General features: G+C 28.5%; 8 protein-coding genes and 2 long non-coding RNA genes across 12 annotated transcripts; 5 read left to right on the plus strand and 5 right to left on the minus strand.

Annotated features, from left to right (window-relative positions):
• Positions 1-4097: 4097 nt before the first annotated feature.
• Positions 4098-4937, minus strand: LOC136089942 (uncharacterized). The gene has a single exon (XM_065816042.1). It carries the CDS (start codon positions 4935-4937, stop codon positions 4098-4100), a length of 840 nt encoding a protein of 279 aa, XP_065672114.1.
• An 11592-nt stretch (positions 4938-16529) lies between these two features.
• Positions 16530-43514, minus strand: LOC100200464 (uncharacterized). Its single transcript, XM_065816322.1, has 5 exons — positions 43373-43514; positions 42556-42653; positions 18668-18895; positions 17547-18380; positions 16530-17329 (listed from the first exon to the last, which is right to left on the minus strand). The coding sequence occupies exons 2-5, from the start codon at positions 42596-42598 to the stop codon at positions 17019-17021; spliced, it is 1416 nt and encodes a 471-aa protein (XP_065672394.1). The 5' UTR covers positions 42599-42653; positions 43373-43514; the 3' UTR covers positions 16530-17018.
• Positions 43515-46252: 2738 nt separating this feature from the next.
• Positions 46253-47374, plus strand: LOC136089943 (keratin-associated protein 5-5-like). The gene is made up of 2 exons (XM_065816043.1): positions 46253-46258; positions 46889-47374. The coding sequence occupies exons 1-2, from the start codon at positions 46253-46255 to the stop codon at positions 47372-47374; spliced, it is 492 nt and encodes a 163-aa protein (XP_065672115.1).
• Positions 47375-54694: 7320 nt separating this feature from the next.
• LOC136089944 (uncharacterized) lies at positions 54695-56812 on the plus strand. Its single transcript, XM_065816044.1, has 2 exons — positions 54695-55457; positions 55537-56812. Exons 1-2 carry the CDS (start codon positions 54718-54720, stop codon positions 56810-56812), a joined length of 2016 nt encoding a protein of 671 aa, XP_065672116.1. The 5' UTR covers positions 54695-54717.
• A 1389-nt stretch (positions 56813-58201) lies between these two features.
• LOC136089945 (protein GVQW3-like) lies at positions 58202-58681 on the minus strand. Its single transcript, XM_065816045.1, has one exon. It carries the CDS (start codon positions 58679-58681, stop codon positions 58202-58204), a length of 480 nt encoding a protein of 159 aa, XP_065672117.1.
• Positions 58682-59283: 602 nt separating this feature from the next.
• Positions 59284-61498, plus strand: LOC136090166 (uncharacterized). 2 transcript variants are annotated; one of them, XR_010643219.1, is made up of 4 exons: positions 59284-59489; positions 59689-59785; positions 60558-60630; positions 61313-61498. It is a non-coding gene; the product is annotated as an uncharacterized LOC136090166 (long non-coding RNA). The 2 variants fall into 2 exon arrangements; XR_010643218.1 differs by lacking the exon at positions 60558-60630.
• An 838-nt stretch (positions 61499-62336) lies between these two features.
• On the plus strand, positions 62337-65569 carry LOC136090167 (uncharacterized). 2 transcript variants are annotated; one of them, XR_010643220.1, is made up of 4 exons: positions 62337-63409; positions 63612-63708; positions 63904-64011; positions 65378-65569. It is a non-coding gene; the product is annotated as an uncharacterized LOC136090167 (long non-coding RNA). The 2 variants fall into 2 exon arrangements; XR_010643221.1 differs by lacking the exon at positions 65378-65569 and adding an exon at positions 64623-65370.
• Positions 65570-70996: 5427 nt separating this feature from the next.
• LOC100214732 (uncharacterized) lies at positions 70997-77798 on the minus strand. Its single transcript, XM_065816324.1, has 4 exons — positions 77641-77798; positions 72973-73173; positions 71820-72653; positions 70997-71436 (listed from the first exon to the last, which is right to left on the minus strand). Exons 1-4 carry the CDS (start codon positions 77681-77683, stop codon positions 71126-71128), a joined length of 1389 nt encoding a protein of 462 aa, XP_065672396.1. The 5' UTR covers positions 77684-77798; the 3' UTR covers positions 70997-71125.
• Positions 77799-90285: 12487 nt separating this feature from the next.
• Positions 90286-91951, minus strand: LOC136089946 (uncharacterized). Its single transcript, XM_065816046.1, has 3 exons — positions 91543-91951; positions 91062-91379; positions 90286-90962 (listed from the first exon to the last, which is right to left on the minus strand). Exons 1-3 carry the CDS (start codon positions 91949-91951, stop codon positions 90286-90288), a joined length of 1404 nt encoding a protein of 467 aa, XP_065672118.1.
• A 21321-nt stretch (positions 91952-113272) lies between these two features.
• Positions 113273-140840, plus strand: LOC100208312 (T-complex protein 1 subunit gamma). Its single transcript, XM_065816326.1, has 10 exons — positions 113273-113440; positions 123367-123428; positions 131565-131977; positions 134559-134947; positions 135130-135211; positions 135439-135537; positions 135711-135897; positions 140094-140234; positions 140363-140494; positions 140580-140840. The coding sequence occupies exons 1-10, from the start codon at positions 113413-113415 to the stop codon at positions 140682-140684; spliced, it is 1638 nt and encodes a 545-aa protein (XP_065672398.1). The 5' UTR covers positions 113273-113412; the 3' UTR covers positions 140685-140840.
• The last annotated feature ends 3339 nt before the right edge of the window (positions 140841-144179 follow it).

Below are 144179 nucleotides of genomic sequence, written 5' to 3' on the forward strand. Positions count from 1 at the left end.
TTTTTGTATTTGTAAAATATACAAATAGCCGGGGCAAGAAGACGACATAGTATTCTTCTCGCGAAGCCTTTAATAATCCGTAAATAATATATATTCACAAGTCATTAAACATCATAAAATATAGCATTAAACATACCGTAAAAACCCCTAATTCCGGATGTTTTAGGACTTAAATTGTCATAACTAGCTCAATATAAAGAATTTTGAAATAATTTTTTTAAATAAATAAACTTCATAACAAGACATATCATATATGATAAAAAAAATATTATTTTTGCAATATAAATCTATCTTTTATTTTATTTTTAAAAAATATTGTTTTTGTCCGGAATTAGGTGCTTATGTCCCTAATTCCGGATGCGTATAAAATACAGAAAAATACATACACAAATAATACTAACATTAAAATAATTATTTTAATCCATTAAAAAAATGATATCGTTTAAGGTGGCACACAACTGAAAAAAAGCAAGTTTTTTGAAAAAAATCAATTTTTAGATTTTTGGGTATTTTGATTCTATAACCATTCCTTGAACATATAAAAAAAAAATTAGTCTCAAAAATGATATAAAAGTTGATTTAATATCATTTTAGTAGATGACACTTGAAAATAAATTCCCTAACAACGCCTTAGCAACCATCAGTCATAGGAGTTTTTCTGAATTCAAAACAGTAAAACACCATCACAAACTTGGTTTTAATTTGTTATACGCAGACTCTTGTTAGTTTTCAGTTTTAAAAGTCATAATTCAAAATTTTATTTACGAACAAGAGTGTTTTTAATCTGTTAATGTTAGTCTTTTATACTGTATCTTTTCTCTCAATTTAGTTGGAATAAAGTTGTTTTTAAATGAATAAACAAGGAAATAAAACTAAACAAAATTTATCAAGAAGGATAAAACGAAAATGGAATGGTGTTGTTGGAAATAAAAAATCATCTTCTTCTTACATCTTATCATCGACGATGACATCGTCCACAACTCAAGCAGCAAGTAGCTGTTCTAGTGAAAGGAAAATCAAACCCAACTACTCGAATACATTTGATTCTGGAAAAGATAACTATTTTGTTTTTATTAATTTTTCAATTCTTAAAGAACTTATAGCTAAAACTGCATGCAACAACTGCTTTCAGCCATTACTTTTAACAGATGTTGATTCCAGTAGAAAAGGATTTGCACATTTGTTTCAATTAAAATGTGAACACTGTGATTATGTTAAAAGATTTAATTCATCAAACAAATCAATAAATGCTAAATTTGATGCAGTAACAGCTAACTCACCATATGATGTTAATATTCGTGCAATAATAGCTTTTCGAGAAGTAGGCTGTGGTTATGGAGCTATAAAAACATTTTCATCTTGCATGAACTTAAAATGTATATCTGAAAATGGATTTCAAAAATTAAACAAAACTATTATGGTAGCTTATAAAAGTGCTTCAGAGAAAAGTATGTTATTAGCGACTAAGGACTCTAAAAAAGTTGACATTGCTCAGGATATACCATGTGTAAGAGTTTCAATTGATGGTACATGGCAGAAACGCGGTCACAATTCATTGCACGGTGTAGTTACTGCAATTTCTGGGGATAAATGCATTGATATTGAAGTTTTGTCTAAGTACTGCATGGGCTGTAAAATGTGGAACAGTAAAAAAGGAACTCCAGAATATCAGTGTTGGATAATTGATCATCAATGTGAAATAAATCACAAATCTTCGTCTGGAAGTATGGAGTCTGCAGGAGCAGTAACAATTTTTAATCGCTCGGTTAAAAAAAATAATCTAATTTATAAAGAGTTTCTAGGTGATGGAGACACTTCTTCATTCAAAGATGTCAAAAACTCAAACCCTTACCAGGATTTTGACATCACTCCAATAAAACTTGAATGTGTAGGTCATGTGCAAAAAAGATTGGGTACACGACTTAGAAATTTAGTCAAAGCACACAAAGGCACTAAAACACCTTTATCAGGTAGAGGTAACCTAACAGAAAAATGTATAAATTCTATGCAAAACTATTATGGCATGGCCATTCGTCAAAATGTCAACAACTTGTATGCTATGAAAAAGGCAGTTTATGCTATTTTATTTCATTTTACCAACTTTGAAAACCAGCAAATGCAACATCAGTTTTGCCCAAGAGGATTGGCAAGTTGGTGCAAATATTGGGCTCTAAATAATACAAATTACAAATCAAAATCATGTATACCTATCTGGATTAAGAATCTTATTTTACCAATCATCAAGGATCTTCAGGCTGATGATTTTCTAATTAAATGTTTGCATGGAACGACGCAAAATGCCAATGAAGCATTAAATTCTATTATATGGTCTCGCGTACCAAAGCACACATTTGTTAGTAAGTCTACAATTGAAATGGGAACATACTCAGCAGTGCTGCATTATAATGATGGTGCTAATGGTGTATTAGAAGTTTTAAAATACTTTGGCTTGAGTGGAATTGTTACATTAGCTTCGTCAAGTAAAGTTGACAAAACCAGAATTCGACATATGAAGTCAAAGTCAACGGATAAAAGTAAAATGCAGAGAAAAAAAATAAGAGCAGTTAAAAAAGGTTTCATAGACGATCAGCAAATAAAAGAAACAACTGATAGTTACATCTCTGGTGGATTTTGATAATTTTTATGTTGTTATATATTTTTTTCTTATTTTTGCTTTTTTCTCAATATGTATTTTTTTAAACTTTGAAACACATTTTCTCATTAACAAAACAGAATTACATAATACAATTTTCAGGATTTGTTTATCATAATATAATACTTCATTTAACCCTCAGAATTTTCATAAAAAGTTATAGAAAGTGAAATATTGATGTTTATAGTGCTGAATTTATTGATATTTCATATATATATTAGGTGATTTTGTTAGAAATGCAATATTTCATGAAATAATTTAAATTATAAAAATTCCCACGGTCAAACAGGGTGAAATATGATTAGGAAGCTATGTTCAAAATTTTAGTTTCAGTAGTTGAGGCAAAATTAAGTTATTAGGTTTTGAAGATTTACTAAAAACACATGTTTTACAACCCATTTTTGGCCATTATGGATAATAAAATTAATTTAAAAAAAAAATTATCTGTTTTTTATTTTATTTTAATATAAAATAATTGTCATTAAAAAAAAAAAAATCAAAATTTTGATTATTTACAAAAAAACTTGTTTTCAGTTGTGTGCCACCTTAATAAATAAAAAATATATATTATTTTATACACATTCGTTACAAATAAATTCCATAGTTGGACGATAATCAAAGACACATTCAATGCATGACCAATTTGAACACTGCTTACACGCAAACCATTGGTTATCTAAGTTATTTGTCCAATTAATTTCGCAAGAATAACATAGAAGATCATCAGATACTAAAATGTTATTTGAAACTTGAGGAAAACGAGGGTCTTCTAATTGATTCTTTGTCTTTATACCTTATTACCTGGTATTTTAGACGACTGACTTTGTCTCAACTTTTTTTTTCTTCTCTTTTCTGTACATTTTTCGCTTTTTGAGTAGCAGTGGAAATCTTTTTTTGTTCTCTAGTAAATTTCTCTGCAGCTTGTTCATCTAATTTTTGCCTTTTTGATGCTTGTTCAGCTTCATCGTAAGCTATGGCATCCGTCGAAGTCATATTATAATTAGCTGGTCGCTTTATTCTCTCACTTTTTTGAACTCTTTTATTTAGAGTTGGTGTCTATTGATCTTGAAGCATATTTAACACTGATTTGTTTATATCTTTGCCCACTTGTTGAACGGCATTATTCAAAGTAGCAAAGCTTTTAAGTAAAAATTCACGATTTGACATTCTTGACGGTGTGTTAGGTGTATTGGTAGCATTTCCCATAACTAATGTAGTAGATACTGTTGAAGAATCAAATAAATTTTCAATATTGTTGTTTTCGACAGCTTGAAACACAGCACCAATGGAAGTTTTTTTAGAAGAAATTTGCGAACGATCGAGTGGAAATATACCAGTATTTTTAAAACCACTCCGTGCATTTTCAGGTTTAAACCCACCATTTTGGATGAGATCCTTAAACATGGCCGGAAAATGTCGATTAGTCAGGCTTTGAAAGTGATTTTTAGTCAAATAACTTTTGACAATTCTCTTCCATGCGCCTTTTACTGTTTTTAAAACGCCAACATCTAGTGGCTGTAAAAAATGGCTGGTATGAGCCGGCAAACGCCAAAGTAAAATAGAATTTTCTAAAGCTTTTTTTTTTCAACTCTAAGCTCATATGTGAAGCATGGCCATCAAGTATTAGAACTTTAAATCCTGAAAGTTTGTTTGCGTGAGACAAATAAACTGTTTTAAACCACAACAAAAAATGTTCGGATTCCATCCAGCCTGAACTACTACTGTTATAATAAACATTCTGGGCACCGCCTTTACACCAGTCTTTCATAACATGTTTACCTTTATAAATTATTTGATGAGGTAAATAATTACTGAATGCGTCACAACTAGTCAAGATTGTCGTCATTTGCTTTTCATTCGATGATGCTAGCTTTTTAGGGTTTTTTGTTCCTTTTCTACAAATAATTTTGACTTTGCCTTGATCAAATTGCAAACCAGACTCATCACAGTTAAATATTTGAAACGGCTTATCGCCTAAATTATGTTCATTATATGCTACTGCTAATTGCTCAAACCAATTATCAATTTTAGCTGGTTGTGTGGCCACAGCTCTAATAGTTTGCATACCGCTTACTTTTCTTGGGCAAATTTCTTTACGATATTTATTCATGAAACCGGAGTACCATTTTCTAGTCAGTTTGCCGTCTTTGAATAGACTATGTTGGTTTGATTCTTTTAAATAGTTTTCAACAACAATAAACACGTCTTTTCTATTCAAGCCGAAGCCTATATTACTCATAAATTTTAATAAATCAACAATAATAGCTTCAGTGATGTTGCTCATCTTTCTTGGCGCTCCTCGGTTATTAGATCATCCTTTTGTTCTGTCAAAAAGTGTAGATTTTGCCACATTATAACACTTAGCAGCTTGTACGTATGACATTTTTTTTTCAGTAATAGCTTGAATAGCTAGCTGGATTCGACTCTCTCGCTCTTCTTTTTGTTTAAAATTATCCATATTCTTTAATACAGTAATACAATTAACACAAATGCGTTAACTTTATGGATGCTAAAAAAAATAGCTGTATCTGGATTAGTGTCAATTATTTTTCCCTGGTGGCTATTTTATTTTTTATTACTTTCATGAACATAATATATAGCCAATTGTAATTAACTGTATCCGGGACTCAAAAGTGTATTTGTTTATTGCTGCTGGCTAATTTGTTTATTAATTTTTTAGGTACATAAAATAATAGTTACCTCTATCCGGAATTAGGTGGCTTTTATTTTTGGCTGGTAGCAAATTTGTTTTTCATTTTTTTCAATTATTTCAAAAGGTAATTTAATTTTTTTTTGGCTAAAATAATCAGCATAAAATTCTGCACAAAATAGTTTTTTTACTTTTTTAATTTTTTTGTTGCAAGTCAAAGTTATTTTTTTCCTTTTTTTTGTTTTTTTAGTTATGAAAGATTTCAAATTGAAATCTTTCATGATTGCATTAGCTTATTTAATTTTTTTTTTTATATTTTTCGATTTTTCTGGTAATGACGTTTATTAATTAAAAAAAATTATTGATAAATTCATTATATTAAGGGAGTTTTGAAACTTTTTACTAAAACCATCCGGAATTAGGTTACATCCGGAATTAGGGGTTTTTACGGTAATACAAGTTGGAAAAATAAAAATAATAAACTTCAAAATTGATTTCTAATAATAACTGCACGCAAGAAAAAACAGAAAAACAACAAAATAGTTCAAAATTATATAAAAACGGTTTTCAATTATTACAAATATGAATATAGAATTAAGAAATAAAATATAAAGAATTTTAAAATTAAGTAAGTATAAAAAGCTAGAGTTTTTTTAATCTTTGCATATCAAAAGAAAATATTGAAATCTAGAGGTCTGTCTGTGGACATTTTCGTTTTCCGATTTAAACTCGAAAACGATATTGCATAGAAAAAAAGTAAAAAATGAACAATTGCATAAACCTATGACATCATCTAGAAAAGGGTGCTTAGCGGTTTGATTTTTAAACTGCGAATTTACCATACCAAAGGAGGGGTCGTCCATAAACTACGTAACGCAGTTATTGACATTTTTTGACTCCCTTTACCCCCGTCCCCCTCCCCTTCCTCGTAACGCATCCGTAACACTTCACTGACTCCCCCCCCCCCCCAATATTACGCAACAGTTTTGTACCCCTCCTTCCCTCCTATAAAAAATTTTGAATTATTTTAGGGAGGAGGGGGAAGGGTTGCAAAATTTTACAAAATACAAAACGATTTAAATATAATAATGTCTATAATTCTCTGAGCTTCTTTGAATTAATTAATTAGTACTTTTCAGTCTATTTAATGTTTTTTTTTCACTCCAACAGTTCCGTGTAAAATTGTATAAATTTACATCGCTATCCTAAACATGATACCAATTTTAAAAACCTATTCTTCCGAAATGATACATGCAAAATATTATATGTATATAATATAAAATAAATAATGATATATTGCACATGCAAAAATATTATTTTATAAATACAGTTTTCATTCAACTTGGAACGTAAGACTGGTCGAGCGGATTCTGTTTCCGGCTTTTAAACCGAGGGTTCCGGTTTTGCCGCTCGGTATTTTTTTTTTTTTTTTTTAGTTAGTGCACAAAGATTGTTTTTTTGTTGCTGCACACTTTTGTGCACCAACTAAATAAAGTTCTGCACTTGAACCATGTAAGTTCAAAGCGCAAAACGTGCACTGCACATACAGCCGCAACAGCCCGTTAACAGGCTGTAACTACTCAGTTAACGGAGTGTACACATAGACTAAGTAAGATTTAGGCGTAGTTGATTTTACCATCAACATGTAGATACACCAAGTCTTCTCTAAAAAAAATAAAATGTTGCGTCACAAAATCAAGACCCTCCCCACCCCCCTCGTAACAAACCGCACAAAATTGCCTACCCTTCCCCTCCCCCACCCTCATTCCTGAGCGTGACGTAATTTATGGACAACCCTAAAGGTTGTTTTATTGCTCAATATGCGAATAAATAAGTTTAACTTGTTTTGCTGTACGATTGTTGATACATCTTGGATGTAAAACAAAGAATGAATATAATTTTTGCTGTGTTTGGAAACATTGAAGAGTGACTTAAGTACATTCCTTCTTACTATATCAAGTTTTTGCATTAATGCGTCTTTATAATGTTTTATATAGCTGGACAATAGAGTTTGGATGAGCAAAGCGAATTTCTGACTGAATAAGAGTTTGGATTACTGCCCTGAATTTTGATATTCTATTATCAATACTTGAACAATTAAATGAGGCAAAGGAAGAGCTTTTGGTATCCCAATATAAAAACTAGATGGTTAAGTTTGTCATCCAGTTTTATTTGTTGATGGTCGACTGTTATCGTGCAGCTTGCATTTTATTTTTTTCCAGTGAACAAAAGCGCGGTCTTATTAGCATTTTACTTTATACAATTTGCGTTAGTGTATATATTGCAAGCTACTATAAGCTTTTTAATTCCATACAGTGTAGAACTAAAGAGTATGATATCATCAGCGTATGCTACAACACCTGTGTACTTTCCATAAATTGATGTCCCTACAATACTTTTATTTTGTATGGTTTCAAGTAAGCTTTGAGTATATATATTACAGGTGAGGAGACAGAATTGATCCTTGTCTTACTCCTTGTGTTAGATAAAATGAATATGAGTTGTATCCTAAATAAGTGACAGAAGCACTGCTTTTATGGTGCAATTACGATATAGTATTATCAATATAAAGCGGTAATTGGTATAGTCGTACAGTTTCTCAAATGGAATGTCCTAGCTACAGCTGTCAAATGCTTTTTCAGCATCTAGGAAACAGAGATAGACAGGTGAGTTGTTGTTGTTGTAATGCTTTATTATTTCACTTATAAAAAATAATAAAAACACAGTTGTTTAAAAGTATAGTTTTTAAACAAAGATTGTAGTTGTCCAATACACTGTAAAAATATAACGCTAAAATAGCGGTTACATAACGGTTGGTGAAAAGTTTAGCGTTATGTTTACCGTTATGTTAGTAAAAAATATGTCTTGAGCGTTATTCCAGCGAGCAACAGAACATCTCAGCGAGCACAGAACGTCTGCTAGACGTCTTGAGGATGTCCTACAAACTTGTGACGTCCATAGGACGTTGTAAAGACGTCCCGCGGGTGTCTGTGCCCGCTTGGATGTTTCCCAAAATTGTTTACATTTTCTTTTGTCAATCAAAGGCGTTAATGTTTTTCGCAGACAAATTGCGTATTGCATTGATGCAACTATTTCCAACGACGTTACAATGCAATAGCAAAACATAACGCGTTATGTTTTACCGTTATTTTTACCCTTTTATGTTAGTTTAAATACGTATTTAATTAATTACGTATGACATCATAGAAACATTTGTAAATAAAATATAGCAAAATCATTTGCTAAAAAATATAATTTTTTTTGAACTAAAAAGCAGAGAATAAACTTTTTAATTTATTTAATAGTTCAGTAAACTAAAGATTGACAGGTCAACACAAGATTTATTTAGAAACATACCTGTCAATCTTTAGTTTACTGAACTATTAAATTTAAATTAAAAAGTTTATTTTCTGCTTTTTAGTACAAAAAAGATTATATTTTTTAGCAAATGTTTTCGCTGTATTTTATTTTATACTTTTTAGTCTTTACAATGAGTTACGATACTTAGCAATGCGTTTGTTAAGACATTTGTAATTAAATCGAGCTTTTTAGCCTTATTAAAGCAAATGGAGTATTTCTTGATTAAATGAACGGAATGTATTTTTTTTTTAAAGGAAATTTTTTATATAAAATATAAAGTAAAATAATATAAAGTTCAAACATTTTATTTGCATTGCTACCCTCGTCCTACCATTTTTGTTGTATATTTTTGTATTATTATTAAACAAAATTATGTTGTAAGACTCGTCTTTGCGGGCCTTGGTAATGTGGCATCTATATGGCAATAAGCCGGAGGATAAACCACAATGCCAGTTCATATCAAGTGAAAAAAGAGATTATAAAAAGCGGGATTTTTCGCAAATCGTATTATCAGTTTCACTCGATCCTAAGTAAAATTTGTACAATTTAACGCAATTATGAAAAAAAAATTTTTTTTTTTGAAAACTCGTTATGATCACATAACTCGAGGATATCGAAAACTATTGTGCAAAGGTGTTGCGAATACATGGTTGATGAGATCGGAAAGCACAGATAAATTTTATTTCGATAAGATCGACATTTTTTACTTAGCATCGAGTGCACTCATACCTAAGTATACATATAGTGTGTATATACATACATACATATATACATACATACATACATACATACATACATACATACATACATACATACATACATACATACATACATACATACATACATACATACATACATACATATATACATACATACATACATACATACATACATACATACATACATACATACATATATACATACATATATATATATATATATATATATATATATATATATATATATATATATATATATATATATATATATATATATATATATATATATATATATATATATATATATATATATATATATATATATATATATATATATATATATATATATATATATATATATATATATATATATATATATATATATATATATATATATATATATATATATATATATATAGGGAAGATAAGGGTAATATGACCACCCTAATAATATGAGCATACTTAAAGATTTCATAGATGTAAGCAGTGAAGTTAAAGTTGCTTTGTATTTTTTGAATCAACTTTATGTGGTGATAACAGGAATCAATCCAATTACCGTAAATTTATATGCAGTAATTAGCGGCTATCATCTAATTTAAACGCTATTAAAGTTTTTGCGTAGTTAAAATAATATCATCACGCACGAATAATAAAATGTGGCGCGAAATTTTGGTGCTAAAAGAATAAAATTAATTTTTTCATGAAGAAAAATATGTTAGCTAAAAATTCAATCCATTTTGGTTTGAAAAACAATGCTTACAAACATTTAGTTTTGACTTTAATTAAAAATGCCTTTTTTTGTGTAAAATGAGCATGCTCAAATTACCCAGTGCTTTTCATTGAAATTACCTAGTTTAAAGTCCTAAAATGTGGTTTTAATTGCTTTTTGAATAAAAAAAAACAGTAAAAAAATTTAATTTTTTAACAATACTAATTATTTTTCTGTAATTTAATTTCAAAAAATTTTAAAACCTTTGTGTTTTTAAGAAAAAAATTCGGATACATTTTTTCATCCACAAAAATCTAAGTGGATTATGAGTAGGGATCCCTAAAAATTGTTTGTTCGCAAAAATTTTGAATTCAGCATTACTGTTTTTAAAAATGTTCCAGTTTTAGCTTAAGGTGCACATATTACCCTAGCCTACCCTATATATATATATATATATATATATATATATATATATATATATATATATATATATATATATATATATATATATATATATATATATATATATATATATATATATATATATATATATATATATATATATATATATATATATATATATATATATATATATATATATATATATATATATAAGGAAAAGGAGCCCCAAACCATCATTTAACCTATTTAAGAGTAAAAAATAAGTTGGAAGTATATATAATATTGAAATGTTTATAACAAAGCTTAATGTTGCCACCCCCATGCTTGACAGTTGGTCTCATACATTTATGGTTTAGGCGTTCGCCATTTCTTCTCCATTTGCATATGATACCATCAGAACCAAACAAACATATTTTTGTTTCATCGGACCATAAAACTCTTTGCCATTGATCAATAGTCCAATTCAAATGTTTCTTAGCCCAAGTCAATCTTTTCTTTAGATTCTTTTTACTCAAAAAAGGCTTTTTTGGAGCAACTCTACCTACAAAACCTTGATTTTTCAAGCGATTACAAACAGCTTGAGGATTTGCAGTTATACCATGATCTGTTTGTAAACCTTTTGCTAGCTTTGGTGTAAATAATCCTCGATCTTATTCAACTTATCGAATAATTTCTCTATCAAGGTGTAAGGTAGTCATAGCTGGGCATCCGTTTCTTTGCAAAATTTTTACGGTACCCATATTTTATATTTTCTAATGATATTTCGTACACTATTAGGCTTAACATTCACAATTTTAGAAATAGTTTTATATTCTTTTCCACTTTCATAGTGTCCCAGGATTTTTTTACTGATTCATGAATTTCATATCTTTTCACCATGATTAATTTATTAAGAACCTAATAAGAAAACAAACTTTGCTAAAAAATGAGTTAGAATAACTTCTACTAATCAAATTTGTTTTTAGCTTTTATTCTGCAATTTTACTTACTTATACAACAATTTTACTTACTTATACAACAATTTTACTTACTTATACAACAATTTTACTTACTTATACAACAATTTTACTTACTTATACAACAATTTTACTTACTTATACAACAATTTTACTTACTTATACAACAATTTTACTTACTTATACAACAATTTTACTTACTTATACAACAATTTTACTTACTTATACAACAATTTTACTTACTTATACAACAGAAAAGTTAAAAAATGATTAGAGGGTGATTTTTAAATAATGTCACTTTTTTGACTTACACCTTTTGTAATTAGTTTTTGATAGTTTTTGTTTTAAGTATAAAAATATTAATTACTTGTTACAAAAATGTTTTTTGATATAAATTCGATATTAAAAAAAAAAATTGGGGTCAAAAATCTAAATTTAAGCATATAAAAATTTGTTTTTATTGAAAAATCATCAGGGGGTTATATATATATATATATATATATATATATATATATATATATATATATATATATATATATATATATATATATATATATATATATATATATATATATATATATATATATTTAACTTTTTTTCAAAATTATTAAAGTTAGTAAACATTTTTTTTAGTAAATCCTGCTGTTTTATTTATTAGATTTTGAAAAATAAATGAAACATAATGGGTAATTACCCGTTACATCAGGTTTTTAAACATAACACTAACATAACGCCAGATTTCGTGTTTTCTAAAGGGTAACTACCGTTATAATTCGTATGAAAAAAACATAACAGCAAATATCTTTGTGTTTTTTTCACACATATTATATGTTAAACATAACGGGAATTACCCGTTATGCTCGATGTATAATTTCAATATTCATTAGTTTTAATGTATATCAGTATATTACATACACCACATATATGAACTCTATATAACTAATGCAGTATAAATCACTAAAGTTAAATATAAGGGTCCAAACAAATCTATACACTTGGCTTTGTAACGTCACTGGGAAACTTCTCATGAATCTGCAAACTCCAAAACTGAAAAAATTTGATTAGAACAAGCTTGAAATAGGTAGCAAGCTTTACATCTTGACGCTAGCAGCTTAAGATTGTGTGAAGTATTCATTGGAAAATTAAATTTTTTCCAAGAAATGACTAAAATCACCTTGTAAAATATTTGGCTTTTTATATAGGTGTCGATTCTTGTAAGCTTAAGGAATTTAAAATTCATTAACCTGGAGCTTGTCATAAAGCAAGATTTATGGCTAATGCTTTGTATATTCTTTACTAAAAATGACATTCACTATTATAATCTTTTTACCTGATGAAAATAAAAAAGAAATAGACGCATGTGCCTTTATTGTTGCTGTTTGTTATGCTCCGTGGTACCTTAAGTCTTGAAGCGCTCAACACGCTGTAAACTTAATAAATCATCCAAAACCTAATCCCGTTTTAATCTTACCGAACAGTAAGCTTTCAGAGCTTATTACTGCTGATAGCTAGTGATGAAACCAGGGGGGGAAGGGATAGGGGTATGCATTCCTCTTCCCCTACCAGAACCTGAAAGTCCTAAAATATCTTAGAAATGGAGAACCTTTTTTTTTAAAAGACGTAATTGTGATACAAAATACAATAATTTTTCAACATCCCCCTTAACACCAGCAATTCCTGGATCTATCACTGCTGATAGCTGGGTTATATTTATACGCTTATGAGTTCAAGTCAAAGATTGTTCATTCTTATCCCAAGAATGAACAATCTTTGAAAGAAAGTCAAAGATGGGTTCATTTCCCAACTTCTTGAAAACGGAATTATATAGTGCTTTTGAAAATTTTGTTAAAGGACTTAGTGTAACCAACGACTGCGCTAAAAGAAATATTGGTTTAATAAGCAACTTTTTAAATAATCTCAAAAGGAAGAGCAGCGTCAAAATATACTGTTGGTAGCAAGAGAGGAGAGAAAAAAAGTAACAATGAAAGTAACTCAAAAAAACTTATGAAAATATAAAGCTTTCTTTATGATAATATTGAAATATATTACCGAGTAAAAGAGTTATTTTATTTTGACCTTTTCTAGTTGAAAAAGGCATGATTTAGGAATTTTACAGTAAGCACCAAAAATTATTCCTATTTTTAAAGAAGGGGACAAATCTGAAATCAGTAATTATCAACTTATCTCTGTTCTCTCCACATTTTCAAAAATTCTAGAAAAAATTATTTTTAACAGAATATACAAATATTTTCATGATAATAATCTACTTTACATCAGCCAATTTGGTTTCAAGAAAGATAACTCAACTGAACATGCAGTTATCCAATTTGTACGCGAAATCTCAAAATCATTCAAAAAATCACAATATACACTAGGAATTTTTATTGACCGATCAAAAGCTTTTGTTACGGTCGATCACCATATTTTGAATTATAAACTTAAATAATACGGAATAAAAAATAAAATTTTAAAATGGTTTAAAAGTTATCTATCTAACCGAAAACAATTTGTACCATTTAACAATAATTATCAACCCTCCTTTCTTAATATAACCCGTGGAATCCCACAAGGTTTAATTCTTGGACCTCTCCTTTTTTTTTAAATTTATATAAATGATTTAAAGCTTTTAAACTAACAAGCATTATGTATGCAGATGATACAAACTTATTCTTTTCAAACTATGACATCGCTGAACTTTTTAAAACAGTAAACGAAGAACTCAGACATATGTCTAATTGGCTCAAGTGTAATAAGTTAACCTTGAATACTAATAAGATAAAATGGGTTTTATTTCATTCGGTTACAAAAAAGTTACAAAAAAGCGATTTCTCCCATCAAATTTACCGTAAATCTTTATCGATCAAATTGAAATAAAAAGAGATTTTGTTACAAAATTCTTAGGTGTTTATCTTGATGAAAACATTACTTGGAATCACCATATTGATTATATAAGCATAAATATTTCTAAAAACATGGGGATCTCTATGATCTATCTCAATAAGAAAGTTTTAATCCAATATTATTACTCATTTATTAGTTATTTAAATTATGCCAATATTATTTGGGGAAGTACAAAAAAAAGTAAGTTGCAATGTCTTTATCTCCGTCAGGAGCGCGCAATCTGTAAATCTGTATAATCGCTTCTCTCATTCGAAGCATTATTTTATTGAAATGAGAGTTCTGAATATATACGAGTTAAATGTATTTAATATTTTATGTTTTGTATATATGTGGATAAATAACTTATCCCTAGTTGTCTTTAAAGATCTTTTCTCTTTTAAACCAATCAGTAAATATATTGTGAGAAATAATAACTTTTTAAATGAACCTTTTTGTCAAACAAACTTAAATCAATTTTGTATTACCTATTGAGCGCCACACCTATGGAATAAAATTGTTTTGCCGAATTTTAATTTTGAAGTATCTATTACCTTTAGCCTTTTTTTAAAAAAACATCATTCTTTCATTAGACAATATATTGAGTTATTATTGTTAGTAAAAGTTAAAAATATATTTTGGTCTACTTTTTTTTTTGTTTATATACATGTTTACGTTTATAGAATTTTATTCCTACTTATTTATTGTTCTTATACTTTTTAATTTTTAATTTATATGTTGGTTTACTCTTGTATAAATTTCTGATGAGAAGATCCTCTTGTTCTTTCTTCAGACACAGATTATTTATCTTGCATTTTTGTAAAAGCTTATTTTCTTTTGAATTTTATCTTTGTTAAATGCTTATTTAAGGTTTTGACGACAAGATCTTTGCGATCTTCGTTCAGATACCTTATTTATATTTTCTATCGTTGTAAGTTTATATTATTAATTTTATTATTGCTTATTTAAAGCTGTACAACGATTAACAAATGTAAACAAAAAAAAAAAAAAAAAAAGCACTTAAAATGATCTGAGAGCAATTTTTATTATGTATTTATCTTCTACCTTACTAAAGACAAGGAAATTCGGGTGTACAAGAGAAGTATATATAAAAAAGGTTTTTTTCCATATTTTTGGGACACCCTAATGTTTATGTAGTGGTTTGTATATTTTCGAGTTTGACGACACTGTTTTGTATACTAATTTTTTAATTAGTGGTATTTTCAAATTATTATTACTATTTAATTCATTACGCTCCATTCTTTACTTTATTTAGTTTAAATATATTTTAGCCTCAGTCAAATCCGGACTTTAGTTTGAGAACGTAAATTTGATACGTTTGACAAAATTTAGATGCGTTTGGTTTTGCTCAGATGAAATAGTGAACATTACCTGATTTTATGATTGATTGGAACACTGTAATTTCCATGTAAACATTTTTCAGGGAAGTTATCAGAAGAAATGTCTACAAATACTGGTTTGATAGTGTACACACAGCATCTAGAACAAAGAAATTCAATTATACGTCTTTTTTCCAGCCTGGACTTTGTACAATGGTTTGGTGCGCATACAAAACTGATGGCAATCTTTTACCCATTTCACGAAATGCTACAACGTTAGGGTTTATGTCAAGTGGCTTATGCCAAATTAAAATCAAAGTTAAAATCTTAATCTATATTTTACAATTTCTCCTGTACTTCCTGTATTTCTTTATTTGACAACTTAATGAAGGGGAAGGAACCTAGAATATTTTTAATTGAACTTCAGTCTGAAAGTACTGCAGTGGTTTTAAAACTTTAATTTTGTGGTATAATTTCATCATGAAAGTGTATAGCGACAGAATAATCAAAGTGTTTTTTTGGATAAAAGTTGATACTGAATTATTTTTAATAAACATCAGATGTAGATACCAAAGTTTTTTTCCAAGAAAAAATTAGGAATCTACTATAATTTTGATATAAAAATAAAAAAATTTAAAAACATGATTTTTTCAACTTGAATTACTTTACTACCACCTTAAACCAATTTTCACAAATTTCAAAACTTCTATTTCAATATTTCTGTAAAAATTTTTGTTCCTTCCGAATAGTATTTAAACAAAACGTCCTCTCCTTTTCAGTATATATATATTTCCTAGCTTATATATAGCACAAAAAAAAATCTAAACATGATAATCGCATTAAAAAAAAAGTAACACAACATATTAATCCACCGAAATTAAAATTCTAACAAACTTTTATAAAATGACAATTTAAAAAAATAAATCATTTTTACGTCACTGTTTAGTAAGAAGCCTCAAAAGTAAATAAAATAAAATCAATACAAAATATTTATAAAAAAAATTTATAACCGTATAAGAATTAAAAAAATATATAAATAATAACATAATTACATAAATATATAAGAACATAATAAATAACATCTAACTACATCAAAATTAAATCAAATCGTCATCTAAACTAAATTAGCAGCCAGGCTGATAATTTAGTTTAGTTAACCGATTCATTTCAATTTTATTGATTTATAATATTCAAAATATTTTATATCTTAAAAACTAATATATAAATATTTCAAATACTATTTTTAATTTATAATTTTATTTATTAACTCAAAAAATAATTTAAAATTTTGCAACAATGCAACTATTAAGACAATAGCTATGTGTTGAAAAGTAACCATTGGTGACCGTTTACTATAAGTGAACAGCATGTTTAAAGTATAGTTCATTGATAGACGCTTTAATATTTAGTATATTAAAAGTTGTAGCAAGAACTCCTCCAATCAAAGCGATGAAACAAACAAACCCCATTAGCAACTTTGGGCCTAATGTCGTTTCCGGATATAATTTCAAATAAAATGAAATAGGGAAAAAAAAACACAAAAACACATTTAATGATCCACCAATCAAATCAACAATTGGACCAAATAGTGGAAAGATCTCACACGTAGCAAGTATAGATAGCACAGCTAACGTTCGAAAATATATTCTTTGTCTTGAGAACTCTAAAATGACAAAATAATTTAAATATATATATATATATATATATATATATATATATATATATATATATATATATATATATATATATATATATATATATATATATATTTGAAATTCGCTGACATAATATGATTATTATTTCTTGTAAAAATAAAATTGTTTAATAAAAATGTTGCTCGATATTCATTAAAATATACACAATAAACAAAATATACTTACCATAGGGTACATTGAAAAAACTCTCCATTTGTTGAACCAAAGGATTTATCATTAATACGAATCCACACAAAAAATGTGATGCAAATAATAGTTTTGCTGCTGCAACTATGCCATGATTTAATTTATGTATATGATCATAATCAGTAAGTGTCTTTAAGATACTATCTTGGAGACCTTTGCCAATGGTAACAAATCCTCCAATAGCAGTAGGAATGTAAAGTAATCCTATTCCAGCATAACCAATTGATGCAGCCTGAACAAACCTAGTTGGATTTTTCATATCTGACTGTATAGTAGGAAACAAACTTGCACCAGTATATCCAAACACAATTGCTCCAAATGCAGATGAGAAAGAACTAATTGTTACTGGAGCTTTTTCAACTGAATTTATATCATATGGTCGAATTAAGATGTACTTTGTTATAATGAGAATAACAGCTAAAGTAGTTGAAAGAGCAGCTCCAACAGCAACAAACCAGAAATCTTTAGGAGTACCCAACCAAGTAAATGGAATAATTACAAATGATACTATCAGCAGCCAAATACGAAGACTTGAAATCCCAGGCGTAAGACCAACATGGAACATAAGGAAACTTTGTAAAATTTCTGCACACAGTATTAAGTAAATAACGCAAGTAAAAAAAAGTTGAACATTTAAGCATACTGAAACAGCATTACGACCTTTTTTTCCAAATGCAATTTCACCAATGAAAGGATAAGGATCCCTGATAGGTTCAGTCTCTACACGCTGCTGTTTTGCACGTTTCCAAGCATATCCAAGCAAAAGACCACAGTAAGCGCATATGAATAACAAAACAACCATTAATGGTAAACCTGTAAAAATTTAAACTAAATATTTGTTAAAATTACATTAAAAAATTTAAAAAGAAAAATATTAAAAAAATGAAAATAAATTAAAAACACAAACAAAATTAAAAGATAAATAACTCTTTTTAAAATGGTTAATTAAATCATTTAAATATATTTTGTTAAATTCAGCAAACGTATTTAAAAACTTTAAACGCCCATTTTTTTGAGGTGTACAGTAGTTTTGTTGTTCCCAAGATATGTTTAGTATTACTTAGTCTGTAATTTAACTCTATCTTAAAACAAAATTTCACCTAGCCATCCTGTTTTGGACATTGCTCCAGGAAAAGCAATAACACCAGCACCACTAACCTCGCCAACAATAAATATTCCAGCAGTATACACACCAATACCATAAGCATTCATTTTATTGTTGTTCTCATCGGAAGGTGGTAAATTATTTTTGTTAAGCTCTTCAAGTTCATAAGCATCTGTTATTTTCTTACAAACACCTGTATCATCTGTGTCATTTTTTGAATAATCTAAGAATAAATTGAAAAATTTAAATATCTAACTGGTTTTGCATTTGCTGTTTTTTAAAAAAAAATGTAGGCCCTTTTCATTAAAAAGGGTGGAGAAACAAGCTGAGTGCATTCCTTCAAAATAAGAGTTCCGCAACTACACATTTTTACTAAATAAACAGAATAATTCAATTTAAAACTTCTTTTTATTATCTTAAAAACACTTTAAAAAAAAACAAACAACCTATCTAATCTCAGACCCTGAGGTGATACTAAACTAAATCAAAAATAAAATTAGTAAACAAAGTTTATAACTTTTCATTTGATTTATTTTAAACTTTTTTCTATGGATTTTTACCTCCAAAAACTCAGCTAGTCAGTTTTTAAAAACTCAGCTAGTCAGCTTTTAAACACTCAACTAGTTAGAATCTAGAAAAACAGCCAGTTGCCTTTAAAATAAGTCCAACAGGAAATAATCTAGAAAACAGGAAAACTGTTCTGTAGAAACTCTGTACATAACCACTACATTTCTATCACAATACATTTCTACTACAATACATTTATATAACAATACATTTCCAGGAGTGGGTAGGAGTGTGGTAGGAATGGGTAGGCTGAAAAAAAAGTATGGTTTTAACTTTATGGCTTTAAGCTTTATAATTGTGTGTCATCTAACATCATAACAGAACTTAAAGGACAGCAGGATTGAAGAGACAGTATTCACAACCATAAATTAACTTAAAATATACAATTTTTTAATAAGCTGTCAGTTCCTTGATACCATATAGATAGAATGAATTATTTCAACCATTCCAGATATCTACAATTCCATTCCAGATATCTACAATTATTCATTCCAGATATCTACAATTAATCATTCCAGATATCTACAATTAATTATAAAATAAATTCTTTAAATGGCTCTGGCTCCCTTTGAAAACTAATGTCTCTGGCTCCCATGGCTCTAGCTGGAAAATTCTACCAAAACACCACTACAATATTTTTAAATCTTTATATAAACACGTTTCTTCAAACTAATTGACTAAGTATGAGAGTATAGCTCTTCTAAAATGATCATGACAAGTCATGCTTCTGGTTTTTCGCAAGCTATCTGTTTATTCATAAAAAAAACTGCTGATTAAATACAAAATTAGATTTTATAGTCGTTACAAGCATGTTTGTAACATTAATGTTTCAAGCATATATACATAATGAGCACTGTTTATCGCGCCATATTAACTTATGAAATATTAATATATTGCGCCATATTGACTTATGAAATATTAATATATCGCGCCATACTTACTTATGAAATATAAAACCTAATATATCGCGTCATATTAACTTATGAAATATTCCATTTTTGAAAAAATTCTGAAATACAAATGTTTTTTTGGTTTTCACTCAAGCTATCAATTTATTTGTTAACAATTTTATTTGATAGAAACTTTGACAAACAAAGGGCTATCAAAATTTTTACTGCTTGTAAAAAATATATCATATTTTCTTACAGTAATAGAATGCAGAAAGTTTAAGAATTATTACAACAGTTAAAGATTCCACAATAAAAGTGTTTATATAATTACAACTTTTTTTGTTGAACATTGAATTGTGACAAGCAAAACATTTAGTTGAGACAAATTTATGAAATTCATAATTAATTAATATATAAAATATATAATTCATTACATAATATAAAAAGTATAACAAACAAAAGAAACAAAAAAATTAGTATTAAAATTCAAAAAGAATATTTTACTTTTTAAAAATGTTTAATAATTTTAAATAATAGCTTTATTATGAAGACATAGCATTAACTATGAAAAAGATTTATGAATGAATATTATCAATTTATTTCTTTATTATGACATTTTTAAAGAAAATGATTTTTTATTTTAGAAACCAATCAGTTAGTCAAATTTAATTTTTGCCTTTTAAAAATTTTAATTTTAAATGTTATGCAATTATTGGTTTAATACTTGCATTTTTGATCTTAGTTACAACAATAATTTTCGTTTATAAAAAACTTTGCAAACTTGACCATATTGCCATAACTGTTATAGTGATAATACACTGCATTTCACACAAGGGTTTTAAGGGTTTTAATACACTGTATTTCACACAAGGGTTTTAAGAGAAAAAAATCTCTCTGCACTGCGTACCTGTGTTCGAAAAGAAAAAAAATCTTTTTTTTTTACTAATTTAATTAAAACTCTGTATTATAATTATGTAGTATTTATATTTGCATTTATAATACTGAAATTCTTCTTCACTAAAAACAAAAAAATTATTGCATTATAAAATATTATATTATATAATTGACATTTGTTAGCCAATTGTATATTTGAAATATCATCTAAAGCACTTCAAAAAAAAAAAAAATTGCATTTTGTAAGCAAAAAAAGTCAATCTGAAACTTTGTCTTTTTTATTCAATATAGCTTGTACAAGAATTTTTAACTTTTCTAATCAATATCCAAATATTGAGTAAAAATGAAAATGATTTATATTTATGAAAAAATAGAATTTTTAAGAGAGCAAAAAGTTGCTCATGTAAAGCACTTTATGGGAGAGTGGGTAAAATCATGAGCTAACTCTTGCTTACAGCCGAGACCTATATTATATATATATATATATATATATATATATATATATATATATATATATATATATATATATATAATATATATATATATATATATACATATATTAGAGTTATGACATTTTAACTTTTTGTTAAAAGAACTTTTGTGCCAAATGTGTTGAAAATTAGTTTTACTCATTTTTTGAAAATAAATTTTTAAAAAAGGTCACCTACAACACAAAATTTTTAAACGGATATTAAGCAGTATTTGCAGGTAGTAGCATTATGACTTTCTGAGGCCTAGAATTTTCTTGAACCTAATGGAACTTTCTAGAAATTTCTGGACTGTTCTTCAGAAATCAATGAAACTTTCATAGTCTGGTGTATTCAAATTAACAATTAAAAACGCTGTTAAACTTCAGGAAGTAAAAAAAAAAAAAACTACATTTAGAAAGCTGGTCACTGTACTTTGATGGTAAATGTATTAGTAACCAAGAATATCAAGTGTTAGTATTGAAGAATAAACAGAGAGAAGTTAAGTTACAAGCATTACATCTACCAGATAGAAAAGAAGTATTACAATATAGTTTTTTAACCTTACTGGTATATTTCTTGTTTCTCACAGGTTGTTCAGTTTTTGTAGGGTTTCGGTTGTTGTTGGTGGATCGATTGTCGCAGGATTGTCACTTCATTGGCGGAATGACAAGTGGTTTGGTGGTATTATTGGTTCAACAGGAAATTTCATTGGTATATTGTTTTGTGAATTTTGGAGTCGAGTTGCTGATGACGCTATAGGAGGATATTCAGAACTATGACTTTGAATAATGGGGTTTCTTGTCCATGGGAGTATTTCTTGCGAAAATCTTTAATTTCGCAGTGTGTCTATGGTTCCCATTTACTTTTACTCGATTTGTTGATGCAGCAAGGTTTCAAAAATTTGTCCCGTGTTTTGCCATTTTGTAGCCATGTTGCCATGCTGATTTTTGCTACGCTCAAACCCTATGGTTAGCGGACCGTGATATTGGAGTTTTTTAAACTTTAATGAATTATAATATTGCTTTATTATAGCTCTTTCACACCTATCGGCTAATTCAGATCAATCGCTTCTAAATTGTATTGGATTTGGTAAGTTGTCATTTATAATTCTCCAAACAATAGTTTGGCTGGAAATGCTCCAATATCTTGAGCTGGTGTATTTCTGTGTAACAATAGTGCTCTTCCTACATCATTAGTATTTAATAATCTACTTGAGCTAATATTTGTAGTCAATAAATGTTTCATTGAATTTATACTCAGCCTGTTTGGTATAAAGACTTTACCATCTAAAAACACGAGACTATAGTGTATAAGTCAGCATTCAAACCAAAATTCTGGAAGACATATCTATACACTTTGCATATTTTCTGGGATTCCCTTTTGTATGAGTTGAAATAAAGCATGTACACGAAATGAATGTGAAAGAATAAGCACGTCATTTTTTTTTAATGGTTGTATTAAAATCTTTTTAATTGTTTTGTATTTTGTTTACAACGTGTCGTGGTTTCAACAAAATATGTTACTTTTTGGATTTAACTTGAAATTAGTTTTAAAAATGACGAAAAAAGAAGACGTAAGAGAAAAAATTATGCACAAATATTTACAAAATCCTAATAGTAGCTACAATTCGATAGCAAAATCGTTGCAAATACATTAATACACTGTTAGTCATATTATTCAACATTTTTCTCAAACAAAATCAATCAAACGCAAATCTGGTGGTGGAAGAAAGGAAGGTTTTAAAGATATAAAACTAGCTAGAAAACTGGTTAACAGTTTTAAGAATAACCCAAGCCTTTCACTCAGGGAACGCGCAAAAATGTATGGATTTTCTCATAGTTTTGTTGCAAAAGTTAGAAACAAACATGGTTTTCATTCTTTCAAAGCACAAAAAGTGTTTAACCGTTCTGAAACTCAACAAAAAAGTGAAAGAACCCGCGGCAGAAAGTTGTATGACAATTTTATTTCTAAAAATTTCTGTATTATTGAAGATGATGAAACTTATATCAAGTACGATCATCAACAAATTCCTGGTGTCGTTTATTATATTGCCAAATAAAGAGGAAAAGCAGATAAGAAATTTAAATACACAAAACATGACAAGTTCGCTAAAACAGATTTGATTTGGCAAGCTATTTGCAGCTGTGGCAAAAAATCAGCACCTTTATTTCTCAGTCCACACTTTCTGGTCAAATATATGTTAAAGACTTTCTGGTCAAATATATGTTTACAAAAACGCCTTTTACCTCTCATTAAATCACACAATAACAGACCTGTGTTCTGGCTTGATTTAGCTTCAATTCATTATTGTAAACTAGCTATGGAATGGTATAAACAGAATAATGTGAAATTTGTGCCTAAAACAGAAAATCCTCCAAACTGCCCAGAATTGAGAGTTATTAAAAAGTACTGGGCTATTACTAAAAGAAAAGAAAAAAACAAAAAAGCTTTGCAGAAATATTAAAGATATTAAAATATCATTTAAAAAAGCATCAAATGGTTTGATTTTTATTTTGTGCGCAAGCTTATGGGTACCACTAAAACAAAAGCTCAAAATTTTATTAGATTACCACAGGAATAATTAATTTTTTTTTAATGTTTGATCTTCTTATATTATTGTATTAAAATTATTACTTGGTTCGAATTAAAAATTGAGGAGTACTTTTTTTTAGTTGTTTTTCTACTTTCACATTTATTTTGTGTACACGCTTTAGATCTTGATATGTAGGGTCGATTAATAATTCTGTAATAATTCTATCCATTTTAATAGGACCATTGAAACTATTCAACAAAGAATAAATGGTTCCTAACAAGCCACTTTCAATGTCACATACATTGTTTATTGTTATTGTTCGTTGAATAATTTTACAAATGGTTTGTGATCTCATGATGAACAGGTTAGGGCATCCCATGATGAACATTTTGCAACTTTCTAAACCATATAGTAATGCTAATGACTCACCTTCAATGGGAACACATCAACACTTAGCATCTTTTGTAAACCAGGAGCCAGCATAAACAATTTTCCAATGAGATGAGCTGCATAGGTTAACAATGTCAGGGCATTCACAATGCTTTTGTGTTTGTATAAAACCGTTGCTTAATTTTCTCTTATCAGTAGATAAACAAGTTCGACAATTAATATTGAATGCTTGAACACCTTCTTTTAATAACTAGTTTATTTTAAGCTTAGATGCTTGAAAAAGATTTTCAAGCATTAGGCCCCAATAATAATTGGGTTATTACATATGAAATTGCCTAGTTTTTCAAAAGTGTTCAAATTTGAGGTGGTACCCTACCACCTCAAATTTGCTTTAAATTTTGACCACCCACAGCTTTTATGAAAAAAAACACAGTCCTGAAAATTTCAGCTCGATTGACCAAACCGTTCTAAAGTCATAATTGAATCAATATTGACCAAAATCTGAAAAATTTGAGTATCTGGAGCTTACAGTAGATTTTTTTGATTTTTAACAAATCATAACTTTTTAAATAAGATAGATGTTCACCTGAAGTTTTTTTGATAATAGTTTTTCACCCAAATTATCTATTTTTGCAAGTGTTTTTGACCGATCTTAAACAATTCTTGAGTTCTTGTATCTCAAAGTTGCTAAATAACGCAATATTAAAAAAAAAAGGAAACTTGTGCTACAATTCAATACCAACAGACAAGCTGCGCCAATTTTTTGTTACTTTTGTGTAGTTAGAGTAACCACTCGTGAAAAAAATTAAAATTATGTGTTAAAAGTTATTTTAGCACTTGCAGCAGCCTGTTAAATACCACCTTTTTTTTTTTAAAAAAAACGATAAATTACATGCACTTTGTAGTCATAGAAAGTAGGCGCAGTGTAGGCGCAGACAGTTAAAATAAATTATGAAACTTTTTACTGGCAAGGTTCAATATATAGACAATTACCAAAAAAAATTTTAAGACCTATACTCTATCATATGACATGAGTGTAGCCCTATGAATTAGGTGTAAATTATTAATTTTCCCCTGAATAAATATAATCAGTTTTCCCTAAAAAAACATCAGTGTCTTAATTAAATTTATTTGATAAGATTTTATGATATGTATTTGTTTAATTTTATGCATATAATATAATTATAATGATATAATTTTCAGATGGTTATAATTTGAGTGTAAAATACTTCAACTGCTTCAAGAGTTTGTATTAAAATCTAAATCTGCACAGTATTTTCTGGATTTTATCATTTTTGTTTTCAATATTGCAAGAACCAAAAACTAAAAGGTTTTGTGTATGCAGAAATAGTTATATGTAGAAATAGTTTATTGGTTGCATTTTAGATGCAAGGTTAGAGGTTGCAGTTTCAATCACATTTGTGCTTGAGATTTCATTTTTGCTGATTTTATTACCGGAAAATATAAAAATTTTTTTTGCATGTTAAACCCTTGATTTTAATATTTTAAGATTAGTAAAAAATATCAAAGAATTATTGCGTAGGAAGAATTTTACCTGCTTTACCTAAAGGCCATTTAATATATTACAAAGATTTGTTGAAAGTATGTGTTTGTAATATAGATAGTCGAAGCTGCATGTTTCATCTATGTTCCAACTGCCCCGGTAAAGTAAATTTAAAGACTTACTAGGAAAGTGTGTTTGAAAATAATTATTTTGATTTTGTCGATCAGATCACATACAAACAACGGGTGTCAACTGACTGAACTGCACTTGTCACAGTCCAAACAAGCATTATTGAGTTTATTGAAACTCTAAGTGAGACTTTGTATGATCTTTGTCACCACCACTTTATAAAAGAAGCACAACCCTCCTACTTATAAGAGGTAAAAAGATCAACACACTTATTTTACTCTTATGGATTTTGCAGAGAACTATAGTTTTCTTGTGCAAGATGCTGTACACTGGTTTTACTGGCAAGCCAATCAAGCTACCCTACATCCATTTGCTATTTATTATAAAGATGAAAAAAATCAACTCAAATGTGAATACTATTGTACAATTTCTGACCAGCTTCGCCATGACCAAACAATAGTTCATTGTTTTCTCACAAAGTTACTCCAAATGATCAAAATCGAGCTACCTACAATCAATAAAGTAAAATACTTCAGTGATTATTAAAATTACAAATGTCTGTTAAACTTAATGTACCATCTTGAAGATCACAATATATATGCTGAGCATCACTTCTTTGCTACATCCCATGGCAAAAGTCAAGGTGATGGAATAGGAGCAACTATAAAAAGAGAAGCAAACCAGACTCTCACACTAGTAAACGACCATGGTTGATATTTGACCAGGACCGGGTTTGATAAAAAATAGCTGGGGCTGGGTTTGTGAACAAATTTTTTATTTGATTTTGTATATATGTTTTGTATATATTGATTTTGTATATATGCATTTATAAACATCATTATGATCAACATGATCATCATCACCATCATCATCATCATCATCATGATTATCATCACAACTGTCATCATCATCATCATCATCATCATCATCATCATCATCATCATCATCATCATCATCATCATCATCATCATCATCAGCAGCAGCAGCAGCAGGCTTTAGCCTTCCTCTTTTATGCTGTTTCTCTAATCATGGTCAATGCTCAAACAAGCTATCATTTCTGTTACAATAAACCAAAACTCATTCTTGCTTGGCTTCTTATTCAACAAGTTGCATCCTTTTACTGTGTCTGTCACTATTTATCAAATACTGGCATAAATACATACCAGAATTTGATAAATAGTAAATGTAAGTATAAAATTATAATATATAAAGAATAATAAACTTATTTCTAGCCCTGGCTATCAACCCTGCTAAATCTTATAATTTTGCAGGGGAAGGGCCAGATTTGCAAAAAGTCTTATTTTTAGCCGGGGTCGGAGCCAGGGCCCTGGTCACTTACTACCTCACACCAAATGAACTGTTTACGTGGGCTAAAAAAAACATTAAAGGTGTTAACATATTTTACATTTCAAGTGATGATATCAATAACCATGAAATTTAAAAAAAAGATCCTTCAAACTTTCAACCTGGTAAATACATTGCATGCTTTTACGATGATAAATGGTACATAGGGCTTGTGCTTGAGATTTGTAATGAAAACCAAGATGTTAATGTAAAATTCATGCATAGAAACAAATTAAATTTAAAATGGACTAATGATGCATGATCAAGTCAGTGTTGGGTTCCATTTGACAAAGTAGTATGTCAAATAAGTGCTCCATCCATTAAGGGTAGAAGAGCTTGTGACTAGAAACTTGCTAATAATGATTATGACAGTATTATGAGTTATGTAAATCAGAGATAAAGAAAAAGTGTACTTGTGTTTCATGTATATATACACTTCTTCTTTCAGCATTTTTATTTATTTTTTGAAATATAACTAGTGCTATTAGGTATCCTTTTAAACTAAAAAAGCATTGCAATCAAAATGCTAAAATTATGTCATAAAATAGAGTATAGGTCTTTAAATCTCTTTTGGTGATTGTATATATATAGAACCTCGCCAGTAAAAAGCTTCATAATTTATTTCAATCGTTTACACTATTTTCTATGCCTGCAAAGTGTATGTAATTTATTATATTTTTCAAAAAAAGTGATATTTTATTAGGCTGCTGCAAGTGTTAAACTAACTTTTAACACATAATTCTAATTTTTTCCACAAGTGGTTGCTCAAAAGTACACAAAAGTAAAAAAAAATTGGTACTGCCTATCTATAGGTATTGAACTGTAACACATAAAAGTTTCCAAAAATTTTCCTATTATTACGTTTTATAGCAACTTTAGGGTACAATAACTCATCAATTCCTCAAAGCCAATCAAAAAAACCTACAAAATTGGATTATTTGGGTTAGAAACTATTAACATACAAAATTTCAGGTGATCACCTTTTTTATTTACAAAGTTATGCTCTGTTAAAAATCAAAAATATAAAAGTATATAAAAATATATACTTCAATTTTTCTGATTTTTGTCAATATTAAATCAATCATAACTTTTGAACGGTTTGGTTAATCAAGCTGAAATTTTTAGGTTTATATTTTTTTCATTTTCAAATTTGAGGTGGTACCCTGGGGACCATTAGGTGATTTGATACGGAATGACCCAATTGCCTTTTTTATTTAACAAGGTGTGAAATGGAGCCATTATTGGCGCCTGAGAAAAAGCATGATACTAGTTATATTTTTTGGTGATGGCAAATTTTGTTGAGCATCAAATAACTCTTTGGATGGTCTGTATCCTGTCATGGTTAGCTCAAATCTAGCGAACTCAACGTTGTCCAAGGTGAACATAATTGGGGATTAAATACTATTCTGTTGTCTGAGCATAGTTTAATGTAACATAGTTGCATTTGGGGATTAAATACTATTCTGTTATCTGAGCATAGTTTAATGTAAGACATAGCATGCCAAAATGAAGATTCAATATCATTATCTTAAAGTGCAGAATCATCAATGCATCTGACAACTTGTAGGAAATTCTAGGTCATATTGTAAAAAAATATGGTATCCTTGTGGTGCTCTTAAATTTCAGTAACGCCCCCATTCTGTAATAAAGTATGAAACCTTTTTGGCAGTTTGCGAGAGAGATACACTGTGATATCCATTCCAAGCGCCAACAATAGTTTTCTTTTTACTTTTTGGAATTTGGTTAACAATATTAATTGGCAAATTAGTGTGATGTGTTTCTCTCAGTGTCATATTGTTTAAACATTGTAAGTCAACAGTTCTCCGAGGTGAGCTGTCTTCTTTTGGTACAATCACCATTCTGTTGAGGTTCCTTGTGGTACTGGTTCAAAAATACCCAGTACTACATCATCATTGAGTTACTTTTGTGGTATTGGTATTGGTATTGGCTTGTGTACTGCACTTGGGATAACCCCATCTTTAAATGTTATGTTTAATAGCTTTCCCATAATTGATTGTAGTTGCTGATGTGTGCATGTATTAAATGCGCTGCTGGCATAAAAGTTTTTAATCCTATTTTCAATTGCTGAGCGATTTTCTATTGTAATGGTGAATGGCATTGCTTTGGTTAATTATAGGCTAGCAGTTCTCAAAGGACAACCAAATTTTGCTGAGGTGTAGTTGTTTGTAATGGTTTCTTTTTGACTGCATAAGTTGCTGATTTTTGTATTTGTAAAAGAATTAGGAAAATTGGTTGCAATGATGGATAGGTGTTTTAAAGTGGTTTGTGATAAGTTTATTTCACTTACGTTGTTGCATATGTATAGTAGTTGTGTAGTTAACGCAGATTTATTTGATATTTTTATGATGTAAACACCTTTAACAATGAGGCTGTCATTGGTGACACCCCAAATCCTATGTCTTGATTTAATTAGAAATTGCTCTGGTAATGACCATTTCTTTAGTATCTCTGAGCCAGCAGTGCATGTCTGGGCACTTGTATTGGCTATAGCTGACATTGTAATATATGATAATTTCATTTGTTTTATGTATTTAGCAGATGAAGGTTTTAGTTTTTAATGAGCGATTAGGTCTATTTTGATTTTTACTGATAAAATTGGCAATGGTTCAGGGTTATTTACAGTAAAATCCTTTTAATTTGTAGATATCTCTTGGGTTGGTTAGCTTTTTAGTTTCTTTATATCTTGTCCATGCATCGAGGAAAATTATCCATTTATTGTTTGAGAAATCGCCTTCTATGGATGGTCAATTTATTTTTAGTGTCTTAACATTGTTTGTTGAACTTACTAATGATATATTATTTTAATTTAGTGATGACATCAATGCTTACATCATTTCAGTCACTTGTGTTTGCATTTGCATATGCATTTCTTGTTGTTGCATGTTTAGCATCACCTGTAGAGCTTTTTCATCGGGACATTTTTATTTAACTGTTGTTTTTGATTTAGGATTTGCCATGTTTTTGAATAACTTAAACATTTTATTTATTTACACTTTTTTTTTTCGTTTGTACAATAAATTTCTTACTTCCTTCGTTGTGATAATTTCTTTTTTCTTTTGTTTGTAAAAATAAATTTCTTCCTTCTTTTGTATCAAGTGTTAGTAGTTGAAGAGTATAAAGATAATTGACATTAAGAATGTAAACGCTGAAAAAAGAGATGTATTTGTTAGTCAGTTACAAAGACACTTCACTGAAAAAAAACTGGAGTGACCACAATTTATTGGTTGTCAAAACAATGTTCTTGAACTATTCCTTCACATAGTAATGGAAGAACTTGCAGGAAGCAACATGTCGCATGGTATTGAATATCTGTTTATTCCCGGAACTTATAAAGAACTACAAACAGCTCAGGAAGAATTTCAAGAATGTTAAATAAGTGATTACTTAAACAGCAACGTGGCAAATGATATAATATTTCAATTTATTTAACTCGAGTATTCAGCTTTTTTTGAAGAATCTGAAGTATTTCTTGAAGTGAAGCTTTAGAAAATACCAAAATTAAATAATGCAAGATGGAATTCCCAAGCAATACTAGCTCTTTTAGCATTTATCTCTCACTACTCAACTACTTGACATTTGTAGATTAATTGCTTACAGATAGGGAAACCATTGGTTTACTGACCAAATGTACAATGTAGATGATTATCAGAAGTTATATAGCAGCTTGCACTGTCATGAAAAAGTGTTAAACTCAGTGAGAAAGTTTTGGAATCAGGAATCATCAAGAATGGAAATCCCAGAACAAATCAGTGTGCAGAATAAGCAAATCAAAAAAAAAAAATCTTTTTGGCAACTGTTAAAAGAGAACCTCCAGCTTAGATTTATTTCTCTAACAAAACATAAGAATTGTATACTACGCTTTAATTAAGCTGAATACTATACAGAATTTTTTAAATTTATACAGTAACTTATCGAACTTCTAGAATAGATATTTAGGTTGACTTATTATGTGTCAACTTTTTCAATAAAAAGAGAGAGAGTTAATCTTCAATGAGTGCTAATTAGTAATTAATATCTAGATTTTTTATAGATGTTAGAAAAAATGTATTTAAACTTATTTTAAATAATTTGAACATGACAGTTTAGGTTTACTTTATAATTCTAGGTTTACTTTATAATTCTAGGTTTAAAGAAGAATTATATTCCACAACTTATTCATTTTTTATTATCATTTCATTTTTTATTTCCGAGATTCCATTATTGTTGGAAAAATATCAGCCATTTAAGTAAACAGATTTTGAAATTTTCGATGAAAAGTAAATTATAAAATGAGAAAACTTGAGAAAACTCTATAAAAATAATATATTGCAAAGTTAATTGACAAAATATCATATATATATATATATATATATATATATATATATATATATATATATATATATATATATATATATATATATATATATGTATATATATATATATATATATATATATATATATATATATATATATATATACATATATATATATATGTATATATATATATATATATATATATATATATATATATATATATATATATATATATATATATATATATATATATATATATATATATATATATATATATATATATATATAGAACCCTTAGATGTTGTCCGAAAGTTTTTTCCATATTTTGTTGACAAAAAGTAAAAATTAAAATGCAAGACCGGAATTTTTTTTTTTTAATAATGATAGACTGCCTGCCCAAACCAAACCCTCAGTCGATGTAGCAGCACTCCCTTGCGGGTCAGGCTATTTGTCAGTCGATGTAGCAGCACTCCCTTGCGAGTCAGGCTATTTGTCAGTCGATGTAGCAGCACTCCCTTGCGAGTCAGGCTGTTTGTCAGTCGATGTAGCAGCACTCCCTTGCGAGTCAGGCTATAAGATAGTCGATGTAGCAACACTCCGCGCATGATTTACAGTAAAAAAAATAAAAATAAAAACATTTTATTAAAAAAAATAAAAATAAAAACATTTTATTAAAAAAAATAAAAATAAAAACATTGTTTATATTTTTAAAAACATTCAGAATGTTTTAAAAACATTCAGAATGTTTTAAAAACATTCAGAATGTTTTTAAAAACATTCTGGTCAATTAAATTTGCGTTTTTGTGGTTTTTTTATATAACAATTAATTTGTAATTAAATTAATGGTTTTGACTTTCGTCCAACACGGAAATGTTGGACGAAAGTCAAAAGTAATTAAAAGTGACGTATGTGTTGGCGTAAGAATCACTTTTTTCCTTCCGCTCTTCCTAAAGCCAACAAACTATAGATCTATATATATATGTGTATATATATATATATATATATATATATATATATATATATATATATATATATATATATATATATATATATATAGATAGATATATATATATATATATATATTTATATATATATATATATATATATATATATATAGAACCCTTAGATGTTGTCCGAAAGTTTTTTCGATATTTTGTTGACAAAAAGTAAAAATTAAAATGCAAGACCGGAATTTTTTTTTTTAATAATGATAGACTGCCTGCCCCAACCAAACCCTCAGTCGATGTAGCAGCACTCCCTTGCGGGTCAGGCTATTTATCAGTCGATGTAGCAGCACTCCCTTGCGAGTCAGGCTATTTGTCAGTCGATGTAGCAGCACTCCCTTGCGAGTCAGGCTATTTGTCAGTCGATGTAGCAGCACTCCCTTGCGAGTCAGGCTATAAGATAGTCGATGTAGCAACACTCCGCGCATGATTTACAGTAAAAAAAATAAAAATAAAAACATTTTATTAAAAAAAATAAAAATAAAAACATTTTATTAAAAAAAATAAAAATAAAAACATTGTTTATATTGTTAAAAACATTCAAAATGTTATAAAAACATTCAGAATGTTTTTAAAAACATTCTGGTCAATTAAATTTGCGTTTTTGTGGTTTTTTTAAAAAACGATTAATTTGTAATTAAATTAATGGTTTTTACTTTCGTCCAACACGGAAATGTTGGACGAAAGTCAAAAGTAATTAAAAGTGACGTATGTGTTGGCGTAAGAATCACTTTTTTCCTTCCGCTCTTCCTAAAGCCAACAAACTATAGAACTATATATATATATATATATATATATATATATATATATATATATATATATATATATATATATATATATATATATACAACATATATATATATATTAGGGTGTGTCATTTAAGAAAAAATTGATTTCAAAAAAGTTATATTAAAAAAATATTAGGATTTTATATATAAATAAGAAACATAACCTTAAGTTTTGTTGAATTTTAGTGCTACATTTTTTTTAATTTTTAATTTTACTCTTTATGGCTATTCTGCAAACTACTTGGTGTGCACCCCCAGAAAAATGGTTAGCTGTTTTGAATAATTTTTTTCTGCCTAGAGTTAAACAGTTTTATTTGTAATTATTTTAAATATTCTATTTAATGTGATGTAAAGAAAAAATTTGAAAAATTCTGCTTATATGTGTAAAATATGTAACAATATCCTTATAAAAATCCTTATATTTTGTTATAAAAAACATTTTAGGGCTTCTTACATTTGGCACCCTACTGTTAGATAACCCTATAATTTTTGTAATCCTTATAAAACGAACTTTGACATAAAATAAATTCATTTTAGGCACATAACTATGACTACAAAAATAAAATTTGTTATGCTATGGCAACTAATAGTATTAAAAAAAGCACTATTTTACAAAATTACTATTTTATTGTAATAATAAGTAATTTATTGAATATTAAGTGCTTATTAAATATAATAATATAAATCATATAGGCTGAATATTAAAACAACAACAGAATGTTATACTTTTTGAGCTCAACGAAAAATAATAATTAAAAAATCACTTTATTATTTAAGTATAGTTAAGAAGTTCCATCATGTCTTTCTTGCTCCTATTAGCAAACATCAACTCTCTGCTAATAAATAGGACTCTTATGGAAGCTTCTCTTCTTTCTGATGTGTGGACATGTCCTGCGTCTTCTGTGACTAAGCTGCACACGCCTCTCAACTGATTGTGTATTATTATTGTGTATAAAGGTGTTTCTGCTATATTATTGCTCCAGTCTATCAAACTAAAAAGACTTTTAGCATCAATATTAATATCAGGTATTTTTCGATATCTACGGCTATAAACACTAGTATTAGTTTGCTTGTGATATTTTTCACGAAGCTTAAGAATAATTTCCACAGCTTGAACTTTTTCTACTTTACTCTCACTGTATATCGTAGCTTGTAAAATAGCTTCTGAATGCGCATACCAAGCTGATCTTTTAATTGTGGGCATTATAATATCAAGAAGTTTCCTCTGGCTCCTGAGGAGTTTTAATTGGTATAAAACGTGTCTTGGTCCCTCAACCCAACAAGATTTGACTTTTAAGTTAAACCAGTTTGGAATATAAACACTAACAATAAAATTGACAACCCATATTTTCAGTCATGGGTTTCTTAACATGGCCTATATGGTATCAACCTTCATACTATATAGGCCATTCCTTGATACCATATAGGCCATTCCTTGATACCATATAGGCCATGCTGAGAAACCCATATCTGCAAATCTTAATGCTGTTGAGCATTGCTCACTGCTGAGGTAAACCACCAGACCTTTTGTTATTCTGTAAGCTTAGCTCTGATCAGTACTTAAACCTTTTATTACTTCAGGGCTAAGAACAAATAATGCAAGCCTAACATCAATTTTTGTAAATCTGGGATTATTTTTAAGACTTGCTGCTGTTTTTAACATCTTTCCCAGTAGTCTTGACCACTTATTTCCACATTTTATTGGACTGTCTAAGCTTATAATTAAATGCCTTAACCCTAACTTGTTTGTGCGAAGATCACACACAATCCACACTAATCTCTTTCTTAATTTTCTTTTCCTCCATTGCATCACAACACCTTCCCAATCAGTGTTTACAGTGTACTGTCTCATCCTATAGCTTTTAGTTGTGTTCCTAAATTTCTTTCCACCAACCAGTTAACCATGTGGTCTGCAAGTACCTCAGCATGTTTTTTGTGATCAGTCTTATCAGGAACAAAACAAAATAGATACCTATCACCTGGTTCAGTAACTACAGAATAATGTTCCTCCTTAAGAAGACCAGGGAAATACCTACCATCAAATTCCATTAATACTTTTGTATTATCTTTCCTGCCATCGAAAAAAAAAATACAGGAAACTACATTATTTTCAAGGTCTTTATTAAACTTATTATCTAATTCGATTGCTAACTTCTCTTGCGACTTTTTAACCTTGCTGTGATCAATAATCATCAATCTTTGTTATAATTTTTCCATCTATAAGTTCTGCTGTCGTTATTCCTGCGGTTTCTCGTAAACTAGTGTGATACCTCATACTAGTAAGTGCAATGTTTGTTATGTCCATTCTGTTATAAACTTTTACAATATTATTAGAAGTTTCTGGTTCTCTAAAAATTTTGGTTCTGAGTCAACTTTATTTGTTTTTGTTAATATGAAGACTTTGTTTTACTTTTATTTTTGACTCCTTTTATTAAATTCTATTTACAACTTTTATACAGAAACAAAAGTTCTCGAGGGCGTAATTATATACAAAAATAGCTTATGACTTGACTAATAAATTATATCAATTAACATCAATTAATAATATTATGACAAGAATTTTATAAACATAACAATAAAGTTTCATAACGATCAGCTATTATCACAGTTTTTTCATTCTAAAAAAATAAATACAAGAATTAAACTTTTTGTTATTATCATTTAAGTTAATGGTTTCTAAAAAAAATAAAAGCAAAAAAAAGATCTTGAGATATTTTTATAAATCACTATATTAACATTTAATTTTTCCAAAAATAGTTATATTAGAACTATTTACTAATAAACTTATTTTGTTATTACTTGATTAATCTGTGCAAAGCAATTATAATCTTTTGGTATCATTTGGTTGAATTTTTCTTCTTTTTTAAATTTTTAACTCTCTTTTCTAATTGCTGCTGATACTCCTCTTTTCTTTTTACAACTTGTTTTATTTTTATTGATTCTGTTGTATCAACTCCACCAATATAGTAATGTGCAAAACTTCAAACTTTCTCTCTCTGTGACTTAATTAAGCCAGGAGCTATTCTAGACAGTTTTCACAGCCCTGATCACTAGTAAACAACCGGGGCCCTGGCCCCAGCTAAAAATGAGACTTTTTTTAAACCTGGCCCTGGCTAAACTATAAAATTTAGCAGGGGTTGATAGCCAGGGCTAGAAAAATATTTATAACACTTTATATATTATAATTTTATGCTTATATTTACTATTTAATAGTATTTAATATTTACTATTTAATACATTATGCGGTAGTGGTGTAGTGGTAAAGCGCTCGCTTCATAAACGAGAGGTTCCAAGTTTGATCCCCACCACGTCCCTGGCAGTACCGCGCTCAACTTGTTTCTCTGCGTAGTGGCCTTGTTCGTCAAGGTTCATGTTTCGGAGTTATAGAGTTAAGAGAGGGTTATAAACCACTATTAAGTAGGCTCCTCATTTGTAGTGGCCTTCTCGGCCTTGAGGAGGTGAATAACAAAAACAAAAACAAAACAAAAACATTAAATACTGGTATATATTTATACACTTTCAAACTCTAATTTACTTCCAACAAGTTTGCAAGCAACCACTATTAAGTTATGAGTTACTCTAAAATAGAGAATAAGTAAAAATACTAGGAAATGGTTAACTGAAGACTTGAAAAGTTGTAGGTTGTGTATAAAAGAAAAACATGAAGATGGCTAATAATTATAAGATTTTTTGATGTGCAAGGAAAAAAACTGGATTAATAAAAGTTTTTATAGCATGAATGGACATATACAGTAAAAGGATGCAACTTGTTGAATAAGAAGCAAGAATGAGTTTTAGTTTATCGTAATAGAAACAATAGCTTGTTTGAGCATTGACCATGATTGTATTTGTAGAAAAAAGAAAGAAATGCAACCTTACAACAATGGGAGAGTGGCTCAAGCTTTTCAGATAAAGCAAGTCTAATTTATGTTTTTATATGGTAATTCATTTCCCCAAGGTTGAAAACGCCACTACAGACAGAGGAGGTTACTTAATTGTGGTTATAACCCTCTCTCAACTATATAACTCTGAAACAGGAACCTTGACAACCAAGGCCACTACGCTGAGAAACACATTGAGTGCAGTACTACCAGGGGACTTGGTGGAGATCCAACTCGATATCTCTCGCTTATGACACAAGCGCTCTACCACTACACCACGACCCCATTACATTTATAATGTGCTTTTAGACTTTGTTTGAGAGTAAGAGGGTTGTTATTCATCAATATAGGTATGCCAACATTATTGCAATATTTTTTTGCAGTAAATAAATGAGTTTTGTTGGCTAACAAAAATTGCAGATTTCAAGTCCAGAATTTAAATCCATAAGCCACAGCAAGCTTTAGGCTGGTACAGAAGAGAGATCAGATTAAAAATCAGCTGCTTGTTCTAAGCAATCAAAAAGTAAAGATTTTTTGTCAAGACAAGAGTATAAAGTTGAGTCCTCAACAAATAGAACTACTTCAGATGTTAAATTTTCATGAAGATTAATATTGTAGATAAGAAACAATACAGGAGCAAAGATACCTTGTGGTACCCTTTAAGTTATTTGAAGTAAAGAAGAGTGTAGCCCTTTAAGAATAACTTTGTTACTGCAGTTAGTAAAAAATAATTTAATAATCTCAAAACCTTTATACAAAGAAACTAATAACAGAGTGAAGACTAATCATAGGATAGTTGAGAGATCAAAGTGTTTTCTAGAGTTTTGAGAAATTGGAACCACTTATTTAGCACTTTTTAAAAACTAAATATTAAATATTATATAATTAATAAAATTAAATGTTAGACTTACTTTAGTTAATGACATTGTTGAAGACTGACCAAAAATCTCTAGAACCTAACATCTGATATAAGATACAAGATTTAGTAAACTGAAGATAACAGAACTTAACATCAGATGGGACCTTTTTACATTGGCTTCTTGGAATAATAAAAGGACATTTGTTCTCAAGAGAGATGTTCTTGTAAAAAAGATGAAATAAATGATTAATAAAGCAACTGCTTAAGATAGTGAAAAATATGGAGTAGAATGAGATTTGACTTGAAGTCAAATCTCATTCTACTCCATTTTTTTGAAGGAAAATAAAAGCTTCTGAGATGCACTTTATGCATACATATTATGGATATAAACAATTATATTTGTTATAAACATATATTTGCTATATTTATATAAATTTTAGTGTTTATATGGTGTAGTATTTGCCAAAAGAGATGATGGTCACAAACCCAGCCCTGTTCAAATATCAACCCTGGTTGTTTACTATTGATCACAACCATACTCTGAACAAAACATTATTAAACATTAACAGGATAAAATATCAATGAGTTTGTCGATTTTTGGAATGAAACTATCCTTTTTTGATTTTTTTGCATTTCCAATGCTAACTTTAACAGCAGTTTCCCACAGATACTACAGTTTAGCTTTTATACTACAATCTTTTATTACTACAAGATGTAAAAACTTACAATTAACTTTTTTCGATTGGCAGATAAAGCTAGAGTCATATCATTTACTAGTTTATCAACAGTATAGTTTCTTTTATTAAGGTCATTGGTTTCTCATAAAAATATTCCATATCGTAAAATGTCCCTTGCAGTAGATAGCTCAGATGGTAAAAGGGCTTTTCCTTTTCCAACATATCTACTTAAGTGAGTAGCTGTTAATATTCTTTTGATTTTTGGTGCCATTATTTATATTAAAATACAATTTTTCAATAATCCAAGGAATTTTATTTTTAATTTATTTTCATCAAGCTAAACGCATTTAAGTTTTAAAAAATATCTGCTAATAGGTCCGAAATAAATTTTTTCCACTTAAAGTTTAACTTTTTCAGCAGAAAAACAAAATACATAGTTGTTTTAATGATTTTCAAAATATTAGCATATTGATTTACATAAAAACCAAAAAAAATGTAGCTACCGCCTAATTTAATTTATTTTTAAAAGTATTACTCCATTTCATTTATAAAATCCTTACATTATTTCACTATAAAATTTCTTTTTTAAAATTAAATAAAATTTCTTTTTTAAAATATTGAGTTTTACTCGTCTAATTGACACACCCTAATATATATATATATATATATATATATATATATATATATATATATATATATATATATATATATATATATATATATATATATATATATATATATATATTATACACTTAAAAGGTTTACAGGAGCAATTAATAACTCTCACAAAAATATAATTATTTCTCTCAAAAGTATAATTATCATTGTAACAAAAATAAAAAACGCAGTCATTTTAATAATTATTTTAATTTTTAAAATGCCTGCATTATATTGCAATAAGAAAATAATTTTTTTTTTTTATAAGCTGTAAAAACAACGTTCATCTAAAGAATTTTTTCATGTTGCAATAAATGACACTTGTTATGTATATATTCTTGTAATATTAATGTAACAAACATGTTTGACATGGCGCAACAATTCTACAAAGGTGCAAACTTTTGTTTAGAAAAAGGCACAAAAATTAACGTCAAATTTTTGTCTAATGAATGTCAAATTTCTATATTTTTGTTTATGCAAACAATGGTGTTTGCTTAAAAACACGTGCATTACTTCAGCAATTTTTTTTTCAAACAATTATGCCATTGATAGTTTTTTATTTATTATAAAAAACACATATTTATAATAAAAAACACTTAGTTACTAAAAACTTAAAACACGTTTCAAAGACTTTAACAGAATCTTGCCAAAACATGATTATTTCTTTCAATAGTGTTACTATTGTAAAATAACTAAACACGCAATCAAAAAAAGTAATTATGTTTTAGCATGATTTTTGCATGCGTTAACAAAAGCATGCAAAATTTCACTTAAAATGAATGCATTTGCTTATACTTTTTTTATAGCATGCTATTTTTTTAAATTTTCTTATTATACACTTTAAAAAGAATTTTTAAACTTTGCTGAAATATATACAACCTAATAGAATATATATAACTAATATGTTTATTAAGGTTTGTTTTTTTTATTGTGTGTTTAACAACGCCAATAATATAATATTTTTTATTAACTTATTATTAAATACTTAATATGATATTATTATTAAAAGTTTAAAAAAAAATGTCAAAACAACTTTTATTTTATTTTTAGTTCCTTTTATTTTAATTTCTTCAAGTTTATCTTTCTTTTAATTTGTAAATAAATTTAGCAAGCCAAATTGAGAAAAATTAATTATTTAGTATCAGTGGATAACAATTTACAATTGTTAAATCATTGCTTATTAATTATCATTAATTTGCGCACTTTGCAAATGCGTAAAAAATTGTTTTGAAGAAATAAAAAGTAATTAAATTCAATAAACATCATTGATATATCTAATAACTTATTAACTAAAATAAAAATTATTTGAAAATAAAACTTCCTTATAAACCATCTCTTAAATTAGATGTTCGTCGTTGAATAAAGATACAAACATCAACATTCATTTAAAAAAAACAATTTGTTGCACCCTGGGCTTGTAACAAGTATAAAACCAAAATTTTGTATTTAATAAACAATTTTTTTAATGAATAAACAGATAGCTTGCGCATAAACCAAAAGATTTCCTAAAAAGCTGTTTAGAGGAACAGTTCACACGGCTCGCCATGTTTATTTTTAGGAAAGCATTCTGTCGTTCTCACACTCATTTACTTCCGCCGAGGCCTGTATATATATATATATATATATATATATATATATATATATATATATATATATATATATATATATATATATATATATATAAATACATATATATATATATATATATATATATATATATATATATACATATATATATATATATATATATATATATATATATATATATATATATATATATATATATATATATATATATATATATATATATATATATATATATATATATATGTTTATATATATATATAAAAAATTAGATATATATACCTAAACCGTTTATATGTATATAGATATATATATAAACGGTTTAGAATAGCCCTTTAGATATATATATATATATATATATCTAAAGGGCTATTCTAAACCGTTTATATATATAGTTTATATATGACAGCGCCAATCATATTTGGGCACCAATTTAGGCGCTGCCTAAATTCATAATCTTTTGTTGTTTTTATTCTTTTATTTTATACAACAAATATCCTTTTTTTCGTGCAAAAAATGCTTACTTATAGCATATTTCCTTATGGAAAGTTTTTCCTAGAACAGCCCCTATATATGTGTATATTTATATATAGATATATATATATATATATAATTTATGTCGGTGTAAAAACACTTATCGAATTTTTAGTTTTCTTTAACAGTTTGTTTCTTCATCAGTAGGTTCATCAAGAAGCTTCTTGATGAACTTACTGATGGAGAAATAAGCTGTTGAAGAAAACTAAAAATTAGATAAGTGTCTTTACTAATTTACATATATATATATATATATATATATATATATATATATATATATATATATATATATATATATATATATATATATAAATATATATATATACATTTTTTCTAATAAATACCTCTGGTATTTGCTTAGGAAGAAGGGGGAAGGTTAAATCCCTGGTATTTGCTGATATATAAATAACTGTTATAAAACAAAATAGCAATAATTTTATATATAAAAATTATAAATTTTCATGGAAATTAATGCATTTTTTGATTGTAAAGATATGAAAAAACATTTGAAGCTCGCTGTTACATCTTTTGATACCAATTTATAGGTATTTAAATGAAAATTGACAAAATTATAACAATTTAAATGAAGAAAACTTAAATTTGACCTAATTTTTTCAACAAATCTTTATTTGTAAAACTTAGTTAAAACTTATTTAAAATCACATAATTTTTCATAGGTTTAATTAACTTTGGTTGTTTTTTTTCACCTTTAAAATACTGCATTAAAGATCTTTTTAGTTTCATGTAACATACTTATTATAAGCAAAACAACAATAAGACATGTAACATTAAACTTATTTTTCAAACATGGAGTTGATTTAAATTTAAAAAATGTTGAAATTATAAATAATAATAAAAACATACCATCTAATGGTTGATAGCCATATGTATATTCTTTTTTGTCCATGATCAATAAATATACTTCAAAACTGCACACAACTAATTTAAAAACTAGCTGGGGTCTAAATTACAAGTTAATATATATATATATATATATATATATATATATATATATATATATATATATATATATATATATATATTTATATATATTTATATATATTTATATATATTTATATATATATTTATATATATATATATATATATATATATATATATATATATATATATATATATATATATCAGTGTGTGTAAGAAATAGAGATTCATTGTAACAAATGCCTGTATTTAAAAATTGTAATTGAAACATAACATATTATAAATTATTTACTGCAGGTTGATAAGCTGACAAACTAATTTTTCAATGTTTTGTAATATTGATTTTGTAACAAATAAGACTATAAGCATTTTATTTTATATAATGTTGCTTGCCCCAAATTAGTTAATATTGTTTTAAGTTAAAATGACTTAATTAAAATGCTAAATTTGACAATTGAACATTTAATCAAATACTAAAAAACAACATGGACATATATCCCCTAACCACTAACACATTATATATATGTAGTTAATGTGCAACCATATGTAATTGTTTTGCAACCATCTTAATAACTAATCTTAACTATGAATTAAGATTAGTTTTCATAATGATAATAAAAAATATCAATGGTTGATGAGCCCGTTTTTATGACAAAAAAAAATTGACGTAAGAAATATTTTTATCAGTTTATTGTCATTTTATATCAAAAATTTAATGTAACTGTTTATCAAATGTGTTTACCATAAAATCGCCTTTCAAGCATATTTAAAATCTGCTCTTATAAAGAAGATGAGTAAAATAGCAAATAATTAGGTTCATTAGAAAATAACTACATCGATCAGTACATGTGTCATATTACAAATTATACACATATAAGATATAAACGCCTACTTAGTAATGATCGAAAACAAATTAAAAACAAACAAAAAATTATTATTAAATAACCATTTTCGATTTTGGTTTGACTAGTTTACGAATCTGCGCAAGTTTTATGTCGTCTATTTAATAGAAACAGCTGCACTCTTTAATCTTAACATTAAACTGAAAATTTTACTTATTTATATCTCAAACATTTTTTTATCAGGATGCGCTTTGAATAATAAAGTGTATAATTTAAAAAAAGTTTTTTATTATTATTTAACAACATATTAATTATGCATCTTGTTTCTTAAATATTTAAAAATAAGTTAAAATTTTTTGTTTTGTTTTGTTTTTTATTACAATATAGAAGATAAAGTTACAAATAAATAGAAAAAGAAAAATTACAAAAGAAGGTATTGTTAAAATATAAAGAATAAGAAATAATGTATAAAGAACGCGAATACTCCAAGAAGACCATCAGGTCTTGTCACAGAGAACCGGTGTTAGTGAATTTATCACTTTTTCAACAAAAGTTTATAAGTTTATTCATTTTTTTCTTAATATGTTGAGTGCTTGCATCCCAAAACTATTAAGTCTTCTTAATCGCTGAAATATGTGAACAAATTATCTGTATAGATTTCTAAATATCACTTTCAAAATGACAATGGTTTAAAAATAGAATGCGGATAAAAATGTCCGTGATTTTTTAAATAAATAGTCTTGCGCCCACTCAATCTTATTTGTCAAATACGAATAATTTTTTATTTTTATCGAGCATAATAAAAATATAATTGTTGTGGTGTACTTTCAAACACACATCCAAAAGGTTGTACACAAGAAACTAAAGAGCCAAGCGATGATGTTTTTGCATGTGAAGCCAGATAACTTAACGTGGGTACGTATATACTTCTGCCGGCAAAAACGCCAAACCACTGCCAAGGGTTCACCTCCAAAAGTAGCATACATACATATATTTGCATAAAAACAGACATATGCATTCATTCTTTTTTTTTATCTTTTTTTTATTTTTCTTTATTATTTTTTCCTTATACTTATTTTTTTTTATTATAATAATATCAATAGAGTTGATGAATTTTTAATTTTTTTTAGATTATTTTTATTTTTATTTAATTTATAGTATTTTATTAGAAGTTATTATTTGTTATTATAATATTTTTATTATTATCATAATAGTATATAATTATATCATCATAATAATTGTAAATAATTATTATAATAGTATAACTATATATTATTATAATAATAAACATAAACCTCTAATAAAAAATAATAATATTAAACTTCCTATTATTATTATTATTATTATTATTATTATTATTATTTTTATTATTGCTATTATTATTATTATTATTATTATTATTATTATTATTATTATTATTGTTATTGTTATTAAAATAAAAATAATAATAATGAAAAAAAAAATAATAATAATAAAAAAAGAATGAATGCACTTGCCTGGATAAGAATATTTAATATGTATATATATATATATATATATATATATATATATATATATATATATATATATATATATATATATATATATATATATATATATATATAAATGATATTAATAAAAGAAATAATTAAAATATTTTTATTATTATTGTTTTTTATCTATAAATTTTGTAATTATTCTTATTAGTTTTCGTCAATAACACTTTGCTTATAAACATTTTAATTAATAAAGACTAGCCATTAAAAAATAAAGAATAGCATAAAAAAACTTAAAGAAAAATATGTATAACCTTCCTTACGGGTAAAATGCTGAAATGCGGAAATTTTCAATGGGTAAAAGGCAGTAATAAAGAGCGAATATTGTTGTCCCAACCCAAAGCCTCAGTTGATGTAGCAGCACTTATTTGCATTCTTCTTTAATCAGTTGACTCAAGCTCCAAGGCCTTACGACCCTATTTCCGCCTTTTATTTTCACACTTTACCCGTTGAAAATTTACCACATCCACCAATGCCCTTTGTTATAGGTTTAACCAAGAATTAGTACAGATTATGCGCAATTTTACAGGGCATGAAGTCTAAATATAGTGTAAATAACAATTACATAAAAAAAAGGAATTTTTTCACGTAATTGCCGTTTTCATGTTAAACCCTTTTGGAATTGTGCATATGTTTTGAAACCTACTTTAACTTTGATCAGCTGCATTAAAAAAAGGCTTTGCTTTTCTTCGTTTAACGTTTTTTATATACTGAAAAATGAAGGTTTTATACAAAATTAGTAAAATTCGTACGTAAAATTCTTTTTAAAAGATAACTTTACAAGATTTTTTACAATGATAAACAAAATAAAGTCTCGTAACATACAAAAATCAGACGATATTAGCATGCAAAGCAATATTTTGTCTGGGGATACCGGTAAAGTAGTTAGATTTTTACTCCAACTAAAAGAATTGTGGCTGCTTATGGCGCCAAGTGCAATCTATGTTTAAGTCAAGTTTTCTTTAACAATTTGAATCAAGGCTATAGTGTCAAAATTTGTCAAATTTTTCATTTTTCTAAATTCACCAGACCTGCTTACTCTTTGTAAGACTAAATTAATTTTTTCTATTTCGTCTTTAAATCTGAATGATGATAAATATAATATCTTCTGATTTGCCAAGACTTCAGTAGCAACATACATTCAGGGATGGAAAGTATTGCAAGCAAAAAAGACAGATTCCCCCGCAATATTAGCTCGTTCACCAAATACAAACATCAAAAGTTTTTCACGTTTCAATCATATTAATGCAGGTACTTTTTAATAAACCTTTTTTGAACATGTTATAATTATTTAATTCATTGATTATTTGATGTGTTAAATAACTACCATTGAAAATCAGAGCCGACAAAACCGGGGACAATACTCCCTCCACTTTTTTTGTAAAGGATCTTTTTTTATATTATTAGATATAGAGGACTATTTTTAGAAATTGGTGATTGTGGCCCTCCACTTTTAAACCTGTGTCGTCGGCCATGAAAATTGGTTAGCTTTATTACGAAGGACCACGCAAGCACTAATACTTGAAACCTTTTCTTTTCTCAATCTCTTATCTAGATAGTTACATTTTTGACTTGTTTCCAAGACTACTTAAATCAATTGTTTTTGCTTCTTGATTTTTGATTTATTTTGATCTTTGCTTGTGCTTAGTTTTAGTGATTCAGATCATACTTTACTCTTAACAAAATTTGTAATTTTGCAATTCTAAATTTTCTTCATCATGTACTCCTACATTAGATTTTCTTCATCATGTACTTCTTACAACTATCTTACAAGGTTGACTAAAGTCTTTTCTTATAATTTTTAATAATGTTTTATAATCTCACTGCTGAAAATTTACACTTTTATATAATACCTTGGATTCAAACACATTTTTTTATCAGAACAACTATCCAGAGAACAGCTATCCTGAAAACAACTATCCTAAGAACAGCTATCCTGAGAACAGCTGTCCTGAGAACAGCTGTCCTGAGAACAGCTGTCCTGAGAACAGCTGTCCTGAGAACAGCTGTCCTGAGAACAGCTGTCCTGAGTACAGCTGTCCTGAGAACAGCTGTCCTGAGAACAGCTGTCCTGAGAACAGCTGTCCTGAGAACAGTTGTCCTGAGAACAGCTGTCCTGAGAACAGCTGTCCTGAGAACAGCTGTCCTGAGAACAGCTGTCCTGAGAACAGCTGTCCTGAGAACAGCTGTCCTGAGAACAGCTGTCCTGTGAACAGCTGTCCTGAGAACAGCTGTCCTGAGAACAGCTGTCCTGAGAACAGCTGTCCTGAGAACAGCTGTCCTGAGAACAGCTGTCCTGAGAACAGCTATCCTGAGAACAGCTGTCTTTTTATAATTGAAAAAATTTTATGTCAAAAGGTAGTCTAAAAATTAAAATGAAAAATAAAATAAAAGTATTTATTATTCTAAGATTATTAAATCTTGTATTTTTTTATTTTTGGTGTTATTGAGACTAATAAAAGAAAATCATCTTTAATAAAGACATGTCTAATATTTATCTTATTACTTCTCCATTCAAATATGAAACAACCCTCCTGACATCCCAGATACAAAAGATAATTTGTTGTTAGACCATTAAATCACCTAAGCGTTCTTCAACAAACTTATCGTCCATAGCATTTGTTCTCTCATCTGTTAAAAATCACCAATTGTTCCTATTTTTAAAAATTCTGGATATTGTTCTGACTCTTTCAACTATTGTCCGACCTGTCTATTTAACATTTAACCTGTCCATTTACAACTTAACCTGTCTGTTTACCATTAAAGAGTCTTTAAATCGCTCAATTGGCACAACTGTAGAGCTAACGCATGGTTTGTGTTGCATTTTTAAACCCCCCTAAAGTAAAAAGAATAACACCTGTCAACAATATGGTTTCGTTTCATTGAAATTAACTTTTACTAGTTACTGAAACACTAATTATGATATTAAGTTTTTATTAAAAGCTTTACTGTTACGGAAACATGGTATAATGCTATATGTTACGGAAACGTGGTATATTGTTATATGAAGTTATAAAATCGGCAATAAATCAAGCAATAAAAGCACAGGACATTTAAATTCAATTTTTAAACCTCAAAAAAAACCCCGTGAAATCAATGCGTTCTTGGTTTACGCTTGGGTTGTGACAAACTCGTATCCGTATGGAATTTAATTCCGAAAGTGAAATTAAATGTACCGACTCAGTAATTAACAATTAGTAAGCAGTAAAAAGTAAAGATTTTACCCTTCACTTCTTGAAAATCAGTTCGAATTTTGTTCTATTGTTAAACTACTTATTTTTTTTTTAAAGAAAGGTTCAATTGTTAGAGAATGATTTTTTTGATGAACTCAAAAAATGCTGATCTTTTTCATAAGCTTTAAGTACAGATTTCGGTCAAGTTGAGATAAGAATACAAAAGTGCTTTCTTTTTCCATAGTTTCTTGTGCACAATTACAACAGATGTACGATAAACAGTAAATAGTTTACTAACTGAGTTTACTAAATAGTAATTTCCTTATTAAGATAAACAAATAAGTTTAAAAAAAAACTTTTTTAGAGGAGAGGAGGGCGTTTAAAGTCAATGTTAAAGTTTAAAAATGCTCTTCTTTTATATTTTAGTTTCATTTTTACTTTTTGAAATCATTTAAAAAAGGTTTTGGTTTGTCCCATGGCGCTCTATAAGTAACAGGCCGTGACAAGCAAAATTCAGAAAATAATGTGGGGGCCGATTTTAACTTCTTGAATATATTATGAAAAGGACTCGGATGATATAAAAAAAAACTTGCTTGCTTCGTTTACTTCTTTACTTTGTCAGTTATAAAATGTTGAAAAATAGCTGTGTCTATAGATGCTCGACAAATTACTTATCACAGAAAAAAATTCAAACGATTCAAAAATAGGGTTGCCAGATGTCCCGGTTTTACGAAGGAGAACTAAGTAAAAAAAATATTTTTACATATTTGGCGCAGAATTCTCCTTCGTAAAACCGGGACATCTGGCAACCCTATTCAAAAATGTCAGTTTATAAATTTCCAAGAGACGAAGAAGAGAGAACACGTTGGATAAGATTTATTCCTAATGCAAACTTAAAAGTGTCAAGCAATACTGTAGTCTGTGAACTGCATTGGCCCATAAACTTTGAAAAAATTAAAGTAAAAGGAAGAGAACGACCAAAGAACCCACCATCAATTTGGCCTAATGTCCCTCTCAGTCAAATACCAACATCTATACCCTCTGTAAGATCAACTAAACGTGTATTATCATCAAGCCGAAATAATTTTGACGAAATTGATTTGTTTTTAACAAAAGATAAATTTGATTTTGACGTTTTTTATGATACATTGCTAAATATAAAAAACGCAATTTTTCTGTAGAAATTATAGCCTTTACTTTAGATAGCAAACTTTATGTACAATCTACACACTTTAATTATGCAACACCAAAATTTCTCATTATATTTGATAGTTCTTTAAGATTTGAAGCCTATTTCAATGGTGTGAAAAAAAAAGTCCATACTGTATCTAATTTTTTTAATACGTGGTCTAAATTTGAAGAAGTATTACAATATCTAAACCTTTTGACACCAAATAATAAAGATATAGTTATGAATGAGCAAGTTAATTCAATGAACACAAGTAAGTACAGTCTTAGTGTAATCATCAGAGCATTTGAGTATTTTGCCACCTCTTGTACACTTTATAAAAAACTATGTGATGATTTTAAACTACCTTCTATTCGAACATTAACGCACATTACCTCAAGAGTATCAAAGTCTGATGATAATTTATTTTTAAAACAAGTTTTTGATAATTTAAGTAATAGTCAAAGAACTTGTATTATTCTTCACGACGAGGTTTATGTTAAAAAAAATGCTATTATACCACGGAGGTGCTGCTTTTGTAAAAGCATTAGATGACCCAGATTCTCTTGCAAAAACTGTTTTAGGTGTCATGATAACTTGTATGTTTGGTGGACCTAAGTTTTTAGTAAAAATGTTACCTGTAAACAAATTAAATTCTCAATTTCTATATGATCATATTCATTCGACTGTAGAAGCAGTAAAACATTCAAATGGAGAAGCAAAAACTATTATATGTGACGGAAATTGAACTAATCAAGCGTTTTTTAAAAGGTTTGACACATTTCCTGAAAGAACTTGGTTAACCACCGATGGAACTTTTTTGTTGTTTAATTTTATCCACTTGATCAAAAACATCAGAAACAACTGGCTCACAGAAAAAACTGGAGAACTTGTTTTTTATGAAAATGGTGTTGAGAAAAAAGCTTGTTGGAAACATTTAATAAAACTTTATGAAGCTGAATCAAATTGTCTAATGAAACTTTCTGATTTGAATGAAGTTTCTATTCGACCAAGTCATATTGAAAAACAATCTGTTTCTACTTGTCTAAAGGTGTTCTCTGACAAAACATACAATGCTCTACTTAATGACCCCGAAACCACCAATATCTCAAACATAAGCCAAACTGCTGATTTTATTAAACTTGTAGTCACTTGGTGGAAAATTTTAGATGTAAAAAGTGTTGATGTGGATGGTAGATTTAATGATAATCGACAAGCTGTCATCAGAGATCCGAATGATGATAGATTAAAGTTTGTTTTTGATTTTAGAGAAATGGCATTACGCATGACAAGTAATTCGGGAAAACGCTTAAAACAGTTAACCCATGATACAGGACATTCCATAAATCATACGTGTAAAGGAATTGTTGAGCTGACAAAAACATTATTAGAAGAAACACACAAATATGTTCTGTTAGGAAAATTTACAACAGACCCACTTGAAAAAGAATTCAGCAAGTTAAGACAAGGATATGGTGGCACATATTTTTTAAGTGTTCAAGAAATAATTGAAAAGCTCAATATTTCTAAAGGTTCACTTTTGTTGACATAACATTAACGAGTCAGCTTTTTATGCAGGACATTCTTGTCAATTTTGTGGATTTTTTCTTGATGAGTCTTCAGCTGAGGTATTTGACAACTTACCAACACTTGAAAAAAGTATAACTGTTCAATCAAAGATGTCTCTTGTTTACATTGCTGGATATGTATCTCAAAATGATGATTTGCCTAATGAAGAGGAAATTTTGACTAAAACAATGTTTTATTTTGAAAAGTTTGTTCAATATCTTAAATCAATCAATAGAGGTGGGTTGAAAATTCCTTTTGATAATACTGTCCAATGGGTTTACTTCTCATTTGTACTCTTTATCTCTATTAAGGACAAAGTTTGTTGGACATCCCTGTGCAATATTTTCATGCTAATATCAGAGCATTACTCTTTTGATATGGAGCGACATCATGGTAATATACTGTCAAATATTTTTATTAAAAACTATTGCAAACTTTCAACACCAAAATCAAACAGAGAAACATCTCTTAAAATTTTAAAGTTGTCATGTTAGGTTAACAGTCATTGACATTTTTATTGTTATTTATTTGTTGTTATTTAATTGATTCTTTAAAGTTTCTGTTTTATAATTTTAAAAGTATTCCTTATTCACATAAGGCATTATAATCTATTCTTATTTAAAGATGTAGTTTCCCAGTATTTTTACTGTAGTATTTTACAAAATAAAAACCCTAGTATGCTATTTAGTTTTCTTTTTTACCTGATTTTAAATTTGTTTTTATTTCATTGTTTTGGCAATTTTATGAATTAAAGCAATATAATTTTTTATGAAAATTTTGAAAAAGATCTATAAATTGCCTGTTACTTAAAGAGCGCCATGGTTTGTTCCCATATGTATTTTTAGAAACTCTTACTTGATTTCTATTGGATGTTGCTATAACATTGTCTTTATTATCAATCATGTCAAGCACTAAAACGAATTGACACATACAAACTTAATAAACCAAAACCGTTTATTTTTTAATAACTAAACCTTTTAATTCACTATTTATCATTTTTGCAATCACGTCACATTCCTCGATCATTGGAAGTATACGGTCGTCATTTAGCTGTAATTTTAGATTTTTTTGTCCTGTAGATCTTAAATTGAATATTGCTAAGTGCTATTATTTTAGTTGAATAATGTAGTTTTATTAACCTTTAACATAGTGGTTTATTGTCCTCCAGCTAATTTCCATACAGAGACTACAAACCACTGTCTACAGAAGACAGGCTCAACTCACTAAAGAGCATCATAACCCGCCTCCACGTACCAAGAATAAGTGAGTTTAAAAAGAACAGAAACGAATAAAGCCAAAGTAGAAGTAATTGAGTTAGAAAAGTAGTACAAAAAACAAAACAACCAAGAAAATTCTACTCCTTATGTATTAAAAAATTGTATGTGTTTTTTTTCGGTTTTAATTATACAGGAGCTTAACAACAATGCGTTGCGTTATAAACAGTGCTAACAGATTGAATGTGAACTTTTTTGCGTCAATAAAAGCAAAATGTAGTTAAATTTCTTTGTATATTTATTGAAGTTCGGTTTTAGTGTTTTCTTCGGTGTAAACTTTCTACTATGACGTTAATTTATTATTTAAAAATATATAGCGGTTTCTTATCGGGTAAAATAAATGTACATAGAGGGGTACAGCCAGGGTGCTCCCTTACAATAATGTTGTACATAATTCAACAAGAAGGTTTTGCAGGTTATGTTAGAAAAAATCTTTAAATAAATGGGATATTCCATGATAACAAAAAATCTAAAATACAACAATACGCCATTGATATAAATTTTAATCTGCTAACTGACAATTTCATAAACAACAACAACAACAAAAACAACAACAACAACTCAACAACAACAACAACTCAACAACAACTCAACAGCAACAACAAAAACAATGATAAAAAGTGATATTCATGATAAAAAATTAAAATAAAGTTTTTAAAACTTGTTTAAATTTATTTTGTTTAAGCAAAGAAAAAAAAGTTCATTTAACAGCTTTCAAACTCATCCACAATGCATGCAAGTTTTATTCACAGGTGCACTCATATACAATAGAATGCTTCCCATTATCAAAGTTTTTCAGAATTTTTAAAGGGAGGTACATAAAGCTTTACATTGTTGATATTTTTAGTTAAATGTGCATGAACAAATCGAGTTTCAGTAAAAAAAACCTTATTATAAATGAAGGTAAATTTACATTAGTGAATCAAAAACAAAAAAGAAACATTAGCAAATCTAATTAGTCCTAACAATGTAGGAATTTTAAGTGTTTTGAAGTACTTGTATTATAGGATTAAAAACTGATTAAAATTGGCTGAAGTTGAGCAGATAACAATTTATTAATAATATTATATCCGATTTGTCCCCAACTTGACAACAGTAATTAAGATGAGATTAAAAAGTTGAAAAGCACAGCCGCTTAAGAGTAGATTCAACATAATTATGTATAATTAAATGCATACCATTAGCTCAATTTAGTTTAATACAGGAAGCATCTATATAAAAATTTCATGAAAGGTTCGAATTTAAAAAGACACTTAAATATTTAATAACGTTTGTTAGACTATATAGACGTCTAATATTAATCTTGATTTTAGTTATACAATTGTTAAATAAACACTTTAGCCGACGTCATTAGTATATATAAATTTGTATATATAAATATCTTGACTAGGTATTACTTTTCTAGGGTCTAGGTAAATTTTTAAGTCTCAGATAACAGATCAATTGTCAGTGGAATAAGAGCATCGCTAAAATTAAAAAAAACATAACAATTCTGGAAAAATTTAACTTATTGATAATAAAAAAGAAAAATGTTCCTTTTTCTTTTCTTTTGTTTGTAAAACCAAACTCATTTGTTCAGTCTGAGGTATCTATGGCTACACGCTTTCAACACCTTGTAATAAAAAAGTTAAACTGATAAAATAAAAAAAAATTTCCTTGGACCAATCAACCAGAAAACCTCCAAAACAAATATCTAAACAAAATGTCAATAATATAAAAGTCAAGGAAAAATTTTTTTTTGTCTGTTAAGATATGCTAAATTTTACAAATTTTACAAATAGAGGCATGGGAAAACTCAGTTTTTGATATATACTACCATAAAAGAAACACCAATAAAGGGAACTGTTTCCATTTCTTTTATCACACACTCAATAGAATTTTGAAAAATTCTCCTATTCCCTCTCTTTGCTATTATTAAACTAAAATAAAATGGAGACTTATTAAAAAAAGATCGTGACCACCCATATTTCATCATTAAAAAGTATTAAAGCAATGTATATTCTATAGCCCATGCCAAATTTGGAAATTTGAAATTTAGAATCAAATAACATGTTAAAATACATAGTTATATTTTAAAACAAAATTTGTATTGGCGTGAAAATTGGTACATAACCTATTTTCATTGTAGACAAAGTAAATTAACAACTTTGTAATATAAAGGTAAAATATAAAACCTTCGCAATTAATAGATCTGAATTGGTGTTATTTTCTGGATTCAGGGGCGGATTAAGACCATCTAGTAAGGAAGCGATAATTAAAGTCTTTTTGGTTTGCTGGATCCAGACCATCTAGTTAGGGTAAGGGGGTGATTTTAAGGGATGAAAATTCGCTTTTTTTTATTTTGATAATTTCAAAACACCCTACTTAGGTCGTTAGGAAAGTTCGTAGAACTCCCCTATTAAAAAAAAAAAAAAAGAGTTTTTTTAAATTTTATTTTATCAAATGTTCAAAATAATGTCCATCGTTATCTATACAAAGTTGCATCCTTTCAATTGTCTTTCATTGCTTACCAAATTGTTTGTGGAAATGGTGAAAATAAAAAAAATTGATCACGCAAGTCGAGATGTTAAAGCTGGAAAAGAAAAAATTGTCACATTTTGTAATGAACTTGAGAAACTTTGCGACATTTCAGCAGTAAATGCATATGAACAGTTATTAGTATCACGTAGACCAAAATGGAAAGAAGATTGGGCATTTTATGAAGATCAAAAGAGTAGCAGAAAGTATCATATGACAGGTAGCATCGATCTAGGTGTTTCAAAATTTTTAGAACGTCGAGAAGATAGACTAAGCATAGATTTTCGGAGAAGTTCAACCGAAGATCAAAAATCGAGTGCCTTTGATGTCAGTGAAATAGTTGAAAGTGCTGACGAAGAAGATCAAAAAGATACAGAGTTTACTCCTTTACCACTAAAGAAAAGAAAGGTGCCTTTAACAAATTCACTAGAGATATCATCAAAGAAGCTCTCAGAAGTAACGGCATCTGTGGCTGATCGATGTTGTTTATCAGTTCGCCAACAACTTCTATTTCAATCCACTATCATCTGCAAAAGCGGAGGCAAACTTAATGAAATTTCTATGTCAGTATCAACTGTGCATCGTCAAAGACAAAATGCGCGAAAGAATATTGTTCTGTCAATTAAAGCTGACTGGGAGATAAACAAACCTAAAAAGGCCATTTTGCACTGGGATTCGAAGCTTTTTCATTTAGACATAGCTCATAATGAAGAACGTGTAGCAGTTCTTATTAGCGGATCTCTTAACGGGTACTTATTTATTTATATAAATCCTATGCATATTTTTTATTTTTGTATTCAAAGAAACTAACTTAAGTTTTATTTGCAGGCCGAAACTTATTGGTGTACCTTTGATTAAAGATTCGACAGGTAAAACTCAATGTGACGAGGTCGTGAAACTTGCGCAAGATTGGAACATTTTGGAAAACATTGTTGGTATATGCTTTGATACAACAGCAAGCAACACAGGTAATAAAAAAGGAGCAGCAACTTTAATTGAAATTGAGTTAAAGAGACCTCTTCTATGGCTCGCATGTCGCCATCATCATAATGAGCTACACATTAAGCATGCATTTACCGCATTAAGAGGAGGTAGCAAAAGTCCAGATGAACCTATTTTTCAACGTTTCCGAGCCGAATTTTCTAGAATTGATATTGATTACTCAAACCTGAATTTTTTTAAATGGCCTACTGATATTAAATCAGAAATATTTAATCAAGCAAGTTTAGTTCTGAAATGGGCTTACCAATGCCTCGAAGAGAAAATATTTCCGCGAGAAGATTATCTTGAGTTAATTGAATTAACTATTATCTACCTTGGGGGGAAACTATCAATGGAAAGAATATTCAAAATTCACAAACCAGGTGCAATTCACAATGCCAGATTTATGTCACATTCCATATATATTTTAAAAATAGAACTCTTATCTAATAAATTTATTATGTCCAATAATGAGCAAATTATGATCCACCGCATGGCTAAGTTTATTAGTCTTTTTTATTCGATGCAATTTCTCCGCTCGAGGATTTCCGTATTTGCTCCAGTTGATGACTTCAAATTTTTTTTTGCAATGAACTGGTATCAAGAAGAAGATTCAGATATTGCAACCGCTGTGATTTCGTCGATTAACCGTCACCTTTGGTATTTAACAGAAGAGCTTGTTATTCTATCTTTATTTAATGAAAAATTGTCAGAATTTATCAGAACAATAATGGCAAAGAAACTTTTTTCTACCCCAAGACCAAAAACATTTTTAATTGGGAAACCAAAATTTCCGACATTAAGTTCTTCAACCGTTATTTATTTTTTAATTGGACCATGGTCGTGGCTTCTTTTTGATTTATTAGGACTAATAAACAAACAGGAATGGCTCCAGATGAATCCACAAGAGTGGAAATTCTTCCAAGATTATCGAACTGCAGACGATTTTGTTAAACAATTAGAGGTAACAAATGATTGGGCCGAAAGAGGAATAAAACTTATTGGTGATTTCCGCGAGTGTGCACAAAATGAAGAACAACGACAATTTATTTTGCAAGTTGTCGAACAACACAGAAAGCAAAATCCATCCGATTCGAAATCAAAACTAATTAATACTTTATAGTATTTTGTATGTTACTAATATCTTCTTTATTAATTATTATTCTTAGAAAAGCTGAAGCCTAAAAATAGCCCAGTTAAATTTTTTTTAAGATTTAAGAAAATAACAAGTTTTTTAGCTTTATATTTTAATACGGCGACCTCTAGACATTTACCAATTTTTCTGAAAATTTCACCAAATGTTCATATAATAACCTTTAATATATACACCCAGTAACGTAACATAAATTTAATTGTTTTTTAAGTTTTTCAAGTTTAAAGTTGAAAAAAGTGTAAAAAACGCTGTTTTTTCAAGATGGCGACCTCTAGATGACATTTTAAAATTTTGAAAATTTTTCAGACTTTTTTTTGGCACATTATTTACCCCGTTATGCATGTAACGTAATCATTTTCGAAAATTTGTCGGAAATGAAACACCCTAGTGGATTATAACCGACGACCTGCGTGAGTATTTCAGCAAAAGTGCAGATGGGTTTTTGATGATCTATATCCTGAAAAACATATGAAAAAATATTTACATGATAAAACAACAATACAATACCTTAAGAATTTGTCAGTGCACAGTAATAAACATTGAGTTAAAGAATGAATTTTTGTGTATTTGAAATATTATTTATTTTTATTTTTTTAATTTTTTTCATTTAAATACCAATATTATTAGTATTTTCTTCCTTTATTGGAGGTGAACACATTATCAATTTGATACACGTACTCCACTGTCTCAATAGTAAATATACCTACAGCTCAGCAGTTGCTTTCTTAAGTCATGATTTAAGACCTTTTGTCAGTTTACATATATATGGGTGTCTGGGCCAAAGGGGTGTAGCTGTACCTAACCAGTTGGTAAAAAATTATTAAAAAAATGCTCTAAAACATACCTAGATTGTGTCCTTTTATTAGCAAGACTGAAAAAAAAAATTCTGGGGGGCAGCTGCCCCCCTGACCTTCCTACTTGGGGGGTCTGGGTCCCCCGAAACCCCGGGGCTGGGGGCCTCCGGCCCACTGACCCCCGGGTTTAACCTCGCTAACGCTCGGCATTTTTACCTTACCGCCACATTAGGCCCTCCTATACTTACAGCCCCAGGCCTAAAAATGTCCTAATCCGGCCCTGAGCGTTATCATGGAGAAATTTGAAATTTTGAGTGCCTGTTTTAGATTTTTGCTTATTTATTTCGCATATGAGAGGTTTCAAACAATTTTTTATATAATATTTGCTAGTAATGGTGTCTCCCATTTCAACATAACCCAAATGAACAACACCTGTTGTTTTGAAGAAGATGTAGAACATATTTTTCAACTGAAACCTGTCGCATCTTACTATAGTTCTTGGACCTTCACCTTCACTGACCCAACTAGCATTAGCCGACTTGTGTCCAACTTGTCTCAAATAAAACTACGACTCATCCCCTGTAATAATATCACATAGTCTCCATGGGCCGTTTCTGAAAAGGGCTAATTTTTCCTTACATGCCTCAACTCTATTCATGTGATTTTGAGCGGTTAACTTGTGGGGTATCCAACGTGATGTTAGTTTTCTTTTTTTAAGTTCGTTGTGAATGATTTCGTTGTTTGTAAAACGATTAATCGATGTCTGGGCTTCAATTACATCATGTGTTGCATGCGGATTTTCTTCAATAATTGCTCGCACACGTTCAATATTCTCAGCTGTGTTTGTGGTTCGAGGGTGCCCTGAGCGAGGATCATCTTCGAGACTCTCTCTACCATCTTTAAATAAAGTAGCCCACTTGGCAACTGTACTATATTTCGGAGCTTGGTTACCATGAACTAAAACCAACTCATCGGATATGGCTTGTGCTGAAACTCCAAGTAGAGCACAGGTTTTAATATACGCTCGATATTCAAATTTTTCCATTTTTAAATTTTTTTTTTTTAACGTATATAATAAAATTTAAATAACTTTTTTAATAAACATTCAAAATATTTCAACAAGTACTTATAATGTTCATAATTAAACACAGTTTCAAATGATATATAAATATTTAATTATTTCCTGTCTCATTTTATCTTTACAGATAAAGTTCTACGAACTTTCTTAACGACCTAAGTATTTCACTTATTTTCTTTTTTTTTCAAACAAAATGTTATGTTTAATTTACAGAAATACAAAAAAAAAATATTTTTATTAAATCTAAAAGGAGGGGGTGCAATCAGTCCCATCATCCCTTATGGATTCGGTCCTGGCTTGATATAGGACATAATATAAACTATAATTATAGAATAGACTTTTTATGAGAAACAATTTTTTTTAAGAAAACATTGCATTAAATATATTTTATATTCAAAGCCATTGCAGCTTACTTTTTGAGGTAAGGGTGCCAATATTTGGTGGTATTTTTGTTTCCAAGCTTCGATTACCGTAAATTGTCACTTACTTGACATCAGCGTGACATACTTAGGTTTGGAGTTCAAGCGCGAACATATATGTTCGCAAGCGCGAACAATCAAAAATATCCATTACATTTTTTTATTTCAGATTTATCATATGATGGATTTATGCAATATAAAAGAACGAATATATGTAAATTTTTATGAATTTTTTAAAAACATCTGCTAATAGTTAGTCCAGCCAACGGTCAAACTTCAATTTTGCATATGTCATCTTTAAGTAGTTTCTAGGCTTTTCTAAATGTGTTTCTTATTCACATGGTTTTACAAGCAAGGTATGCAAGCAAATTTGAGCTGAAAGTTTTTTTTTAGCCTTTAAGGAGAATTGGCGTTACACTTTTTTAAATTTAATTTGTTTAAATATAGTAGTTTTAACAAATAAATGTTTGTTTGTTCTTTGTTTTTTTACTTATTTGTTTTCAGATTCTTAAGAACTTGCCAACTTATCTAAGTAAGTTTTTTTTTTCTTTTTAGTGCAATTGGAAAGAGCTGAAAGTTATTTTTTAAAGCAATTGAAAAGAACTGAAGTGTTTTTTAGTTACTTCACACGGTATAACTGATACTGATTTGAGTAAGTTTACTATTTTGTTTTATTTTATATTGGATTTATTTGATATTTGATATATGTTATATTTGATATATATTTTATGTATTTAACATGGAAAACTGACTGTAATTTGTTGACACAAAAGTTTATAAACATAAATCTGCCTATATTTCAGTATATTTTATATTTCTCTGTATCTTTATAAATATTCTTTCTTAGAAAAAATAACAGACTAGAAAAAATAAATGAATTTCTTTGAAAGTAGTTGAAAAAAATGATGATGTATTTCCATATTTCATTGTGTAAAGTGTAATACCACTTTTTAAAGGTATGTGAATAGATATATAGGGGAACATGGGGCAAGATGACGACTGTTTCGAAAAACGCCTGTATCTTAGTCTGTCCAAAAAATAAAATTTACCTTTAGCTGGTGATGTAGCGATGTAATAAATCAAGTCAAACGAGGATAATAAGTTTTTTTCTCAATGTCAGAAAAACTTTTTTAATACTTAGCTTTCGTCACAAAAATAATATTTAAAAAGAAACCATTGATAAATCTAGTAAAATTAATCTACTTCCCTTTCAGCTAAAATCAACTGCTATATTTAGTTTTGCTAAAGAGATAACTGTAGGTCGTCATCTTGCCCCATTCGTCATTTTACCCCATGTTCCCATATATATATATATATATATATATATATATATATATATATATATATATATATATATATATATATATATATATATATATATATATATATATATATATATATATATATTTAAATAATTGATTTAGAGTAAAATATACTGATTGGCATTGCTTCATTTTTTTATACAAGATTGTGCATTTATTATTTTTATGCATTAAGGTAAAAATAATTTTGTGCATTGTAGTCAAGATTCTTTTTTAATTAAAAATAATTGATGTAAATAAATGTTGTTTAATATTTTTGATAAACGACTAATGTATGTAAACATATAAAAAGATATGGATTTCAATAAATCTTAAGTTTAAATAAAGTCTTTGATTAGAAAAGATCACAATTTGTAAGATTCTTTTACGTTCATTTATTCAGTTGCAACAATAGTAAGATTACTGGTAATATGTTTAATGATAATAGTTAAATTGAAATAGATAGTATTAGGCTCAACAAAGTTATTAATGTAAATGCTTATAGGCAACTTGAAAATAGTAGTCAAATGAAAAAAATAGATCATTTCTAAGAAATATTTTACGATTTGCTTGCTATTTTATGGTATAATTGTTTAAATTGTTTAACTATAATTGTCCCTCGATTGTTCAAATATTGTAATAAATAAAATCTTTTCAGTCCAAGTATTTAAGTTAATAAAATATTTTATTAAGTTGTGGTGTTATTTGCCAGTGTTACTACATTGTGTTGTCTAGCCTTTTTATAATCTTTTTTAATTATTCTGTAGTCACGGAATATATATTTTCTGTTATTATTATCCTAATTCTACTAACAATACAATGCAAATAGTACTTTTGTAATTAAAAATTGTAATTTTTTTTTTAATTTTATTTTTTAGGTATTTTCAGGCTTTCCGTTTCTGGTACCTGTGTTGTGACAGATTTTAAAAAGAACTCAACTGATGTTAATGCGGTCTTCGTCGTTAACTATAAGCAATGACGTTACTGAAAGGGAGTCAAAGTTAAAATATTTATAGATAAATTTGTATTTAATTTTTTAGATAATATATCAAGTTATTAATGTGTTTTTATTGTTATTAATGATTTAATAACTCCCCAGTCGGCATAACTAGTATTGTAAATACTCGGAGTATTGATCACGTATAACATACCGCTATTGATACCAGAAAAATGCGCATTTAGTTTTAAGTTTCGAACTCGAGTTCAATACCACTTATTTATCAAAAATACGTATTTATAATATTTGATCAAAATTGGATATGATATCGAACCCAATTTTGATCAAATATGAACAAAAAATGGAAAAACGAAAATCTTTGCTTTTAAAGCGCATGCTTAATCTGAAATTGCGAAAACAAAATCTAAATTAAAAAGGTCTCTCTCGAGAAATTTAGTAAATTATCTCTAGTACAGTTACAGTGCTTTATTGCACTAAAAGAGTTACTAAAACTTTATCATAAAAATATTTATTACTACTTTTAAATTTATTAATTTAGTTTAATGAAGTCCTAAATTAATATAGTTCAAATATATTTTAAATCCTATCATTTCATACCTTGCTTATGTTGATTATTATTTTATTGACATTTCTGTTATGCTATTATCTTTTTTTGTTCTGTTTTAGAAAATTTAGAAAAATAAGTTAAAATTTTGAGCCAACACTGACATTTTAATTGTTGCTAAACGTTAAATTTTGTTATTAGGATTGCAGTTCTTTTATCTGTTTTTTTGTTCTTTATTCAATAAGTATTTGACTTAAATTAAATATGATATATTTTATTACGAGATATATGTCTTTATATATAAATTAATATGAATCTTTTTAGATTTTTTAATGTTATTTTTAAATTTTTTGTTCACGCAATTCAATTTATATATGTTTATAGTTGGCATATTTGTTTATATTATGTTCAAAATTAAAACGTTTTTGATAAATATATGTATGTGGTAATATGTGTTATATAATTGTTTTCTAAATGTATTTTTAAAGTAGTATAAAATGTATCTATTGTGTATATAAATATTATAAGAGGTGTTTATATATGTTTCATAAATTTAAATAAATATATTGTGTTTAATAGTTCGTATATATGTTTATATTATGTTGTTTCCATGTTTTCAAAGTTTAAGTAAAGTCTTTGATTAGAAAAGATCACAATTTGTAAGATTCTTTTACATTCATTTATTCAGTTATAGTAATAGTAAGATTACTGGTAATATGTTTAATGGTAATAGTTAAATTGAAATAGATAGTATTAGGCTCAACGAAGTTATTAATGTAAATGCTTTTGCATTTACATTAATAACTTCGTTGAGCCTACTTGCAGGCAACTTGAAAATAGTAGTCAAATGAAAAAAAATAGATCTAGGCAGGATGAAATTAATAATTGTTGAAATGCTAGAAATGTTGCTCGGCTAGCAGAAAACTTGACAGAATTCAGTGTCAAGCAGTGTTAATGTCTGTTAATTTGGTTTTACTTTAGAACAAAGCAAAGTATGAGTTTAACTATTTATAGTATCAATTAACACTTTTAAATTTAAATAATTTTAATTTTTTTATAATTTTTAACATAGTTATGTTCTTTTTTTCATTTTTAGTTTGTCTTCCCTTTGTCGTACGACGATGTACCAACATGAATTGTTTTCTAAAAGCTAACATGAAATAACAATATTTAACAACTACTACTCTCTTATCATGACATCTTATCTCTATCTGATATTTTGATTTGCGATTCATATATGATGTTTTTCTTTATATTTACTTATCCATTACATTTTTTCATTTCAGATTTATCATATGATGGATTTATGCAATATAAAAGAACGAATATATGTAAATCTTTATGAATTTTTTAAAAACATCTTCTAATAATTAGTCCAGTCAACGTTCAAACTTCAATTTTGCATATGTCATCTTTAAGTAGTTTCTAGGCTTTTCTAAATGTGTTTCTTATTCACATGGTTTTGCAAGCAAGGTATGCAAGCAAATTTGAGCTGAAAATTTTTTTTTTTAGCCTTTAAGGAGAATTGGTGTTACACTTTTTTAAATTTAATTTGTTTAAATATAGTAGTTTTTTACAAATAAATGTTTGTTTGTTCTTTGTTTTTTTACTTATTTGTTTTCAGATTCTTAAGAACTTGGCAACTTATCTAAGTAAGTTTTTTTTTTCTTTTTAGTGCAATTGGAAAGAGCTGAAAGTTATTTTTTAGAGCAATTGTAAAGAACTGAAGTGTTTTTTAGTTACTTCACACGGTATAACTGATCCTGATTTGAGTAAGTTTACTATTTTGTTTTATTTTATATTGGATTTATTTGATATTTGATATATGTTATATTTGATATATATTTTATGTATTTAACATGGAAAACTGACTGTAATTTGTTGACACAAAAGTTTATAAACATAAATCTGCCTATATTTCAGTATATTTTATATTTCTCTGTATCTTTATAAATATTCTTTCTTAGAAAAAATAACAGACTGGAAAAAATAAATAAATTCGTTGAAAGTAGTTGAAAAAAATGATGATGTATTTCCATATTTCATTGTGTAAAGTGTAATACCACTTTTTAAAGGTATGTGAATAGATATATATAGGGTTGCCAGATGTCCCGATTTTACGAAGGAGAACTAAGTAAAAAAAATATTTTTACATATTTGGCGCAGAATTCTCCTTCGTAAAATCGGGACATCTGGCAACCCTAGACATATAGGGGAACATGGGGCAAGATGACAACTGTTTCGAAAAACGCCTGTATCTTAGTCTCTCCCAAAAATTAAAACTTACCTTTAGCTGGTGATGTAGCGATGTAATAAATCAAGTCAAACAAGGATAAAAAGTTTTTTTCTCAATGTCGGAAAAACTTTTTTAATACTTAGCTTTCGTCACAAAAATAATATTTAAAAAGAAACCATTGATAAATCTAGTAAAATTAATCTACTTCCCTTTCAGCTAAAGTCAACTGTTATATTTAGTTTTGCTTAAGAGATAACTGTAGGTCGTCATCTTGTTCCATTCGTCATCTTGCCCCATTTGTCATTTTGCCCCATTCGTCATTTTACCCCATGTTTCCCTATATATATATATATATATATATATATATATATATATATATATATATATATATATATATATATATATATATATATATATATATATATATATATATTTAAATAATTAATTTAGAGTAAAATATATTGATTGACATTGCTTCATTTTTTTATACAAGATTGTGCATTTATTATTTTTGTGCATTAAGGTAAAAATAATTTTGTGCATTTTAGTCTAGATTCTTTTTTAATTAAAAATCATTGATGTAAATTAATGTTGTTTAATATTTTTAATAAACGACTAATGTATGTAAACATATAAAAAGATATGGATTTCAATAAATCTTTAGTTTAAATAAAGTCTTTGATTAGAAAAGATCACAATTTGTAAGATTCTTTTACGTTCATTTATTCAGTTGCAGCAATAGTAAGATTACTGGTAATATGTTTAATGATAATAGTTGAATTGAAATAGATAGTATTAGGCTCAACGAAGTTATTAATGTAAATGCTTATAGGCAACTTGAAAATAGTAGTCAAATGAAAAAAATAGATCATTTCTAAGAAATATTTTACGATTTGCTTGCTATTTTATGGTATAATTGTTTAAATTGTTTAACTATAATTGTCCCTCGATTGTTCAAATATTGTAATAAATAAAATCTTTTCAGTCCAAGTATTTAAGTTAATAAAATATTTTATTAAGTTGTGGTATTATTTGCCAGTGTTACTACATTGTATTGTCTAGCCTTTTTATAATCTTTTTTAATTATACTGTAGTTACAGAATATATACTTTCTGTTATTATTATCCTAATTCTACTAACAATAAAATGCAAATAGTACTTTTGTAATTAAAAATTGTAATTTTTTTTTTAATTTCATTTTTTAGGTATTTGCAGGCTTTACTTGATTTTCCGTTTCTGGTACCTGTGTTGTGACAGATTTTAAAAAGAACTCAACTGATGTTAATGCGGTCTTCGTCGTTAACTATAAGCAATGACGTTGCTGATAGGGAGTCAAAGTTAAAATATTTATAGATAAATTTGTATTAAATTTTTTAGATAATATATCAAGTTATTAATGTGTTTTTATTGTTATTAAAGATTTAATAACTCATAACCCGTATTACGGGTTGCTTACTGCTAGTCATTATCATTATGTTATGAATTCATATTAGTTAATAAAATTGTATTGAATATTTTCTGGTTATCGTGTTTTATACGTGTTCAAATGTGAGTTTGATACTCAATAGGCGTCGTATTGTATACCTGTCTTTATACGCATCTGATGTCTATTTTTAATGCGCGTTTGACACGATAAAATGGCTAACAAATATTCGTAAATAATGCGTATTCTGGAAAGTTTTAAATGCGCATGTAATACCAGGGAAATATCGTATTGAATATTCTCTGGTTATCGTGTTTTATACGTGTTTACAAGAGTTTCAAATGCGAGTTTGATACTCAGTAGGCGTCGTATTGTATACCCGTCTTTATACGCATCTAATGCGTATTTCTAATGCGTATTCGACACGATAAAATGGCTAACATACATACCACATCGATACGTATTTAAAAGAGTTTCTAATGCGCATTTATAACTAAATTTGCCGACTGGGTCATAACCCGTATTATGGGTTGCTTACTGCTAGTCATTATCATTATGTTATGAATTCATATTAGTTAACAAAATTGTATTGAATATTCTCTGGTTATCGTGTTTTATACGTGTTTAAATGCGAGTTTGATACTCAGTAGGCGTCGTATTGTATACCTGTCTACGCATCTGATGTCGTATTGTATACTGTCTGTATACGCATCTGATGTCTATTTTTAATGCGCGTTTGACACGATAAAATGGCTAACAAATATTCGTAAATAATGCGTATTCTGGAAAGTTTTAAATGCGCATGTAATACCAGGAAAATATCGTATTGAATATTCTCTGGTTATCGTGTTTTATACGTGTTTACAAGAGTTTCAAATGCGAGTTTGATACTCAGAAGGCGTCGTATTGTATACCTGTCTTTATACGCATCTAATGCGTATTTCTTATGCGTATTCGACACGATAAAATGGCTAACATACATACCACATCGATACGTATTTAAACGAGTTTCTAATGCGCATTTACAACTAAATTTGCCGACTGGGAAGCAAAGATTTTCGTTTTTCCACTTATTTGTTAATATTTGATCAAAATCGGATTCGATATCATATCCGATTTTGATCAAATATTATAAATACGTATTTTTGATACTTAGGCGCAACGTCTAAATATGTCATATCTGCAACACCCAAAAAACCAGTTGACGCTATTTGGGCTATATGGTTTTAAGGGTTAACATTCTTTTGGAATCCCATATATAAAAATATAGATTTTTTAAATCGTAAAATCAAAGAAAAAAAATACAAGTTTTCATACAACTAATGAGTTTAATAATAAACAACTTTTATAAAAGTAGAATAAACTTCTTTAGGAAGAAACAATATCTTGTTGCTTTGCAGCTGATCACTGAATCTGAACTAGACAGAGGTTTTCTCATTAAACCCAGGGTTTTTAATCTAGAAACTTAAAGTGTAAAGAATTCTCTAAAGTTTTTTACATCTTTGTTTCTGCTTTCCATTGCTTCATCAGAAAGTATATTACCCGATAAGTTTTTGGCGTACTACCTAGTGAAAATGTACTAACAATTTCTTTTAAACCCTGGGACATAATATACCAAGGGTATGGATGAAAAAAAATGTGCGCTGTCTTCTTGCAGTAGATCTTTAAAGCCTCAGGGTTTAACATTTCCATACAGCAGGCTGTACATAATATGATGTACAACTGCTTGGTTAGTTTCTCTTCAATATCCAATACTTTCCTATATTTTCTAATACAATCCTAAACATAATTTAATATAAAAATTATAAGGAAAGGTTAATTTAACTCTAAAAAACATACCGTAAAATACTTTTTGCCGTATTACCACCATTTGATGCTCCGCTATATCTAACGTAAACATCCACTACCAATCCAATTGGATTGGTAGTGTATTGAAGGAGAATATTAATATTCTCCTTCAATACTCTCTGTACCAATAATTTAATTTTTTATCTTCAGTTTAGTTTTTTCTCCTTAACTTTTCTATTTCTAACAACCTGTTTTTTATGAGATGTAGAAAAGGCACTCCATAGATCTGTTCCGTCCACGAAAAATTGATTTTCCATAAGAAAAACAAGATTCACTGAGTGCGTCGCTATTCTCATAAACAGCATTTAGTTTATTCAGTTCACCTGAAATTGCTTCATAAAATTATGAAATTGCTTCATAAAGTTATGAAATTGCTTCGTAGAATTATGAAATTGCTTCAATAAATAGAATAACACAGAGTTGAAATAGTTACATCAATAAGAGATGTTGCTACTTTGCTATTCACTATGGGTGGCTCGCAAAGTAGATAAAAAGATGGGTGGATAAAATATTGTTAACTTGAAAGAAATGAAGTTCTTATCTTTTGATGTGATTTAGCTTCTGAACAAGAACTTCTTTATTATTTTTAACATGTTTAAATTGTATAGGTCTCCAGTACGAAGTTGATAAAGGCTTCTTATTAACCATTAGAATCTCAGGTGTAGCTGCTACAGATAGTTAAAGTGGTTCCAAGTATTTCAGAAATAGACTTTCCTCATCAGATACAATATTATTGAAAAGTAAAATCTTCAGTTTTCTGTTTGTAAAGAGATTTTACTGTATTTCTATAAAAAATCAACTTAAATTATTTTTTTGTTGTATGGTTTAATATATCTTTAAGTCCTACATCAGTTGTCTAGTCCTCTACTTGTATTCCAGAGGCAGGAATGCAATACTAATTTGCCTCGCGTACTGAAACATTTTTCAAATTACAAACTGTAAAAAAACTGTGCAATATTCATCTAATTACGTAATACTCTTCGAACAAAACATTTTTTATACGTTCATAAATATCTTTAAGTATAGAATTTTAAAAAGTAATGTTTGCGTTGAATGCATGTCTTCTTGTTAAATAAATTTTTTATTTGTGTTATGAGACACATCGTTAGTTTAAGGCTGCTAAACTTATTTTTGGGCACTACATTAATGTCCAACAATATGGACCTCCGTATCCTTAAAAGCATATAACATTTGTTCAAATAAATAAAATCTAATTCAGTTTTAATATTTATCCAATATTCAATAAAATAAATTTTATTGAATTGATATTAAATCTCAATTTGAATGAAGTTTTAAAAGTTTACTATGGTCTGCACTATTTTTTAATTGTACCCAAATGAATCTTTTTTACTTTTTGAATATAAATATGTAACATTCTGATTTATTCGAAAGTATTAGAAAAAACCACTCAACATAATTTTTTTAAATCAAAGAAAGATAAAAATTAAAAATTAGTCTGAACACAATGTACTAATAGACTATATTAAAATCTTTTAAGGAAAATGCAAAATCGTCTCTTATGAATTTTCCTTTATGTGATTATTATCATAATTCGAACAAAATATTCGACTCAAAAGAAGTAAAGTACGTAAAGTTAGACAATATAAAAATGTTGAACTCAGGCCTTTCCTAGGAGGACGTTGGGGGTTATATTTGTACAACGTTCACGGGTTTTAGCCACAAACTCCTCCATGAGTGCTGTAATGTCAACCTTGTCTAGGTAATCTTTGTTAATGTGCATTAAAGCGAGGAAAGTAAGGCGACTCTGTGACATTGTTGACCGCAGCCAAGTATTAGGCCGTCTTAATGCACTGAAGGACCTTTCAGAACCAGCTATGGATATTGGAACAGATAAACACAACACAACTACCTGTTCCACCATGTCAAATAACCTGCGGGTACTTGGTTCAAGGTCTTTTAAAGCTGCTGCTAGCTGGTGTAAATCTTTAGGCAGTGACATGTCCTTAAACAACTGTGGAAGCAGTTGCAGCTGTAACTGCAACATAAGAACATCGACATTATTTTGCAAACTTTGCAGTGGCTTGCTGGCTAGTGTGGCTGCATTACTTGTGGATGTGCATGAGCCTATCAAAATAGCTTCTGTACTTGCAATTTTATGCAATCCTTCTTGGTTAAAACGGCGCTGCAGTTCTGCAACTGAGTGGTCAATGACTTCGAAGAGACTTTTCTTCCAGATAACATCTGTAGTTAATTGTTCTACATTACGGCTTTGAGCTCCATGCGAGAAACGAGCAGGAGCATTAACTGAGGAACTACGCTGTGCCTTAGGTAGCTCGAGATTCAGTGTGGTAGCTTTCTCGATGACCTTTCTGTGTAATTCTGAAGTAAATTCATCACTACTCAAGATTAAACATGAAAACAAATTTTCCTTTTTTAAAGTTTATTTCATTTTCATGGAGTCTGTACTCTATACTCTGTACAATGAAATTTCTTTACTAATCGAATTCTATTAAAAAATTCTTAATTTAGTTCTCTTTTTTGTCACGGATAATGACTTTGAAACAATAGACTTTTAAAAGTTACGTTTTGACGTTTTCAAAACTGAAAATATTTTTTTTGCGACTGATTTATATGAGGGCGATATTTTCTTTTATAACAGAAAACTATTTGACTCTACATATTTTGTTATTAAAACTTTTAAAACTGAACTCCAAACTAACATAGGGAAGTTCACGGTAATACACATCAACATCAGGAACTTAAATACAAATATCGATAAGCTAAAATACTTTCTTATCGAATGCAAAGGTTCTTTCAAAAAAAAAGAACTTTTGCTTTCTTTTGAATGCAAAAGTTTTTTTCATCGGAGTGCATAAAATTATCACTGTTTTGAATCGTGGATGGTGACATTTTGGAGAGGGGGGGGGGGGGGAGAAGATATTCTCTGCCCCCGGTGCAGAAATGTTGGGTGGGTGGTTGCCTTCCTGCACCCTATTTTCCAGCGTCTATGCATGTATATTAATATTCCTGTATATAAAAAAATTTCTTGTTTTCTTCCTAACAATAATCCTAAGCCGAAACCGAAACCGACATTTCGGCAAATATTTTACCGAAACCGATACCGACATTTCGGCCAGTCAAGATTAATTTCATTAGAAAATTTTATTTAAAAATGCAATTTTACATTTTTTTTTTTTAATACAAGTATTACGTTAGAATTGATTACACGTGTTTCAGAAACTAAGATTTAATACTTAAGTTAGCAATATAAGTTAATAGCAAAAGTTAACAACTGTAAGAATTTCTCTGCAAAACAAGATTTTTTCGAGGTATTTTGTGAATATTCGCAAAATATTTAGTGAAAACTCTTATATTATACAACATTGTGATGAGTAAGGGGAAGGAGTTTAAAAACGGGCAAAAAATTGCCCGTTAAGAAATTTGTGGACGAATCGGTGGTGAAAAATTGTGGACGAAATAAGGTTAAGAAAATTGTGGACGCTCTCTTTATTAACTGATCAATTTAAGTTTCACTGATGTATACTATTTAATATATTTTATATATTAAAAGCTAATATATAAATAACTCAAATTTTTCATTTTTTATTTTATTCGTTTAAACTCAAAAAAAATTTAAAACTGTTAACTAAAATTATTTCTCAACAATGCAATTATTGAGATAAAAGGTATGTGTTGAAAAGTAACCATTGGTGACCGTTTACTATTGGTGACCACCATGTTTAAAGTATAGTTCATTGATAGACGCTTTAATATTTAGTATATTAAAAGTTGTAGCAAGAACTCCTCCAATCAAAGCGATGAAACATATAAGTCCCATTATCAACTTTGGGCCTAATGCTGTTTCCGGATATAATTTCAAATAAAATGAAATAGGGAAAAAAAAACACAAAAACACATTTAATGATCCACCAATCAAATCAACAATTGGACCAAATTGTGGAAAGACCTCACACGTAGCGCATACTAATAGCACAGCTAAGGTTCGGAAATATATTCTTTGTCTTGAAAACTCTAAAATGCAAAAATAGTTTAAAAAAAATTTTATTTAGAAGTTCACTGATTTGACATGAACAATATTTCTTGTAAGAATAAATTAAATTGTTATTAAACATACTCATTCGTTAAATCAGTGCCGTGGCTAGAGGGTCTGAACCTCCCCCCCCCCCCCCAAAAAAAAAAAAAAATCTTTCAAAAGGGTCTTAATTTCTTTAAAAACTCTCCACTAAATATGACTAAAAAAATAAATAAAGCTTCTTAAATTTCCAAAGAGTCCCCCCAAATTTGCAAATGGTCACCTAAATTTGCTCCCCCCCCCGCCCCTCAATAAAGGTGTGTTGGATAGCCTAGCCACGGCTCTGCTTTAAATTAAACACAATAAGTAAAAATATACTCACCATAGGGTACATTGAAAAAACGTTCCATTTGTTGAACTAATGGATTTATAGTTAACACAAATGCACACAAAAAATGTGATGCAAATAATAGTTCTGCTGCTGCAACTATGCCATGATTTAAATTATGTGTATGATCATAATGAGTAAGTGTTTCTAGAATACTATCATTGAGATCTTTGCCAATAGTAAGAAATCCTCCAACAGCAGTAGGAATGTAAAGTAATCCTATTCCAGCATAACCAATTGATGCAGCTTGAACAAACCTAGTTGGATTTTTCATATCTGACTGTATAGTAGGAAACAAACCTGCGCCAGTATACCCAAATACAATTGTTCCAAATGCAGATGAAAAAGAACGAATAGTTACTGGAGCTTTTTCAACTGAATTTATTTCATTTGGTCGAATTAAGATGTATTTTGTTATAATGAGTATAACAGCTAAAGTAGTTGAAAAAGCAGCTCCAACACCAACAAACCAAAAATCTTTTGGAGTACCCAACCAAGTAAATGGAATAATAACAATTGATATTATCAACAGCCAAATACGAAGACTTGAAATCCCAGGAGTAAGGCCAATATGGAATGAATAGATGCTTTGCAAAATTTCTGCACACAGTATTAAATAAATAACGCAACCAAAAAAAAGAACAGTATTCAAACAAACTGTAACTGCATTACGACCTTTTTTTCCAAATGCAATTTCACCAATGAAAGGATAAGGATCCCTGATAGGTTCAGTCTCTAAACGCTGGTGTTTGGCGCGTTTCCATGCATATCCAAGCAAAATACCACAGTAAGTGCATACGAATAATAAAGCTAACATTAATGGTAAGCCTGTAAAAATTTAAATTTAATATTTGTTAAAATTGCATCAAAAATTTAAATAGAAATGTAATAAAAAAAAAGGTAAATTCAAAACACGGACAAAACTGAAATTCTTACAATTCTTTTTAAAACGGTTAATTAAACTATTTGAAAATGTCTTGTTAAATTCAACAAATACTATTTATATAGAAAATGTCGAAAACTTTAAATGCCAACTAATCATTTCGAAATGCACGTGAGGTCAAATTTTTTTTTTGTTTTTTTTTGTTAAAAATATTTTTAATAGCATTTAGCCTGTAATTTTTACTATTTTTAAATAAAACTTCACCTAGCCATCCTGTTTTAGACATTGCTTGAGGAAAAGTGACAACACCAGCACCACAAACCTCACCAACAATAAATATTCCAGCAGTAAGCACACCGATTCCATGAGCACTTATTTTATTATCTTTGCTCGGCTCTTCATTTTCATAACCATCTGGTATCTTATTACAAACACCTGTTTCATTTGTGTCATTTTTTGAATAATCTAAAAATAAATTTTTTAACTATAACTGATTTTTCATTTGCTTCATTTAAATCGAATTTCATCTTTTCGTTAAAATGTGTAGAAAAAGTTAAATTTTTTACTTGTTTTTATAACCTGCTAGAAATAATTCTAAAAAAAAAAGAAAAAGCTATGCAACATCTAACCTGAGATTACTGATACTAAACTAAATCGATAATAAAATTCGTAAATTTCTTGAAAAATTTCATAGCTTTATAGATTTGCTTTAAAATTATTTCTATGGGTTATCTTAACAGCCTCCGAAATCTATGAAATATGAAATATGTAAAAATACAGTTAGTTATACTCTAGAAAAACTGCAAATTCACTTTAAACAGGTCTAACGTCTATTGTCCTATTATAACAAAAAATAATCTAAAAGCTCTGAAAAACTTTGAGTTTTTGAAACATTAAATAGTGAATATATAAAAAAGCACAAAAATAGTTCAAACTATCGAATTTGGATTACAAAATTAGGTTAATTTAAAACTTTCTTGTGAAAAGCAAAGATCTATGAAAATTACTTGTCATCGTGACAGGTAAGTTTTGTAGATTGTCAGAACAAATTTTAATGTTGGAAACCATCTGTTGATATTCATTTGTTGGTAGTAACTGTTAGCTGAGAGGCTATTCAACATTGTCTTCCAGTCGTATGCTATGTGGTTTGATAATGCATTGAAGTTAGCTCGGTTACAAATAAAACGGGTATGATGAGTAGGCACGTAAGTATTGTTATTACTTGCATCAGCTAAAGAGCCAGTGATGAGACAATGTGTTTGATCCATCGGTATGTCTCCGAAAGGTTCGACTTTTTTTAATTGTATAACTTGATCTGAATCATTAATATTGATCAAATCTAATATGTTTTTGGAGAATCATTCCGCGAAGAGCGGTATGTAGGGAAGGTCACCATCTGCGTGAAATGATAATCTTCTAGACATAACTGGAAATTGATGTTGCTCGGATGCTTGATTGTTGTATGACCCACAGTATACATTTTAGAAAAAAAGAACGTATGAAAATGAATTAAAGTATATTTAAAAAAGCAACCTTTTATTAAATCATTTATAAAACGTTTAAGGAAGACACACTATTCATATAACCACAAAACGTTAACAAAATGATACCTGATATTTTCGTAGTTACATTTTAAATAATGTCATCAAAAATGATGATTACAAACTATTTATTCAACAAAAAAGATGAATCACTTTCTGCAATCGTATTACGAATGTGTGCCTTAGATAATATGCCATTCAAAGTTTTCTGTATGTCTATCGATTTGAGAAACTTGTTTTTGGCTAGAGACGCTCGAGATTATGTATTACCAAAATCACCTAACTCGATTCGCAAAATGATTTTAGAATACGCACAAAAAATGCGGGCTAAAATGATGCAAGATTTTATAAATTTTGCTTAACTCTAGATGAATGGATATCTTCAAGAAACCGATTTTATTTAAATGTGAATGTCCATGGCAAGAAATAGTTTTGGAATTTAGGTTTAGTACCTGTTGAGGAACGTTTCTCTGCAGAAAAATGCATTATGGCTCTGAAAACCACATTGCAAGACAACAATCTAAATATCGATAAAAATATTACGTCTATAACAACTGTGGGGCAGCTGTGATGCAAAAAATTGAACGGCTCTTACCATGTAATCAGCAGTTGCGCTTCGCACATGCAATACATTTAGCTGTAATTGATATTCTGTATAACAATTCGAATACAACTGAATAGGTGGCTCAAACATATACAGAAATGTTACTGTAGAAGATCAAGTAAGTGACTTCGATGAATCGGATGAGGAATACATTGAAGATGAAAATGTTGGCTTGATTGAACAGTTGAAATGTTGGCTTGATTGAACAAACTTATAATGAGGCTGAGCTTGTTTAGACTATAGAATTTGGATTTAGTTTTCTCATCAAAAAAGTTTGTTCGATTGTAAAGAAATTTCGTTTTTCGAGAACATCAAATGATATTCTTCAAGTATACGGGAAACAAGAATTTAGAAAACAATTGAAACTTATTATGGACACTAGAACTAGATGGAATAGCTTAGTCAAAATGCTGGAAAGGTTTAACAAGCTAAAAAGCTGTGTTAGAAAAGCATTGATTGACATTGCATCTGATATCTTATTCAAGATGGTGAAATTTTGTCGGTTAAAAACATTATCTCTGCACTTCTCCCAGTGAAGCTTACTGTTGAAGCCCTTTGTCGAGAAGATGCAAATCTGCTTTCTGCTGATGCGGTATTTTCTTTTATGCTTGAGAATTTCGGATCTGACGTTCTTTCATTAAAATTAAAGAAGAAATTAGAAGACCAAATAAGTCAAAGACGAACTAATGTGTTTGGAACTCTTCAGTATTTACACAATGGCGGAAAAAGTGAGATTCACACATCTTTCACTAGGCCATTGAAAAAAACAATAGCTAAAGTTATTAAAAACTTTGCACAAAGATTGATATTTAACACTAACACGGAAACTTCCTCTGGCGAGCAGTCAGAAACTGACGATGTGATAGTAGTGATGTTGGAAGAACAAACTAAGTCCTTAACATTAATCCAAAAGTTGGAGAACAAAATTCAACTCAACAACTGAACAAATAAGAAATAGGAGCTTAATTTCAAAAATTAAATCTGAAATGAAATTCTTTGAAGAGAACGGCGTTCGTGGCAAAATATTTGAGTCCGTCTACTCATATTTTGATTCCGCCATCGAGCATGGAGTCTGAGCGATCCTTCATAATTGCTAGTAATTTTTGTATAAAAGTTCGAACGAGTCTCGGAGACGCAGTTTTAAGTGATCTCTGCTTTCTTAAGGCATAATTTTAGGCAAATAGAACAATAATGATATACCATATTAGAATGTTTCTGTACTAACTGAATTTGGTATAATTTTATGTTCGATTTTAATTTTTAAAGAAAGTATTTTTTTAAGCAATAAATAACGATGAATTATCTTAAATAAGTTATTTTTTATTATTTTTATAGACATCAAAAGATTTAATTTCGAATTCCGAATTCAGATTTTCTTATTTTCGTCAAAAATTGCTTTTCCTATAAGTAATGTTATAATTTAATGTGTATTCTATATAAAAAAAAAAAAACTTTTTTTTTAAGGTTATATGCTTTTGAAATTGAGTTTTTAGATTTTTCTTAGCTACCCACATACTTTTTGTTTTTTACCCACATACTTTCTGTTTTTTTTTATGAAGAGATGAAAACTGCAATGCAATTTGCAAACTTAAAAATACATGCAAAAACATTTTTTTTAAAGTCAAAACACAATGGTTAAAAGCGAATTTTAAAACTCTCATTGTGACGGACTAGTCAGTTTAAACAAAATAATAATAGAAATAACAAACGACAAAAAAAAACTTTATTACTCTAGCAAAGCACATAACAGAATATGTATATATATATATATATATATATATATATATATATATATATATATATATATATATATATATATATATATATATATATATATATATATATATATATATATATATATATATATATATATATATAAGGTAAGTATGGGTATTAAGGCCCACCTAAAAAAATGAAAATGTAAAGAAACGCTGATTTGTTTTTGCTGCCAGTGATAAAACCAGATAACTCTAATATTTTAATGTCGAAAAAAAGTTTCACAATTTATTTTTTCCCAAAGTTTGGATTAGTGGGCCCATTACCCGCCGGGCCTTAATACCCACACTTACCTTATAGAGATAGATAGATAGGTAGATAATATTTGTATATATATAATATTTATAATAAAATAATATTTATTTTGACTGCATGTCTTATTGATGTTTTATGCGAGGCTAAGTATGCAAAGAACTATAAGCATATATATATATATATATATATATATATATATATATATATATATATATATATATATATATATATATATATATATATATATATATATATGCTTATAGTTCTTTGCGTACTTAGCCTCCCATAAAATATCAATAAGACATGCATATATATATATATATAAATGTATATATATATATATATATATATATATATATATATATATATATATATATATATATATATATATATAATTATCGCCTAGATTGTCATTTTAGCTAAAATTCCTTATAATTTTTTATTTTACAATTTTCAAACACAGAACTGTACAATGTCTTGTAAATTCTCAGAAATGTTTTTTTTTTTTGCTATATTTTGCTGCAAAATATTTCATAACAATAATATATGATAAAAATATATATATATATATATATATATATATATATATATATATATATATATATATATATATATATATATATATATATATGCTTATAGTTCTTTGCGTACTTAGCCTCGCATAAAACATCAATAAGACATGCAGCAAAAGCAAATATTATTTTTCAAACATAGAGTTCATATTCAAAAAAATTAAAGATTATAATAAAAATATACCATATAATGATGGATAGCCGTATGTATATTCCTTTTCTTCCATGACCAATAACTATTATTTAAAACTGTTCATACACAATATACAAATGCAATTTATAACTATTTCGTTCCGAATTCAAAAGTTGGAAAACGCTATCTATCTATCTATCTATCTATCTATCTATCTATCTATCTATCTATCTATCTATATATATATATATATATATATATATATATATATATATATATATATATATATATATATATATATATATATATATATATATATATATATATATATATATATATATATATATATATATATATATATATATATATATATATATATATATATATATATAATATATATATATATATATATATATATATAAATATATATATATATATATATATATATATATATATATATATATATATATATATATATATATATGTATATATATATATATATAAAGTGAGAGAGTTTTATTATAAAAAACGTTTGTATTTATATTTATTATAACTTAATTGAAACATAATGTAAAAATTAGATTTGAAGTAATTTGAAACACAACATATTTAATTTATTTATATTTTTTTTCATGATTGTTTAAATGATCATTATAAATAATTTACTGCACATTGAGGACTAATTAATTTATTCAATGTTTTATAATATTGATTTTGTAACAAATAAGGCAATAACCATTTATTTTAAAAACTTTATCTAGCTAATAAGTTCAGCTTAAGCTGAACTTAATTAACTTATTTAACTAAATTAACTTAATTAACTAAATATAATTAACTTAATTAACTAAAACATTTTAACTTAATTAAAATATTAAAAATTGACAACTGAACATTTAATCAAATGCTGAAAAATAACATTAATGGACATATATCCATCCATTAATGTTATTTTTCATCATTTGATTAAACGTTCAGTTGTCAATTTTCTAACCATTAAAATATTGACATTTGTATTTATTGTGCAACCATATGTAGTTATTGTGCAACCATCTTAATAACTCATCATAACAGGTAAAGTTTTTCTTGATTTTTTTAGAACAAATGATGAAAAACATAATGATGAAAAACATTATGTTTGATATGTTCTGAAAAAAATCACGTTTTTCATGACGAAAAAATGTGATTTTTTTAAGTCATCAAATAAACACGTGACACGTGATATTTTTTATCAATCATCAAATAAAGTGAAGAAAGTTACAAATAATAATAAGTTATAAATAGTTTATCGCTAGTAGAGATGTTTATCGTCAGTTTTTATTAAAAATTTTATGTAATTAATTATCTAAATATTTACCGAAAATTCAGCGTTCAAGCATATTTTTATGGAGAAGATAAGTAAAAACAATCCATAACTTGATTAGAAAATAACTACATTAAAACATGTGTCATATTACAGTTCATTTACATCTTGATATAGTCGCTTACTTATGACCAATAACAAATCAAAAACAAACAAAAAACATATTATGTAACCGTTTTTGATTTAGGTTTGACTAGTTTATAAGTCTGTGCAATGATTATGTCATTTATTTAAGAGAAACAGCTGCAGTACTTAACGTATAGTTTAAAGTTTTTCTTATTTATATCTCAAACATTTTTTTATCAGGATTTTATTATGCCTTATTTTATTTTAATTTTATTTTTTTATTATGTGCCTTGATTATTTAATTTTATAATTTTAAAGTTTATTATATATTTAATTACAGATTTATTATACATTTAACAAAATATTATTGAAAATTTTTTTAAATATTTTTTTAAGTTCAAAGAAAATGCATAAATAGTTTGTTAAAGGTCTTCCCAATACGCTTTATGGAATATTAAGAGACTACAGATTGCGCGCAAACAGTTTTTTACAGGACCTGTAAAAAACAGATTTCGCGCAAGTCGCATTGACACGAGAGTAAGTTAACCTGAGCTCTGTTTTTTACATAGATTGTCGCTGTGCAAAATGTTTCCCCCTTTCATTGCTTCATAAAAGTTAGACAATGGTCAACATTCACTTCACCAAGTGAAAGTTTTATTTAGTAAAGCCCATGGACCTTATTTTGTAAAACTTTTAAAATAGTGAATTTTTACAATCTAACAGCTCTGAAACGCTTGTAACTGCATAAAAAAACAAAATATCAATTTAACTCGTCTTGTAAACGATGAAATGTTTCATATAACTGGCGTTTTCATGTAAAACAAAGAATAAATATTTGTAAAAAGCCTTTTGTTTTGCACACTTTTTTTGAAACCTAATTTAATGTTGACCAGTGGAAATAATGTTAACCATTGGAATTAATGTTGACCATTGGAATTAAAAGTTGACCAGTGGAAGAAATGTTGACTGGTGGAACTTAATGTTGACCAGTGGAATTTAATGTTGACCAGTGGAATTAATGTTGAACAGTTTAAAAAAGTCTGGGTTGGAATTATGTTGGAACTAAAAAAGTTCGAAAAATGTTGGAATTAAAAAAAGATATTGCTTTGCTTTGAATAACATCTTTATAAACGAACTTTTATACAAAGTTAGTGATCTTTTGAATTTTACAAAATTTATTGGAATTTAAAGTTTATAAAATTCATTTTATAAATAAATTTTGAAATATTTGCAATAAAAAGTAATTTAAAAGGCATTTTTAATTTTTTTAAAGTCCATATTTGGGCAAACAAATGAAACTCAAATAACTTACAAAAATTAGACAACATTAGCATATAGCACAGTATTTTGTGTTGAGATACCAGTTAAGAAGTTAGATAAGCTGACGTTCCGATTTTGAGACGTTACGTACGATTTTGAGACGTATAGTTGCAATATTAAGTAAACATTAACACACATGATATGTTCAGCATTAACAAACTCTTGTGGTAGCTCTCAAAGAGACAGATTCAAATAAATAATTAAAGTTTTTACAGCGCCATGTTGTACATACATGGTGTCTCTGTTTGTGTCTTTGATGTGCATTATCGAGAAACACCATAACCTTTTGTGTACTAAGTGCCATGTATATTTGAGTCAGACTTTCTTTAGCAATTTAAATCATGGCTCTAGTGTCAAAAATATTAAACATAAAAAACCATACCACCAAATTGTTTCAATCTATTTTTACAAGTATTAGTGGCCTTCAAAACAGCTTTTCATCCGTAAAATCTTACACCTTGCAAAGCCCACCAGTCCTACTTACTGTTTGTAAAACTAGATTAAGTTTTATCTTTAGATCTTAGTGATAATGGGTGTTACCTTCTAATTTAAAAGACTCCAACAGCCCCACGTGACTAAGAGTCCAACAGCCCACGTAGCATATACTTGCGATTCAATTTATGAGTTAAACAACTAATAAATTGATACGCAACATATCTTGTGCAAGGCATCATCATAGGACCTGAAATTTTGTCCACTTACACTACAAACTATTTTAATCCATTTAACTGATAGATTTTTTAAATATCAAACTAAATGATAAGTTTTCTTTTAACAGAACAACTTGCTGAGAACAGCTGTCTTTCTATAAATGAAAAAAATTGGTGTGAAAATGTATTACTATAAAGGTTCATTATTTTAAAGTTACTAAATCTTTTTTTTGTTTATCTTTGATGTTATGTTTAAGAGGCTAATATTAGAAAATCTTCATTGTGTCATGAATGAAGACAAGTCTAATATTAATTCTTTATACATGGATTTGATGCCATTACCTCTATATTCATCTCTTAAATCTAATTAAAATGCTCTTCTTGGCATCTCAGACACAAAGGGAAATCGTTGTTAGACATTATAATAACCACTGCGTTCATTGCTTAAGCTTACCGTCCATTGCTTGTGGTCAGGACAATACTTTTATCATATTCTTTTAAAAATGTTAATTATTTTTTTCATGTCTGTTAAAAATTTCTGACTCTTTCAAAGATGGGAGGGTAATCTGGGCTACAGCCCCGGGGCTTCCATAAAAGAAAAGCCTCCACAATAGAGAGTTTTCGTTTGAAATTTTTTTTTCGCATTTTACCTACAGTACTTGTACAAACACGATTATATTAAATGTTAACTGAAAACATTTATCTATTTGTTCGCTCCAATCAAATAATAAAATATCAAAATCACAAATGGCCTTAATAAACACGTGCCATGTAAGCGCTCAGGCAGGCGTGTAATCTTCTTCTATCTACAGTACCTTGAATTGGACGGTAAGCAAACCGGTAGGCATATAACGCGTATCGTTAAGAGACTAACGGACGTCTGTCTGGGTGGCGTGCAATAATAAAATGATAAAATCTTTTTCCAACATCATTCATGGCTTTTTCTCAAACGCAAATGTAATACGTTATTATATTACCCAATATAACACATTTTCTTACTCCTGATACAACATTTTCTATTTTCTCACTCCTGATCTACTTCTTTACCGCTATAAACATCTTATCTGTCCTTGTAACGAATACTGTGGTCATATTTGGGTTGCTTTTTTTAATGAGGGGCTTTATTTTTACACGAAATTCAAAAACTCATTGTAAATGTATTTGTATCTGCTTAAACTTATTTTGCTGCTATGCATGAGCCTCCATCCTTGAGGTTGCATCACTTTCTCATTTTTATAAATACCATCATGGTCGCAGTGATCGTGATGGTATTTTTAGAAATGAGAATACTTATATATACAAATATATATATACACACACACACACACACACACACACACACACACACACACACACACACACACACACACACATATATATATATACTTTCTCATTTCTAAAAATACCATCACGATCACTGCGACCATGATGGTATTTGTTATAAAAACCTATTAATATATATAACTAATAAACTACTAATGTAACATATAGATACTATATAATAATTTATACTAATAAGAAACAACAACAAAAAAAATCTTTTGTAAGGACTCTTTTCTAATCTTATTTTCAAAGATTTAAAAATTTGCGCAAATATACACAGAGATTTAATAATAAGTAAAATCTATTTGAATAAATTTACAAAATTTACAAAACCATTTTTTTTGCTTGAAACTTAAATGCAATGCTTTGCATTGTCTTTTTGAAAAGAATTCCATAACTTAAGGAATGTTCTAAAGAAACAATTTTCATTAAAATTTTCGTCAAACCTACAAATAAAATTAGCTGGAGTTAGATTATTAATTCATTTATAGATGAAAACTTGGTAAATGTTCTAAAAGTTTTATAGAACCTTTTTTTATATGTTTATTATTCGAAAATTGATCTGCTAATTTAAGGGAAGATTTTTTCAGTGCTTTTTTTTAAATAAGTTTTTTTTTTTCGACGTTTAATGAGAGTTTATTTGCTATAAATCAATCATTTATCATATTCAATTCAAAATTCATGTAAGTATAAAGTTGTTTAACACAATTGTTGAAAAAGAAAAGATTTATACTATCTGCAAATATAATTGAGTTTAACTTTACTGATACATTATTGAAGTCATTTAAACCATGTTTCATAAGGACCAAGTATCGATCCTTATGGTAATTTACACAAGATTTTAAGTATTTCGTATTCCTTATTTAGAACATATTGTTTTCTATCAGTGAGATCCTAGCTAGCACACATACGTTGACAAAACGTTAGAGCAATGTTGCACTTTGCGTTGGCCACAACATCGACCGCTAACGTTTTTTTTTATATCATTTTGGTTACAAATGCGATGTGGTCAACAACCAAAAAACAACGTTTACCCAATGTTATATTCAGCATTATATTTTACGTTTGCAAAACGTTATATTTAACTTTTATCGGAGTTAAATTTATTTGTTTTATATTTTAGTATATGTATATACACTTTACATGTTAAATATTTATATGCATTTATAATTGTAAATTATATATACTTATACATAAATATCTCAAATTATATATACTTATACATAAATATTTCATCCATTTTGAGGAATCAACTGATAACTTTTGTTTGTACTTATTATGACTAATGACACTGCGTCTGATTAAAAAGGCATTATTCATGTTAGCTTTTCTCGATGTAAAAACAACGTTGATCCACCCATATAATCCAAAGTTATTCCAATATATATGGAGCGACATTGATCCAATATATATAATCCATACACATTGGGTTAACGTTAGGCTATAAACATTGGATCAACGTTCATATACAAGCCCCACATTAATCCATATTCATTGGATTAATGTGGGGCTATACACATTTGGTCAACGTTGATCCGTATACATTGGATCAACGTTGATCCTTATACATTGGATTCAACGTTGGGTTTAGATCTAAAAAAACCAGTTTTTGCATGTTTTTACATGCGTTGAACCAATGCAATTTTCCTATCTTTAATCACGTCGTTATTAAGATTTTCATTAATATAAGTAGGATAAAACTAAAATTGGATCAAAAAGATATTTATATCGGAAAAAGCAGCTGACGTTCTCGATGTATTTACAACATTATCAGCAGTTGGCCCAACGTAAGTGTGCTAGCTGGAGTAACTTTGAATCCAATAGTAGACCATTTTAACTATCCCATAATACTTTTAACTATCCCATAATACTTTAACTTTTTAACAAAATACACTTATTAACTAAATAAATTTGTTTTTGTTAAATTCATTATTAATTTGGTTAACTAATTTAATACATGCATGTTCAGTTGAATAACTTTTTGAAATCCAAGTATTTTTAAATAAAAATAGTTGATTTTTTGTAAAGTGGTTAAAAATGTTGTTGCAATTTACACCTTTAAATATTTTTGAAAATATAGAAGCACAGATATTGTACTATAATTGAAAACGTTCGATATATTAACGTTTTTGTAAAACTAGAAATAAAATTGATAATTTCATATATCAGGATATATCCTTTTAGCTAAAAAAAAATTTAACTATATAGTAGCAGTAGATGCTGTAGCCGCCCGAAGACGACGAGTGTGTGTATTAATAACACACTTAGACTGCCGTGTCAGTATTATTTTTATTTAAAAGGAGCCAATTGTCTAATTGTGCTTTAAAACTGTTTACTGATTTTGCATTAACTACATCTTTAGGTAGTTTATTCCATGGTTTTGTTATTCTGTTAGTAAAGAATGAGTGTCTTAAGTTGCACTTTGTTTTTTCGCGTTCAAACCTGAAACCGTTTCCTCTAGATAATTGAAAATTATTAGGCTTGAAACCGTTTAAAAAGTCCACATTTTCAATCTTATTTAATAACTTATAAGTCTGGATCAAATCTCCACGAAGTCTGCGTTCACATAATGGGCTGAGGCCAAGAATCTCCAGTCTTTCCTCGTATTTCATTTTTGCCAGAGTCGGATTGAGTCTCGTAGCCCTGTGTTGAACTTTCTCGAGCAGTTCTATTTCTCCTTTAAGCTGAGGAGACTACACTGGAACCGCGAATTCGATTATTGGGCGAACAAACGTCACGTATAAGACTCTAAGAGTCTGCACATCCAGTTTCACAAATGTGTTTTTAATCATTCCCAGCATTTTATTTGCCTTCGAGCTGCAAGATATAATTTGCTGTCTCCATTTCATGTTTGCTGAGAATAATACGCCTAGATCTTTTTGAATAGTAGTTTTTCCTAGGACAACATTATCCATAGAATAATCGTGTTTTGGATTGTTACTTCCATAATGTATTATTTCGCATTTTTCTTTATTGAATTTCACTAACCATTCTTTAGACCAGTCCCAAGCACTGTTTATATCTCGTTGAAGACTGTTTATTTTCTCTATTGAGTTCACATCGATCATTATTTTGGTGTCATCTGCATAGAGTTTGGCTACATTTTGTATTCTATCCGGCAGGTCATTTATGAACAAAACAAACAATATCGGGCCAATTACCGATCCCTGCGGAACTCCGCTGTAGATATCGCGCCAGCTCGAAACAGTATCACCGTTGACTACGCGTTGCTTTCTATCTTTTAAAAATTCCTCTAACCACTTTAGCAGCTTTCCTGTAATTCCATACGCTTTTAATTTTAAAACGAGTCTTTTGTGCGGCACTGTGTCGAAAGCTTTCGCAAAGTCTAAATAAACCACATCTACCGGACGATTCAGTGCGATATTTTCTGTTAATAATCCACAGTTTCCATGAGATTTGTCGTGCATGATCTAGATTTAACAAATCCATGTTGACACTTCGATAAAAATTTATTGTTCGTAAAATGTGCCAAAAGTGAGTCTTTTATTATGCTCTCCAGAATTTTACACGGCACAGAAGTCAGTGATACTGGTCGATAATTATTCGCTTCTAGCTTACTGCCTTTGTTCTTAAAGATTGGGGTAATGTTCGCAAATTTCCATTGCTTAGGTAGTTCGCTCTTATCAATCGAAGACATAAATATCAATGTGATTGCCATTGCTAGTCCTTCAGCGCAATTTTTTAAAATGATAGTACTCAATTGATCAACTCCACATGATTTCTCAATGGATAATTTGCTTAATCTTGTTACTACGTCACTGTAATTAATTGCACTCTCGTCAAAATCTAAATATTTACCCCCACATCTCGATCCGAATTCTGGTAATACTTGGTCGCCCTCTCTAGTGAAAGAGTTTTGAAAATTTTCGTTAAAAATGTCAACAATCTCACTAGTCGTATTTGTAACATTTCCTTCGACGTTTTTTATCGCTTTAATTGAGCTCTTTACATTTTGTTGATCGTTCACATATTCAAATAGTATCTTCTTGTTTCTAATCGATTTGTAGACCAGTTCGCGTTCGTATTTTTTTCTGGCTTTTCTCGCTTCAATTTTAACTGTTTTACACAATGCTTTGTATTCGTTTACCATATTTTTGTTTTTCCAATTTGTGCAACAGTTTAAATGTCTCATTCGTCTTTTGTTCTTCACAAGTTCTTTTAGTTCATTGTCAATCCAAAAAATTCTTTTACGAGTCCTGTTTTTCGAGCTGTGACACGGTATATATTTTTGACAAGCTTCGTTAACATAAAAAATGAGCGTGTTGTACATCTCCTGGACATTAATTGCATCAAAAATGTTTACCCAGTCTGTATTTGTAAAAAAATTGTTCATTCCTGCGAAGTCAGCTTTTTTTAAAATATATTTCCGATTGCTAGCTACAGTTTTTGTCTCATGGTGATTGAGTGCATATTTAAAGCATATTACAAGATGTCCTTTGCTTATATTCCCTAATACCGCATTTGTCTCAACTTGAAATAATCTTTGTTTGTTTACTGTGAAGAGTAAATCCAATGTATTCTCGTACGTTGATTGGTTTAGTTGAAAAGTAGGTATCGCGACGTGCTGAATTAGAAAATCGTCGTTTATTATTTCCGAGAAATGATGTTCTATTGAGTGTTCACTGGAATTTATTGCATGAACTGCTCTATCTGACCATTCAATTTTTGGAAAATTAAAGTCACCCATTATTAAAAGATCTTTAAAACCCCGTTTGTCCACATATTCTCTTGCAGTTCTGAAAACATTTCTGAACAGTTCCATATCTACCACATCGTTTGGTCGGTATATGCATCCTACCAAATATTTGTCGTTGCCGAAAACTAGTACAGTCCAGATTTGTTCTAAGTCAGTCGTCAATAGCCATTTTTCATTTACTTTATAAGACGTTATTTCGCTATTCACGTAAATACAAACTCCTCCGCCACGGCCATCTTTTCTGTCGCTACGATATAAGCAAAAATTTTCCACACACGTAATTGAAGTTTCACTAAACCATGTTTCCGTTACTCCGATTATGTTTGGTTCATTCAGGTGACACAATACTTTAAATTCCTCAAACTTGTTCTTTAGTGAAGTGGCGTTCAAATATATACAGGATAAATACGATAAATTTTCGCTTTTATTCGCTTTCATTTTTTTTTCTCTATAGTTGTTTTTTAAATCGCACAATCTCGTTTCCACGAATCGCATATCGAAAGGGCGAGTTGACGTCAAGCTTCGAATTTAAGTCGTTTCGTTTCTTCCTCAACTCAAAGTCCTGTAGTCTCTCCGCCTCTGTCAAGTCTGGGCATATATAGACTTCTTTAAAATCTTGCTTTTCTCTTAGCTTTTTTGACGCGAGTAAGAGAGGATTTCTTTCGCCTTCGGATAACTCGAGTAGAATCGGGCCTGGTTTGGCAGCGTTTTTTGATTTGAATCTCCTTAAATGTATCGGTTTAACATTTTCTTTTCCTATTGTTTTTAGTAAGTCCTCAATTGCTTTCTTGTCTTCTTCAATTTTATCTTTGCTCTCAGTTTTGCTCGACTCTTTAATTCCATATATAATGACGTTCTTTTCGCGTTTCTTTCGCTCCTCCTGCTCATTAATTGCTGCGTTAACCACAACTAGTTGTTCTTTCGGTTTTTTTGCGTTTCGTGACACCACGTTAACCCAATCATTTCCAATGTTCACTGTTGAAGTCACAGCATTTGTTGTTTTATCCTCCAGCGTTTTAACTCTTTTCTCTAATTCCACAATTTGATTATCTTTCACAACAATCGCTGCTTCAAGAACAGATATTCTCTTAATTAGCGCTTCTATTTCCGTCTTGGTTACCATTTTTTGTGGTGACGGTATCCAAGCAGCCAATTTTATTTTTATTTTTTACGATATTTATTGTTAATTGAGATAAGATTTAAATTGTCCCTCGGGAGTATATACTTCAGAGTTGATACGGTTGGTTGAATATATTAATATGTGATATTAGATTAAATAAAGCTAAGTTGAAACAAAATTTAAACTTGAGTTTACCAGTTCTGTTAAAAATCACAGCGTGAAAGCAGAAAAGTATACCAAAACCAGTAGACCAGTAATAGTAACCGATAAATCTGCTCCAAACGGTGAAAACAATATACAAAGTATTTTGTATACATATACCAAAAAACTGAATAACTTTATAGAACAACGGTCTACTAATACTTTTTTAAATTCAAATAAGTTTTTGTACTGGTTATATCATCGAACTTCGGTGGTTTGTTCATTTTATTATTATTATTTTAGAAAATTTTTTAAGATTTTATAAATTAGCATGTAAAGTTGGTGGTCAAGTTAGCTATTAAGTTATTCTTTTGTTTTCTCGCCATTTTAAACATATCTTTTGTATAATTATTCTTTTGATTATTCACTAAATGTAGCAAGTAGTTTCTCGGGTTTTTTTCTGTTTTTATTTAATAAATATATATCTTATATAAAGGTTTCCTGCGGAGAAATTATACGGTTGACACAAGTATTGCTTTTACGCTTTGTTCTTTCAAAACCATATATATATATATATATATATATATATATATATATATATATATATATATATATATATATATATATATATATATATATATATATATATATATATATATATATATATATATATATATATATATATATATATATATATATATATATATATATATTATATATATATATATATATATATATATATATATATATATATATACTTACATACATACATATATATATGCATATATGCATATATATATATATGTATATATATATATATGCATGTATATATATATATATATATATATATATATATATATATATATATATATATATATATATATATATATATATATATTAGGTTAAATAAAACTTATACTAAACGATATATTTTTATTTTTTATTTTTATGAATATGTATATTATAAGTATATACGTATATTATAAGTAAATACGTATATTACAAGATAAATAAAATCTTTGAAAAAATTTTAGAACAATTTATGTACCTTTTAGCTCTTTATTATCTTATGCTGTGTGCTAGATGGTTAATAACACAACTGCATGATAGGCAGTTTTGTATCTGTTTAATATAAATCACTCCTGGGGCAGATCTAGGACATATTTCTCCTTCGGCGAATTTTTTTTGTGTAAATTTCAAACCCCAATTTTTATATATTATGTATGTTAAAAATCCTTACTAAATTTAGGTCATTATTTTTTCTGTAAAAAATATTCATAAATTTAAATTGAATTGAAATTATACCTATATCTCATTTTTGATATCTGAACACAAATAGTACAGTCTAATTTCTATTTATTAAGTATAAACTAAATTCAGAATATATGCTGATGCTCCACCTCCACAGTATAAAGGTTGAAAGAGTATTTGTCTGTAAGGTATTTGTTTAAAGCACATGAACAGCGTTAAGGTTCCTTCCTATTCATGTGTACAATTTTTTATGCAGAAAGATTGAAGGCATATGACAGAAAAATACACCATCAATTAGCAAACTGCTTTTTCCTGCACATTTTTATTCATGGATTACATATAAAATATAATATATTAAAGCAATGTGCAGAAGTGGATCAAGACTTTTAGGGGCCCAAGGTTGTTTTACAGCAGGAGACCTCTTTCCATGATAAATCAAAAAACTTATTTTCAGATTTTCTTTTAAAAACATATTTTTTTATGAACAGAAGCCTCCAAAACTGTGGTGCCCAGGACTATGTGGTATACACTGACAGTGGTATACACTGATAGTGGTATACACTGACAGTGGTATACACAGACAGTGGTATACACTGGCAATCAGTGGCGGATTAAGACTTTTCAAGGCCCGGGGCTATTTAAAAGTAGGAGGCCCCGTTCCACTAACAACAACAAAAATGAGTAAAACAAAGATTTTCTTGAAAACGGTATCATTTATATTTATTTATATACAAATTTTATATTTATTTTATTGAATTAAGTTGAGTGATTTTTTTCTGCTTTTCTTCCCCGCAAACTCTGCAACCACATCGCTGAAATCCAAAGTTTCTAATAATTTTGACTCAATAGTTAATCTTGCTATATTACTTAAACGACTATGGACCATTGTTGATCGGTGCATGTTCTTAACTCTTTTAAGAGTAGAGAATGATCTCTCAGCCTCGCAATTTGTTATGGGAATACTTAGAAACAAGCAATATGCTATATAAACATTTGGAAATACATCAATAATATCGGTTTCAACAATCCAATTTATAACATGCAGAGGAATCAATGTGTTTTCAGTCTCAGATTTATCTTTTTTATGCGAAAAAAAACCCGGAGGCTGCAACTTTAATAATGTTACAAATTGTTCTATTTCAAATATGAAACTATCTTCTAAATCATTTGAGAACACTTCTACAAATTTTTTCGCACTAACTTGCAATTCCATGGTACTAATAGTTAACAGCTTCGATAGAAATCCAAATAACTTATTTACGTGGTTGTAACCATCACTTCTTATAGTTAATTGTGTCACAAGTTTGTCAATAATGACAAAAAATGTATTCACTCGAAACTTGTCGGATACGCTTAAAGAATCAACTTGGTTTTCTCCGTTGCTCAATTTTTTAATTACCTTTCTTTTGTTCTTATCAGAATAGTCTTATTCAATAAACGAGCTAAGTTTTTTTGATTTATTCTCAAATCTCGTAAAGTCGTTTCGTAAGTTTTTTACAAAGTCAATTAGTGAAAGTAACATACTGCTTGCTGTATGCAAATCTAATTCAATTTTTTGAAGAAATTTGCTAACTGCATTAAACCTCTTAAGTATGTGATGCCAAAGTACAGTCATGAATGCAAACTCTAGCTTAGTGATCTTATTTAATAAACACAAAGCTTCATGACGAGTATCAGATTTTTCTTCTGCATCCTCAGCTATATGACATAGCGCTGCATGAATCCCATCAAAATTTTCTACCAAACTTTTTGAAGCATCTGACCTACATGACCATCGTGTATCTGATAGGCGCTTGAGTGTAGCATGATTTCCTTTCAATAAATCCCATCTATGTGTTGAAGCTACAAAAAATGAATACAAACTCTGGAGAACGCCAAAATAGTTGATAGAATTGATGCACTCACTGACACTGCCCTACTAAATTTAAAGAATGTCCAGCGCAGGGGATATAAAAAGCTAATTCACTCCGCTCTTTTAAACGTGCCTGTAATCCAGAATATTAACCAAACATATTGCTTGCATTATTGTATACCTGTCCCCGACAATTGGTTATATCAATATCATATCTTTCCAGAAGATCTAAAATGTCAGTAATCAAAGATTTACCGTCGTGGCTTTTAATTTGTAGAAAACAAAAAAATCGTTCATACACGTGGCCATTTAGATAATAACGAAATATCACAGAAAGTTGATCCACGTAAGAAATATCAGGAGTCGAATCTACGATAATTCCCCAGTATTTTGCTTTTTTTATTTCGGTAATAATGTGCTTTAAAATCTTTTGAGACATAATATCAATTAGCTCTTCACAAATAGTTTTAGACAAATAATTTACATTACCTTTGCCTTTATTTGCAAAAGTGTCAATGTGTTGCTTTAAAACTGGATCAAATTGAGTCAACAGTTCAAACATGCCTAAGTAATTTCCGTTATTTGACGATCCTAAAACTTCATTATGGCCTCAAAATGCTAAACCTCTTCCGGCTAAAAAACGAATAACCGCAACTATTCTATTTAAGATTGCAGACCAATAATTAAATTCCCTTTTAATCTGGCTTACCATATATTCATCGACATGAGCATTTTGTTTTATGAATTCTATCCACTTAATCATACATTGAATATGTTCCTTGCTGTTTTCGTGGCCGAAAATAGTTTGTTTAGCTTTTTTCCAATTGTAAAAGCCACTTTTGACAAATACGTTGTCGTAATCGGTTGAAAACAACTTGCAAACATAACAAAATACACATCCAGTGGATTCAGAAAACATTAACCATTTTCGGTCACACTTTTCGCCATTATTCATCACTTTTTGAAATTATTTAACCGAATAATATCTGTACTGGTTTTTGAACATCTGCTTCGAAGATTCGAAATTAGAGTCTTTATTTTGAAAAAAGCATACCCCATTGTTTAAATACTTCATACGTTTATTTTCCTTTAATTGTAATGGCCATAAAGCAGGGTCTTCGCGTAGAATGGTATCTAGGAAAAAAAATCATGATAAATAAGTCTAATAAAAAAATAATAAGTGACAATTTATAGAATAAAAATATTAACTGCCTAAAAAGTAAATTGTTTGTTTAGCAGATGTTAGAGGTGTCATTAAAGATAGTAAAAATTGGAGTACCTGAGTCAAGCACATTGTTATGCATTGTAGATTCAACACTTTCAACTTCTTGAATTTCATTTGAAGGACCTTGGCAGGCTACCTCATTTTCCGTGTTATTGTTTTCATCTTATCTTTCATTGTTTTTATTATTATCTACAGTTTGTGGAAATTGCATAATAGTTTGGTTTGATGAAAAAAAAATTGCCATTTTTGGAAGTTTAGCTACCATTTCCTCTCTCTCTTTCTTCAATCTTCTTTTACAAGCTCCACTTTCATATTTTCTTAGCATTTTAATTATAACTGTATAACCTGAAAAGTGTTAAACTGTTCTTTTTTTCTCTTTCACGAATTTAGCGCTTCAGCTATTAAATGCACACAAGAACTCTTTTGTGCGGAAGTACAAAAGAATTGTAGATTTGGAGGAGGCTGAATAAGTGCGAATTTCATAACTGCGAATCTGCATAAGTGCGAAGCAGTTGCAAAGACTGGCATAAGTGCGAACTGGCACAAGCGCAAACTGGCATAAATGCGCCAAAAGAATTTGCAAACATTGGCATAAGTGCGAACTGGCATATGTGGAATCAATTGCAAAAACTGGCATAAGTGCGAACTGGCACAAGCGCGAACCGGCATAAGTGCGCCGAAAGAATTTGCAAACATTGGCATAAGTGCGAACTGGCATAAGTGCAAACTGGCATATGTGCGAATCAATTGCAAAAACTGGCATAAGTGCGAAATGGCACAAGCGCGAACTGGCATAAGTGCGCCGAAAGAATTTGCAAACATTGGCATAAGTGCGAATTGGCATAAGTGCGAACTGGCATAAGTGCAAATTGGCATAAGTGCGAACTTGCCAATTCGCCATTTATGTCAGTTCGCGCTTGTGCTAGTTCGCACTTATGCCAGTTTTTGCAAGTGATTCGCACTTATGCCAGTTCGCGCTTGTGCCAGTTCGCACTTATGCCAGTTCGCACTTATGCCAGTTCGCACTTATGCCAGTCGCACTTATGCAGATTCGCAGTTATGAAATTCGCACTTATTCAGTCGCCCCGTAGATTTGCAATCGTTAATGCATTTTCAATAACAATATAATTATTCAAGTCATTAATAATTTTCCGAAGGGAATTGTTTTTGTAGAAATTTGTACAAATGTTACATTCAATTATTGCTATAAGGCGCTGCTACCAATCTAGTAATTTTTTTTTTGTAGAAGTAGTTGCGCTCCATCGTTGTCAAAGACCAGAAAAATATATAATGCAGCGTTTTTGTTGACAGTTATTTTATTTTTGTGCTTTTGTTTTCAGACAATAACTGTCATATATATTTTTTCTGGAAAAAGTGTTGCTTATATTATAATTGACATCATGCAAAATCTATATATTTTTTTTTTTTTGCCATATAAATTTATTAAAGTCGTAAAGCATAATATAAATACAAATAGCAGGGGCAAGAAGAAGACATAATTGGTCTTATCACCAAGCCCCTTAGTCTATACCGTAAATATAAGACAATAAAAATTAAAAAACGCAACACTATATAATATAAAACGTTTTTCTAAAGACTTAATAGAATAAAAATCAATCTTTAACAAAAAGTTAAAGTCCTACTTTAACTTTTTGTTTTTGTGTTGGTTAAGAAAAATTAAAAAAAAGAGAAAAAAGAATTTGTACAAAGAAACTATATTACTAAAAAGCGAGCAAGTAAATACGCATAATCCTGAAGCTTTCCTTTTACACCAGCATGTACCTTTAAATATGTGAATAATTCTTATAAACCATAATTATATATATATATATATATATATATATATATATATATATATATATATATATATATATATATATATATATATATATATTTTTTTTTTTTTTTTTTTTTTTTTTCAAACCTCATTAAAACTTCAGAAAAAGCTGAGCGCTACGTCGATCATCTGTAGTTTTTGCTTTAATTTATTCTTAAACTCATTTAGCATAGAAATTGTTTTAAGTTCATTAGTTAATATTTTATTCCATAATTTCGGCCCTCTAGTAGAAATTGAAAATTCGGTCGCCGCAAAATAACTTTTGGGTTTAATATAACTGTTATTTGAAAATCTGGTGAGATATCTATTCTGATTTATTTTGAATTATGGGTAAAATATTTTAGGAGATATATTTTTATTAATTTTGAACATAAATATAAGAACTTGATAGACATTTAATTGATAAACATTCATTATATTTAAATTAACAAATAATGCTTGGGAGTGTGAATAACGGCCCACATTGGAAATGATTCTGATTGCATGCTTTTGTTTATTAAATAGTTTTTTTATTTTATTTTTATTTGTACTGCACCAAGCAATATTTGCATAATTAAGATGGCAATGAATGAACGAGAAATATAAAAGCTTTAAGCAAGTTGGATTTAAAAAAGGCTTAGCTCTGCATAGCAGGCCTATGTTCCTTGAGATTGTATTTTCGAGATATTGTATGTGATCTCTCCACGTCACATTTTCATCAAGAAGCACGCCGAGAAATTTTAAAGTGGTTTCTCTTTTTATGTCCTGATTGGCAATACAAAGTTTTGGAAGTTTCAAGGGAATTTTATCTCGGTCATGAAAACGATGGAAAAAAGTATATTTTGTTTTGGTTACATTTAGAGATAATTTGTTTGCATTAAACCATTCAGTAAGATTTAATAGCTCTTTGTTTACTGACTTAAACAGAATATTTATATCATTATGTGCATAAAATAGATTTGTGTCATCTGCAAATAAAATTGTATCTAGTTCAGTACAAGCTTTGCTTAAATCATTAATAAAAATGAGAAATAGGAGTGGCCCTAATATAGATCCCTGAGTAACCCCACATGTTATGTTCATATTGGTTGTTTTACCTTCATTATAAGAAATGTATTGTTTTCTATTTGACAAATAGCTTTTAAACCACGCAATATTTATATGTTTAATACCATAGTTTTCTAATTTTGTTAATAAAATGTAATGATCGACAGTGTCAAAAGCCTTACTGAGATCAATAAATACACCTAATGTATATTTATTTTCATCAAATGATTTAAAAATATCATGAACAAGATGAACAATAGCCTGATCAGTAGAGTGGCTCTTTTTAAACCCAAATTGCTTACTATAGAGAATATTGTTTAAATCTAAAAAGTAATACAATCTTTTATACATAATGTGTTCTAATAACTTTGAAAAGCATGATAGTATGGAGATAGGCCTGTAATTGGAGACACTAGTCTCATCTCCTGATTTTAGTATAGGTATTACCCTTGCAATTTTAAGTTTATCGGGAAAGATTCCTTGGTTTAAAGAGAGCGTAAATATATGCAAAAGCGGAATTTTTAAATAAGGCATTGATTTAATTACTACATTACTGCTTACATCATCAACTCCATTACCTTTATTTGGTTTAAGTAAGTACATGGCATCTAGCAATTCTGTTTCTGTTAGCATATTATTGTCCATTATATTATTATTAGAGTTTAGGTATGATTTGAAGCAAGTTTTACTTTTATTTATTTTTGATGCTAAACTTGGACCTGTGCTAACAAATGCATGGTTAAACGAATTAGCAATTATTGTGTCGTTAATAATTTCACAGTCATTTATAATTAGTTTTTTTGGTAAACGACTAATACTCATATCTTTTTTACCTATAACCTCTTTTATTATGTTCCAAGTTTTTTGTATATCATTTTTGTATTTTAGCAATTGGCTACTATAGTAAAAATTTTTTGAGCGCTTTACAATCGTCACAAAAAGGCGATTATAGCTTTTATAGTTTGTTTCATTTTTAAAAGTTCTTTTTTTAATGAACTTCTCGTACAATCGTTGCTTTTTTTTCGAAGATTTTATGATTCCGGGTGTTATCCAGGGATTTTGTAGAGTTTTTGTTTTAATAAATTTAGTTGTTATTGGGAATGCTTTATTGTAGTGACATTCAAATATATGATAAAATTTATCATAAGCTTCATTAACATTTTTTGTTTTCAAAACGGATTCCCAGTTCGTTGTCGATAAAAGGCTAATAAATGTCATAAGAGAAGCGTCCTTAATTACTCGTTTTTTAGTTTTTACTTTTTTAGAAGGTTGATTTAACGATTTTTGTGCTGTTATAAAAACCGGAAAATGATCAGATATGTCTGTAATAAATATTCCAGTTTTAATTTTTATGTTTTTGATTATTGATTATAATTTGATCAATTGAAGTAGCAGTATTTTTTGTAATTCGAGTAGGTTTATTTATAGTAGGAATAAATCCATTTTGAAACATAATATTGAAAAAAGTTCTGACGTCTTTGTTTTTGTTGTATTCAAGTAAATCTAAATTCAGATCGCCTACGAAGTAAACGCATTTGCCACATAATTTTTCGCTTATAATTAAGCTTTTAATTTGTTTGTTAAATGCTTTTAAAGTATTTTATTTAAGTATTTTATTTTATTTAAAAGTATGTTTACATATAAAAACATCACAACAGCAATATTAAAACGTATAAAACTATAAAAACATATGCTTGTCTTAGTAAATTACAAGCTGCTGGCATAATTTTGTTATATTGATGTTGTAATGTATATGTATATCTTTTTTATATTAATATATATATACTTTTTATTTTATTAATATATAAAAAATATATATCTATATAAAAATATATATATGTTTACAAATACAAACATAAAAGCAGCACTTTAATATCACAAAACTATCCTAGCAGTTTGTAATTCACTAAGCCAAGCATATGTTTTTATGTTACAAAAAGAGAAAACAAAGTATTGTTTACTTTTTGCAAACTCATAAAACTGCGGATAAAGGAGCAAATTATCTTCACCGAAAATAATTGTTGCTATATTTCATAATAGCATAAAATAAATAAATCATTATAAACGGTTAATAGTTTAACAAGTTTATCCAATTTCGAGCTTTTGATGTTTGTTTCTGAACAGAAATTTTGCTTAAGATAAATGCAGGTTTTCTTTATACAGAAAGCATAAAGAAACTACTTCCTGAAACAAGATCTTTCAAATTTCATTTAAGAAAACTACATCGTTTTGCTCTAAAGCCATTCGTACATAATAACAAATGGATGGTTAAGCGCCAAACCAGCCTATACAATGAAGTTGAAAAAAATTAGTTAATATTAAAAAATGGGCGCTACTGCAGTTTCTCCGCCCTTTTTTTATTGCTGATTATGATAAAGAATTTTATGCTGGATACGAATCGTATAAATCATAGGTCTGAAACTCAACAGAAAATGCTCTAATTTGCTGTTGAAGTTTAAAAAATTACACTAAAAAACGCTAACAACTAAAAAATTCGGCTTTTTTTATAAACGTTTTACATCAAAGTTTACATTTTGAAATCGATCGTTTAAAAATCATTTTTTAATTACACAACCCGGTTTTTATTGTCGTCAAAATTAAATTATAATTAAGTTGAATGTTTTTATGAATAAATTTTATATATCTTTAATTAATTTTTTTAAAATTAATTCAAGATTTTGCTTTTTAAATGTACATAAATCGACTGACTAATAGGGATTGGCGCAATTAAATGCACATGCATTGACTGACAAATAGGGATTAGCGCAAATAAACGTGCACGATTTGGAACAGGGTGTAGAGTTTGGGCCGGAGATAAATCAGAAAATGATGCGCTCAGCATTTTTTAACAGTTTTGCTTAACATTGTTGATAGAAACCAGGCTTTTTTAAATTCTCAAGTTTTATCTTTCTTATCGCATGAAATAAATGGCGAATATTGGCGTTTTTTAATGTAATTTTTTAAACTTCAACAAATTAGAGCACTTTCTGATAACTTTCAGACTTATGTTTTGATACAATTCTTAATCAGCATAAAATCTTCTATCATAATCAGCAATAAAATAAAATAAAAGGGGGGGGGGGGGAGAGAAACTGCAGTTGCGCTAAAAATGATTTATGTAGTGTTACTTTGCAAACACCAAAATACTATAGGCTTTTGTTAAAGACAAATTATCTCATTTCAAATTATCTCATTTCAACATATTTGTTGTATAGGCTGATCTGGCGCTAAGTCATCCAAATGTCAGACATCATAAATAATGCACTTTAAGAACTTTACATATGCTAACTGCAAAACTTATACGCAATTTATCACTTATTTATCTATTTTTTCTAAGTTGCACAATTAATTTCCAGACTTTTTATCTAGATCCAGATCAGATTAGGCGGATTGACCACTTAGTTCTATACTACTTTAGGCATAATTCAACTTTCGTTAGTTATAGTAAATAAAAATATACACCTCGTACCGAGATTAGGTTAGACAAAACTTATTTCAGGAGTTTACTGTACATATATGGTATAATAAAAATAAATGTTTTCATTGATTTTTAAATAAGACAAGTTTAGTCAACTGCTTCCTAAACTTTTTTCCAGTCAATTTGTTAGTTACTTCTTTGCCTAGTTTATGAAAGTGTATTTTTTGAGTAATTTTCTGAAATAACTTTAATCAGTATAAATAAATGATTATCAGTTTTAGCCGAATCAAACATACAATGAGTTAGTTCTGTGAATACTTTTGATAAATCAACTGATCTCAAAACAGCACTTGCAATTGCATTTTTCATTCCTATATCATCAGGCAGTTTTTATCTGTTGATGCAAGCAACCTTTGAAAACATCTTTCAGTTTCTTCGCATACAAAAACAACACTTTTGCTTGATTTAACCAAACCACCCCCTATAGATTTTATTTTTAATAGAATGTAATAAATTTCACCCACCTGTGAAATGAAAACTTTTCTTTTGAATTGTGATCACTGTTTTTTGATCCAGTTCTATTTTTGCATCAAATGATGCTGCAACTTAGCATAGTAATAATATAATATAAACACCTGAATATTTAATTGTGATGTAATACACACTGATCTCAAAATGTTATTGTTTTGAGATAAGTGGTTGTAATATAACTGTGTTAAAGAAATTTTTTATTGTATTATGACTAAATAGTATAATAAGATATACATTATTTAAAAATATACTTTTTACATAGTATGTATACATGTAACATACATATGTTACATCTTAACATACTATGTATGTGCTAAATTGTAAATAATTATCATTCAAACTTTGAGGAATAATGATTCACAAATGAGTCTAACAATGACTTTGAGTCTAAGTCATTGAGAAATTATTTTTTACTTTGAAATATAACTGTTGTTTTATATTTTCACTAATTAATGAGTCTAGAAAGTTCAGATTTGACTGTCTTGGTTACTTTAATACCTAATACTACTTTTCGGAATTTGTTTTAAATAAAGTTCTGTTTTATTGTAAAGATCTTGATGTTACTATTAAATAATCTCCGAATCAAGTTGTGGTAAATTAGGCGCATGAAAATTAAATACTTTTAAATATATTTAAAATTCTTCCGACAACAGTTTAAAAATATTATTTTTAAACTGATGTAGGAAGTAAGGGAAATTGATAAGAATCTGTTTTGTTTGCATTTTTTATGTTAAATGGTCCGCAGGTCCATTGAAAACTTTTTAAAAAAATTCCGAAGTGAGAAAACCAAATTTTTTAAAAATTTTACAAAAATTTAGTTATCTCAGTAATAAATAATCGCTTAGTTTAATTTAACGCTGCTGCTACTACTACGTTACTCATTCGTGAGCGTTTGATACGGAGTTTTTTAAAGAGGATTTTGCACGCTTTAAATATTTCCCTTAATATTTTTGACCACGCATTAAGATATTCTTAAATCTTTATTATCTTTATTACAATCTGCTAACACCTGCTTAATTAGTAATAAGGTCTAAAACTTTTATTTTAAATAATAATTTGATGACCTCTGTAGTAATAGATAAACCTTATGTTATTTTTAAATTAGTATAACAACTTTTAAAGTCAGGTAATATATTTAATTCATAATTCATACAATAATAACATAATTCAAGTCTCTTGTATTTAAAGTATGTTAATCCGTGTTTTTAATTTTTAAGAAATCGAGGACGATGCTCTTTTCAAAAGGTCAAACTTTTGATAAAGTTGGGATTTATCTCACACTGATTCTCACACTGTCAACTCAATGATGCATGTTCAAGAACAAGATCGTTAAATAGCTTAATTTTTAAACTTTAATGAACGTTCATTAAAAGGTATGTCATTTAAGAAATGCTACACAAACAATGTTGTATTTACAAACATTTTTACAAACTTTACAGGAGACAAAAAAAACTAACGACTTGTGCGGTGTTGCAAGGCTTGCACGCTGTCACTACTTTTCGAGTTACGACTTCTGATTTGCTAAAATCTATATCATGTGACCAGTGGTTCGATACGCAATGAGCAGCTCCATCGATAGGCATTAAAATGTAAAAACCACCAATTTTCGACTTGAGCGGTGTTGTATGCTAACGGACGAAATGTACTTATCTATAAAAAGTTATTGTTTCTTTTATTAAAATCACGTTTTTTAAAATTAATTAAACAAAATGAAATTTGTCACTGAAAACCAGCTGATGTTACTAAAAACCCAGGTGTTTACAGATTTTCTGATAGATTTTAAATACTTTGTTTTAAAGTTGAATAACATGCATTACATGCATTTGTAGATCTACAAATTTTACAAAAATAATAATTAAATAAAAAAATAAAAAAAATAGTGCGAAGCGTTGCAAAAACTGGCATAAGTGCAAACTGGCATATGTGTGAATCAGCATAAGTGCGTCAAAAGAATTTGAAAACATTGGCATAATTGCAAACTGTCATAAGTGCAAACTAACATAAGTGCGAAGCAATTACAAACACTGTCACAAGTGCGAACTAGCTTAAGTGCGATTTGGCATAAGCGCGCCAAAAAAAAATTGAAAATTGCAGAAGTGCAAATTGGCATAAGTACGCCGAATAAAATTGCAAATATTAGCATAAGTGCAAATTCGTATTTTGCACTAATGCCAATTTGCACGTGTGCCAGTTCGCACTTATGCCAATTTTTGCAAATTTGTTCAGTTTGCATTTATGCCAGTTTTTTTAACTGCTTCGCACTTATGCCAGTTCGCACTTATGCCAATGTTTGCAAATTTGTTCGGCGCACTTATGCCAGGTCGCACTTGCGCCAGTTTTTGGAACTGCTTTGAACTTATGCCAGTTCTCACTTATGACAGTTCGCACATATGACAATGTTTGCAAATTCTTTTGGCGCACTTATGCCACTTTGCACTTATGCCAGTTTTTGTAGCTGCATCGCACTTATGCCCGTTTGCACTTATGCCAGTTCGCAATTATGCCAGTTCGTACTAATGACATTCTCTCCCCTCCGATGCGATGTTCAAGATGCGGGTCTCAAACAAACAATCCGTTTACGAAGTCAACGTCTTATCCAAATATGCTAAACGCGCGTAACAGCATGAAAACAATCAATATATTCTTTTAAAATTTTTTTTTTTTTTTTTGCATATAAAAAACAAAACTTAATTAAAATTAACTAAATTAATTGCCTTATAACAAAACTAATTATTGAATATTGAATTGTCATCACGCAAGAGTATGTATGCCAAATTTGAAGAAAATCTATCATCAGGAAGTGACTCAATTAACATCAGGAATTGATTGCAAGATTTGATGTTCACAGACAAGCAAACAGAGACGACGAGTTAATAAAAGCATTGGTAAAATTAGGAAACTATTTTTTAAAATTAATGACCGCGACCCGGTTTTATTGTCGTTAAAATTTACACATATTTAAACTTAATTCACATTTTAAGATGTACATACATTGACTGAAAAATAGGGATTAGCGTAAATAAATGTACATATATCGACTGACAAACAGGGGTTTGCGTAAATAAATGTACATATATCAACTAACAAATAGGAATAGGCGCAATTAAATGTATATACATCGAAAAACAAACTGGGAATGGCGCAATTAAATCTACATGGTTTAGGTCAGGGCTAGGGTTAGGGTCAGAGATCAATCAGAAATGCGTTTTGCATTTTCAAACAGCTTTGCTTTAAAGTGTCAATAGAAACCAGGCTTATAAAAGTTTTGTTATAAGGAATTTAATTATAACATGGTATGAAAAAGATGGCGAATTTTAAGCGTTTTTAACGTGATTTTTTATACTTTAACATCAAATTAGAGTACTTTCCTAATGTTTTCAGATCTATGCTTTTTCTATAATTCTATATCAGTATAATGTATTCTATCATAATCAATCATAAAAACAGGAAGGAGGGGGAGGGAGGGGGAGAGAAAGTCGAGCAGCGCCTCCTAATTTATATATTTAAGTATTTTTATGTCCCATGATGTAGTAATGTATGATATTTATTATGTGTTTATATGTGTTAAGGTTATATGGGCTTGTATTTTGTAAGTGTTTTTGAGTCATAAATGTGTAAACATGTTATATATGAAGTGTTTCTACGTGTGTTATGTGTTATAATGTTATGTGTTTGTTGTTTGTAAGTGGGTTAAGTCGTATTTTATGTACGTAAACAAAAAAGAGAAAACGCACCTAAGAATATTTAAAAATAAAAAGCGTTTTTCAAAATATTATTGCATAATTATGCAACATCATGATAGGCAAATGGAAAATGTTTTGATATATCTAAAAATAAAAACCCGTTTTTAAAGACTATTTAAAAACTTTTATATTTTCTCTTTAATATATTCAAATCTAATAAGTTAATTTGAAAAGTTAAAAAAAGTCATTGAAAATCACATTTTTAGTTGTGGCTGGGTTTCACCCAACAAACTAATGTAAATAGCTTGTAAATGAAGCCTCACTTGTAGTACTTTGTCTTCTTTCATTTGGGACTCTTGTCTAAAACGAAATGCTCAAATGGCATTTTTTAATTAAAAAAGCGCGACAAAAATGAAGTGGAAAAGTATAAATAATATTATTTTAATAAACCCTTCTTAAATTTCATGTTTTTAATTCAACGTTTTACAAAGTTAATTCTTTTTTTAAATTTCTTAATTTTTGCTAACTCTTTTGTTCGAAAATACTTTTAAAACAAAAGAACTTTTTATTTACTTTTTAATACACAATAGGCGAGTTGCGTTTTTTACTTAATTAGTTTACGAACATAAAATAGGAGTCAACTTTTTGTAAGTGGTTATTATGACATAAGTCTAAACTAAGTCAAAACATAAGTCTAATGACATAAGTCTAAACTAAGTCAAAACTAAGTCAAGACATAAGTCTAAACTAAGTCAAAAAACAACACACTTTGAAACCACAGAAACAACATAATTTATGTTGTTTCTGTGGTTTCAAAGTGTGTTGTTTTTTGACTTAGTTTACAGCAAGAGTGTTGTCCTTGCTAGCCAAGTGATGTACTTTGCAATAAATTAACTTGGTTTTGTTGAGAGCAAGAACATTGTTCTTGCCAGTCTAGCGGTGTACTGTCATGATGAAACACATAAATTTTGTTTGCAGTTAGTGTAATCATAAAATGTGTAATTTTTAATTAGATAACACTTTTTAATAAATATTTCTTATAGCCAATATAGTTGCTGCAACTAGTGCTGGATTAAGGAGGGGAGCTTAGGGGGCTATTACCCCGAGCCCCGCAATTTTAGGGGCCCCAAAATAGTTTTGAGAACCTTTTTTTTTTTTTTTACCTTTTACACTGTGGGACACAAAAAAGACCTCAAAAAAAAAAATAGCCCTTGGACCCCGAAAGTCTTAATCCGTCACTAGCTGCAACAACATCAACGAGTGCTGCCCCAACAGTAATAGGATCGTCATCTGCTAAAGTAAATAAGTGTAGTTTTTATAGGTTATTATAAAAATAATACTTTAGAATTTTATATGTTACTATTTATTTTTAGATTTACTTCATGAAAACTTTTTAGCATTTAGAAAAATTATTAAAAACTAAAAATAAAGGTTATTAATTTAAAAAAATGATTAATCATCCTATTGAGCGCACAGGGTGTGGGTCAAAAATGAGGGTAAGGATTACCCCTCTTTTTATTAGAAGGGGGTGCGCCCATAACATAGGTTTATAGAAATAGACTGTTTTAAATATTTTTTTAAATTTAAAATAAGATTTAAAAAATATATATATAAATTTTCTTATTCAAATTTTGCCTGCAGTTCTTTAAGTCTTTTTTAAACTATTGTTTTTTTGACTAAAGTTACACTGGTAAATCAGATGTTTTTTTTTTTAATTATTTAACTTATAACAATAATAATAAGCTAAAATTTTCTGTGAACATTCATTATACCCTGGCCAACAATAACTATTATTGTAATGTCAGTTGTCATACCTCTGAAGGACACACCAAAAATACGAAACCAAGGACAACTGAAATAACGAATATAAAACATGTGATACGTATTTCATATTTAATTTTCAACTTTCTATTAACTATAAAGTCACCAGCATGTATGTCACATTTTTGTTTGAATGAATAAATATCATGCATGTGCAGAACACCATGAGCACATAGCGTTACATTTAACGTACTTATTTTAACATAATTATTTTTATAACACCTTTAATTAAATATTCTCTGGAGGACAAATTACACATTTATTACATCGTGATAGATTGCATAAACATGTAGAGTAGCACACCAAGGACAAAAAGTAGACATAACATATGACACAAGGACAATACCAAGGACAAAAAGAAGACAACATATGACACATGTTACATGACAATATTTAAATAAATTTAATAATTTCCATGATTTATGGTACACTTACGAACATTATGAATATTAATGTATAAAATAAACAAACTGTAAAATAACACACCAAGGACACATGACATAACATTTTTTATGCATTTATATTTAGATCTAAATTTTAAAATACTTTCAATAATACTGATTTCTATAATTTGACTTCCTGGTCAATTAATAAACAAAATTATCGGGCACACATATTTTATAATTACCTAGACATGAATATTCTATTGATATGGGAGCACAACAAGAACATGATTACTTACAAAGAACGCTTAATATTGGTTTTACACTGAGATTATAAATAAAAATAAATTTTTTAAAAATATTTCTATATTATTTTTTTTTTATACTAAACTGAGCTATTTAAAATTACATAATTATAAAGGGTTTAAGGTTTTAAAAAACAACAATGAAACAGGTGTCACAACCCTATTCAAAAGATAAATGTGCTATTGTAAACATGCAGCTTTTTACAGATTTCTTTAAATAAAATAAATCTATTTAGAACCCATATTATTAATACTACAATTAGGAATAAAATAAAGAGTATAATTGTATTAAAAAAATTACAAAAAAAGGTCTAAACATTCTGCTGGAAGAGGAAGTTCCTTCTTTGATTCAGAACTTATACCTCATTTTTTTGCTCATCAGACCCCTTTATTACCTCATAGAAGTAATAAAGGAGTCTGATGAGCAAAATAATCTTCACATTACATCTTCATTTGTAATTTTTCTAGAAAATTTTCTTGTATAATGTTCTCAAAAATTTTTAACATCTTTGTTTCTACTTTCTTGGGCTTCTTCAGATAAGAGGCCAATTGGAACTGGCTTATCTCTTACAACCTGGTGTGAATGAACAATCATCTTGTGCACTACAGCAAACATAGGATACCATTTAAAATGTGCTACATGTCATAAATGTATCATTGCAATATATTTCTAGTTTATCTGGATCAATTGGATGCTTACAGGACAATACACAAAGAATAATGAAAAATCTTTTAACTAGATCCTTATCAATTCCAAGTTCAGCAAAAGTTTCATGGCCTTCTTGCTGTGTTTCTATCATTGGATGAACCAGAGCTACCACTTTTTGGTATATCAACAATAAGTCCGGGTGTATCTAAAAAAATCATATTTTGCTTTAACAATTTGCTGATTTTCTTTAACGCATTGCGTTTGAACAGGATGACAATATTGGGTTGAGGATGTTTTGGGGTTAGTCCAAAGAATAACATTAGTTTCCAGTATTTTAAGTTGCACAGGTACTATACGCAAAAGAAACAAAGATTCTTTAACTGGAACTGGTAATCTGTTCTCTTCATCTTCAGTTCTTTGTTTATAAACAGACTGTCCAGAGGAACCATCGAATCCAACTTTGCTTTTAAGAAGAAGAGTATTACAAGGCTCAGGTAGTTTCGATTTATCCATAACTTTCCAAATTCTATTTGTAGTGTGATTCATTATTCCTTGAAGATTCACTGAAGCACTGTAGTTTGATGTGACAATTCCGGATTCTGGAATGAAATCACTTTTAGCTTTCACAATAAAATTGTAGGCAAGGTATAACATGCAACCTTTATCTAAGGCTCCTTTACGGATAGTTTGATAGTCAGTCCTACTCATTCTACAGTCTAACATTAAAGCTAAAGCTTCTTCTTCTGAGTAGCTTTTAGAGCATGATATACTACAGGATCCTTCAGTTTTACTTTCCATCAAATGTTTAACAACTTTAGCATCTTTAAATCGCTCTTCTTTATTAAGATTAGGAATAAGGGCATGAAACAGACTTTCAGTGGTAACACTTAACTTTTCAGTAATCTTTGAAGATCTTCTTTTCTCAGACCTTGTTGAAAGATCTTTAAATGATTTTAAAGGTGCGCCTCGTAGTACATTTTTCATCCTAACTTGCTGTTAAGGTTCATTTACAATAAATTCCATATTTAACCATTTCTCGTAACAATTTATAAACCTTTTTTTTTTGTCTACCTGTCTCATTCCATTTCTTTTTAAAGTTTTTCATAAATTTTTCGGTTAACCACATCTGATAGTTCGGATAACATTGAGAAATCAATATACAAATTTCGGTTTTTGCTTCCTCACTAATTAAACTTTCATATTTATTCTCATACTTTCCTTTGATTAAGTAATCAAAAATTTCTTTATTCCTCATCTTTAAAATTGGTTTTACCACTAAATAACTATTGAATATTTTATTTTGATTATTTTGCTTATTCAATTCGGTTTATTTGTTTTATTTAAGTCTTGTTTGGTCCGCTTTTATACTAGAATATTCCGCTATTCATTACACGGTTAAAACTCATTAAAAAAAATTCGGGAGTGAGAGGTGGAGCCGCATTTTAGTTTAAGTGCATCATGTTTGGACTGACACTATGGATACAAAAGCAAACAAAAGCAGCCAAAAATTTTCTATAAGCAACATATTTTCAAACACCAAAAGTTTCAAGGTGGGAAAACCTGGGCGAAAATTTTCCTGGTTGATCAAAGTTTTATTTTCAAACAATTTATAATAAAAAATGTTTAAAACATACGGTTAATTGTGCCTTTTTTATAAAATTGTATATTTTAAATTATTTTATATTGATTTGCCATGTTTTATGATAATATTTTTAAAAAAAGATTTATCTATAACATCGCCAGGAGTGAGCATGTATATAATTTTGGTAGACCGATTTTTGCCTGAAAAGATCTGAATTTCTGTAAAGTTTTCAAATAAATAGAGTACATAACACATTAATGTGTTTTGAGTTGTTATAAGTGTTTCCTATAATAATTTTGTTCAATTTTTAGTTCCTTCTCTTATGACTGATTTTTGAAAGTTTTCCTTCATAGAATAATTTAAGAAATGTTCTAAATATTCATTGTTTTCTAAAAGTTATAACGAAGTTTCGTTAACCTTCATATCATTTACTATATGCTATCATAATCTTCATATCATTTACTATATATTTTAGTATATAATACTAAAAGCTATATAATAACGAATCAATGTTATCATATAACATAACATATATAATAATGAATGTTATAATTTAAATCGCTTTTATAAGTACTTTTGATACTTTTTTATGTTAAATATAATTTTTTTGTTACAAAAAAAGTTTATATTTTTATTTTATCTCAAGAAAAATGTTTTTTGTTTCTCGCATAATTTTTATATATTTTTTCTTTGGAGTTATTATTTTGTAAGGGTACATTTGCCATTTTTGCCTTGTTTTTTATATTTCCGTTGTATTTTTATGCATGAATAGAAACCATTTATACTTTTCACCTTTTGTAAGTATGATCTAGACAGTTTGCATTTGCATTAAGTATCGATTTTTGCCACAAGCAACAGTTATAATAATAATAATTTAATTGGCTAATTCGGTATTAAAAACAGCAAAACTGAAATATTTTGCTAAGAGTACTTTACAGAAAAGTTTCTATAAAAAAAGTCAAACTTATTTGTAACATATTTGACATAACAGTTACTTATTTGACATAACAAGGACCCTTGGCCCGTTTTTTGTGTCCTCTTTTGCTTTCTAAACGAATCTTAATGTGAAAGAGTTTAAAAAAATTATTTTATAAAAATTTTTATTAAAACCTTAAGTTTCCAAAAACACTGAGAAAGAACCTACGCAACTGGCATCTGTATTAAAGATACTTATGTCATGTAAAAAAAATTGAAATTAGTATTGGTAATAGTTAACCAAAAGCCAAAAAAAAAAACGAATTTTTTTATTTTTTTTATTTTTTACCGATTTTAAACCAATTAATTTTCTGCCGCTTACTATAATTTATTGAAGAGGCCAAATTAAGAACAAGTTTAGATATAGTCGGGTGTGGAGCATAGTTACCATGACCTGTATCGTACGGGTCCTTATAGCTTTTGTATAAAATAATATTTAAAAAATTTTTTTTCACAAAAGTGTATCAATATTTTTATTTTATCTCAAAAAAAATTTGTTTTTTTGTTTCTCACGTGATATGGTATATTTTTTCTTTTTAAAATTATCATTTCGTATGAATCGTCCATTTTTGCTTTGTTTTTTTATATAACCGTTATATTTTTATATATGTATTGAAACCATTTACACTTTTTATCACCTTGGTGATTACAATTTAGATGGTTTCCATTACATACTTTTTTAGCGCAAATTTTCGTCACAAACAACAGCTATAGTAATATTTTGCAAAAGCCTGTATTAAAAAAACTTCCTATAAGAAATATCAAACAGATAGAGATAACATATTTGACATAACTAGTTTTCGTGACCCGTTTGTGTGTTCTTATTTGTTTTTTGAATAAATATAACCTTAATGAGAAGATTATATTTTATTATAACCTTATGTTTCCAAAAATACCGCGAGAAATGTTACGCAACTGTCATCTATGTTAAAGATACTTTTATGTAAAAAGCATTGAAGTTAATAAGTATGGAAATGGTTGGTGTTAAATAGACATATTACCCGTATTTTACGCGTCCGGACCGTTAGCAAAGAAATTAATAATAAACAAAAACCATGTTTAGTTTTTTCTGCCATAAATATACTATCAAAGTTGGTAACATAAGTTTATTTTACTCACAAGCCATATCCATGGACGCCTGCAAGATTTTTAGATGTTTCAGATAAGACAAGTTCATCATTCTTTCTCATTTAGGGGGGTTGTAAATTTTTAGCAAAAGATGAAGTGCAGTGTTGTCCCATCTTTCTACTTGAAGATTGGTTCAAGTATGAGCTTTTACATCCACAGCTTTTACACACGACACTTTTATAACCTTTAAAATATCCTTTAGAATTACATCGTCCGTTGCAGTTGGTGAGTATATAACGTCATTTAATTTCCACACCCAATTAAGCGGGTAAAGGTTATTATTACTTAGACACCCCCAAAGTATGCATGTGATGGTGATGTGACTCTCAATCCACGGTAGTAGGTGGCTCTTGGAACAATGTGGAACAACAGAAGAATCAATATGAGTCTGATTAAAGTTTACCATTTCTTCATTTTTTTGTTTTCGTATTTTTTGTAGATTCAATGTTAAGGAATGTTACAGATGAAAGAAATAAATTGAGGCATTTACAATCTCATTAGGCTATTTATCATCGTCAAAAAATTTTTCTGCAACGCTTAAATATTTTACTTAAAGCTTTCTAAGGTCTTAGGTTCTAAGCTCGCGTTGAAAACTCTGTTTTCTAGTCATGCTTGTCAAATATATCTTATTTATAATGTCAAATAATTTACAGTGGTGTAATAAAAGTCAAATAATATTGTTGTCAACAACAAAGGTTGTGACGGTCCTGTTTTGGCACAACCCCGTAAAATCTTTGAAAAGGTTAAGTATAAATTTAATGCTAGTAGTAGTAGAGAAAGAATGACATAACTATTTCTCTTAATTTAATTTCTAGAATTCAAATATATTGAGAAAAATGTACTTCTATAAGATGGACTAGTATCGCACTGTGTATTTTAAGTGCATTATGCGTTAAAGATCCACGCTTTACACGCGTGTTGTATTTTGTAGAATTTTTGTATCAAATACTACATTACCTTAAAAGATAATTTATAAATTGAATGTGGTTTTCAAAGATGTCATCAAATAATTTACTCTTGTTTCAAACGCAACACGATAAAAAAGAGCTATAATTGGGAACTCTAAATGAAGTAGGAGTGAGGGGTATAGCTATAATTAGCTTTGCTCGATAATTTTTCAGCTTTTGTTAGTAGAGTACTACGCATGAAACCATCATTGCGCATGAAAAGAACCATTAGGAAAAAAGTCAGTTCGTTGATAAATTGATGTTTACTTAAATGGTACACGATAAATACTTTCACTTGATAAATACTTTCAACAATAAGTGTTTTCCTTGTCGATCATTCTAATAAAAGTAAAATAAAAAAGTAAAGATAAAAAATAAAATCTTCTAATAAAGCTAGTTTTTTACTTCATGGTTCAATATTTTAGAAAAGTTATAAATATTTTATAACAAGTATAAATACAAGACTCTTGTATAGATAAATATCTCTTTGAGCTTCATACTAACAGATTAAAGACGTTTGTTTTTTGCTGTTTATTGCAGTTATTGGGGCTCGATTTAGTTACAGATCTTTCAAAATTTCCTCAACAATAAACGTGGTTTGTGCTTTGGTGGCTATAAAACTGTTTATATCTTAAAGCCTAGCTTCAACTGTTTTTGATAAAAAGTTGTTTCGTTTTAAATGTTCATCAATTTCACATAAAATTGAACGCAAACTTATTTAATGGAAAAAACAAAGAATTTTAAAAATGGTGTTCAGCAGGCAAAACAAATTACGAAAAGCTAGACATTGGCTGCACGTCATCAAACCGTCGACTGAACGTTATCTTTGAAGAAAAAGATTGTAGAATTGATTGTAGAAAATTTACGAGACGTTGAGTTATTCTTAGAACAAAAAGTGCGAAGAGAAATATTTATGGGTGTGAGAATATCTATGGGAGTGAGAATACTTTTGGGAGTGAGAATACCTATGGGTGCGGATCTAAAAATTTACAAATAGAGTTTCGTAAAAAACAGTTTCACATTTTGAACAAACTTTAAGGATTTGATGGTTTTTTCTGCACTACAAGAATTTGCAAAACGTAGAAAAATTTTATTACTAGTAGAACTAACTAAAATATAATAAGTTTTATTTAACCGTATAAAACGGAAAATTTTGTAACAAACAATTTAAATTTACCAAGAATTTTTTTTAGCAATTGTTATCAGTGTTACTTGTTGCTTTCAGTGTTGCTTGCTGCGCCTTTAATTTGAAATTGATAAACAAGACCTTTTTTCCACAACTGAACAATTTTAGGCCAATTGGACAAGAAATTACAAATTATAAATAAAAACAAAAATAATAACAAATTTTAAATATTCTCTAGCTAGATACACTGACTTTTCGTATTACACGAGAATTGAAGTTAGGTAATTATGGGCTAATCTTACCATAGTGACATCCATGGATGTTTATAATGTAAAAGTGAAAAGACTGTAAATAAAAAGTCTAAATAAAGAACCTGTGAAAACTTTGAACTTCATTGCTTTAAATCCTGTTGCAAAAAAATGCACTTCAAAAAGGGTTAAAAATCTTCCAGAAATTAAACTGACGAACAAAACTCTATATAATATGATTTTTTTGTTTGTTTATGTAGCCAAACTTTTATACTGGGACTAATCTCTACTTAGTGGCTGTCTGGAAAAAAGTTTCCTCAAATATGGCTTCCTTAAATATGGCTCTATCAAACATGGGATTACTAAATTGAAAGACTCAAGTTTAAAGCAATGTGGGAAAGAAATAAAAAAGCTACAAGTCACAAGATTCATGGAGAAAACTTGAAAAAATCAGTTATCTCATCAAGACAAAGATAAATACGCTACCAGAAAACAATAATATATACCTAGTAATTATTGTGAGCTTTTTTAGTAAAAGTTTAGCTCGCTAGAAATATATTAGGCTTTACAGAACTTTTTTTTAGATCTATCTCCTACAAGCTAACCACTGAGAGGCCAACAACATGTCATCGGATGCGCCTCTTATGATATCATATTCGGATTCGCTCAAATCAATATTTGTTGTAAGATAATAAAGGACATATTTTCTAGCATGCTAGAAATTTCTAGCATGCTAGGGGGTCGGAAACCTTAAATGCTTTGCTGCAGCAAAGCATTTACCGTTTCCAACCCCCTTCCCTACAGACTGAAAATGACCCTCAGGATTTTAAATATATCTAATTTCTAAAATATAAATAAATACCTAAATAATGACATCATTTTAACAGTTAGATAAAATATTACTTTTGGATCGCTTATAAAACAGTGCATATATACAGTGCATATATATTTAACTTTAAAAATTCCAAAAATCTGAAACATTATCTTAATTATTGCGTGAATAATTTTTTACGTCTCGCTTGCGCGATCCTCATGGAACGTTCTGGATTTTAAGCAAGCGACGAGAAGGTTACCTGTGCATCAACTCGGAATTTCTTGAGCTAAGTGCTGCTGAAAACTTTAATTAAACTATAGCAGTCATGATGCAAGCTCCAATAATGGTCCTTAGTAAGTTCTTTAAATAATCATGTAAATTTTCTATTCAAAACCAGAACCGTTAATTCTGTAAAAGAAAAGTGTCTAAATTGTTTAAAATATTCAATAGTTTTGTGATGGTAAAAGTTAGTAATTTAATCGGTTTATTCGTGACTACAGATTTAATATGGTTTCTTACACATATACAGTTGAATTTTTAATTTTTATTCTCACAGTCTTAAAATCTTTTTTTTTTTCAAATACATATTGGGAAGTCAGAACAGCAATGTTTGAAATAGTTGATATTAGTTTTTATTTAGTTGATAGGGATGTTATAGATTTACTGTCTATTATTTTTATGCTGTATATATGTATATATATATATATATATATATATATATATATATATATATATATATATATATATATATATATATATATATATATATTATTGCATATGCAGATATGTAGATAACAAATTGTTACTGGTTTTTCCTGCATATACATCATATGGCCTTTTCAGGAAAAAACAAAACAAAGAGTAATAATGAAAAGCTGGCCAAAAGATAGTTGGTGTGTTTACTGATTCCCCCCCCCCCCCCACACACACACATATACATACATACATACACACTCACAGGCCTCAGCAGGAGTAAATGAGTGTGAAAACGGAGAAAAGCTCTCTTATAATAAACATGACAAGCCATGCAAGCTGCTCCTTTAAACAACTTTTTACAAGAGCTTTTGGTTTTTGCGCAAGCTGTCTTTTTATTCATCAAATAATTTGCTTATTAAATACAAAATTTGGTTTTATACTTGTTACAAGCGTATGCTTGAACGATAATTTTACAAGAATATATACATAATGAGTGTCGTTTATTGTGCATTGAAAAAATTCCATAGGTGCACATTTTCTTTGGGTTTTCACTCTTTCCATTTATTTAATAACTACTTTACTTATTTGATAAAAAGTTGAAGAAAAAAAAGTAAAAGTTTTTACTGCTAATAAAAGATATTATTTTACTGTAATAGAAAGCAGGAGGAAACAGACTCCACAATAAAAGTATTAAACAATTACAATTTTTAGCAGAATTATGCATCATGTTTTATTATTGAGACAAATTTATATAATTCGTTATAATTATTATATAAAATATATAATTTATTATAAAAAAAATTTTTTTTTCGATAGAAAAGCCATAGCACAGTGGTTAGAGTCCTTGCTTTAGATGCAAGAGTTCAGTGTTCAGGGTTCGAGCTCTGGGCATAATTTGCACCATTGGTGAGGAAGTAAGCAAGAATCAGAGGTGTACACTAGATATTTAGATGTTTAAGTTTTGGGACTTACAGGCATTGTACAAACTCCTAACTTTTTTATGTTCATACTTATGTCAAATGAGAATGTATTACAAAGAATTTCAGTGTTGGAGATTGGGAACAAAAAAACCCTAATTTTTATGCCCACCCAGCCCTTAACGTGGGCGCAATAAGTTAAGAAATGTTTTCTCTACTATTTTTATCTAAATTTATATTCTTCAACAAATTTCAAATTTCATGCAATAATCTCTAAGTGTTCAGTTTTTATGACCCTGCAAAGTTAACAGCTCCCTCAAATTAAGGTGCGCTAAAACTTTATATGGTCATAATTATTGAAAAATATTCAAGTTACAAATTATATGTTGCGCTTTCACTTGCCTTACAACAAACAAAGTTAAACATGTGCTTTATAAACATTTTTTGATGCATTGTTAAACATGTTTTCAAGGAATTTAAATATCTTTTTAAATCAAAATTTTTTCCAAATTATAAGAAATTTTCTGTTTTTATTTTTTTGATATTACACAATCTGTTTATTATATATAGCTGATGTGACTATCAGGGCCGATGGCATGGGTTTCAAAGTGGAGAGACACAATCGTTGATTTTTAAAAAGTCTTTTATATCTAGACATTTTTCTGATAAAATCATTCATAACAAAATGAACAAAAAATTAAAATATCAAAAATGACGCTAATATAAAATAAAATTTCTGTAATTATTTTATTATTACAGATTACTATTAGTTATTGTTTGTTAAGAGAAATTGTCTAAATAAATATTCTTATGCTTGCATAGTGATAAAGAAAAGTTTTTTGAATAAATTTATTTTATGATTTCTTTTTTTATGCGTCATATAACATCTTTTTTTTTCTTTTGCTGAACATTTTTGATGAAAAAGTTAGGTTAGTGAAAATAAAAATTTCTTATTACATTAGTAAATAGCGCTAATATCAAATTTTCATTCAAATTTTTTTATGTAATCATTCAAACTTCATAAGTGGTTTTTATAAAGCTAATTACTTCTTTTATCTTACTGCTTAAACGATATCTTTAGACTTGTTTAAGTTTTAACATTTATAAAATGGTAAGTGGCTCAATTGAAATGTCATACCACTTACGTTAAATGGCTTAAAACGTACGTGAATAGCACACCTCTTTACACTTTAAAACAAGGCCTGCCATAGGCACAGCAGAATGTGTATACATTGACTGAGGGTTTTAATTTGGGTTTTTCAATTAAAATAGTTTTTTAATGTTTTCAATTTTATTTTAGTCTGGCTTTTTAGTTTTTAAAAATTTTAAACATTCAAACCCATGTAAAAGTAAAATATTTAACATAATTGACATAAATTTCTATCACATTTGACATATATTTCTATCACATTTGACATATTTTGTTAACATATATTTAACATAGAATTAATTTATATTTGATAATATTCAAATCGAAATCAAAATTGAAATAAGAATTTGTTAAACACCTGATGTCTAAATATCGGTTTAATAGCATATTCTTTTAAAAGAAGTTGTAAATTTGTTAATTGGTATAAAATGTTGAAAGCATCTTGCTCCTGGATTGTTCTTTCCATAATTAACTTTGGTTGTAATGTTGATTGAACATTATTTAATTTTGTTTTATTAGCCATCATAAATTGGTTGTTTTTGTATTAATTTCACAAAATTTAAACATCTTATCAATTATTATTTAGTTTAAAATCTGTTTAGTTACTGTCCTTTTTGGCTATTCTTTTTAATGTGTTGTGATCACAAGAAGATATACTATGGGTTGTAGCAAAATATCATTTAGCGTGTATTTTACTAATATAAAGATTTTTACTGACATAAAGATTTAAGCTGTTGTTTTTCATGTAAAAGGTATATTGTACTAAGCCTTATCAGAAAGGAAGCAAAATGGTTTTGATATCAGTACAACATTTGATTTATAGTATATAATAATAGGATAAAGTGTACATTTTGATTTATTCCAACAAACTCTGCACTTGCAAAACTCTGCTAAAAAAGGTTTTGTCTAACACCAAAGCTCACTGTTTTCAGGTCACAAGATCTCGTATTTTAGCTCGAAAATTAGGCTCTTGATACTTCTGGAGAATCTTTAACAGTGTTTATAATAAGGGCAAATCTGTTATTTCACCTCTTTTGCATGGTTCAGATTTTTTTACCTCACCTAAAGACGAAGCTCAGTTGATTGCTAATAACTTTTCATCAATCTCATTTCTTGATTCTACTATTCACACCCTACCTTTAAGGGGTAAACAGATTCTATCTGTTGACCAGCCTTGCACCCCTTCTTCATCTATTAGGCTGGCGCAGATGTATTTTTAATACATTGTTTCCAGTTTAGGATGTTGAATGCTGGATCTTCTTGACTCAATGCATGGGTTTGCTTGTGTCACTGTTTTTACGACTAGGCAACTCATTCTATTATCTCCTTATGAGGGTACAGCTCTAAAACTCAGTTTTATGGTTCTGAGGCTGGCTGGTAGTCAGGTTTCCCGAACTCTGTGGTAGCTCTCAGAGAGGCTGATTCCATCAACAGCTGAAAAATATCAAAGTATTAACAGTGCCATGTTGCGCATGGATGGTGTCCCTGTTTGTACTTTTGGTGTGCATTGCGGAGGCCACATTTGGAGCCCTTTGTTAAGGCTTAGGGTTTATTAGTAGTAATGAGGCAATTGCTTGGGCTATTAAACGGTGTTCTGAGTACTATCTATGCTTTGAGTCAAGTTCTTCAAACTAATTTAAAAATGAATAAAGTACCAAAAACTATAAAACACAAAAACCATCATCATCACCAAGTTCTCTAAACCTATCATTCATTAATATTCGTGGTCTTTGAAGTAACTTTTCTTCTGTTGAGTCTTATCTCTTGCAAAGTTCACCAGACCTACTTGCTCTTTGTGAGACTAATTTGAGTTCAGCTGTCTCATCTTGTGATCTTAGTGTTGATGGTTATCTTCCTCTGATTCGTAAAGACTCCAATAGTCACATGCTTGGCCTGGGCATTTACATTCGTAAGAATTCACCTGTTTGTAGTGAAACTAGGTTTGAATCCACAGACTATTCTTTCATGTGCTTTCGTTTAGCACCACTTCACTCTATTGCCTTTCTCTTTGTTCTATATCGCTCTCCTTCATCTCAAGACTGCACTCTTTTTGATGTTATTTCTGATCATATTGACCAAGCCCTCTCTCTTTATCCATCAGCTAATATAGTTGTTGTCGGTGACTTTAATGCTCACCACTCTGAATGGCTTGGCTCTAGTGTCAGTGACTCTGCAGGCATTAAAGCCCACAACTTTTGCCTTTCTCAATCCCTAACTTAAATAGTCAACTTTCCAACTCGCTTTCCTGACAACCCTAATCATTTACCTTCTCTACTTGACTTATGTCTTGTTTCTGATCCTAGTCAGTGCTCAGTTTCTCCACATTCACCCTTAGGTGCTTCTGATCACAGTTTGATCTCTTTAAAACTAATATCTCATTCTTCTTCATCACCTGAATCCCCCTATTATCGAACCTCTTACAACTACAGTAAAGCTGACTGGGATTCTTTCCGTGATTTTCTTCGTGATGGCCCTTGGGTAGAAATCTTTTGTCTTCCTGTCGACAAATGTGCTTCTTACATAACTTCGTGGATTCAGGCTGGCATGGAATCTTTTATTCCCTCTCGACGATTCCAGGTCAAGCCTCACTCTCCTCCATGGTTTTCCTCACACTGTGCTGCTGCAATTGCCAATCGAAACCGTTACTTCCATATTTATCAGCAAAACAATTCTCCAGAAAACAGACGTCTGTTTATTACTGCTAGAAACAACTGTAAAAAGGTTTTGTCTAACACCAAAACCCGCTATTCTCAGGTCATGAAATCTCGTATCTCATCTCAAAAATTAGGCTCTTGTGACTTCTGGAGAATCTTTAATAATATCAATAATAAGGGCAAATCTATAATTCCACCTCTCTTGTATGGTTCAGACTTTGTCACCTCACCTAAAGACAAAGCCGAACTGTTTGCTAAAAACTTTTCATCAATATCATCTCTTGGTTCCACTAATTGCGTTCTACCTGATATTGCCAACAAACAGGTTGATCCATTGCTTGACATTCATATCACTCCAGCTTCTGATCTAAAGTGATCTCCTGCCTAGACTCTTCTACAGCTTGTGGCCCAGACAACATACCTGTTATTGTCTTGCAGAAGTGTTCTCCGGAGCTGTCGTCTATACTCTCAAAACTATTCAACAAGTGCTTATCAGAGTCTTGTTTTTCAGCCTGCTGGAAAGCCGCATCTATTATCCCTATCTTCAAAAATTCTGGGGAGCGATCTGATTCGTCTAACTACCGTCCCATAAGTCTTCTTCCTATCATAAGCAAGGTTTTTGAATCTTTAATTAACAAACACTTAATTTCTCATCTTGAATCTAATAACTTACTTTCTGACCATCAATATGGATTTCGATCTTCTCGTTCTACAGCTGATTTGCTAACAGTAATAACTGACAGGTTTTATCGTGCATTAGATGAAGGTGGAGAGGTTAAGGCCATCGCTCTTGACATTTCAAAAGCGTTTGATAAAGTTTGGCATGCTGGTCTTCTCCATAAGCTTTCTTCTTATGGTGTATCCGGCAACATCTTTAAGATTATCGAATCCTTCCTTTCCAATCGTAGTATAAAAGTTATCCTCGATGGACAACACTCTTCTTCTTATTTTGTAACTTCAGGGGTTCCTCAAGGTTCTATCCTTGGCCCTATACTCTTTTTAATTTACATTAACGATCTTCCAGATATTCTCACATCTAAGGTGGCATTGTTTGCTGATGATACTACCATTTATTCTTGTCGTGATAAGAAACCAACACCCTCTGATTGCCTGGAGGGGGCATTTGAGCTTGAAAAGGATCTCACTTCTGCTACAGCATGGGGCTCACAGTGGCTGGTGAACTTTAATTCAGATAAAACTCAATTTTTTTCAGCCAATCGTTATCGCAATAATTTAGATCTTCCTATATTTATGAACGGTGATGTACTCGATGAGTCACCTACTCTTCATCTTCTAGGATTAACTCTTACTTCCAATCTTTCTTGGAAACCATATATCAAATCGGTTGCAAAATTAGCATCTGCTAAGGTTGCATCTCTTTATCGAGCTCGCCACTTTCTTACTTCGGATTCTACTCTCTATCTCTATAAATCTCGAATCCGGCCTTGTATGGAATACTGTTGCCATATCTGGGGCGGTTCTTCTAATGATGCCCTTTCTCTTTTAGACAAGGTGCAAAGACGCATTGTAAACATAGTTGGACCTGCTCTTGCAGCCAACCTCCAACCATTATCACATCGTCGTAATGTTGCTTCTCTTTCTCTTTTCTACAAATACTATAATGGGCACATCCTTTTTCTGTGACTGTTCCTAAGTGCTCCAAAAACGCTTATTTGTCTAGTTTTTTTCCTCGAACATCAGTTCTTTGGAATTCGCTTCCTTCATCTTGCTTTCCTGATTCATATAATTTGCAATCTTTTAAATCGTCCGTCAATCGTTATCTTGCTCTACAACCTTCATCTTTTCTCTTACAGTAACTTCCAACTTTAATTAGTGGCTGCTTGCAGCCTTGTTGGAAGCAAAGATGTTTAAAAAAAAAAAAAAAAAAAAAAAAAAACCCTGATACAGCACTTAGAATTAGGATTGGCATTCAGCAATGTTGACCTAACTGCCACCCTGACAGTGTCTGAGATCAAGAATTTCCTGCAAACTTAAGAACTTTAAAAGTAAATTTTATTTAAAAAAACAAATATATTTAAAACGGCAGAACTAACATTTTATGTAAATTCTAAATAAAATAATGAAAATAAAAATGAAAAAACAATTGTTTTATTTTAGTTCTAAATAAAATAATTTAAAAAGGCTAAACAAACATTTATTTAATTTAAAAACACAACAGCAAAATGGATATTTCAATTAAATTGTAAATACATTTCAAAAAAAATAAAAGGCAAGTTTTTTTTTAAATTCCTAATAAAATACAAACCTTTTATTTAAACTGTAAACAAATCTTTTAAAATAAAATCAGTAAAACTTCATTCATTTATCTAATTTTTTTAGCAAATGTCTACATTAGAAAGAAAAGTCTGCTTATTTTACATTTGTTTTTCTGTCAATTTTATGCCAAAGTTTTGCAAGTTTGTCGATTTATTGAACCTTTTTTCCCAACTTTTTGCCAACCTGGTGCCGACCTTAAACGATATTATGTCTGTATTTCTACTGCTGATAGATGTGGAAAGATTAAGGTTATTGCTCTCCACATTTCTAAAGCCTTTTATGCAGTTTGGCAGCTGGTCTTCTCCATAAACTCTCTTCTTATAGCGTATCATGTAACATCTTTAAGGTTATTTAATCCTTCCTTCCCAATCGTAGTATAAAATGATTATAATGTTTGTCCTCGATGGACAGCACTCTTCTTCATTTCCTGTAGCTTCAGGGGTTCCTCAAGGTTCTATCTTTGGTCCTATACTCTTTTTAATTTACATTAACAATCTCCCTGAAATTTTTTTTTCCCATTTATTTTTGTCTTGATAAGAAGCCAACACTGATTACTTGGAATAGGCATTTGAGCTCCAAAAAGATCTCACTTCTGTTACAGCATTGGGCTCTAAGTGGCTGGTGAACTTTAACTCAGATAAAACTCAATCTTTTTCAACTGATCGTTATAGCAATAGTTTAGATCTTCTATTTTTTATCTTTATAAATCTCTAATCTGTGTTTTGGAATACTGTTGCCATATTTGGAGCGGATCTTCAAAGGATGCTCTTTCTCTTTTTGACAAGGTGCGAAAATGCATTGTAAACATAGTTGGATTGCTCTTGCAGCCAATCTCCAACCATTATCATATCTTCTTAATTTTGCTTCTCTTTCTCTTTTGTAAATACTATAACAGGCCCTGCTAAAGAGCTAGCATCTCTTGTGCCATCTACTAAATGTCATTCTTGTATTACTTTTCATTCAATTATGTCTCATCTTTTTACTGTGACTGTTTCTAGGTGCTTCAAAAATTCTTATTTGTCTAGTTTTTTTCTCAAACATCAGTTCTTTAGAATTTGCTCCCTTTATCTTGTTTTCCTGATTCATGTAGTTTGCAATCTTTATTGCAATTTTAGTCGTCTGTTAATTCTTATCTTGCTTTATAAACTTTATCTTTTCTTTTCCAGTAACTTCCAACATTAATAGTGTTTGCTTGCAGCCTTGTTGGAAGTGAAGATGTTTAAAAAAAAAACCTTACCTTAAAAACATATTGGAAGTTCTTTGCAAATCACCCAATATTATGTACTCATCAGGAGTTTATAACTCGTTTTAGTCTTCGAGGTATGTTTAGCTATAAGTAAGTAAGATGTTAATTCATTTATTTTGTTGAATATAAGTTGGATAAAGTCATTGTTATTGATTTTTCATATTTAGTTATTCAGTGTAGTTATATCATACAAATACGCATAAAGACTATTTTTACCTAATACAGATTCGTATTTTCATGTTATTCAGTGTGGTTTTATTTAAATGTTGCTATTGGGTATTTGTTACTTCTTTGATGCTGTTTTAAAACTTTGTTAAGGATTCTTTCGAAGCAATAATACAAGATCATAACAGGCATCAGTTTAGTACATACTTCTTAATGCAAACAATTTTTTCCACCAGTCCTTTTTAAGTTTTTTCATAGTCTTTTTGAATTTTAAGAGCATCAGCTAACAACTTAAAATTCTAAAAATACAAAATATTCACAATAGATGTTTTTTATATGGGATCTTGGCAAGAGTGCTAAACTTAGGAAATCCAGCATTTAAATTAGAGTATTTTGTTTTAAATATTACATAAAGTTTTTTTAAATTAATCAGCTAAATTCTGTTTTAATTACTCAAACTGCAGTTAAAATATTTTATTTCACCTGCTGCTATTTAATTCTAATTTTAAAATTAGCAGCATAAATCAGCAAAATCATAACCTGGAGATATGAAGAACCATAAAATGTTGGATACTCGAACTTTCGTGTTATACAAATGATCACAAGCCCTTTGACATACTCAAAATCAATAAAAAAATGCTCAAAAAAATCACAATTTGTGCCCTCAATTGATAAATTAAATATAAATAACAGAAGTATAAATTTTCAATTATTTTTAGATAAAAGTTATATTATGTATTTGAATATACTTTCTTTTAGATATGCACTAACTTATTTAGCTCTTGGTGGATTAAAATCTCTACTCTAGTCAATCTAGAGCAAGTTAAAAAAATTTTTTTTAGGGGTCTTGCTGGTTCAGAATCTTACTTGCACACATAGCAATTTTGTATAAGAAATTCAAAAAATTATTAAATTCAGTTTTGTTTTTTAGTTTTATTTTGACAGACAAAAAAAAAGTAAAAATTTTTATGAAAGATGTAATAGATAAAATATTATATAATGATAATGTAAATTCATTGAGTGAGAATCTAAAGAATAGATATCCAGAAAGATAGTAACACTCCTACTAAGTAAGGCTCCTACATAGAAACAGTATCACTATGCTAGTGGGATCCGGTGAAAATTTCAGTATGATTAAAAAAACACTATTATTTCATGTAAATTTTTACTTTAGATCAGAATACCAAAAGAGAAAGTGGTAGAAAAGTGCAGATGAGTAACATTGATGCTGCTAAAGTAAGTTTTTAAAGTGGTTATATTTTTGGCATATTTTCTAAGTGTTAATAAATGCAGTTTTAAAAAAAAAAAATTAAAATGACTAAGAATATATCTAAAAACTAAAAAAAATATATACAATTAGTACTTAAAAGAATTGCTAGTTTATATTCACTAAAAAGTTGTTTGAGGAGTGATAAGTGGTAGTTGGATTAGCTCATGTCATTTAAATTTTAAAAAAATAAAGTTATTTAAACTTACAATAAGTAGTTTTCATGGAGTTATTTAATATTGCAAAAAGCCTTAGAATTTTTATGCTTTTTGCATTGAGACAAAAATTTTTCTTCTATTCAGTGTAAAGTTTTAATTTTTTATTTTTGTAAAACATAATGATTGCATTCTATGAAGCCAACTAAAATTTGTTTACTTTTATCTGAAATAATTTGATTTGACTTTTTTTGTTTTAAACATTTTTTTTTGTAAAAGTTTTTCATTTATTAAATAAATTTAAACTCAATTTCTAATATTTGCCATATGTGGCTTTAGCCTTAGGTAAGGTAAAATAAGTTGGTACAGAAATCTACAATTGACATCATCTTTAGTTTGTTCAGGTCTGGCTTCTTTGGTACAGGGCAACAAATACAGATTAAAAAGAGAAATTGTACCATCGTGTTTACAGATAAATAATTTCTTCACCAGTCTAGTTTATAATAATTGGAATTTGTTACCAAATAAAATCATAGAATCAAGATATTTGAATGTTTTTAAAGCACAAATTGATAAAAAATTTTGTTTACTTATGTTTCTATATATGGGTAATTCCACAGTGGAAAATGAAAAAGTAGTCAAATTTTATTTGTATATAAAAGTATACCTCTATTACTAAAATTAGTTTATTTTGAATCATCTTAATGGTTTCGAGTATGCTCATTTTTTTTCAGTTTTTCATTGTTGCATGATAAAATAAGTGTCATTGTAAAATCTTATTTTAACCATGAACTTATTTGCATAATCGGAATTATTTTTGAAAATAGAGCTAACATGTTAATTCAGCAATGGTTAAATATTTTACTTTTTGTAGTTATGTTATTATGTGATGTTATTACTGGTCTTTTGTAGTTAATGACATCAATGCGATGAAGTTCTTTCAAATGCCCACATATATATATATATATATATATATATATATATATATATATATATATATATATATATATATATCAGGCCTTGTTACAAGATTTCGCTGCGTAGCGAAAACGCGTAACGCATTTCTAAGTAACTCAACTCAGCAAATATATTTTGCATCGTTAGAAGTTATATTGCGTCACTAGCGTCTTTTCAAGTACCGCATTGTAATTAAAGTTATTTTATTAAAGCGTTAAAAATCATACAATCAGTTAGTTTTTTTCTCACAAGAACAAAAGTTACAAATAAAATTAAAGTTCTTATTTAATAAATCATTTTTATTATTTTTTTCAAATATGAACTAAATTTTATTTTGAAAAAAATATTCTTTTCATGAAACGTAAAATAATGTTTGTTTATTTTCTTATAATTTTACAGTTGGTTTTTGATTATTTTATTAACTGTTAATAAGTTTTTTCTTATTTAATTTGTGTCTTTTTAATAATGTTTTTAAACAATAAAGAGTTTTTTTTTGTTATTTATCAGTTACCGATAACATATTCGTGATCATAGTTTATTTTCATAAATTAAACAAACGTCATTAAAACTTTACATTATTGAATTAACAATAAACAAAATATCTTATTAATAAAATATTTACATTAAAATAAATCGTGCATTTTTTAAATTATTATGACAAAAAATAATTTTTACATTTAAAAGGAATTTATATATTTAATTCCTTAAAATAAAACTTAAAACACTTTATTTTTTTAAACTAATTTTTATCAACAATAAAAAAATTATTAAACAAACTGTTTCTTTAACAAAAAGTCTATTAGTTTACAATTGCGATTAAATGCTTTTACTTACGAATTTATTTCTTCAGAATAAACGTCACATAAACGATATCAAAAGATAATTTTAAATATTCTAAAAGATATAAGTTTTTGCGTAACGCAAAACTGCTGAACGCGTAGGCAAATCGCCTTTTCGCAAGCAAAATGCGAGCTGCGTAACGCTTCTTATCAAGGCCTGATATACATATACATATATATATATATATATATATATATATATATATATATATATATATATATATATATATATATATATATATATATATATATATATATAGGCCTCGGCGGGAGTAAATGAGCGTGAGAGTGGAGAAAAGCTCTCCTAAAGCAAACATGATGGGTCATGGGAGTTGCTCCTCTAAACTGCTTTTTATGAGATTTTGGTTTTTGCACAAGCTATATATTTATTTATATAAAAATTGCTTATTAAATACAATGTTTGATTTTATACTTGTTACAAGCATATGTTTGTGACGTTAATGTTGCAATAATATACACATAACAAGTGTCATTTATTATGACGTAAAAAAATTATTTAGACGTAAAATATTTTTTTGCTAAAACCGTGCCTGTTTATTATCCAATAAATTAAATTTTTTTGACTTAAAGAAACAAATGCATGACATGCATGTTGCAATACACAGGTTTTTTTTTATAAGCATATGATACTTTTGATACAATTTATGTTTTGCATAAATACCATGAGAGTTGATTTGAAAAAATATTTTACAACAAAAGATCTATTTAAAAGATTTTATTAAGATAATAAGGATAATGTATTTTTTATGTGTTATTTCATAGCTGTTACTAAATACATAAAACCAGTAAGTAAGGCAGGACGGGTTGATCTTTTAAAGTATAAATATATAATGCAATGATAAGATAGTATTTTGAAAATACTGAAAACCACCCCGTTATGTTTTTTACCCTTTTCGAGAACTGTTAAAAAAGTAAAAAGTAAAACAAAGTTTTTATGGATTAAATTACCTAATAATGTAATTAAAAACTTTTTGTTCCAATAATTATTTAATTTTTCCATTTGTTTTAAAAATCAATACGTTTTACATTCTAATACTTTTATATACTTTTTTATATTTAATGAATAAGCCTTGCGAGGAGGCCACTACAGTCAAGGAGACTATTTTTTTATTATTATTTTTTTAAACTGGGAAATTTACTTGTACAAACAATCAATGAATGATATTTTTTATTGATTGATTCAGGATAAGATATTGTCTAGTTTGCAGCTCTCAAAAGTTGAAACTAGATGAATAGGCAGGATAGAGTTGATACTAGTTGAATAGATGGGATAGATAATTTGTAAAAATTCATTTTCACTTGAGATTCTAAGATTCAAAATTTAATAAAATCTCCTCTCTAGCTATCATGCCATCATCATATTTTTTAAATTATTCTTTGGGTCATTTTGGAAAACTGGAAAAATATTTCTTAAATGCAAATTAAAAATATTTCTTAAATGCAAATTAAAATTGCATTTACTTAATGCTTGAAACATACATAAAAATAAACATATAGAACAAATTCAAATAAAATTTCTTATCTTTAGGGCTAGACTGTGCAAAGTTGTCAAAAATTATTTGCTGATTTAGCACAATACAATATTATAAATTATGATAATAATTTATAAGCCTCTTTTATGAGTAACAAGACAGTTATTTTACTGAAGAAAAAAATTGTTCATAACAAATATTTCTTATTGATATAAAAATCCTAATTTTTACATATTTTAGGCTAAAAAAAAAAATAAGCAAATCAAATTCGACAGCACTAAATGTTTATTTTTTATTTTTTTTTAATTGTTTGTATTCTTATGTGTAAAGAATCATGTTTTTTTGCAGATGGCAATTTTCAAAATTTTTGTTTTTTGGCGCGCCCTAACTTTAGTATAACTTTTGTTTTTTTTATTATTTATCAGTTACCGATAACATATTTGTGATCATAATTTATTTTCATAAATTAAACGAACATCATTAAAACTTTACGTTATTGAATTAACAATAAACAAAATATCTTATAAAATATTTACATCGAAATAAATCATGCATTTTTTTAAACTATTATGACAAAAAATAATTTTCATATTTAAAGGGAATTTATATATTTAATTCCTTAAGATAAAACTTAAAACACTTTTTTTTTTTTTAACTAATTTTTAACAACAAAAAAATTATTAAACAAACTGTTTCTTTAACAAAAAATCTATTAGTTTACCATTGCAATTAAATGCTTTTACTTTACGACTTTTTCTATATAAATGTCACGTTAACGACATCAAAAGATAATTTAAATATTCTAAAAGATAAAAGTTTTTGCATAGCACAAAACTGCTGAATGCGTAGGCAAGTTGCCTTTTCGCAGGCAAAATGTGAGCTGCGTAACGCTTCTTAACAAGGCCTGATATATATATACACTAGCTGGATTACCCAACGCTTCGTGCAGGTTTCTCAGAGTTAGGAGGGGCTTCTGGTGGCCTAAACCTGGTCAAAACCACCGCTCAGGCCTACTTAATGCCTGTGCCAAGTTTGGTATTGATTGGTCCAGAGGTGTTTACGCTTATAGCTAACATCAAACATGCAAACATTGCCTTTTATATATATAGAGATTTCTATATATATTTATATATTTATCTATATAAATTTATTATTATCAAACATACAAACATTGCCTTTTATATATATATATAGATATATATAAAAGGCAATGTATATAAAAGGCAATATATATAAAAGGCAATGTATATATAAAAGATATATAAAAAGATATATAAATAGATATATATATAAAAGATATATAAAAAAAAGGCAGTATATATAAAAGAAATACAAAAACACTAGGTTTAAAAATTTTTTTGAATAAAAAATGCATTTTTTATGATAATTTTGATAAGTTAAAGTTTTTTCAAAATGAATATTGTTTTTGAAATTTTTACATAATTATGCTTCATTTGAGTACCAGGTTGACATATTTTTATAAAACATTTTTTTTTGAAAATATTAGGGATCCATTAAATATTCGAGGGTCTTGAGAGACATATTATATCAGCAACAGTGAAATATTTTTTATTCAAAAAAATTTTAAACTCAGTGTTTTTGTATTTGATAGAACACATTTAGGGGGTGGGAGCAGATTATTTTTTAAAATGTTGTTTTTTGGGACACTCTAATATATATATATATATATATATATATATATATATATATATATATATATATATATATATATATATATATATATATATATGTATATATATATATATGTATATATATATATATATGTATATATATATATATATATGTATATATATATATATATATATATATATATATATATATATATATATATATATATATATATATATATATATACACACAAGAATGTGTGTAATAGCACACCATTATATGATCACACAAGTAATATTTTGATTTGATGATTTGACTACAGTTTTTAAAATTTCAAAAACGCACTGAATACATTTTTTGAAAATGATTAACATCAAAACTTTTATCTTAACTAATTTTTGTATATTATTAAATTAATATTAATATATTAATTGAAATTAAATTAACTAATTTTTTTATATTATTAACACTTTTAGATAAAGTATATATATGTATGTGTGTATATATATATATATATTTATATATATATTATATATATATATATATATATATATATATATATATATATATATATATATATATATTTATAGCCTTTAGAATTAGAGTTGGCATTTAGCAATGCCAGCCTAACTGCCAACCTCAAAGTGTTTGAGTTTGGCAAAATTTCAACCTTGTTTCTATGATTTATGGTAACCCCTTTGTGTCAAACAAAGATTTTGCCGACCTCTAACAGTTTTAGGTCAGCAATTTATTGCTGAACTTATTTTTCCTTATTCCAAAAGTTGTATATATATATATATATATACATACATACATACATACATACATACATACATACACGCACACACACACACACACAATATATTGTCGACCTCAAACTGTTAGAAGTTTCAGGTCTGCAAAAAAAATTATCAAAAAGAGGTAACCATAAAACATAGAAATAAGGTCGGTTTTTTGCCAACCTCGAATACTTTAAGGTTGACATTTGGCCTAACTCCAAGGGCCAAATGTCATATATATATATATATATATATATATATATATATATATATATACATATACATATACATATACATATACATATACATATACATATATATACATATATATATACATACAGTGCCGGCAAAAAGTCATGCACCCAACTGAAAAATAACACTTTTTTACTATTTATACATATAAATTTTATTTAAAAAGCACTAATAACTGTCCCAAATGTTAGCAACATGAAATATAAATGTCTTAAAAATAAAAATAATGATATGTTTAATATTTTGTATGACCGTCTTTGGCTTTGAGGACATGCATGATACGCTGTGGCATAGACTCGACCAATGAATGTAAGGTTTCTGGGGTGATGCTTTCCCACGCTTCATTCAAACACCTCCACAAATCTTTTAAACCAGTGGGTTTGGATACCTGCAGTTTTCGGAAGATGATCTCCCACAGATGTTCAATGGGATTGAGGCAAGGGCTCTGAGGAGGCCACTCCAAGACTCGTACACGTTTAGAGGTTAAGAAATCACATACCCGCTTAGCTTTGTGACATGGTGCTTTGTCCTGCTGAAAGACAAACTCACCTTGTCTGCCAAATAAAGCACCAGCTGAAGGGAGCATGTGATCTCTTAGGACTCCAATGTACTGGTACTGGTTCAATGCACCTACACAGCGATACAATTGACCTTTCCCGGACCATGATATTGCTAGCCGAAACCATGATAGACCCTCCTCCGTGGTTCACAGTAGCATTAATGCAACTGCTGTAGTATCTTTCACCCACTCTTCTCCTCACTAAAACTCTCTTCCCACTACTAAACACTTGAAAACTGCTTTCATCACTCTAGAGAACCTGTTTCCATTGATCGATGGTCCAGCCATGATGTATCAGTGCAAATGCTCTCCGCCTCCGGCGGTGATCACAAGTTAACAGTGGCTTCTTCGCAGCCACACAAGTGTTTAAACCAGCTTTCTGCAGCCTGGCTCTAACAGTCCTAACAGCCAGCCTGATTCTATATAGTCTATACAGCCTGGCAGCTATATCAGGGGCAGTTAACCATCTATCCACTAAGCTCATTCGGACGATCATCTCTAGTTGGCGTCTTCTTCGGACGACCACTGCGGGATCTATCAGCCACCAATCCTGTCTCCCTGTATTTCCTCATCAGCCTAGTTACTGTTGACTTGCTTATTCCCATTTTCTGAGCACTGCATCAGTCGACCCATTCCTGACCTGCACAACCACCTCCAGCCTCTCCTCCGCAGTCAGCTTCTTCGCTTCAGTCATGATAATAATTTTATAAAAATAAGTCTAAAATAAAAAAATTGTTTTATAATACCAAGTAATATGAAATACATCATTAAACAATATTTAGAAAGAAAAATAATACCAAATAAATGCTAAGCAAGTAAAATTTGACTTAATTGCACAATTAGGCCCATCATATTAACCTCCATTTTCCAAAATAAATTAATAAATAATGCACGAATGTAAAAATTACAATTAATATCCACTAAAAACCAAAAAACAAATACAAAATAACATGGACTGGTAAGTTACAAGCCCAAAATACAAATAAATAAAGTATTATCAAATATATCAATTGTAAACAGAATTGAAAGGGACATCAGCTGATTGCGTAAATTAACATCCAAATTACCAAAAAGTTACTAAAAATTAAGTCACAAAAAAATTTAAAGTTCCTACACAAAATAAACTTGACATTAAAGAACTTGAAATCTGGTTGTTTTTATTTTTAAAACCTATTCTAAAATCAAAATTTTGTTGTAAAAGTTGCTGGGTGCATGACTTTCTGCCACCATTGTGTGTGTATATATATATATATATATATATATATATATATATATATATATATATATATATATATATATATATATATATATATATATATATATATATATATCAGGCTTCATGATGAATTTTCCTGATGGGAAACAAGTTGTTAAAGAAAAAATTAGATAATAGTTTTTACTAATTTATATTTATATATATATACTTAGAATTAACTGTTTAGACTGTTGCTGATATTATACGTACTTGTCTTGGGCCTAAGGCCATGCTTAAGATGTTAATGGATCCGATGGGAGGAATTGTTATGACTAATGATGGAAATGCAATACTTCGAGAGATACAAGTCCAGCATCCGGCTGCAAAAACGATGCTTGAGATTAGTCGTACACAGGACGAGGAAGTTGGTGACGGTACTACATCTGTAGTCATACTGGCTGGAGAAGTTCTTTCTGTAGCGGCTCAATTTATTGAAGATAAAATTCATCCGACAGTTATCATTGCTGCTTATAGGAAAGCCCTAGATGATCTTCTTGATGTACTCAAAGAGCAAATTAGTGTTCCTGTTGATGTCAATAATGATGAAGAAATGCTCAACATTTTGAAAAGTTGTCTTGGTACTAAATTCATGCATAGCTGGTGAGTTTTTTTGTTTTAAAAAACATTATATTTCTTTTTTTAATAGTAAATCAAGTTTTTATATAAAATTAGACTCTTTTTCTCTTTTTTTTGTATATACAAACTTGACATTTGTCGAATCACAATTATTTTTTTTAATATAATAAAAGTAATAAATATTGCATTGCATACTTATCTTATCATTGCATCTTACATGGAAACTTGTTGATTGTATAAAGAACATTTAATTCTGATTGAAACATCAAATCATTTGAAACTATTTAAAAGAGCAAATAATGAATTAAGATTTTTCAAATCAATTTTTGTTTCAAATGTGTTTAAAAGATTGATTATGTAACCGAACAAAAAAAATCAATGATGTCATGTGCTATAACTCTTAGGAATAAAACACACTTGAATAATTTATCAAGTCTGTAGATTGCGGTGTATATTATGAAGACTATTTGGCCTACAACAAAACGGAGAAGGCAAGCTTCAGCTAAAACAAAACAGTTAGTTTTTCTTGGTATGCGCTTATTCTTTTATTTTAATCAAAAAAATTTAGCCCAAACATTTTTTTTTTATCATTCTCTTTAATATGAACATAACATGTCTCGGCGGTTTAGGATCCCTTTAAACAGTTTTTTTTGTTTTTGTTTGTTTTTTTACAGCTTTACATTGCAATTTGCATTCAAGACTTTAAAAAAAAAACTAGTTTTTTTATGCTATTATTACTTTGATAACTAGTAATTAATCAAAAGTATTTTTTTGTTTCTAAAAGAAACCCCTGCTTTCAAACTAGCCTCCTAACTAATAAAAATGTTTTATTTTAAATAGATATTGGAACTTGCTATTTATGCTTGACAGAAACTCATTAGACAAAGCTTTTTGTAAAAAAAAAACCTTATAGCAACAAGTAAAGAATTGAAATGTTTTGAATTTATAATTGAAATGTTTTGAAATTGAAAATGAATTGAAATTGTATAATATTTAAATAGCATTTATTAAATAAGTTATTTTTGTTTTACAGAAAATAGCCAACTTGATTTTGTATAAAAAAAATAACCCCTTGGTAAATAACTGAAAACATTATAAGTTTTTTTTCTTAAAATTAGTACATACAGTATTTATATAATTATGCAACTTTTTTACTCTAATGGGTGATGTGTAAATTATCTGACAAAATAAATATGTCAATATCTTATTTATAAATTAAAAACTTTTTTTTTTAAGTATCTATCTTTTAATAAAAATCAGTTATTCCTTTTATGAAAAAACTCCAATTATCTCAATTATCTCCATCATCTGCAATTGATCTCACTTGCTTTGATACCTTTCATAAGCAACTGTAAGAAATTCAAATCAATTTTTTTTAGTTTTAATTTAATGTGATTGCTCAAAAATTGCTCTGTTGAAGCTGTTTAATTTCCCTTGTAAACTATCTATGCCGAATGTCTCCAAAAGTTTTCAATTGGTTGTGCTTGAAGCACATTTGGGGGTTTGGATTTTATATCAACCTAATTGACATATTCGTCCATCAAATTTAGAGAATCTTTAGGATAATGAGAACTTGCTAACTCTTGCCAAAATTAATAGTTAGTCTCCATGATACTCGTGAATGAACAGAAAAAGTCATTTTTAAACATTCATCAATATATATTGATGTATTAATTGCTACACCTTGGAAGTATGAAGCAATGACTTGGATATACCAGTCAGATATGGCTATCCACATTAATAATTATTTTGGAAATTTCTCTTCCTATAAATCTAACACTTTCTGGGCATGTTTTTTTTGTTGTTGGTAACCAAAAGTGATTTCATGTTATAGAGCTGGTTAATAAGTTTCCTGCTTCTTTTCCTGCACATTTTCTATATTCAATAATCTTTTTTTAACTGATAACTAATTTTCAAATATTTTACACTGAATTTAAGACCTATTTTTCTCTGACTGACTCCTTTTCAATTGTTGACAAGTCTCATTGATTTGGTTCTCTTTTCTCCATGTTCGATGACCAGGGTGCTTTCTAGAAAAGGATTAAACAGTTTTAATTCTTTTAAATTATCATATATTATGCTTTGAGGAAATCCTTCTTTTTTGAAATGATTTCTTTTTTTTATATTAGGTTTATTTACAAAAAATATTTTGAGTTGCTTTCGAAAAGGTTCTCGTTGAGCTGCATTTAACGTAATTTTAAATAATAGTTTTAAATAATAAAGTTTATATTTTTTAGAACATTTATGTTTCCTCATAAAACCACAAAAACAAATTAATATGATCGAATAATTAAATTCAGATTTATCCTATAACTTCTGCATCACCTGTTATAAATTTAAAATTTTAAAAAAAAACTTTTTTTTACACACCCTTCTTTTTAGGTTTTTGTTTTGTTGCAGAAATTTGTAATGAAGTTTTGTAACTAGCTTCTTCTTGTTTACATTTGTGAAAACTTTTATGATTTAAAAAAATGTTCATTTATGATTGTAAAAATTGTTCTATTGAAATTTATTGTTTTTATTTTGTCTTATTTACTACATAAAACTTGTTACTGTTAAAAAATCATTTTAATAGTATAATTTCTGTTGTTTTTTTTTAAACTAGGTCTGAACTTGCATGCAGTATGGCACTAAAAGCAACTCGCACATGTCTTACAGATAAAAATGGTCGGCGTGAAATTGATATTAAAAGATACACAAAAGTAGAAAAGATTCCAGGAGGAATGTTAGAAGATTCTTGTGTTTTAGATGGTATCATGTTAAATAAGGATGTAGTACATCCAAGAATGAGTAGGCGAATAGAAAATCCAAGAATTTTACTTCTTGATTGCAACTTAGAATTTAAAAAAGGTGAAAGCATGACAAATATTGAAATTAGCCAAGAAACAGATTTTAATCGCATATTACAACTAGAGGAAGAATTCATTAAAAAACTTTGTGACGATATTATAGTGCACAAACCAAATTTGTTATTCACAGAAAAAGGTGTTTCAGGTATAGCATCTAAGTAACATAAATTGCAACAGTTTTTTTATGTGTATTTATTAGTGTACTAATCTCTTCTTTTCTTTGGAATGAGGGTAGCTTATAATTTAAAAAACATGATTTAATATATTACTTTTTTAATTTTCTCAAAATATTTTCAAATAGCTTTTTATTTTGTATGAAATTTTTAGATCTGGCTCAGCATTATCTAGTTAAAGCTGGTATTTCTGTTATTAGAAGAATAAAGAAAACTGATAACAACAGAATAGCCAGGTTTGTTTTTAAATTAAAATTAATTATGAGTTTTATAAATACAATATATTTTATAAATCACCAAGTTTAAATGTAAAAATCTTTGTTTAAGTAATAACATGTCAAAAAATTTAAAAAATAGATTGTTATATTTAATACAACATATTTATGTTAAATTTTATTAAATATTAACTTTACTATAGATTTTACTATATATTTATGTTGCTGTAAATTTTTATCATTTTTAGAGCTGTAGGTGCGACAATTGTTAATCGACCTGAAGAGATTAAAGAGGAAGATTTAGGGCTCGGCTGCGGATTATTTGAAATTCAAAAGATTGGTGATGAGTAAGAATGCTTTTAAAACTAAGTTTATTTTATTTTTGATTTATACTTATTTCAAAATAATATTTTAAATTGTTACTATTAAATATATATATATATATATATATATATATATATATATATATATATATATATATATATATATATATATATATTAATTTTTTTTTTTTCCCAAGTTATTTTACCTTTTTAAAAAAGTGTAAAGATCCAAAAGCTTGTACTATTCTTTTGCGTGGTGCTAGTAAAGATATTTTAAATGAAGTTGATCGTAATTTGCAAGATGCAATGAATGTTGCAAGAAACGTTATGATGGATCCTCGCTTGTGTCCTGGCGGTGGAGCTACTGAAATGGCCCTCTCACATGTATGCATGTTTTATTTGTTAATATTTACATTATGTTTTGTTTGTTAGCATTTTCACTTGAAATTTTTTATTTTATCAGGCCTTGTGATGAAGTGTAATTGATCGCTCCCTTGTGTGAAACACCCCCTTAAATGGTCTTCTGGGCGTGAAAATTATTTAATTAATTTTGTTACCAGAGTAAAAAATTGCGCTCATATAAAGAAAATTATAAGTTGATTTTATTGAAAATATAAGTCAAAATATGTTTAATTAAACAGTAGAGTTTACATATTGTTAAATAATACTTAAATAATACCAACAAAGTTAATTCATTATATAGTACATCATGCATAAATTAAAATAAAAAATCTCAGTGCAAGAGAGCCAATGGTTTATTTCTTTTATTTGAAAGTTAAATATTTGTTAAAAGTTAAATTTGAAAGTTAAATACAGTATGACATTTTTTTTTTTTATTCTCGTTGAACTTTATCATATTATCTTAATCGTAGCCTGGTTAAATGGAATTGCTAACTCCACAGTTTTTATAGATCCATTTGACAAAAAACTTCACTTAACTAGGACTTTTACTTTGAATTGCATAAAAGTCTATGTAATAAAACATCAAAACTTGCAACATTTTAATAAAAATTCCAAACTTTGAATGCTTAAAAATTAAATATCTAGCATAATATTTTATTTATAATAACTTATTAAAATAAAACTTTATTAATAACTTCAATTTCGTACAGGTTCGATCGCATTCAAAAACATCAAATCAAATTCAAAACGTTCGAATATTAAATAGTAAAAGTGCCATAGTTTAACTAAATTATTTTACTGATATCTACAAATTGGTCAAACTTATAATAAAAGTTATAAACAAATAAAAAGTTATAAACTTATAAAAAAGTTGAAACAAGACTAAAAATTAGAACTATAACAGAAAAGTTTAAAATATTCGGAGTCTGAATTACCAGGGTTCTACTTTTTTTTATTGTTTGTTATATCTATTGTTTATTTCAACTTTGGAAAGCGTGCTCACAAACAACAAAAGAAAAATGTAATGTTCAATTCATGACCTGGTTTTTATTGGTTGTAACAAACACATTTATACAAATATATGTCAGTATATAATCATGTATATAAAAAATGATTCAGTTGATAATAATTAAATCGCGCATTTAAATTAGATAGCAGTTTTCTGTTTTGTGCAAACAATTAATGGAAAGTTATGAAGTCATTACTGCTAACAGATAGAATGGAATGTTTACTATTTTCAAAATGTGTTCGTCCAAATGACTATAGAAAATTTAAATTATAAAACCAAAAACTTGATAAAATTTTAAAAATCAAAAGTTTTAAATCGCAAATTTGGAAAGTGGGACGAGAAAACTTAGTTTAAAAAATCATGTTAAACATTTTTAATGACAGAGTTACTAAAATTTAATATAAATTAATAACTTACTTTAGTAATAAAATTTAATATAAATTAATAACTTACTTTAGTTATAAGTTAAATAAAAATCTATAAATAATTTTTTTTATTTAATTCTTAAGATGAACACTTTTTTTAATAATAGTTCAACTGTGAAAACTTGATTTAAAATAAATTTCAATTTTTGAGAACGACTATAAAATAAATAAAGTTACGCAATATTTCATTGTTTTTATTTTATATAGCCACAGTAACATATTTTTTCCAGTAGATAGACTAATGCATTAATGGAAAAACCATAGCTTTTTTGTCTGATTTTCCAGACTTCAAATGAAAAAAATTCAAACAAAAAATCATCTACCTTTGTACGCACTGGTAGGCTTTTAGGTGAACCCCTCCCCATATCTGCATGTGTAATTTACGGATGAATCAATGAGAATCAATTTTCAACCCTGATTGTTGCTCTCGAAGACTTGATGCCGAGCTTATAATTGCGCTGGTTAATAACTTTTTTCAAGTTTACTAGCGCAAAATATTGTGCTCAACAAGCACGATATTTCGCTTAATTGTATTCATCACATGCACTGTTTTATTTGTTGACATTTACAAATTTCCAATTTTTTCCAAAAAATTTATCAATAATTTTTAAGTGTGTTTGGGTTTGTCATAATGATTCATTATTATGTGGATAATGAATTATTCATCCAACAGCTTGAAAAGTTTGATAAAAAAAGTTTAAAGTTCATAAATATGTCATAAAGTCATGTGATAGGGGCAAGTTGACTTTCTCTATGTTTTCTGTCAATAGATTTATTAAGTTTTTAAAATTACTGTTTTAATTAACGTCTCTCAAAATAAAACAGTGCCATGCCACATACCTGGTTAGCATTACCTGAGTTATTTATTTAACATAAAAGTAGACGTTTTAAAAGAATCAAATGTTTTAAATTAAAATACATATATTTTTTGTGTGTGTGTGTGTTAATTCGCCTCTCCAAGGCCCAGAAGGCCACTATGGAAGAGGAGGTTATAACCCTCTCAACTCTATACCTCTGAAACACAAACCTTGCTGAACAAGGCTGCTGCACGGAGAGACAAGTTGAGCGCGGTACTACCAGGGACATGGTGGGGATCATATGAGTTTTTGTTTTCATCTAACCTTTTATTATTGAGTCTTATTGGAAAAATCTTCTTTACCCCATTCACCATTTTGCCCCATTTCAAAGGTGTAAGTTTTTTTTCAAGTTTTCAAGTAAAATATTAATTTTTAAATCAATATTAAAAGATTTCCCAAGTATTTAATACCTAAGTTCTTTATAATAATTAAGTTGAGATTACAATTACTTAAGTAAATAAAAATTAAGTATAGTAAGTAAATAATAATAAAAATATAATAAATGGAATTATAATAAAAAATAATTTATTTTATAAAATAATGGTTTAAAAAATTTATTGCAACGTTTAGATTACAAATCCAATTAAAATATTGCATTGTTGAGATTTCAAATCCAATCAAAATATTGCATTGTTGAGATTTCAAATCCAATCAAAAGTGTTAGTTTTAAAGTAAAATTATTGACTATGAAAATTCGTTTTTAAAAGCCAAAAATATGATTAATGGTAAAGTAGTATAGCCAAATTACGATATAAGTTATATTTAAAAAGAAATTTATATTTTACAATATTATATTTCTTGCAATTTAACAAGATTTTTCCTTTTTTTAATTTGTTGCCATGAAGGATTTTTATTCAAAGTATAATACATTGAGTAAAGAAACACTTTAACAAATTTATTTTGCCAAATTTATCAGTTACAGTTAAATTAAGTTGTATTGATTAATTTGTTTTTTTTAAGAATTTTTTTTAGATTTCAAAATTTCATGCACCTAATGTTATGATAAATTTTTCTGGATAAATTTTATCCACATATTAAACTGGGTAAGTAAAAAAAAGCAATCGCTCTTACTTAGCGTTTTTGGGAGTAATTGCTCAGCTTTACATGAATAAAAATTTGCTAAATTTTTTATTCACAAGCTGAGAAATTACTACGATAACGCTGAGTATAAGCAATTGCTTTTTTTTATTCACCCGGCCTATTACCTTATGAATGAATTATATCTACATACAATCTTAAAATCTCTAAGTTGTTAAGTGTGCGTTTTAAAATGTTTGATAATCCTCTTAATGTCTGTGTGTAGTTTTAGTGTGTCCTCTTTAGTTGTGCCCTTTTTAGTTGTGTCCTTTTCTAGAAAGTTCTTTGAAGTTCTATAAAATTTTGGAAAACTTTTACAAATTCTGAAAACTTCTGATAAGTTTTATTATGTTCTAGAAAATTTTAATACATATATGGTTGCTAGAATATGTTAACTTAAATTTGTTGTTGGTTTGATTTTTTCACGGGTTCATGCTTGCTATGACTTAGTATTATGACCAAGAGTTACATACTGAATGCTTTCATGAGAATTGTTGAAGCCTTTTCAACGCATTTCAATAAAAGCTAATTTTTTGAGGACATATTGACCTTCAATATTCAATTTCAAATAGAAGCAAAAAACTTTTAAAAAATTATTTCTGATTATATTAAATTTCTAATTTGAGATTTGAATGTGTATATTTTGTATACAATTTTATATATTATTATGTTTTTTTAAAAGTTAAAATAAATTATGCATATTATACTATTAGAATTAATTTTATAAATAATGTATAAGGCTATACAATAAATAAACATATTACAAATATCATTAAAAAACGATTTTATATTATTTAATATTTATTTAAGGCTTTGGAGGAAAAATCCAAAAGTATTACTGGCGTTATTCAATGGCCTTACAAAGCTATTGCAAGAGCACTTGAAATTATACCAAAAACTCTAATACAAAACTGTGGAACAAATTCTATACGAACATTAACTGCATTAAGGGTAAACACACTTGTTGTTGTTGTTGTTTTGCTATTTAAATGAATATTCTTTTTTAAATAAAGTATTAAAATATGTTAGGCTGTTTGAAAGCATAGTGTGTTTAATACTTAAATGTTTTAAATGTCCAGGCTAAACACGCTGCAGGTGGAAATAGCTCGTGGGGTATTGACGGTGACACAGGAACTATTGCCGATATGAAAGTTGTTGGAATATGGGATTGTTTTTCTGTGAAAGCGCAAACTTACAAAACTGCAATTGAGGTAATCATTTATATATAATATTACTTTTTAATTCTAATGCCTTTTAATTTTAAAGTTGTTTTAATTTTGAAATAATTGTTTTAAGACATCGATGCTCTTGTTGCGTATTGACGATATTGTATCTGGAACAAAGAAATCATCGGAAAGCGATCAACCACAGCAACCCCCTCCCCAGCAAGGAGAAGATTAGTGATTACTTGTTTGAAATTATAAACATATGGGTTTTTGAGTTTTCCCGCGTGCATTAACCTCAGTGATGACATTCCTTTTTCAGCTCTTGTACCGCCAAAAAAAAAGTATTTGCAGAAAGTTTTTAATGAATTAAATATTTTCTATCTTGCATAAACTTTTTTTCGTTCGTCAATAGAACTTTTAGTATTTATTTCGTCATTCACAAATTTAGTACTTACTTTGGTAACAATGCAATTTAGAATCCCCTATTCCTTTTAGCCTTTTTATACTCCTTAAGTCCCCCTAACAAAGTAAATAAAAACTTTTATTTCATGTTATGATACTGCGGAATAGTTGCAAATCTGTATTAGGTACTGGCAATTTTTGGTATTAAGTTGCTTCAAGCTGGAGTAGATAGTTTATAAGGAAATAAGAGTTAACTCAAAAATGAAAAATCTCAAAATCCACATAAATAAACCGCTTTAAAGACGTCATTTTTTCTAGATTTATAAAGAAATGTCATTAAAAATAAGTGAGCGAAAGAAAAACTTTCTAGCGGGTTATTTTTTGTTTTGTTTTGCATTAAGTTGAACTGTTCAAATTAAAAAGATGAGTTTTTTCCAATTAAAAAACAAAAATATTTAAATTTTTTTTAACTATTTTACCCAAACAAGATGCAACATTTAAAACTATGTTTTTTGATATAATGTTTTATTCACACGAGTTCAGCTAATTATTAGGCTCGTACGTAAAGCTACCCGCTTTGACAGGACCCTAAAAACATGTCTAGAAAAAACTAAAGTGTTAACGCTTTGTTAGATATGAAAATACGCGAGAAAATTTTTCAAAAGTTCATTTATATTTAATTTATGTTTCACAATGAATTATATGTAAAAAAAATGCTTGCAACTTCCTTGATCCAAAACCCCTGGATTTTTGCGACGCGCTTCAAAAAGGTTATTTTTAAATAACTCTATTGAAGTAGTAAATAGAGAAAGGAAAGAACTTGTTTGACTGGTTAATTTTGCTGAAACTAGTGGTATTTGCTGCTTATCCTTTTTTTTTTTTTTTTCAGGAAAACTAAGAGTTTTCTAGCAAACAAAAGTGGACTTAGAAGAAAACAAAAAGTGAATTGAATGTTGCTTTAAAGGCAATCAGCAAGCATGAGCAATCTGCTGAACATTATACTGCTTTTTCTATCTTTGTTAATTGAAGTAAACGCAGTTGAGCAATTAATTGCGATAAAAAGTAAAGTTACTTTATTAAAAACCACTTGTTTCTATCTAAATATATAAACACGTACGTAAATCCAGGTAAGTGTAGCACTTCTTACCCATTAGCTAAAATTGAAAAGAATTCAGCCAACGGATGGTTAGCGGTTCGTTTCTTCAAATAATTGGTATATTGCTTTTATATTTTTATATATCTTTTAAAGTTTCTTTAAAAAGAGCATTTGAAATTTCTAATTAACGTTTTATTTTTGTATTAGTAAATTACTTTTCTGCATTAATTGAACTTAAATTTTGCAAATTTAAGTTCAATTGTAGAAAATTGTTGCAACAGCTGAGTCTTGTGATACAGCAACCTTAGTGCATTGGTTAGCGCGCTTGCTTCAGAAGCTAGATATCCGTGATTCAAAGCCATGTTTGTGCAAGTTTTATAACATCAGTAAGGAAAGATGCGTGAACTTCCCTTCAAATGTTCTTCCGCGGTGCTCTGTGGTAAGATTATAAGGACTTCTTGGAGCACCTTAAATAAATAAATTTAAAAAAAGCTGCATTTTTCTTTTGCAATCTTTAACAAATTAACTTTTTTTCTGCTTTAAAAATTGCTGGGAAGTCTTTACATCAAAAATTGAAGTAGCGGTGAAGAATTCTTAAATTCATTTAAAGATTAAAGATATTCTGCTCGCGCAAAATATCTTTAATCTTTAAATGCTTTTTAAACCCCCCTCAATTTGAGGGGGTTTTAATTTTTATATAGTCTTAATTTTTGAACGCTGAGAAATAATAATATGAAGCTTAAAATTTATCGTTGAATATAAGTTTAGTTAAGAATAGTACAAAAAAATATTTCATTAACTTGCCTCTCACATTTGGGATGAAATGGAGGGGGGGGGGGGGCAGGGAATGAAGTTAATGGGCTTTTTCGTTTCCAGCTTTCAATCATTGCAACTTTTTGCAAATCTTCATTATTTGACATAAGTATAAACATACAAATGTTTGGAGTTTGCTCCATGTCTGGAAGTTAGTTATCTCAAACACCAAAATATCCTGGATCAGTCACTGAATGCCGGTGCTGCTTTAAGAATGTGTATATTGTTGTTACTAATTTAAAATGCTGATGTTACTAATTTAAAACAAGAAAGGTACTTTTCAACCTTTAAAAAGAGCGAAGAATTGCTACATGTCTAATAGTGGATAAAAACGCCTGTCGGCTGAAGCCGTTCATCAAACGTAAAAAGTTTCTCTTAAAGAAACCAACGTGGATGGTATGATTGATCAATTTGCTGATTTAAAAACTCAATACAAGATATCAAAAAAATTCATCTACTTAATAATGAAATCTGGTTGAAAACTATGTATTCTTTAAAAATGTCTTTATTTTGTTATACCCTACGGAATTGTTTTAAATATATGTAAAATACAAAGATATATTTGACGCTTGCTTATTTTTTTGATTAACATATAGTTTAGTTTAGTCTATTTACTGGTCAATAATTTTAAATATTTACAGCTATCTGTATCAATTTTTCAAGTTTTCAAAAATAAAAAACAATGTTTGCTACTTTTTGTTTAAAAATTATTAACGAAGATGCACTGCATCAGACACCTCTGTACTGACAGCCTTCGGTACTCGTGCACATCTGTCATATAAGTTGCTCACCGTAAGAATATATTAAGTACCGTAGCAATATATTAAGTACCGTAAGATTATATTAAAAGACATTATGCTTTTATGCTTCTTTTTTACCGATTTAAATATTCAACCTAACAATTTTTAAACATGTTGTCAATTACTGTTTGCGGAAGAGTATTCCATTGGGACACAGCTCAGTTTTTTTTTTAAATACATTTCGCTGTTCATATAAAATAAAAATAATAAAATTACAATGAAACTTTTACGTTACACAAAGAGTATATATAAAACAGACAGGGGCTCAAAGAAGATACGGATGATTGGTGTCACCACAATCTTTTCATAGAGTCCCTTCACAATAACATTTAAAGCCCACATGGCTTTAGTAAATTTACAATAAGTTTTTTTTTCTGAAAAATACTACGTGAAGAATATAAACACTTATATGCATACACACTCATATATACATATACACATAGTTTGCAAAGAATTTTTCTCTCTGCATGCAGTCCAGTACTCGCTGCTGTGCCTGTTGTTGATAATGACCTCACATAATGTACTTTGATGATAATAAGCAACTCAGAGGTACGTCAAAGTTTATTTCTTCAATTTTGTGCATATATTTAAAAATCTGGATTAAATCACCTCTTTTTCT

The sequence above is a fragment of the Hydra vulgaris genome, chromosome 13 (assembly GCF_038396675.1).
Source record: "Hydra vulgaris chromosome 13, alternate assembly HydraT2T_AEP".
Classification (NCBI taxonomy): Eukaryota; Metazoa; Cnidaria; class Hydrozoa; order Anthoathecata; family Hydridae; genus Hydra; species Hydra vulgaris.

Bases quoted from the DNA above. Each gene is read 5' to 3' on its own strand.
- LOC136089942 (XM_065816042.1), bottom strand. From the start codon at position 4,937: ATGAGCAACATCACTGAAGCTATTATTGTTGATTTATTAAAATTTATG.
- LOC100200464 (XM_065816322.1), bottom strand. From the start codon at position 42,598: ATGGACAAAAAAGAATATACATATGGCTATCAACCATTAGATG. The intron at 18,896-42,555 runs GTATGTTTTTAT...ATTTATTCTTAG, and splicing joins TGGCTATCAACCATTAGATG to ATTATTCAAAAAATGACACA. The intron at 18,381-18,667 runs GTGAAATTTTGT...AAATTTTTACAG, and splicing joins GTCCAAAACAGGATGGCTAG to GTTTACCATTAATGGTTGTT.
- LOC136089944 (XM_065816044.1), top strand. From the start codon at position 54,718: ATGGTGAAAATAAAAAAAATTGATCACGCAAGTCGAGATGTTAAAGCT. The intron at 55,458-55,536 runs GTACTTATTTAT...TTTTATTTGCAG, and splicing joins ATTAGCGGATCTCTTAACGG to GCCGAAACTTATTGGTGTAC.
- LOC136089945 (XM_065816045.1), bottom strand. From the start codon at position 58,681: ATGGAAAAATTTGAATATCGAGCGTATATTAAAACCTGTGCTCTACTT.
- LOC100214732 (XM_065816324.1), bottom strand. From the start codon at position 77,683: ATGGAAGAAAAGGAATATACATACGGCTATCCATCATTATATG. The intron at 73,174-77,640 runs GTATATTTTTAT...ATTTATTTTTAG, and splicing joins CGGCTATCCATCATTATATG to ATTATTCAAAAAATGACACA. The intron at 71,437-71,819 runs GTGAGTATATTT...TTTGCATTTTAG, and splicing joins TTTTTTCAATGTACCCTATG to AGTTTTCAAGACAAAGAATA.
- LOC136089946 (XM_065816046.1), bottom strand. From the start codon at position 91,951: ATGTTTGAACTGTTGACTCAATTTGATCCAGTTTTAAAGCAACACATT. The intron at 91,380-91,542 runs GTTAATATTCTG...CATTTTTTGTAG, and splicing joins TAATGCAAGCAATATGTTTG to CTTCAACACATAGATGGGAT. The intron at 90,963-91,061 runs GTATGTTACTTT...TTATTGAATAAG, and splicing joins AGATTTGCATACAGCAAGCA to ACTATTCTGATAAGAACAAA.
- LOC100208312 (XM_065816326.1), top strand. From the start codon at position 113,413: ATGATGCAAGCTCCAATAATGGTCCTTA. The intron at 135,538-135,710 runs GTAAGAATGCTT...TTTTTTCCCAAG, and splicing joins ATTCAAAAGATTGGTGATGA to TTATTTTACCTTTTTAAAAA. The intron at 135,898-140,093 runs GTATGCATGTTT...TATTTATTTAAG, and splicing joins CTGAAATGGCCCTCTCACAT to GCTTTGGAGGAAAAATCCAA.